Source organism: Ostrea edulis, chromosome 5 (genome assembly GCF_947568905.1).
Source record: "Ostrea edulis chromosome 5, xbOstEdul1.1, whole genome shotgun sequence".
Taxonomy (NCBI): Eukaryota; Metazoa; Mollusca; class Bivalvia; order Ostreida; family Ostreidae; genus Ostrea; species Ostrea edulis.
In genome coordinates this window covers 85636784-85780962 of record NC_079168.1, presented here as the reverse complement: position 1 = coordinate 85780962, position 144179 = coordinate 85636784, and the positions used below count along the sequence as shown (strand labels likewise).

The window sequence follows — 144179 nt, the reverse complement described above, 5'->3', positions numbered from 1 at the left end:
CCCTGTTGTGGAGGGGGGTAGTAGTGTTCATATGTTAAGTGCCTGTGGGTCCAGTGTGTTGCAGTCTGTATAATGGAATCACAACGTATTGTAACTGTTGAGATGAAAATGGAGATTATTATTTTGTTTCGTAGATTTATCAGAATAAAGAGCATCTACATGTAAATAGCTATCCGCATTTATTAATGCGTTTTCTAGGCAAGCATGCTAATACTTATGTGTATGTAGTGTATTTTACAAGATTTGAATGTGTTGTATGTATACGATGCTCTTTGTGTATTTCATTCGATCAGTATGCAATTGGCAAATGATTTCTCCGCGTTTATTTCATATCATTTACTTGAAACAGTCGCTAATGGTCATTTTGTCGTCTTTTCGCCTCGAAATAACGGAAAGACGACAAATTTTAAAATGGCACATACCGGCCACAGGCAATTTAATGATATTTTATGCTGCACATTCTATTTGATAGCTTGTTGCAATGCTCAAACACTCTGTGTAGTCGTATAGTGTCAGGGCCCAGCTAAAGGTCAACCAAAAAATAATAGGCATTTTTCCGAGTTCATTTCTGCATATCTTGGGAAGTATACGGAATTTCGGGATGGACTTTGGTAGTAATGTAGATTGGTTATGTATGAATAAATTAAAATACAAAGTAGAATTTTATATCAATTAATTTATTGTTTTTACATCGGTTAACTTGGGTACCCTATATTTAGAGTTCTATACCTTTACTCTTTATATAGTAAATTCGACCCCCAAGCGATGCAATTGTCTGTGATACCGGCCCATTTCATTGGATTTGAGCGCCATTTTGCATCTGTATCAATCTCGATCACTTGAAAGTTTATCATTTAACATAATGATGTTTGCACATAACATAATGATATGATGTAACCACATAGCATGACGATGTATCGACATAACGTAATGATGTAACCACATAACATAATGATGTAACCACATAACGTAATGATGTAACCACATAACGTAATGATGTAACCACATAACGTAATGATGTAACCACATAACATAAAGATATATCGACATAACTTAATGATGTAACCACATAACATAAAGGGGTATCAACATAACTTAATGATGTAACCACATAACGTAATGATGTAACCACATAACATAATGATGTAACCACATAACATAGAGGGGTATCGACATAACTTAATGATGTAACCACATAACGTAATGATGTAACCACATAACATAATGATATAACCACATAACATAATGATGTAACCACATAACGTAATGATGTAACCACATAACATAAAGATGTATCTACATAACGTGAGGCTGATTTACACTATAAGGCAGTAACAGCGTTCCATATTTTACCCGTCATGGTGCGTGCATTAAAATTATACATTTTTAACTTCTTGAAAACTACAAGCCAATTGTTAGCATTTTTGGAGTGAAGCATCTCTGGAATAAGAGGAATATGAATTGCGGAATTTATTACCCTACCACCCCTGGGGCCTCATGGGTAGGACCAAATATGATTTAAAAAATCATCTCTACTCCCACACATGTGGGAGGAAAACTTCATGCATGGTTATAATGTCCACGAAGCCCTATATCAAAATTGTCAAATTCATGGCCCCTGGGTAGGGTTCAGGCCCTAGGGCAGGACCTTAAAGTGAATACGATGTAAATCTTAGAAAATCTCTACGTCCATTAAACTGAATGCATGATAATGATGTCCATAAGCTCTCTATCTAAATGTGAAATCCATAGGTCAGGGGTTCAGGCCCTAAGGCGCCCGGGGCCATCGTCGCAAACTACGGTTGAAATGTACACTCCATTCTCACCCGAGGTTATCTGTGAATGTGTATGACGTGATTCGGCCAAGCGCTGAGTTTACGAGCAAAAGTTAGCGGGAGATAGAACGTGGGTATACTGCTCTTGACAAATCAGAACTCTTCCACTACCTCGGTAAACTAACCGGCAATGCAGTATCCGTGATCACATTGACAGTTAACGAATGAACAAACCGACGACTTGGCGATTACTGAAAATGATTTTTTTTTTAATTCTTGACAAACCAAACCAAGTACACATTGCATGTAATAATGATTAAAGCAGCCTGTACCAAAATTGTAAAATTCATGGGTCGCGGGTTCTGGCTTCATGGATATCGTAGTCAAAATGTACATCTGTATTTTTAGCTCACCTAGTGAGCTTTTCTGATCGCCTGTTGTCCGTCGTTAAACTTTTTATATTTTCGACTTCTTCTCAAGAACCACTGGGCCAATTATCACCAAACTTGGCCAAAAGCATCCTTAGGTGAAGAGCTTTAAAGTTTGTTCAAACAAAGGGTCATGTCCCCTTCAAAGGGGAGATAATCACAAAAATAGGGTGGGGTCATTTAAAAATCTTCTCAAGAACCACTAGGCCAGAAGAGCTGAAATTTACATGAAAGCTGTCTTACATGATGCAGATTTAAGTTTGTTAAAATCTTGGCCCCCGGGGGTTGGATGGGGCTACAATAGGGGATCAAAGTTTTACATACAAATACATAGGGAAAATCTTCTCAAAAACTACTGGGCCAGGAAAGTGGAAATTTACATGAAAGCTTCCCAACATGGAGCAGATTCAAGTTATGACCCTTGGGGTTAGGATGGGACCACAATAGGGGATCAAAGTTTTACATAACTTAATAAATAGAAAAAATCTTTAAAAATGTTTTCCTTAAGAACCATTAGGCCAAAGAAGTTTACATTTGCACAAAAGCTTCCTGACATAATGCAGATTGAATTTTGTAAAACTTATGGTATCCGGGGGTAAGATGGGGCCACAGAAGGGGATCAAAATTTTACATACAAATATATAGGGAAAATCATTAAAAATCGTCTTCTTAAAATTCATGGCCAGGGAAGTTTACATTTACATGAAAGCTTCATGACATATAGTGCAGATTCAATTTTGTAAAAATCGTGGCCCCCGGGAATAGGTTGGGGCCACAGTAGGGATCAAAGTTTTACATGCGAATAGGAAAAATCTTTAGATATAAGCCAAAGTGACTCAGGTGAGCGATGTGGCCCATGGGCCTCTTGTTTCTTTTAATGCCTTTTAAATATCTTGCCTCGTGGACACCAAGTAACGAATCTGAGAACAGTCATACTAGAGAGCTTCTTCCAAAATCGTTGAAATGTAAATCCTTGGTTAGTTTCCAGTCCAGGTCACTCTGGTTTATACTGGAGAGTCCTTTATTCTAATGGAGAGCCCTTTATTATAATGGATAACCCTCTATCATAATGGAGAGCCCCTATTTCTAATGGAGAACCCTTTACTATAATGGAGATCCCTTTATTATATTGGAGAGTCCTTTATTCTAATGGAGAACCCTTTATTCTAATGGAGAACCCTTTACTATAATGGAGAACCCTTTATTCTAATGGAAAGTCCTTTATTCTAATGGAAAGCCCTTTATTATAATGGAGAGCCCTTTATTCTAATAGAAAGCCCTTTATTATAATGGAGAGCCCTTTATTCTATTGGAGCCCTTTATTCTAATGGAGAGCTCTTTATTCTAATGGAAAGCCCTTTATTATAATGGAGAACCCTTTATTCTAATGGAGAGCTCTTATTCTAATGGAGAGCCCTTTATTCTAATGGAGAACCCTTTATTCTAATGGAGAACTCATTAAAGCTCATACGATAGTTCTTTTGTTACCCTAAACCATGATCTGAAGATCTGCCCTTTAGGTAGAATGCAATAACTGAAATATTTACTGTGTAATATACATTTCTAATCCTTTGAAATAGTTTTATGGTTATATTAGATCAAGATAGAACAAAATTCTAGAGTACCAGGAAGATGTTTCCCAAAGTAAGTTGGTAAGACATACCGGAAACGGAAGCTACTGTCATGATGAATATTGATATGTTGTTGATAAGACGTACCGGAAACGGAAATCACTGTCATGACGAATACTGAGGTTGTTGATAAGACATAATGGAAACGGAAGGTCTAGTCATGACGAATACTAGGATATTGTTGATAAGAAGTAAGTATTCATGCGACTAAAAGAGACACTGGTTCATGTAGCTCAACTTTGGAGAAAAGCGCGCATACAATGTTAATAATGATAAGAACACACGATCCAGAGAAAGGTGTAACTACATAGGCTAGACCCAGGAGCACGGGAATTCCTTCACTGGTTTATCAACCTCCCCCACCCCCTGCTGAAAACGTCGAGTAGGCTTTCAATTCTTATTGGGCATTTTTCATGAGTACCAGCCCCATGGTCGCCGTTAGCGGTGATATTCTAAATCCTCGTATGAAAAAAAACAACCCAACTTTTTTCATGGGTAGGATTGCTGAAATCTCGAATGTCTTTCACCTTGAGTACGATCACGTGACACTTTTGATACATATAGAAGCACATTGTAACATTGGAAAAAACCAAGAATGGTTTAATATGACTTTGTGCACACACATGATGGATCACCGAGCAGTCATATTAACAGAAATGAGTCAAAATCGATACACTTCCCGGGGAATAATCGTCAAACCAGAAGACGATAGTACCAGTTATCAAGAGTGACTTCATTGGTACAACTCATTTTTGGAGCGCCAAATTAACATAAACTCAAATAATTGAAGATATCTTCAATTATTTGAAGATATCATCAATTCAATTATTGCTCTCTTTAATTGAATTAATGCGCGCTTCAATTCAATTATTGCTCTCATCATTTGAATTAATGCGCGCATCAATTGAATTAATGAGAGCAATAATTGATTTAATGCGCGCATTAATTCAATTATTGCTCTCTTCAATTCAATTGATGAGAGCATCAACTTCGTAGAAATATTGCTCGCAATAATTGATTTAGAGCTCGGTATAAATAACTTGATGATCTCTTTAATTCAATTGAAGATATCTTTAATTATTTACAATGCTTTTGTATAAGGAATTAATGTGCGCATCAATTCTTTTAATGAGAACAACAATTCAATTAAAGAGATCATTAATTCAATTGTGGATATGTTGAATTGAAGATATCTTTAATTATTTAGTTGCTCTCTCTAAAAGAATTATTGCTCTCTTCAAATGAATTAAAGATATCATTAATTCAATTGAAGAGAGCAATAATTGAATTAATGCGCGCATTAAATCCATTATTGATCTCATCAAATGAATTAATGCGCGCATCAATTCAATTATTGCTCTCATCAATTGATTTAATGCGCGCATTATATCAATTATTGCTCTCTTCAATTGAAATGTAGCGAGCATCAATTCAATGGTTGATATCATTAATTCATTTGAAGAGATCATTAATTCAATTAAAGCGCGCATCAATTCAGCAGAAGAATTAATGCTATCATCAATTCATTTAATGCGCGCAATAATTCAGAATTGAAGATATCATTAATTATTTGAAGAGATCTTTAATTAAATTGTTGCGCGCATCAAATGAATTGATGATATCTTGAATTATTTGAGTTTATGTTAATTTGGCGCTCCACACTCATTGCATCGCTCGGGTCCTCCGTTATTTACCGATGGTGGTTCATTTTACAAGTAGTAAACAGGACATGCACCCCTAGCTTTGTACTAAACACCATGCTTTGTTCACCCGACTATTCTAAATGCACTGCATCTGTACATGTGGTACCATTCTCCCAGTGAGGTATCTGTTCTGCTGTCAATTCGTTTAAGGTATTCAATGTATAGCGATCATGTTTCATATCTATATATGAATGGCGTGAAGGGTTTATCAAATTTTTAAAAATCCACCCTAGGAATATACAAAATTTAGTTCACCTTGAATTTTACACTCTATTTGGACTTGAAGAAAGTGAATGGAGAACAATTTATAAGTTACCATTTAAGTTAACAAAAAATTCAAAATTTCAATGGTTCCAATATAGACTTATTAATAGAATTTTGGCTACAAACACTTTCCTACATAAAATTAAGAGGAAGGATACAAAAAGCTGTACATTTTGTAAATTGGAAGAAGAAACATTGGAACACCTCTTCTGGGAATGTGTAAATGTTCAATCTTTTTTTAGATACTTTGGAAACATATGTTGAAGAAAATACAAATCTACAGTTATCTATTACAAAAAGAAACTTTTTGCTGGGTTTTCTTGATTCAAACAAATATATTCTAAGCACACTTTTTCTGTGGTTAAAGTACTATATATATACAATGAGGTGTACAGAAAAGACATGAAGTATAGTAGTAGCGATATCTCATTTGAAAAAGAACTATGAGACCTTGAAATACATCTTCTATAAAAATGGTGAAAAAACAAAATTTGACACAACCTGGAATGGATGGAACCTTTTATTCAATTGAAACAGCCTCTTGATATATTTATTCTCTCTCTCGTAATTTTTTTTCCCTGTAACTTGAAGATTGATGCATATGCCACTTGTGTTGATATTACAGAATAGAAGAAAATACAGAATTATAAAAAAAAAAAAAAAAAAAAAAAAAAGAATTTTACATTGAAGTCCATAGAAAAAGCATGTATTATTAAAGTATTTATAAAAGAAATTTCATACAAACCGTTTGGTAAAAAGTTAGTTAAAATATATATTAATAAATCAATCATTTACCACAGAAATTTTAACTAAGAAAATCCTATTTTTCTTATATTTATCAAGACTGGACAACTCTTCCAAACAGTCTGAGTGTAAAACGATCAGCTTGGGCCTAATCATTTATTAGTCAATTTTACTTTCATTATTATTTAACATTTATTTGGATTTAATTCATTCAAAGTTGCTCAATCAACTTTCGTTACATATTGAATACCTTTTTGAGCATACTGTTTTTCTTGCGATTTTATTAAATTTCAACAACAAAGTAAAACTCTCCGTTTTGATTGTCTTTATTCCAGTACAACAATATGGCAGTATGGTCGTCAAACGATATTAATTAAAGCACTGTACCAAAAAAAACAACAACAAACAAACAAACAAACAAAGAATTGTGTCATAAGGAAAACAACAGATTAATGGTCACCTTTAGAGTTGTTATCTGTGAGGTGCTGATATACAGACACGCTTCGTAGTGGCATTACATGCGCACTATATACGTTATTCAAAAGTCTCTGAAACAACAAAACATGAAAGGAATATGGCACCTAGTTCCTCAAAGAAACAGTCAACACTAAATAAAACAACAGATTTGTAAATATTTAACATGGAATGCTAAAGATTGGTGTAAATCTCCTGGAGACCAATCCACAACACACAATATACCCTGTGTACATTTAGCACCTTCTGAAATCAAAACTATTGCACACAAAAAAACACATTCACGTGCCAACCACTTAATGTCACTCTCCTTGACGTTTTCTAATTAAAAAAAAAACCAAAAATTGTGAAATCATTGAATTCATGGTAACGATATAAGTATGCACACACACAAAAAAAATCACATTACAAGAATTTGTCAAGATTCAAACTTGAATGATATTTTGCAAAATACACATGAGACAAGTCAACAGAAAATATTCACTACTACATGAAGTTTAAGTCAGTATTCTAAAAGTGACAAACTATACACCAAAATTTTGTTTACAAATTGTCTTCAGAACAGGAGGTTCGCAAATAATAATAAAAAAAAAAAGCGGCCAGATTTCTATTTCTTATTACAATGTAACTTGCTGAGGAGAATTTTTTTTAAACCATCCCGATCACGTCACTCAATGAAGTTAATACATTTTTAGCCATTGTGGATTCGTGCAAACCTACTTTGGAGAGAGAGGGAGTGAGAGAGAGTAGGCATCCCAGATTGGATAGCAGATTTCAAAGTAATTTTAAAACAATTTAGAATTTTAAAAAAATTGCAACGTTCACATAACTGGTTTCTCTGTCCTTATTTTCAGAACAGTTTGTGGTTACTTGACCTTGAAACAACGTCACAGAATTCTTGCGATTGGCTGTCTTGTTTGTTACAGCCCACCATTTACATGGGGCATATGGATAGTATTTGCATCTATTGTGAATATTTTGCATGACTGGTATTGAATGTCTATCGCCTCGGCACAATAAACCATTAATGCTGAAAATGATAATAGATTGCTTTACCGAACAAGCTGTCGAGTACATACATGTAGCTATCATATAGTCTGCGGACGCCTTGTCCTTCTGAACACTGTGGTCATTCTTTTATGTTCCTACATTGGACGGACTTGTTCGTCATGTGATTCTCACAAACAATGACGTATCCGTATTCTGTGTTGGATGGTCAAAACCAGATTTAAAATGTACCAACATACGACCTGAAAAGATAGATAATCAACAGATAATTGTTTAAACATTGCACAATGCTAAACCTGTCACGGTGGCCTAGTGGTAGAGCATTCGCTTCGTGATTTAGATGTCGGGGGTTTTGAAGAGCCCCGCTCGTCCCATGGCCGCGTTAAACCTAAGACGTTAACAGTGCGAGTCGCAGTCTTTCGGACAAGACCCTAAAACCTGAGGTCCCGCGTCGCGGTAGGCGTTAGCACATTAAAGAACCCTCCCTGCTACGGCCCCGAGTGCGAAGCATTTATAAGGAGTTTGTGGTATTTCATCTAATGCCGGTGATGTCTCTGTGGTAAACAAAATAATTGATAATTTAAGTGCTTTGGACTGTGTGAAAGGTCTGACTGTTTGAGACGCTGAGAATATACCTTTATATGTGTTTTGCGACATTGCATCCTGTTACGGTGTTTATCACTGTCCACTCTGACTCTACTGGTAATGGGCCGTCGAATGGACCGAGTCCTGCTTAGGATATACCTATGATAGCGTTCCCTCTGTTAGGGACTCAAATTACACCTATCCGAATCGCACCACAAAACCAACGGCCTCATCATCTTTCTAATTTACAAATACATGTACAGAATAACAATACCTGACCATGTCTTTTGTTTGGATACGACGAATCCGCGACAGTCAGGGTCTGCGTCACAGAAAGTCGCTGCCTCCATGACGTCAAAAGCAGAACGTGTGCATCCAGTGCCCGATAGTGACAGACGACATCTGTAGTCAAATTTTCCATGGAGATCACTTAACTGGTACAACTGATAGTCTAAAATAAATAATCAACATGAGAGAAAAGGAAAAAGTCGCAAAATGCTTGATGCATATTTTGAAGTAGCGTAATTTATGGAGCTCGGATGCTAGTGAAATATCGATCAGTATTGCCGTGGAAGAGGATATTCTGAAGGAAGATAGCAATATTCACAAACCACCCTGTAAGGGAAGCCATTGCTTACAATGTTAAATTACTATGTCGAGTCAAAACAGATATAACGCACCTTTGGGAAATTGCTGTTTGGGTCTATTCAAATATTTCCCAGTCATATAAAGATTTTTTATTTTCTTCATCAGACGTAGTATTTGATGAGAATTCAGAGTGAGATTGCTGTATCCTGCCACAACTCTGTCCACCAGAGGGCGTAGTGATTCGGGGGCGCCATGTGGTAGCAGAAATGTAGTAAAATGGCGACCTCCGTTAAATAAGTTTTTCTTTTCGTTGTAACTTGAACATCTACCTTTTTCACACGGTATTCTAGTAAAAATAAAAAAATTAAGGTACATTTAATGATTCAATCCTTTATTTGCACAAACACATTTACAGTGAATAGTTATGACACATTTTATAAATCGGACAAAAACTACATGTGCATTCTTACACATGCATTGAATTACAATGTGCAAAATGTCACTGGTTTCGCATAAGGTTTTGTCTGAATTTTAGGCAATTTTTCAAATTCAACTGAAATAGGAATTCATTAATAATTTGAGAATTACATTGGAATTCTTATCAAGAATAAAATTTATATTTAGTGCCAATGAATTGAATTTTTTTTAAATGTATGCTGTTGGGTTAAATTCTATTGATTTTATCATTGAATATATATTTTAGTGATTTATGCATTAAATGTTTTCTATTTGTCCAGTTTTACAAAGTGAAAAAATTCTCTCTGTTGTAGATACCGGTAATTAAGTTCCCAATCATTAAAAATGTGCACTAAAATTGCAGTCCTGATAGAAATATATTGAAAACAAGAGGTACTGTGAGCAATGCTCACTAAGAATACCCTCCCCCCCCCGCTTACCCCAATCTCCCAAAGGGTGTCGGTAATAGGTATAAACTACCTCTTTTCTGAGTGTAAAAAACAAATGGCATGACAAACCGAACCATATTGCTACTTCGATGTCCAGTGCGCGTGACCTTTGACCTTTTGACCCCAAAATCGATAGGGAACATCTTCATCCCATGGGTAGTCCATATGTATGATATGGTGACTGTAGGTGGAAAGGATAACGCTTTAGAGCACGGAAACCATATTGCTACTTCGATGTCCAGTGCGCTTGACCTTTGACCTTTAGACCCCAAAATCGATAGGGAACATCTTCATCCCATGGGTAGTCCATATATATGATATGGTGACGGTAGGTGGAAAGGATAATGCTTTAGAGCCCGGAAACCATTGCGTCTACAGACGGATGGACGGACAGACAGACGGACAACCCGATTCCAGTATACCCCCCCCCCCACAACTTGTTGCGGGGGGTATAATTATCAAGATCGGATGACCTTTCTCCAGTTCTATAGATGGGTGTGTAGAATTTGATTTTGATGACTTAAAAATATTGTATGTATATTTGATTTTAAAGACAAATAATAAGTGTAACCCGTTTGTAACCGCGCATGTACCACACAGATTTAGAGGTGCATGCAAAACTTTTCTTTTTCTTCTTCTGATATTGCAAACAAGCATAGAAATTTACGCTTTGATATAATTATTATGTAATTATTATTATAATTATATAATTATTATGCCTTCGTTATTAATTTGATATAATTATTATGCCTTCGTTATTAATTTGATATAATTAATTTGATATAATTATTATGCCTTCGTTATTAATTTTGATATAATTATTATGCCTTCGTTATTAACAGGCTGTCCAGCACCCTTGGACAAAAAATAAGGGCAAATTTTAGGGGTAAAATTTAAAAAAAATTAGGGCTAAATTAGGGCTAAAATTAGGAATTTTTAACCAAATTGCGGAAGTTTTAATTATTTAAAAGGACTTACCTTGTCAAATTTGACAATAAAGAAACTCACATGACACACAAATAAGATGTAAGTACAGGAAGGGCGTATTCCAGTGTTCCATGGTCTCAGCTATTATTGGCTATAACCTAAAATCTCAACTCTTTATCACAAAGTCACAACCAATAAACAAGCTTGACACATGGATCCACAGGTCAACTGCCTTTCACTGCATCTACGTTAATAACACACATTTTGTATGAATGCATTTTGATTTTTCAAGACTGATAAAAAAGTAGGAATTGACATGAAAAATAAGGGCTTTTTTAGGATTTCCCCTTGAATTTTACATTTTTTTAAGGAATTTTAGCAAAACTGAAAAAAATTAGGAATTTTAGGGCCGCTGGACAGCCTGTATTAACTTTAGGATCAAATACTGTCTGCAGATTCAACATTTCAAATACTGTCTGCAGATTCAACTACTCACCTTTGTGTAAAGTTGGAACTAGAAAAATGCATCGCACAGTCGTTATCATTAACACAGGCGGGGTCTCCAAACCCCACATCATCAACATCTGAGAGTTTGAGAGAGCCATTCACAAGGACAAATTGTTGACGCCGGAAGTCATTCATGGCTATACTGCCATAGTTACTGGTCGCCATTAATTCAATGATGGAGGAAACGTCGTACGAAATCTATAACGAAAACACAAACTGATAACACAGGTAAACCACACTATCCACCACCACCACCCCATCATAAAGAGTCCTTCCTTCCTCCAGAGATATTTTTATTGAACATAGATGTCATCGGCAACTAACAACTCAACTTTATGACAAACGGGATGTCTTCAGCTTTTCCATCGTCAACTTTCCATAATAAGTTGATTTTGTGTAAGTCAACCGATTACTCTGAAAAGTAACCACCCTCTCTCACTCTTCAGGTCGCTGTATGATGGTTCAGGGGCGTAGCTATTTTGTACGCAAGAGCTTCCAAGTCATTTTCAAAAAAAAAAAATAAATAAATAAATAAAAAAAAAAAAAAAATAGAACATACTTTTTAATAAATCAATATTCAAATAAATAAACACATTAAAAAAAATCTACAGACTTTTGCATTCATAAAATTCCCACTATACTATAAGCATGTTTGTGGCATATTTTAAAACGCCTATCGAGAAAATTTGTAGATTGTTTCGATAATTTCCTAAATGATACAATAATCTATAACAGAGTATCGACACGCAGCTGTTGTAGGGAAATTTGTAAAGATTTGTTATCGGGAAATCAAAATCCATGTTGGAATTCGGATCGCTCCGAAAAGTAAAGATTTGGCACGTAGTCGATCTGTAAAAATGTCAATTTAATTTCGATCATTTTAAAATGGCCATGACATTTAGGTACTGTACATGTATATTGAAATAAAGATCGCTCCAATAAGTAAGAGGGTGGATGTGTCTAAACAAAGTTACATCAAAAGTCTTACTGGAATTCAAATCACTCCGAATGTTGGGAAACATTTGTACCAAGATACCCAGCCCTTGTGGTGAAGAAAAGTATTAAAGAGCGGACGAAGGAAGACAAAGAATGCAGTAACTGACGGCCAGGGGCCAGTTTCACAAAACCACTGTTTCTCAAAACTGTCATATCTTAAGATAATCTTAAGATTGTTAGAAATCTTAAGACATCCAGATACTTGTCTTAAGTTTATACTGAACTATGTTGTGCTAAGAGATAGGTAGCTTATCCGGAGGGAACGTGGTTTCAGGGACAGAAACAATCTACTAGACTATATGGAGGATGTGGACATCATTGATAAGCTTGTATACCGCGACATGTGTTCTTTATGATGAACTCATATTCGTTTAGAATATCCCACAGCCAACTTTTTCCTACTTTCGCTATTTAGGCATGTCCACCTTTTCTTCATTTCCAATCTCTACCCAGAGTTATCGTTCCCGTAGCGCCACTAATACCTCTGTCAACGTCTAAAAATCATATCAAACCGTACTAAAACTAACTTAGCATATCAAACTGTAATGATCATATCTAAGCAAATCAAACACTTGTCTGAATTTTATAAACGCAGAAGCTGGTAAATATGAGACACCTGAGCGAATTAAAAGGTTTTATATAAATATTCATTCATTCATTCATCCAATAATACTAAAATAATCATTAAAATTCGTTGTTTTTGTGAACTTACTGTAAGATTTTAAGCTTAACACTAAAACTTGTAAAATCATACTTTATAATGCAATAGGTAGAAATAAGTTTTGCCAAGAATCTTGACATTCAGACGTTGACAGGTGTTGTAGCGCAGCGTAATACGCCCTCTGGTGAGAGATTGTTTCATTTCTTCACCCGACCGGACATAATCTTTTGAATTTACAGCATCTTAAAAACATTTTTTTTTCTCTCCACCTTGTCAAACAATACTGATATTCAGCAACTGAAAAGTTTGGACTTCGTTTTATAGACATCTAAAATCTTTTGACACCGATTTGTCTGAGTGCATGCACGCGGACTTCCTAGCCGCTATGCGGTCACAAGTAAACATATTCGAATACCAATCATTTATTGCTTGTAGGCACAAAAACTGTGTTGGGTGAATCTATGTTTGGTTAGTTTTCGTACTATTTCATTTCATTCAGTTATAGGTTTTTCACAAAGGGAAGCCTTTGCGCCCAGTATACATGTATAGTCGTATAATTACACGCGTTTTGTTCGATTAATTCGTCGTTCATAATAAATTTGCTTATGTATTACTTGTGTCTTTGGTTTTCCCTACCCACTCACGCCCTCGTTTATAGAATACCTTTTTTGTATTCAGTATATCATTTTATTGAATAAAACAAGTGTGGCGTTGCTAACTTGTAACAAACGCAATATATCAAACTTTGATATAGTGTTTCTACAAAAATATTCATTGTTTTAATTTTTGTATCACAATTTCTGAAATCAAATAATACACAAATCGAATGTAACTTTTGAAATACGAAATAAAGTGTAGGTCACATGATTTAAACAAGAGGCCCATGGGCCACATCGCTCACCTGAGTCACATGACTCATATTTAAAGATTTTTCCAATATATTCTCATGTAAAACTTTGATCCCTATTGTGGCCCCAACCTACTCCCGGGGGCCATGCTTTCTACAAACTTCAATAGACTGCACTATGTCAAGAAGCTTTTCTGCAAATGTAAACTTCTTTAGCCCAATGGTTCTTAAGGAGAAAATTTTTAAAGTTTTTTTCCTCTATTTATTAGTTATGTAAAACTTTGATACCCTACTGTGGCCCCATCCTAACCCAAGGGGTCATAAGTTTAACAAACTTGAATCTGCACTAAGTCAGGAAGCTTTCATGTAAATCTCAGCTTTTCTGGCTCAGTGGTTGTTGAGAAGAAATTTTTTTTAAAAGATTTTCCCTATATATTTGTATGTAAAAAATTGTTTCTCTAATGTCGCCTCATGTTGCTGCCGGGGGTCATGATTTTAACAAACTTGAATCTGCACTATATCAGGAAGCTTTCATGTAAATCTCAGCTTTTCTGGCTCAGTGGTTGTTGAGAAGAAACGTTTTTAAAAGATTTTCCCTATATATTTGTATGTAAAAATTTGTTTCTCTAATGTCGCCTTCTGTTGCTGCCGGGGGTCATGATTTTAACCAACTTGAATCTGCATTATATCAGAAAGATTTCATGCAAATTTCAGCTTTCCTGGCCCAGTAGTTTTTGAGAAGAAGATTTTTAAAGATTTTCCCTATATATTTGCATGTAAAACTTTGATCCCCTTTTGTGGCCCCATCCAACCTCCGGGGGCCAAGGTTTTAACAAACTTGAATCTGCACTATGTCAGAGAGCTGTCGTGTAAATTTCATTTCTTCTGGCCCAGTAGTTCTTGAGAAGAAGATTTTTAAATGACCCAACCCTATTTTTGCATTTTTGTGATTATCTTCCCTTTGAAGGGGCATGGGCCTTCATTCGAATCAACTTGAAAGCCCTTTATCCAAGAATGTGTTTTGTCAAGTTTGGTTGAAACTGGCTCAGTGGTTCTGAAGGAGAAGTCGAAAATGTAAAAAGTTTACAGACGGACAGACGACGGACAACAGGCGATCAGAAAAGCTCACCTGAGCTTTCAGCTCATGTGAGCTAAAAAGAAGTAAGACGTATCAAATTTCATAAATATATTAGACAATTACAAATGCCTAAAATCGCAATATTTCAACTTCCTATTTATATTTTTGTATACTCTAATCTAACATTTGAATTCATCCATGCAGTTAAAAGATTATAAAGGAAACACGGTATTTTACAATGTAACGAGTACACATGTACCAATGTGCTAAGATCTATCTTAAGATTTCTTGAAGTCAAGATAGTTTTGTGAAAACCGAATAAAAATGGCATCCTTTGTAGAAGTGCATCAGGAAATGCGATGGTTACGACAATGAAAAAAAATAGTGACTTCTTGTTGGTATTGTAAGTTTTTCACAAATATATTTGAGAATTTTTCTGATTCTATTGTAAGGTTCTCCATTACTTCGTTAATTTGGACTTTAATAGTTGCATGTTTCTCTCTAAAATAACAAATATCGCCTTATATTCTTTAATATTGGGGTACAGGAGTACACACTCTCAATTTTACACAACGATAAGGATATTTAGCAGAGAAATTCGTTACCATTTTGAAGGGCATTTAAAAAGGATATTTAGGCATAAACCCTCCCCTTAAACATCAGAATCTGGAATGCGTGTGGCCCCGTTTTCACCTGCGCTCATTCATTGTGATTAGCCCATTGCAAAAATATTTACACAAGATATAATATATTTCAGCGCATTTCTTCCTGTGCACAGATAAATATATGTCTCAGCCTTTTAGCCTCTACCACAAGTCCATTAACAAAAAATTAGTTTTTGTCTAATCTACACTGGCTTTAATGTATTTTTCCTCTCTCTCTCTCTCTCTCTCTCTCTCTCTCTCTCTCTCTCTCTCTCTCTCTCTCATTTCTAAGACATTTCCTTTCGTTCTAATTTATAATTTACATACCATTTAATTTTAAAACTAAAAGCCTAGTGGCCAAACATGAAGGGATCTAAATACAATTTATAACAAATCGCCGTTATGAAAAGTGAGATACACTGTACACAATGTTAAAAGGTACAATATTTAATAGGGGAGAACTGTGCATGTATCTGTGACTAGATGTTACATTTTCAGCATGTCTGTCAGAGTGTCTGTAAATGTTCTGTTGCTTTCTCTAACCGATTTCATGACCACGTGTACCACATGCACTGGTCTACACCAGACATGGGCAATTTTGGGGGACTCCGATCAATGCGTTTTAATCTGTAGTAAAAATATTTGAAATACATGTCGTTACATTATATATCAAATATTTATTTGATTAGCATTTTGTAAATCAGTAATGAATGACATTGATAGCTTATCTTGTTTTTAACACATATACCAAATGACCATTCATCACCAAAGTAACAATTGTATCATTCCAATCTGTAATCTATACACAAGTGATCATTTACAAAGTTCGGGGGGGGGGGGTGATAAGGGCAGAAAATATCAAATACGTAAACTCGTCTCATTTGTATCTATTGCCATTAAGGAAAGATAAACTTCACAACCTTTTCACTTTTCGAAATTGAATTGAATTTTCAAGAAAAACATTAGTCTACAATTATTAATTTCTTTTAATTTATAATAATAGTTTGGATTGAAATTATGCTTTATATCATAGAAAATGAATTTTTAAACAAACGAAAAATTAGTATTTTAGATTGTTCTTCTAAAATCAATTCAATATGAACTTACTCTGAAACGGTCCTCCCACGACATCTGCAATAGTTTAATCAAGTCCACACTATCTCCAAGTTCTGTTACCATGGCAACACCCTGGATGTTGCTGCTGGTGCCTGGTACACAAAATCCCAAAACCTACAATTAAATAATAGTAGATGTGGAATTCTCTCGACTTCTCTTCACAATTGTAACTAAACTGACTAACTGAATAAAGTATCGGTAATGCAAAATACACTGAATAAAGTGTCAAAACTGCAAAGTTGAAACTGAACTAGAAATAATTGTCTTAGCACACTAAAACTGATATCTCCCCTTCCATTTTCTATAGTTTCCATAGACATTTTTAGGGATAATCTTTACAGTAGAAAATTAAGAGTTACGGTACACAACAGTCACCTATATGTATATGAACTTCAAACAAGGAACAGTGTTGTGAACATATGATAGTAAATTAAACATACCAAATATCAAAGGCCTATGTCAATAGACAAAAAGTTATGATCCGCATAAAAATATGCTAAAAATGTCTATTATTTAACTTTTACATAAAAGGTCAAGGTCATAGGTAATCAAAAATGGTACGCTACACAATGTCTCAGCATGGTATACTCACATACCAAAGGCCTACGTCAAAAGACAAAAAAGTTATGGCCCGGACTAAGTTTGTATGAGAAGAAGAATTCACACTAAGACAAAAGCAACATGTCCCCCTTCTGCTATGGTGACACTAAATAAAGAATACAAACTGCTACGGTGACCATATATAGAACCAGAACTGCTAAGTTGACCGTAGCAACATGTACATGGGGATACTCTCTGTATCTTCGTTACACTATATATTGAATGATTATAAAACATGAAAAATAAAGAGAATGAATACAGGGATTAAATTTTGTTCAGTGCACGGTGCATGTTTTATTCATTGGCTAAAAGTAAAACTTGCACTGAATTCATCATAAACAATGGTAAACAGTGTTATTCTAACACACGTCAGCAACTCAGCCCTCAACCCCAAAACGTGTCTTTGATTTGGAACGACAACCATTTTTAATGAGACAAAGACGTTATATATCTAATTGGTGCACTTTTTTATATCACGGGTGATTTCTGTCAAAACTAACTACTGTAGTTTAAAATTGACACTCCATGTCAACTCAGTTGGGTATTACACGGAGAGTGGGGTCGTTGCACTTTAGAGAATTCTTTTGCCATTTCGCCTGGCAAGACAGATACATGTAACTGACAGGCGTCAGGTTTCCCCGTTGATTGCCTGTGACGTTTTGGAGGGGTTAGCACACACAGACAGCTCTGTTGAACAAATACGAAGTGTTCGGTACATATAGAACACGCCAGCATTTTGTGTGTGAAATTCTTGTCAAGTTTTAAATAAACATTTATATACGACGATTTTTTGTAGATAGATATCTATACGACGATTTATTATATTTCAATAATACGACTAATTAGTATTCTCCTGTCAATGGGGATAATACTTAGAAATGTGTCAACGCCTGTAAAAATAATAATCGGTTACATGTCATTTTTTAAATTAATTTTTTCACGAAAGTTTTATCAATCTTTTCGGTTACATGTCATTTTTAATATACAATTTTTCACGAAAATTTTATCAATCTTTTACACCTTTAAAACTTAAGGAACACAGTCCACGTACAAATGTAGCTAAGACGTTAAGCAAGAGATGAGTAGTGTATAGATTGTGTATTAGAAAATTACATTTATTCCCTCTAAATGGCTCTATAGTGTATATGATACCTTGATGACGTTTTCGTGGGCTATCGCTTGCAGAACAACGATCTCTTTGACAATATTCTGAGCAGCTTGATGGTAGCAGTCTTTATAAATATGACCTTTGGCTACACATGACCTCAGATGCTGACCTCTTACATCCACAGTTTTAATAGCCACCGGTAACCCTCGATAATCTCCCCTGTACACGGCCTTTGTCCACCCAGACTCTAAATAAGTCCTCTTTGAAATATTCACAAAATCGTCGCACTCGATTAAGTTTTCCGCGTAAGACACGGACATTGGAGCCTCTTTCTGAATTTTTATCACATCCAGTCCATTTTCCGTGGACTTTTCCATCAGTTTCCGAAGACGGTTCTCAAATGTTCCATGGATACTAGAAGCTCTGAGTTTTGGATTTCGTAGTTCTTTTCGGTCCCACATAGAACTGCCCTTTTCATCCCATTCCAGTCCTGCGAATCGCCGATGTAAGGTCACATTGAGACACAGGACCACCATAACAGACGACAGGAACAGTTTCCATGGAGATATCCGTCGTAATAATAATTTCAACATTTTCCACGCAAAGAGCCAGGCAGGAGATCTACTCTGTATGGTCCAAAACCCCACGTGTGGTCACAAGACATTTTCTTGAAACTTCTCATTTTTTTTCTGGGCATTTTAAATTTGTTCAATAATTCCCTCGAACTCGGAGAAAATTACGCACGGTCCTTAAGCCACATAGTTTTCATTGTATTTTGTTTCAGTCCGACTGTCTGGAAACAGGAATTGTATGATTCAAGAAAAAAAATCCTGGCACCTGAAAAACAAGAGTGAAGAATGAGACGTTAAGCTTCCGAGGGCTAGATAAATTATCGCAAACATATGCCTCTTCATTCACGCACCGGTTAGGCTCTGCTAGTTTTTAACTAAACCGTTTCAAACATAAATATCTTAAATAGTTTGAAGATAATAAAAATATACAAATTCTGACATCTGACAGATTGTTTGTTCTGCAAAATATCCCCCCGATTCCAAGACTGCACGATGTAACGTATCGATTCGGTAATCCTGACTAAAAAAAAACGCACTCCGCTGCAATAAGATATATTTGAACTTTAGACTTCGCAAATTAATCAAGATATGGTATTATCTATTGCACAGGGTTAAATATCGCTGAATATTTGATTCCTTTCCCCCCTGATCTAGACTATTGATTCCTATTTTAGCATCATTATAAGTATGTTGGTATACAAGTTACAGTGAATGATGCGATTACGATGCTCGGCTGTGGTGAACCAAGGTTCTATCTGCACGTGTCTGTCAAAAAACATTTGCAACGGGCACCGGACATGTGGGTTTATCTTTTTAATCAATGTCTTGATTTGTTTATCAGACCTAATAAAACACATTGCTTCGACATTTTAACAAGATACAACGGTGTAAAAAAAAAAAGCTTTAAAAACATGTCAAAATTGAGAAATCCCAACGTCGAAAACATCGTTTTCTGTATTTTTTTTTCTTTCTCTCTCTCTCTCAACATCAAGCTGCGTCAGACGATACCCGTTGTATCATATGAAGACTTCCCGCAAATCCGTTCTCTTGTCTGCCTTTGTCGCCTGTGTAGAAGATTTCACGACTCTTGTTACCGACGTCAAGCGAAAAAATACCCTATTCTTCTCCCATCATTTCCCTTTGTACAAAACACTACGCCATTTCCGACAGCCTTTCACAAAATGAGAAAAATCCAATTAGACTGACTTAGAGAAAAGCTGTGTCACTCGGGGCTTTTTCTTCTTCACTCACGACCGTCGTCAGTTGCAACTTAAGCATACAAAAATGTCTTGGAGCTGAATAAAATCGCCTGACATGCTTGTATAAATATTCTTTACTCAAAGCTAGGAGTCGGAAAACTTAATTTCACTTTATTTTTGAATTAAAAGACTTGGATATTCAGCTACACATAGTCTGACAAACATCCCACACTCGACAATAGTTCGCCAAAATTAATTTACACATATGCTATCCTTCATTCGAAAATATGAAATCGATTTTTTAAAAAATAAATCCTTTTATATCTTGAAAGCATTATAAGCTAATGTCCAATCCATATAAAAGAAAGTGACATAACATACTGTAATTTGAACAAGTACGGTCCGTTCGATATCCATTAATTAAGGAAATTTAAAGTACAGTCGTATGTGGTACGGTGTCAAGCGTTTTACATTTGTACGACCGTCACTATGTACAGAGCCCCGTGTTAAATAAGTATTTTGGAGACGGCGAAGGATAATTTTTCATCTGTCATCTCCAAGAGGAAGATAATGTGTCAACATGGTCCTGCGGAGACTATTCTACTTTATGAATACGTAATATACATATTTTATCAGCAAAAAAAACCCCAAAAACAAAAACAAAACACCATGAACTATTGCAGGTGCATGTGACTTTATACAATAACATAACAGTGTAAAATACTTACAGAACACGGTCTAATACTTACCTCACAGAGAGAAAATCGTGAAAATAAAACGACTTACCTGTGATTAGAAAACTATTTAAACTGCACAGCCCCCGTTTTAACTTCCGAAGGTTAAACTGATAAGTTTATCTGGCTGCAATCAGCGACACTGTCAGAATACCAGCTCCCGTGCTAACACTAGTCCGCATTCCGCTGTATTCTGACAGGCCTGTGAGGAGACTAGCCAAGTTTTTTTTCCCTAACATGTCTCGTATTACACAATATTATAAATGATTTCCTTCAAGAAAAAATAAAAATGCAGAAACGATGCTCTGTCTTGTTTCACAGACGTATGAGAAAGATCACACCATTTTGAACCACAACCCAGATTTAATTTCGACTGGATTCTGTAAGGGGAAATTAGAACTCGATCTGTTTTCTGTATTTGGTCTAGTTAAAGCTAAGTGACACTTGAGGTTTTATTCAACGGTCTCGCTACCGCCAAGCACACAATGCACTCCTCTGACGGCGAGGGTCGCCCCCCTCGAGTCAGATCACACCACCACACATTTTACTAACAAGGAAATGTGGGAGATCTATACTTTTTCCCTTATTTAGAAATATATTAAAGTGTCATCTGCCAAAGAAGACACAGGTAGATCTCTAATATGAATTTGATAAAGGAGAGAAATCCACACGACTCGCACACATAGGAGCGGAGGATTACCTTAAACACACGTCCTAGTCCTTCCGTTGGAACCTGACGGGTCACTAGCACGATCTCTCAGCATGGAACGCTGGGATTCCTACTCCGGCAGCGGCTGTTTTAGGCCTATCCTGCAGTACTGTCAAGAAGGAATGGAACGAGGAAATAAAGACGACATTGGCTTCATTGCCAAAACGCAGACGTTCGTCCACAGCAACAGACGACAGATCGAGCCATGTTAACTCTGGCGTGTTTATTGATCGTTACCTCTCTGTTACCATTAGAGGCGAGGCTTAAGACTAAGCGACATGTAATATGGTGCTAAATATCGGAAATGCATTAGAGAGAGAGAGAGAGAGAGAGAGAGAGAGAGAGAGAGAGAGAGAGAGAGAGAGAGATTTCATTTATTGATACTGTAAACATATAAGTTATATTTTAGATCCCCCCCCCCTGAAATTTTGCGTGGGGTTCAAAGAAAAAGATAATTATTTCTGGATGAATTAGCTCACCTGAGCCATGATTTTAATGACCAAACTGACCATACAGCATCTAGTATAAAATCGCATCTTTTTTCATTGTTAACAAAAATTATTAATTAACGTTACGACGATCAGCAAACAAGATTGAAGTTCCTCCTCGACTAGGTGGGAGGAACACCACGTATTAGTTCTGGTCCCCGCCCCCGCCACTCTTTGATCACTCGTGCACATTGAGTGATCAAAGGGTGGCGGGAGCGGGGACCAGACTAATCCCCCCCCCACACCCACACCCACACACCATGGCTACTTTCCTTTTTTACCGGTTTTTTTTTTTTTTTTTTTTTTTTTTTTTTTTTACAGAAGCATTAGAAGTGAAAAGGTCACGGGTCTTTCAGATACGACCTTAAAAACGAGATATTTTAAAAGTTAATTCCACCCTTGTGTGACGTCATAAGATTTTGCAAAATCATTGATTTATTTAGATTTATTCATGATAAAAACATAAATTTTGTTGGAGTTCTCGGATAGTTATTTTTTGTTTTAAATCTTGTTAAACATTGAATATTTCAAAAAGTCAGTGATTAAGTCCAAGGGCAATAACTCTGCTTTCATTGATTTCTTTATTTAGTCCATTTATGCGTTAGATTTCCTTTCTTTTTCACAAACATTTTGTACACTTTTGCATAGAAAAAGTTTCATGAAATTGTTATGAATACTTTTATATCGCTAACCAGTTTTTTGTGAAATTTTGATGCTTTTTTCTGGTTTAAGAAGAATTTTTAGACGTTGATATAACTCTGTTTATGTGTGTCTCGCATCTTAAAGCAATACTCGCTGTCACTTTGTTGTCGATTTTGTTGTTGTTGTATATTTCAATAGAACCGAAATCTTTACTTTTTTAATTTTTTAAATTTATTCTTTTTCCATATTCACACAATCATCAGTAATAGTAATGAAGATACATATATTAATCATTTTATACATTCTCACACCATCTCACACTCTTTCACACTACTATCATACAGCATTATTGGTTGAATACTTCTTATTCTAGGTTACAGATCAAAAATAGTTTTCCAGTTTTCCCAAAGTCTGTCAAATTTCAAAACTTCACATAATTTAAGTGCTACAAATTTTCAACTTTGTATTTGAAAGAAAGATAATGTATCAGCCCAGTAATATGAGGAATTTTGTTTTGTTTTGAACAATTGATATACAGAATTATGAAATTAAAAACTCTGAAAATATGCATGCTAAGATTATTCCAAAGTGACAGAGTATCAGAACAAGATACATGTATAAGCATATGTTGTATTGTTTCTACATTTTCTTTACAAAATGAACAACAGTCATCTGAAATAATACTGATTTTCTTGAGTTAATATTTCGTAGGAAGAAGCTTGTAAAGGATTCGGTACTGCAACCACTGAACTTGAGTATCAATGCTTGTTTTAAAACAAACTTTAAACAACTCTTTGACAGAAATATTGCCTTCTAAATGTATAGATAATTCAGTGTTCCATTTTTTAATTGATTTGGGTATGAGATCATTACTATTTATCATATCAACACTTTGGAACATTTATCATTCAACAGTATAAATTCAAAGTAAAAAGGAATAAATGGTGTACAATTTTTTTTAACATCTGATCTCTTAACAGATATAGTCTTTAAAAACTGAAATATAGTACTGGTAATATTGTTGTATTGCATTGTACATACATTTGCTAGTCTAAATTTTTGTGAAAAATCTTGTAGTAATAAAAAATGTCCATCTTCATCTAAAAGTCTCCAATTATTTTCACACCATGTAGATACCATGTTTTAACATAAATGTCTTTATTATTACCAACACACATATTTGTATTATGCAATACTGGAATAGAACTGAGTTTTTGCATGGTATATTTATCATCCATTGCTCGCATCATTGCTAACCATGATTGAAAAACATCATGCCAAAAATAATTGCTATGGTTTATAACAGTATAAATATATTCCTCTCCAAAATCTATCATTTTTTTACCACCCCATTGCCATGAACTGCCAAAAAAATATCCACCCATGGTTTGTGACTGTTTGTTAATCTTTTAATCCAAGAACATTTTAAAGACATTGTAAAATTTCTCACCTCAACCATTTTCATGCCACCTTTTAAGTAATCTTGGGTGACAATTTGTCTCTTGACCTTGTCAATCTTTGAATTCCATATAAATTGAAGAAAAAAACCCAGTTATTCAGAAAAGACAAGATATCTTTATCTGGATTTGGTAGTGCATTAAACAGATGGTTTGGTTTAGCTTAGGTAAAAGCAGTGCTTTGGTGACTGTGACTCGACCAATGGGAGTGAGTATTCTCCTATTCCACTGGCGTATCAACACTTTAATTTTTTGTATCTGAATATTATAATTTAAATTGATTATTTTTTTCATATCCACAGAAAATTCTATTCCTAGTAAGTTGAAAGTAGTGCATCCCCACTCTAGTTTCCATCTTGTATGATAATATACTTGACTAGAGAAATTTTAGAGCCTATCCAAACAATTTTTGTTTTTGAGCTGTTTATTTTTAATCCGGAGAAAGTCAAATAGTAGTCTATAGTGTTAAGTGCAGCAAAAAGAGATTTTGGTGAACCATCAAGAGCCAAAGTTGTGTCGTCAGCATATTGGGAAATTTTGTGTTCCTTACCATTCACTATTATACCTTTGATAAATCTTAAACTTGGTTTTAATTTTATCAATGACTATGGTTAAAGTTATCTACAACACTATCATGATGTAGCACATAACAACATCAAGTTTTCAGATTTAGAGCTAATATAACTTTAAAAAGTGCTATGACATACAAAACAAAAAAATATGTATGTATTTCATTTTATAATTCATTATTTTGAACTCTAATAAATGGAAATAGATACACTTTCTATTCTTTTATTAGATTGAGTTACCTTAAAGAACACTCACTGTTTCCGCCTTGAGCGCCAAACATGTGTCTAGTTTTGTTGCAATGTATAATTTCGTATTTAGCCCCGACGAATGATTCACGAAAGAGATAAACGAAAAAAAGCAAATAAAATACTAAACCAGGCATTCAACGTTCGAGGCTGTGTGGGAGGGGGGAGGGGGGTCCATAAGACAAGTTAGTAGGTGTGGGAGGTGGGAGTTCCATAAGACAAGTTAGTAGGTGTGGGAGGGGGGAGTTCCATAAGAGAAGTTAGTAGGTGTGGGAGGGGGGGGGGGGGAGTTCCATTAGACAAGTTAGTAGGTGTGGGAGGGGGGGGGGAGTTCCATAAGACAAGTTAGTAGGTGTGGGAAGGGGGGGGGGTCCATAAGACAAGTTAGTAGGTGTGGGAGGGGGGGGGGGGTTCCATAAGACAAGTTAGTAGGTGTGGGAGGGGGGGGTCCATAAGACAAGTTAGTAGCTGTGGGAGGGGGGGTGTCCATAAGACAAGTTAGTAGGTGTGGGAGGGGGGTCCATAAGACAAGTTAGTAGGTGTGGGAGGGGGGAGGTTCCATAAGACAAGTTAGTAGGTGTGGAGGGGGGGGGGGTCCATAAGACAAGTTAGTAGGTGTGGGAGGGGGGGAGGGGTTCCATAAGACAAGTTAGTAGGTGTGGGAGGGGGGGGGGGTCCATAAGACAAGTTAGAAGGTGTGGGAGGGGGGGGGGTCCATAAGACAAGTTAGTAGGTGTGGGAGGGGGGGGGGGAGGTCCATAAGACAAGTTAGTAGTTGACATTTTACTACCAATGCTATTCATAACTTTCAACCACTCACTACTACTGTTATAAAAAAGAGTGGGGATTGGGTTGTGGGTTAGACACCCAATATATCTTTTATTTGCATAACAAAATAACAAGTAACCTATTGCAGAGTTAAGTCCAACTTCCGGACCTTTTGACTTTGTGGTAGCGGTCCTAACGTCACTCGGGCAACTCGGTCCGGTCCTCTGTGATGCCACCACGTTGTGTCACACTAAATACGTGTATACATTTTATTGGTCAATCAAGGGCCCCAGGGGCATTTTGACTTGCAAGTGTATATTTTAAACATTTGTTCAAAACAACGTATGATATCGTCATAATCATTAATGCACAGTAAAACCACAACAGGGTTTGAAATTGTCATAAACATTCGTGCACTGTATTAAAACAAATAATCAGTTTGCACTGTCTCATAATCAAGTTCATGCTGTACAATTAACAAATCTAATTATAATTATTTTCTTTTTATTGTATTCAGAAATAATTTTTCCAAGCATGCACTAGACTTCTTTGTTTTCATTATCATAAATCCATAGTAGTTTCTCAGAAGGTGTTTTAAAAGAAAAATTTGAATTGATTTCTGGGGTATAGTTTCCATTAACAAACCAAAACAAAAAAAAAAACAAAAAAAAAAGCCACGAATTATAAATTAATGAATAAATTTAATCTTCAATTAACCTCCTTGAGAGCATACCCTAATTTCATGAGGAAGTCCTGTGTACCTTCCTTTTTCAATATTTAGTTGTTTGGGAGCTCACCCGACCCTTGGTATAATATATTACAGTTAAGACTCAGGTTGATATTCAAATGGGTAAGATGACTTTGAGGGGGGTGGGTGGGTTGACAGAAGATTACTGACCAGCGCAATTGGCCCTGACCTTTTAATGTTGATATAACATTCCCGCCGTTTTAATTTTCTTTTCAAAATATGATGTTGTTTGTTTTTCCTTTTCTTAAGGATATTTTTTTCTTGCACAGAAGCCCGGGGAATTTAGGCAATAGTCTTTTTCCCATTTTGAAATCAAAATGCTGACATACATTATATAAATATCGTTAAAGAGGTAAAATAATTGTTAATATTATTTTACATCTATTATGGTGTTGTGAGATTTCTGGATAGGCGTGGATATAATGTCAGACATGATAAAATACCTAAATATGATAGCCAACTTCCAGGGGCGGATCCAGAACATTTTCAAAGGGGGAGGGGGGGGGGGGTGCGACCCAAGTTTGTATCTTTTTCGCCCCCTCTCCCAAATTTCTCATACCCCTATACTTTTGCCACTTTTACATGATATACCAATTATGAATATTTAAGTTTGTTCAAACCATAATTCTTATGGCCAGAGCTAGATCACAATATGCATTTAATGTTTTACTTAAGAAATGATTCTTTAAAATATTCTTCTACAAGACTAAAATTCATAAAAATATTCATGTAGTGTCGATCTTAGCTAACAGCGGGTGTGACCAGTAGACAGGGGATGCTTACTCCTCCTAGGCACCTGATCCCACCTCTGGTGTATCCAGGAATTTTGATGTTTTTATGGCATTGATTACTGTTATCTTCACTTCTTCATCCTGACTCTTAGAGCCAAGGCGTCACCACAACTAGAAAAATCCAATTTCCCCGTGTGTGTAATCTAAATACGCGGACAAAGACCAGACGCTGTAATCAGACCCGATATTTTATCATGACGAATGAACATGGCAGTCGTATAGTTAACTAATGAAGAATTACGCAAGTTTGACAGAAAGATAAATGAAAATGAATTTAGATTTATGCATAATTTAAAAAATAGGGATGTCCTCAGAATGGATACTCTTTTAAAATAGTTGATTGTACAGTTTATAGCTAAAATCGTGGGCATATCTGCATTCTACATAATCAGGTATGTAAAAACTACGGAGAACAAATTACCTATTTTACTTCCATTCTTTGTGCAATGAAGTCACATGATCATTCATAACTCTGAAAGCTTCCCTCAAACGAGGTTATTTGACACTTTGCAAAACTCAGGGCTGATGACAATTCGAGAAAACGTCTCATTTAGCTGTCAAGGTCGATATCCCGTGTTAATTAATACATCAAACAGCTGTCCTGTTGTTTACTCAGGTAAAAATCCAGGTTACTGCCCACACGAACCTGATGTAAAACAGTAATAAAAAAATAATTTGAAAAGGTGGAAATACAAAATTTTCCTTCAATTATAAAAAGTGACGAGCTACTAAAAAAAGTTAATTTTAGGTACAGTTACATGCATAAGTTTGCTGGGTTTTTTTGGGGGGTGGGTGGGGTGGTTGTTTGTTTTACAGTGTCCTTTCGAGAAAACTTCACTCATATTTTAAAAGGCAAATGCCAATGTAATATCATCTACATCCCAACATGATTTTCATTATCATTATGAAAACGTTGAAAATGTGTTGTGGTTCAACTGAAAACAATTCGCAATGACATCACAGTAATCATCTTCACAAGCCAAGTGTCCGATTCGCTTACTCTCATCTACCCCTTGGCAGATTTAGTCAAGTTTCTAAGCCTTCAAAATATCGTGCTTTGACTTTCCAGAGCATCCAATCAGATGAGAGGTAGATGAGAGTAAGTGAATCGGACATTTGGCTTCTAAGATGCACAATTATATACTACGCAATAACGTTGACTTCATTACCAATCCGGACCGACCAATGCTGTTGAAGAAAGCATACATGGCAGTTCCGAGTTTTTAACACGGACGGAGAATTTTAGGAAATCATAAGGATACATTCATTAAAATGAATATGTAAAAATTATTGGGAAAATGTAATGATTACACTGACGTCATAATTATGGAGTGCTAAATTAATGCCTCATTCACACGGATGCGCATTAAATTGATAAAACTCAAATAAATAAAAAATAGCGCGCATCAAATCAAACTATTGCTCTCATCAATTGAATTTTAAAATGCGCGCATCAATTCAATTATTGCGCTCATCAATTCAATTGAAGCGCTTATCGATGTGATGGAACTATTGCTCGAAAAATTTAATTCGGAGCCCGGTATAAAAGATCTGATAATGTTTTTAATTCATTTGAAAATATCTTTAATTATTTACGACAATTTTGTAAAAGGACTTAACGCACGCTAAAGAGAGCAACAATTCTGTTGAATTGAAGACATCTCTAATTGTATAGTTGCTCTATCTAAAAGAATAATCATGAATTTCTAGTCTCTATTAGGTAATTAATTTGCGGGACAAAAAGACGATATTTAAGAAGTCACAAAGGGACCAAAAAAAACAACAAAAAAAGAGAGGCGAAAACAACTTGCAAAGCTGCACGGAAAAAAAAAGATGAAAGAACGCCCAGTGAAATAACGACAAAGAACGCCCAGTGAAATAACGACAAAGAACGCCCAGTGAAATAACGACAAACATACATCTGTAGGTAGCTATGTGGAAACTGACATTTCTAAAAAAAAAAAAAAAGATAAGCATAAAAGGAATTAAAATAGAATAAGCCACATCTAGGTCCGATTGAAAATAAACACACTAAGGTTGATATGTACGAGCATTTTTGTGTGATCAAAGTATACGTAAATCAACACCTTTTGGCTCACCTGAGCTATAAGCTCAAGTGAGCTTTTCATAACACCTGTTGGCCGGCGTCCGTCTGTCTTCGCACAAACTTTACACATTTTCGACATCTCCGATACCACTGGGCCAATTTCAACCAAACTTACAATAAAGCATCCTTGGATAAAGGATTCAAGTTTCTTCGAAGGAACGGTCACGCCTTCTTCAAAAGGGAGATAATTCAGAAACGGTGAACATGAGGTGGCGTATTTTCAAAATCTCAAGAATCAATGGACCAGAAAACACAAATCTTGAGTGAAATCTTACTTAACGAGTGGAGATTCAAAATTCAAATCATGCCCCCCACCCCCCACCCCAAGGACCACAATAGGGGGTCAATTTTTTTTTGCATGTAGGAATTTTGTTTTCAAGAACAAGGTCATGGTTATGCAAGCATCCTCACCCCGGTACTGTAGATTCAAGTTTGTTCAAATCATGGCCATGTGGGTCCACAATGTGAACTTTTTTCAAAGGAATATGTAGGAAAGAGAAATAGTGTCATGATATTAAGATGGTGGTAAAAAAAAGTAAACAGGAAATCTCGGGAAACAGGTATTCGCCTTTTAGCGTGTTCTTCAATTTACCTCACTCCAATCAAATAAGGTCCCGTGGGGATCCGGGTTAGAATAGTCCCTCAGTACCCCCTTGCTTGTCGTAAGAGGCGACTAAACGTGGCGGTCCTTCGGATGAGACCGCAAAAACCCGAGGCCCCATATCATAGCAGCACGATAAAGATCCCTCCCCGCTCAAAGGCCGTAAGCGCCGAGATAGGCCTAAATTTTGCAGCCCTTCACCGGCAATGGTGACGTCTTCATATGAGTGAAAAATTCTCGAGAGGGACGCTAAACAATATACAATCGATTAAGAAATCCAATAATTTATTTTCAAAAATAAAATAAGATCTTGATAACTGAAACAATTTTGAAATTAAATATTAGTTTGTTGTAAAAAAAAAAAAAAAAAAAAAAAAAAAAAAAAAAAAATACAATAAACATTCACATTTCTAATTTTTCCAGTAGATAGAATAAATAGCTGAAAACTTCACTGACAGGACTTCACTGACAGGAGTTCACTGACAGGACTTCACTGACAGGAGCGCCCTGAGAAAAAATTGAGATACACAAGCAGGAGTGTAGCTAGGACTATTTTAATGTGTATGCCCGAAAGATAAAGGTTTTACTGAGGCATGAAGCACCAGGGGAGTGCGGGAGGATTCGCCCTCCCCAAGCGAAGGGGGGGGGGGTATCCCCCGAGAATGTTTTAAATATTAGGACTCCTTTGCACTACTCTGATCATCAAAATAATTGCAATAGACATTGAGTATTATACAACTTCAAACTGTTTAGTCGAGTGAGTCTTACATTGTGATCACCATAAGTTTATAACAAGAGTAAACGGTACATAAAACACCCGTGAAAATGCTTCAAGTCAGTATCAGCCATCATCAGGCTGTGACATACTTTCTTTGCAGAATATGAATAGAGGGTCTTAGCTGAAAACTGTGACAGGATGTAGATAGACAAACCAAGAGTTCTGAGTGTAAAATATTTCTCCAAATTTGACCTAGTTCAACAACCTGTAAATATTGAAAATGTCAAAGAAAATAAAAAATTGTTGCAAATAAAAATCCTTGCACTATACACATCTTCAAGTTATTTACAAATACTCTAGCATCTAAACTGTGAGAGGAGTTATAAGGACAGACCATGTCCTTTATTTGATATAATATTTCCTCAAAATGGCCTAAGTTCAACAACCTGTAATTTTCTTAAAAAATGGAAGAAAATCAAAATCCTTGCCATATGCACATTTTCCATACCCATACAAATACTCTGTAAAAGAAGGTCCTCACTTGAGAGCTGCGGAAGAAAAAATAAAAGACAATTAACTCGTGTATTCTCTATGCAATATTTCCTCAAAACTGACTATTAAAGTTCAACAACCTGTAATTTTCTCAAAAATTGAAGAAAATCAAAATCCTTGCCACATGCACATCTTCAATATTCATACAAACACTCTTTCAAATAAAATGGTCCTCACTTGAAAATTGTTGGAGGGGTTCGCTGTACAAGTTATGTACTCTCCATATAACAATAAATTTCAAATAAGGGGCAAACTTCCTGCAAGAGAGGTCGAAATGGATCAAAATTGCAACATGATCTAGAGTGATCCACAAGAAGCTACTTAGCAAATTTCAGTCTGATATGTGATAGAGAAATAAAACCCTAATGACGGGCGTATAAAAATATATAACCATTATTCATATCATGTAGAATGCATCATAAAAATATATAACCATTATTCATATCATGTAGAATGCATCATAAAAATAAAAGGCCTGACAGAATAATAATTGATATCCAATTTCAAAAACTAAAATATATATGAACATATTTTTGGCAAACATTTATGGACAAAAATGTGTTTTGAAAATGAAACAAGAGGCCCATGGGCCACATCGCTCACCTGAGTCACCTTGGCCCATATCTGAAGACTTTCCATATATATTTGCATGTAAAACCTTGGTCCCTATTATGGCCCAAACTACCCTTTGCAAACTTGAATCTACACTATGTCAGAAAGCTTTCATGTAAATGTCAACTTCTTTGGCCCAATGGTTCTTTTAAAGCTTTTTTCTATATTTGCATGTAAAACTTTGACCCCCCCCCCCCACTTGTGGCCCCATCCTACCCCCCGGGGACCATGATTTGAACAAACTTGAATCTGCACTATGTCAGAAAGTTTTCTTGTAAATATCAGCTTTTCTGACTCAGTGGTTATTGAGAAAAAGATTTTAACTATATATTTGTATGTAAAACTTTGATCCTCCTTGTGGCCCCATCCTACCCCCGGAGCCCATGATTTGAACAAACTTGAATCTGCACTATGTCAGAAAGTTTTCATGTAAAAATCAGCTTTTCTGGCTCAGTGGTTCTTGAGAAGAAGATTTTTCCTATATATTTGTATGTAAAACTTTGATCCCCTATTGTGGACCCATCCAACCCCCGGAGCCCATGATTTGAACAAACTTGAATCTGCATTATGTCAGGAAGCTTTCATGTAAATCTCAGCTTTTCTGGCTTAGTGGTTCTTGAGAAGAAGATTTTTAAAGTTTTTCCCTATATATTTGTGTGTAAAACTTTGATCCCCCCCTTGGGGCCCCACCTTATCCCCGGGGGCCATGATTTGAACAAACTTGAATCTGCATTATGTCAGAAAGTTTTCATGTAAAAATCAGCTTTTCTGGCTTAGTGGTTCTTGAGAAGAAGATTTTTAAAGTTTTTCCCTATATATTTGTGTGTAAAACTTTGATCCCCCCCTTGGGGCCCCATCTTATCCCCCCCTTGGGGCCCCATCTTATCCCCGGGGGCCATGATTTGAACAAACTTGAATCTGCACTATGTCAGGAAGCTTTCATGTAAATCTCAGCTTTTCTGGCTTAGTGGTTCTTGAGAAGAAGATTTTTAAAGTTTTTCCCTATATATTTGTGTGTAAAACTTTGATCCCCCCTTGGGGCCCCATCTTATCCCCGGGGGCCATGATTTGAACAAACTTGAATCTGCACTATGTCAGAAAGTTTTCATGTAAAAATCAGCTTTTCTGGCTTAGTGGTTCTTGAGAAGATTTTTAAAGATTTTTCCTATATATTTGTATGTAAAACTTTGATCCCCTATTGTGGCCCCATCCAACCCCAGGGGCCCATGATTTGAACAAACTTGAATCTGCATTATGTCAGGAAGCTTTCATGTAAATTTCAGCTTTTCTGGCTTAGTGGTTCTTGAGAAGAAGATTTTTAAAGTTTTTCCCTATATATTTGTGTGCAAAACTTTGATCCCCCCTTGGGGCCCCATCCTATCCCCGGGGGCCATGATTTGAACAAACTTGAATCTGCACTATGTCAGGAAGTTTTCATGTAAAAATCAGCTTTTCTGACTCAGTGGTTCTTGAGAAGAAGATTTTTAAATATTTTTCCTATATATTTGTATGTAAAACTTTGATCCCCTATTGTGGCCCCATCCAACCCCCGGAGCCCATGATTTGAACAAACTTGAATCTGCATTATGTCAGGAAGCTTTCATATAAATCTCAGCTTTTCTGGCTTAGTGGTTCTTGAGAAGAAGATTTTTAAAGTTTTTCCCTATATATTTGTGTGTAAAACTTTGATCCCCCCCTTGAGGCCCCATCTTATCCCCGGGGGCCATGATTTGTACAAACTTGAATCTGCACTATGTCAGAAAGTTTTCATGTAACAAGAGATGTTTGTAAAACACATATGCTCCCCCCCCCCCATGGTGCAAAATTGAAAAGGGTTATACACACACACATTATTTAATTGAGAGTAGTATCATCAATTCAAAATATTGAGCAGACAATATCTTCCTATGTCAAGAGTGGATTGACCATGTGACCTAAAAATCAATAGGGGTCATCAACTCCTGAAGATGTACCAGTGTACCAAGTTTGATGTCTGTCAAGCAAAGGGTTCTCAAGATATTGAACGGACAGTATATTCCTATGTCCAATTTGACCCTTGACTTTTGACCATGTGACCTTAAAATAATTAGTAGTCATCTTCTCCTGAAGATGTACCAGTGTACCAAGTTTGATGTCTGTCAAGCAAAGGGTTCTCAAGATATTGAGTGGACAGTATATTCCTATGTACAGTTTAACCCTTGACCTTTGACCAAGCGACCTCAAAATCAATAGTGGTCGTCTTCTCCTGAAGTCGTACCAGTGTACCAAGTTTGATGTCTGTCAAGAAAAAGGTTCTCAAGATACTGAGCAGACAGTATATTCCCATGTCAAGTTTGACCCTTGACCTTTGACCATGTGACCTCAAAATCATTAGGGGTCATCTTCTCTTAAAGATGTACCAGTGTATCAAGTTTGATGTCTGTCAAGCAAAGGGTTCTCGAGATATTTAATGGACAGTATATTCCTATGTCCAGTTTGACCCTTGACCATGTGACCTCAAAATCAATGGGGGTCATCTTCTTCTGAAGATGTACTGGCATACCAAGTTTGATGTCTGTCAAGCAAAGGGTTCTCTAGACATTGAATGGTCAGTATATTCCTATGCCCAGTTTGACCCTTGACCTTTGACCATATGACCTCAAAATCAATAGGGGTCATCTACTCCTTAGGATGTACCAGTGTGCCAAGTTTGATGTCTCTCAAGCAAAGGGTTCTCAAGATATTGAGCGGACATTATATTCCTATGTCCAGAGTAGATTGACCCTTGACCTTTGACCTGAAAAACAATAGGGATCCTCTTCTACTCATAACTAACCCACATATGAAATATCATTATCATCAAGTGAATGGTTCTCAAGATATTGAGCAGACAACACATGGTCTACAGACCGACCGACAGACCGACCGACCGACCAACCGACAGGTGAAAAACAATATGCCCCCTCTTTTTCAAAGGGGGGCATAAAAATCAGCTTTTCTGGCTTAGTGGTTCTTGAGAAGAAGATTTTTAAAGATTGTTCCTATATATTTGTATGTAAAACTTTGATCCCCTATTGTGGCCCCATCCAACCCCAGGGGCCCATGATTTGAACAAACTTGAATCTGCATTATGTCAGGAAGCTTTCATGTAAATCTCAGCTTTTCTGGCTTAGTGGTTCTTGAGAAGAAGATTTTTAAATGACCCCACCCTGTTTTTGCATTTTTGTGATTATCTCCCCTTTGAAAGGGACATGGCCCTTCATTTGAACAAACTTGAAAGCCCTTCACCCAAGGATGCTTTTGGCCAAGTTAGGTTGAAATTGGCCCAGTGGTTCTGGAGAAGAAGTCGAAAATGTGAAAAGTTTACAGACAGACGGACAGACAGACAGACGGACGCCGGACAAAATGTGATCAGAATAGCTCACTTGAACCTTCGGTTCAGGTGAGCTAAAAAGGAATGTGTAGGTGTGTCCCTACTCGAGCCTACGAAGCTACACCACTGCAGGTTTGGTTGAAATTGGTTCAAATGAAAAGTTACCAGAGACAAGAAAAGCTCACATGAACCTACGGCTCTGGTGAAATAAAAATGGTTTCCACAGCATTGTATACTGTAAGCTTCCTTAATTCTGAAGCAGTTTATTGTGAATAAAGAAATTAAACCTGCCTGTCAGCAACTCTGTTCAAAAGACACAAAACATTCTCGAGAAAACTCCTATTAATGATTTAATGAAAAATGAATCTAAAGTATCACAGATTTCTACAATAAATAATATCAAAAAATTATATTAAAAAAACTCACAAGTGTTTGAAACATTAATTGCATAATAATTGAAATAACAACTGGATTGGATTATCAATCTATGATTCTATCTACTCCTGAAGACTCCTCACTTTGGCACTTAATATAAAAGTAGATGATTTTCCACAGCATTGGAATCAAAACTTCAGTTTTCACGGTAATTAGCTACACAACTCTCCACATGAATCATCTCCAATAGTTCATTCAGAGAACTACACAACATAACAAGTTCATAGATACTCTCAGAATGTCCCCACGGTACAGTACTCAGAATGTCCCCACGGTACAGTACTCAGAATGTCCCCACAGTACAGTACTGACAACCACTGTTTGTGATGTTCCGTTGTGTTTACATAACAGATAGACTAAATTACATCATACAAGCAATAAATGACAGTTTTCATATCAATACCTCTGTCAGCAAGGCACAGTTTACAAGATGATGAAATACCTGGATTTCTGATCATTTCTATACAATAAAGACATGCACGTTTTGTATGTTATTTTCTACAATCGGCAGAAATGGCATCATTTCTTTTCACAATGGATAAACATTTGTAGTACAGTACAGACATATAGGCATAATGCATGTAGTAGCAATAGATACAAATAGTATCAAAACCATTATCAATGGATATAAACAGTATCTATTCCATATAACAATGGATATAAACAGTATAGATCTATTCTATATAACAATGGATATAAACAGTATCTATTCCATATAACAATGGATACAAACAGTATCTATTCCATATAAATGATAAAAAACATCTACATCATTCAACATGAGTACCGCAAACGGTACATAATATGCCCGTGAAATGCTTACAAAGGGTGTTTTTCTTGTGCTATAATTTGTATAAAATTGCTTCAGGTAGTATCAACCATCATGAGGCTGTGACAAACTTTCATATGAACAAAGGGTCTTAGCTTAAAAATCTAGATTTCCTCAAAATAGACCAAGTTCAACAACCTGTAATTTTTTCAAAAATGGAAGAAAATCAAAATCCTTCCCCAGATGCACATCTTCAATACCCATACAAACACTCCACAAAATAAGAAGATCCTCACTTAAAAACTGTGGGAGGAGTTGGGCAGACAAATTATGTACCCTCCATAGAATATTAATTTCCAAATAGACTAAGTTTAACAACCTGTAATTTTCTCAAAAATTGTAGAAAATCAAAATCCATCCCACATGCACATCTTCAATACCCATACAAACACTCCACAAAATAAGAAGGTCCTCACTTGAAAACTGGGAGGAGTAGGGGGGACAAATTATGTACCCTCCATAGAATATTAATTTCCAAATACACTAAGTTCAACAACCTGTAATTTTCTCAAAAATTGTAGAAAATCAAAATCCATCCCACATGCACATCTTCAATACCCATACAAACACTCCACAAAATAAGAAGGTCCTCACTTGAAAACTGGGAGGAGTAGGGGGGACAAATTATGTACCCTCCATAGAATATTAATTTCCAAATACACTAAGTTCAACAACCTGTAATTTTCTCAAAAATTGTAGAAAATCAAAATCCATCCCACATGCACATCTTCAATACCCATACAGACACTCCACAAAATAAGAAGGCCCTCACTTGAAAACTGTGGGAGGAGTAGGGTGGAAAAATTATGTACCCTCCATATAATAATTATTTCCAAATAAAGGGGCAAAACTCCTGGAAAAAAGGTCGAAATGGATCAAAATTGCAGTATGATCTAGAGTGACCCACAAAGAAGCTACACAGCAAGTTTCAGCATGATATGTGAAAGGAAAATGAAATTATAAAGAGAAAACCCCGAACGGACGGACGGACGGATGGACAGACATCGCTATACCATAATACGTCCCGTCTAAAGACGGGCGTATAAAAATGGTTAAATGGTATATGTACCATACAACAATGAATACATAGCATCTCTACCACATCTGTAACAATGGAGAAAAATATCTGTGTATTTATAAATGGATCAATAGTATATAATACGATATGACAGTGGATAAACATTATCTAGTCTATATATCAATGGATAAATCGGTTTTATGAATAGATGAGCCATGCAATATCTTTTATACGTAAATAACATAACATGAGAAATGGAGGGAGGGAAGAAAGGTATCCATTTAGCAACAGATTGATATATAAATAATGCAGATATTGAAACAAATCATTAGTCATGTCATACAAATCATGAAATGCAGAAGCCCTGTAGGACTCACATCGTTATCTGTCCATCCATATGTTCATCATCACTTTCACTGTGACACAATTTCAATATAAAACTTTCATATTTTATGCAATGGTAGTTGACCATTATGGGAGGACACCTGTAGATCTTGAGGTCATAAGGTCAAGGTCATGATAATTCTTCAATTTGTAACTTTACTATGTTTTCATTATGACACAATAAGTTGAAAAATTTTCAATATTAAAAATTCTGAATTGCTATACAGGTACTTTATAAATAAGATTATCAACACAATAATTTTTCATAGCATTCACATCAATGGTTAACTCAGCACAATCTCTAATGAAAAAAGGTTTTAACTTTAACAGCCATTCAAAATGTTACAGCTTCTTTCTGTTTTCAGGAAAAGATTTTCAGCTTCTATTAAATTCACAAACTGTGACACATTTGATACATCGGTCCCTGCTACCAATAGCTGACCATGTAAACTGGTTCCTGCTACCAATAACTGAACATGTAAACTGGTCCTGCTTCCAATAGCTGAACATGTAAACTGGTTCCCACTATCATTAGCTGAACACGTACACTGGTCTTTCTTACCAGTAGCTGATCACAGTGATGGTCCCTGGAGTTTCGGGGGAGGCTGTGATAAGTTTTGTGTCGCTAACTAACATCTTATGTAGCCTGGTTGGATTACGATGGACGGTATTTAGTAATTCTCCAGTCTGCAATGAGATATGTTTCATTTTACCATTAGATGTTTTTCTCATCTTGTTGCCACAATTTATGGCACTATACATTAATTTGAACCAAGTGGCTGCTATAATCAGTTTTCATGTTTAGCTGTGAAAGGTTTTGAAATTTTTGTTCTAGTCAATGATAGTTGTATTTGTGAGTTTATCTTTGTATACTTGGTACCCAATGAATGTCTAAACATTGCTGGTTTTTGTTCTTTTGTTTGATTTTCTGTGGATGTCTCTACTTTTTTAAATGCATTCTGAAGTGTAAGAGTATGTACTGTTCTGACAGCTGGACTTTGTTGTCTTGTGTCCACTCTTTATGTCCTAAATATTTATTTCTTCTGTTTAGTTCTACCTTAATGTTTATTTGTTTATTACATGTACCAGTATATAGAATCTGTTCTTTAGTAAATATTTACATTTCTTTGCCTTCAATATCTTTACCAATTGAAATGATGGCCATTTCCTCATGGATGTGAACAGTATGCGTATGAATCTTGATAAATATAGTACAACTATTTTTATGGCTGGGAATTCTAACAGAAATCAAAGTAAAGAGTAAATGTAAAAAATAAATTTCACTTTTGAAAATAAATGAGGGCATGAACAGCAATGCTTCGTGCCAGCATATTTACATTTATATCATGTAAGTGCTAATGTGCTTCATGAAGTATACTGGTGTAAAATGTCACAGTTCAGGCTCTCATGTATTTTCAAATATAGTCCTCCAAACTTTATGTTTATTAGTTCCACTGATTGGTTTGTCTGTGTGTTTGTATTAGTTCCACTGATTGGTTTGTCTGTGTGTTTGTATTAGTTCCACAGATTGGTTTGTCTGTGTGTTTGTATTAGTTCCACAAATTGGTCTGTGTGTTTGTATTAGTTCCACTGATTGGTTTGTCTATGTGTTTGTATTAGTTCCACTGATTGGTTTGTCTGTGTGTTTGTATTAGTTCCACAGATTGGTTTGTTTGTGTGTTTGTATTAGTTCCACAGATTGGTTTGTGTGTTTGTATTAGTTCCACAGATTGGTTTGTCTGTGTTTTGTATTAGTTCCACAGATTGGTTTGTCTGTGTGTTTGTATTAGTTCCACTGATTGTTTGTCTGTGTGTTTGTATTAGTTCTACTGATTAGTTTGTCTGTATGTTTGTATTAGTTCCACTGATTGGTTTGTTTGTGTGTTTGTATTAGTTCTACTGATTGGTTTGTCTGTATGTTTGTATTAGTTCCACAGATTGGTTTGTGTGTTTGTATTAGTTCCACAGATTGGTTTGTCTGTGTGTTTGTATTAGTTCCACAGATTGGTTTGTCTGTGTGTTTGTATTAGTTCCACTGATTGTTTGGCTGTGTTTTGTATTAGTTCTACTAATTGGTTTGTCTGTGTGTTTGTATTAGTTCCACTGATTGTTTGTCTGTATGTTTGTATTAGTTCCACTGATTGGTTTGTCTGTGTGTTTGTATTAGTTCTACTGATTGGTTTGTCTGTATGTTTGTATTAGTTCCACTGATTGGTTTGTTTGTGTGTTTGTATAAGTTCCACTGATTGGTTTGTCTGTTTGTATTAGTTCCACAGATTGGTTTGTCTGTGTGTTTGTATTAGTTCCACTGATTGTTTGTCTGTATGTCTATTAGTTCCACTGATTGGTTTGTCTGTATGTTTGTATTAGTTCCACTGATTGGTTTGTCTGTGTGTTTGTATTAGTTCCACAGATTGGTCTGTGTGTTTGTATTAGTTCCACTGATTGTTTGTCTGTATGTTTGTATTAGTTCCACTGATTGGTTTCTCTGTATATTTGCATTAGTTCCACTGATTGGTTTGTGTGTTTGTATTAGTTCCACTGATTGGTTTGTCTGTTTGTATTAGTTCCACAGATTGGTTTGTCTGTGTGTTTGTATTAGTTCCACTGATTGTTTGTCTGTATGTCTATTAGTTCCACTGATTGGTTTGTCTGTATGTTTGTATTAGTTCCACTGATTGGTTTGTCTGTGTGTTTGTATTAGTTCCACAGATTGGTCTGTGTGTTTGTATTAGTTCCACTGATTGGTTTCTCTGTATATTTGCATTAGTTCCACTGATTGGTTTGTCTGTTTGTATTAGTTCCACAGATTGGTTTGTCTGTGTGTTTGTATTAGTTCCACTGATTGTTTGTCTGTATGTTTGCATTAGTTCCACTGATTGGTTTGTCTGTGTGTTTGTATTAGTTCCACTGATTGTTTGTCTGTATGTTTGTATTAGTTCCACAGATTGGTTTGTCTGTGTGTTTGTATTAGTTCCACAGATTGGTTTGTCTGTGTGTTTGTATTAGTTCCACAGATTGATTTGTCTGTGTGTTTGTATTAGTTCCACAGATTGGTTTATCTGTGTGTTTGTATTAGTTCCACATATTGTTTGTCTGTATGTTTGTATTAGTTCCACAGATTGGTTTGTCTGTGTGTTTGTATTAGTTCCACAGATTGGTTTATCTGTGTGTTTGTATTAGTTCCACTGATTGGTTTGTGTGTTTGTATTAGTTCCACTGATTGGTTTGTCTGTGTGTTTGTATTAGTTCCACAGATTGGTTTGTCTGTGTGTTTGTATTAGTTCCACTGATTGGTTTGTCTGTGTGTTTGTATTAGTTCCACTGATTGTTTGTCTGTATGTTTGTATTAGTTCCACAGATTGGTTTGTCTGTGTGTTTGTATTAGTTCCACAGATTGGTTTGTCTGTGTGTTTGTATTAGTTCCACAGATTGGTTTGTCTGTGTGTTTGTATTAGTTCCACAGATTGGTTTGTCTGTGTGTTTGTATTAGTTCCACTGATTGTTTGTCTGTATGTTTGTATTAGTTCCACAGATTGGTTTGTCTGTGTCTTTGTATTAGTTCCACAGATTGGTTTGTCTGTGTGTTTGTATTAGTTGCACTGATTGGTCTGTGTGTTTGTATTAGTTCCACAGATTGGTTTGTCTGTGTGTTTGTATTAGTTCCACTGATTGGTTTGTGTGTTTGTATTAGTTCCACTGATTGGTTTGTCTGTGTGTTTGTATTAGTTCCACAGATTGGTTTGTCTGTGTGTTTGTATTAGTTCCACTGATTGGTTTGTCTGTGTGTTTGTATTAGTTCCACTGATTGTTTGTCTGTATGTTTGTATTAGTTCCACAGATTGGTTTGTCTGTGTGTTTGTATTAGTTCCACAGATTGGTTTGTCTGTGTGTTTGTATTAGTTCCACTGATTGTTTGTCTGTATGTTTGTATTAGTTCCACAGATTGGTTTGTCTGTGTGTTTGTATTAGTTCCACAGATTGGTTTGTCTGTGTGTTTGTATTAGTTCCACAGATTGATTTGTCTGTGTGTTTGTATTAGTTCCACAGATTGGTTTATCTGTGTGTTTGTATTAGTTCCACATATTGTTTGTCTGTATGTTTGTATTAGTTCCACAGATTGGTTTGTCTGTGTGTTTGTATTAGTTCCACAGATTGGTTTATCTGTGTGTTTGTATTAGTTCCACTGATTGGTTTGTGTGTTTGTATTAGTTCCACTGATTGGTTTGTCTGTGTGTTTGTATTAGTTCCACAGATTGGTTTGTCTGTGTGTTTGTATTAGTTCCACTGATTGGTTTGTCTGTGTGTTTGTATTAGTTCCACTGATTGTTTGTCTGTATGTTTGTATTAGTTCCACAGATTGGTTTGTCTGTGTGTTTGTATTAGTTCCACAGATTGGTTTGTCTGTGTGTTTGTATTAGTTCCACAGATTGGTTTGTCTGTGTGTTTGTATTAGTTCCACAGATTGGTTTGTCTGTGTGTTTGTATTAGTTCCACATATTGTTTGTCTGTATGTTTGTATTAGTTCCACAGATTGGTTTGTCTGTGTCTTTGTATTAGTTCCACAGATTGGTTTGTCTGTGTGTTTGTATTAGTTGCACTGATTGGTCTGTGTGTTTGTATTAGTTCCACAGATTGGTTTGTCTGTGTGTTTGTATTAGTTCCACTGATTGGTTTGTGTGTTTGTATTAGTTCCACTGATTGGTTTGTCTGTGTGTTTGTATTAGTTCCACAGATTGGTTTGTCTGTGTGTTTGTATTAGTTCCACTGATTGGTTTGTCTGTGTGTTTGTATTAGTTCCACTGATTGTTTGTCTGTATGTTTGTATTAGTTCCACAGATTGGTTTGTCTGTGTGTTTGTATTAGTTCCACAGATTGGTTTGTCTGTGTGTTTGTATTAGTTCCACTGATTGTTTGTCTGTATGTTTGTATTAGTTCCACAGATTGGTTTGTCTGTGTGTTTGTATTAGTTCCACAGATTGGTTTGTCTGTGTGTTTGTATTAGTTCCACAGATTGATTTGTCTGTGTGTTTGTATTAGTTCCACAGATTGGTTTATCTGTGTGTTTGTATTAGTTCCACATATTGTTTGTCTGTATGTTTGTATTAGTTCCACAGATTGGTTTGTCTGTGTGTTTGTATTAGTTCCACAGATTGGTTTATCTGTGTGTTTGTATTAGTTCCACTGATTGGTTTGTGTGTTTGTATTAGTTCCACTGATTGGTTTGTCTGTGTGTTTGTATTAGTTCCACAGATTGGTTTGTCTGTGTGTTTGTATTAGTTCCACTGATTGGTTTGTCTGTGTGTTTGTATTAGTTCCACTGATTGTTTGTCTGTATGTTTGTATTAGTTCCACAGATTGGTTTGTCTGTGTGTTTGTATTAGTTCCACAGATTGGTTTGTCTGTGTGTTTGTATTAGTTCCACAGATTGGTTTGTCTGTGTGTTTGTATTAGTTCCACAGATTGGTTTGTCTGTGTGTTTGTATTAGTTCCACATATTGTTTGTCTGTATGTTTGTATTAGTTCCACAGATTGGTTTGTCTGTGTCTTTGTATTAGTTCCACAGATTGGTTTGTCTGTGTGTTTGTATTAGTTGCACTGATTGGTCTGTGTGTTTGTATTAGTTCCACAGATTGGTTTGTCTGTGTGTTTGTATTAGTTCCACTGATTGGTTTGTGTGTTTGTATTAGTTCCACTGATTGGTTTGTCTGTTTGTATTAGTTCCACAGATTGGTTTGTCTGTGTTTGTATTAGTTCTACAGATTGATTGGTCTGTGTTTGTAATAGTTCCACAGATTGGTCTGTGTGTTTGTATTAGTTCCACTGATTGGTTTGTCTGTGTGTTTGTATTAGTTCCACTGATTGGTTTGTCTGTGTGTTTGTATTAGTTCCACAGATTGGTCTGTGTGTTTGTATTAGTTCCACTGATTGGTTTGTCTGTGTGTTTGTATTAGTTCCACTGATTGGTTTGTCTGTGTGTTTGTATTAGTTCCAATGATTGGTTTGTCTGTATGTCTGTATACATACTCTGTAATCCCAGACGTTAATTTTTTTCTGGTCGCCCCCGCTCACTAAGCGAAACTCGTTGATGTGTAGGCATCTGACAACACCGAGATGACCAGTCAGCGTATGCAAGAGGTTCCCTGTTAAAAAAAAGACACAAGATCTCTAAAAACCAACATGGCAACATCTTAAAAACAATCATTGCATATTGACAATTTGGGGGGAGCATGGAGATTACAACATGGAAATAGTGTCTGATAAATGTACCATCACACCTTAATGCTAAGATGTCATTTTAAAAGATTGTATATATTTGCTCCTAAGCAGTGGATGATCCAGGAATCTGAATATCCACCATATGTATAGCTTAATCACCTGTATAGCTTAATTACCTGTATAGCTTAATTACCTGTATAGCTTAATCACCTGTATAGCTTAATCACCTGTATAGCTTAATTACCTGCATAGCTTAATTACCTGCATAGCTTAATTACCTGTATAGCTTAATCACCTGTATAGCTTAATTACCTGTATAGCTTAATCACCTGTATAGCTTAATTACCTGTATAGCTTAATTACCTGTATAGCTTAATCACCTGTATAGCTTAATTACCTGCATAGCTTAATTACTAAGAGAATGCTTGTTACCATATATTAAGTACATGACACTGACTTGTAGCAGCTAAGGAAGATGGAATAAAATATTTATTCAAAAGCACATTCATGTGTTCAGCAAACAGGGAATGGAGAGATAGTGTCATGCATTTGATTGGTACCAAATACACAGCAGCTATGAGTTGTTGTTTTTTTTATCAAATGTGACATTATAATGGAAAGAGGAATTACAATGCACAATCAACAGAGCTGAATCAGTGCACACATCTCAGGAGTATAAAAATTCAGAAATTCAAGATTAAATATTTAACACAAAAACATGTCAAGTGATCATCTGCCCAGATTACATAGCAGTAAATAAAACAGCTACCCTCTTTGCATCTAATATCACTAGCTGATCTATGTATTATTACTTCTCTAAATATCACTAGCTGATCTATGTATTATTATTCATCTAATATCACTAGCTGATCTATGTATGATTATTCATCTAATATCACTAGATAATCTATGTATTGTTATTCATCTAATATCACTAGATAATCTATGTATTATTATTTCTCTAATATCACTAGCTGATCTATGTATTATTACTCATCTAATATCACTAGCTGATCTATGTATTATTACTTCTCTAAATATCACTAGATAATCTCTGTATTATTATTCATCTAATATCACTTGATAATCTATATATTATTATTCATCTAATATCACTAGATAATCTATATATTATTATTCATCTAATATCACTAGATAATCTATGTATTATTATTCATCTAATATCACTAGCTGATCTCTGTATTATTATTCATCTAATATTACTAATAATCTATGTATTATTATTCATCTAATATCACTAGATAATCTATGCATTATTATTCATCTAATATCACTAGATAATCTATGCATTATTATTCATCTAATATCACTAGCTGATCTATGTATTATTATTCATCTAATATCACTAGATAATCTATGTATTGTTATTCATCTAATATCACTAGCTGATCTATGTATATTATTCATCTAATATCACTAGATAATCTATGTATTATTATTCATCTAATATCACTAGATAATCTATGTATTATTATTCATCTAATATCACTAGATAATCTATGTATTATTATTCATCTAATATCACTAGATAATCTTTGTATTATTATTCATCTAATATCACTAGATAATCTATGTATTATTATTCATCTAATATCACTAGCTGATCTATATATTATTACTTCTCTAAATATCACTAGATAATCTATGTATTATTATTCATCTAATATCACTAGCTGATCTATGTATTATTATTCATCTAATATCACTAGATAATCTATGTATTATTATTCATCTAATATCACTAGCTGATCTATATATTATTACTTCTCTAAATATCACTAGATAATCTATGTATTATTATTCATCTAATATCACTAGCTGATCTATGTATTATTATTCATCTAATATCACTAGATAATCTATTTATTGTTATTCATATAATATCACTAGCTGATCTCTGTATTATTATTCATCTAATATCACTAGCTGATCTATGCATTATTATTCATCTAATATCACTAGCTGATCTATATTTATTATTAATCTAATATCACTAGCTGATCTATATATTATTACTTCTCTAAATATCACTAGATAATCTATGTATTATTATTCATCTAATATCACTAGCTGATCTATGTATTATTATTCATCTAATATCACTAGCTGATCTATGTATTATTATTCATCTAATATCACTAGCTGATCTATGTATTATTATTATTCATCTAATATTCATCTAATATCACTAGATAATCTATGTATTATTACTTCTCTAAATATCACTAGCTGATCTCTGTATTATTATTCATCTAATATCACTAGCTGATCTATGCATTATTATTCATCTAATATCACTAGCTGATCTATGTATTATTATTCATCTAATATCACTAGTTGATCTATGTATTATTACTTCTCTAAATATCACTAGCTGATCTATGTATTATTATTCATCTAATATCACTAGCTGATCTATGTATTATTATTCATCTAATATCACTAGATAATCTATGTATTGTTATTCATCTAATATCACTAGATAATCTATGTATTATTATTCATCTAATATCACTAGCTGATCTATGTATTATTACTTCTCTAAATATCACTAGATAATCTATGTATTATTATTCATCTAATATCACTAGATAATCTATGTATTATTATTCATCTAATATCACTAGATAATCTCTGTATTATTATTCATCTAATATCACTAGATAATCTATGTATTATTATTCATCTAATATCACTAGCTGATCTATATACTATTATTCATCTAATATCACTAGCTGATCTATGTATTATTACTTCTCTAAATATCACTAGATAATCTATGTATTATTATTCATCTAATATCACTAGATAATCTATGTATTATTATTCATCTAATATCACTAGCTGATCTATATATTATTATTTATCTAATATCACTAGCTGATCTATGTATTATTACTTCTCTAAATATCACTAGATAATCTATGTATTATTATTCATCTAATATCACTAGCTGATCTATATATTATTATTTAGTCATTCAGTTTGAGCATTTATTGAATGTTGTTCATCACAATAATGTTCCTTATCCTTTTGCATGTTAAAATGAAACTAATATCTAAATGATATCAGTATAAAATAATTCTAACAAGAATGAATGAATTATCAGAGACAACAGCTAGAGTTTGCTGGGTGGGGCTAAAGATGTGAAAGTGCAATAGAAAATGTAACTACTGAACAAAACAAGCATGTAAGATTAAACATCGTTTTGTTCAATATAACAAACCACAACCTGTTCACTGTAACAAACCACAGCCTGTTCACTATAACAAACCACAGCCTGTTCACTGTAACAAACCACAGCCTGTTCACTATAACAAACCACAACCTGTTCACTGTAACAAACCACAGCCTGTTCACTGTAACAAACCACAGCCTGTTCATTATAACAAACCACAACCTGTTCACTGTAACAAACCACAGCCTGTTCACTGTAACAAACCACAGCCTGTTCACTGTAACAAACCACAGCCTGTTCACTATAACAAACCACAACCTGTTCACTGTAACAAACCACAGCCTGTTCACTGTAACAAACCACAGCCTGTTCACTGTAACAAACCACAGCATGTTCACTGTAACAAAGCACAGCCTGTTCAATATAACAAACCACAGCCTGTTCACTGTAACAAACCACAACCTGTTCACTGTAACAAACCACAGCCTGTTCACTATAACAAACCACAGCCTGTTCACTGTAACAAACCACAGCATGTTCACTGTAACAAAGCACAGCCTGTTCAATATAACAAACCACAGCCTGTTCACTGCAACAAACCACAGCCTGTTCACTGTAACAAAGCATAGCCTGTTCAATATAACAAACCACAGCCTGTTCAATATAACAAACCACAGTCTGTTCACTGTAACAAACCACAGCCTGTTCACTGTAACAAACCACAAACTGTTCACTGTAACAAACCACAGCCTGTTCACTGTAACAAACCACAGCCTGTTCACTGTAACAAACCACAGGCTATTCACTGTAACTAACCACAGCCTGTTCAATATAACAAACCGCAGCCTGTTCACTGTAACAAACGACAGCCTGTTCAATATAACAAACCACAGTCTGTTCACTGTAACAAACCACAGCCTGTTCACTGTAACAAACCACAAACTGTTCACTGTAACAAACCACAGCCTGTTCACTGTAACAAACCACAAACTGTTCATTGTAACAAACCACAGGCTATTCACTGTAACATACCACAAACTGTTCACTGTAACAAACCACGGCCTGTTCACTGTAACAAACCACGGCCTGTTCACTGTAACAAACCACAGGGCTATTCACTGTAACAAACCACAGCCTGTTCACTGTAACAAAACACAAACTGTTCACTGTAACAAACCACAGCCTGTTCACTGTAACAAACCACAGCCTGTTCAATATAACAAACCACAGCCTGTTCAATATAACAAACCACAGCCTGTTCACTGTAACAAACCACAGCCTGTTCACTGTAACAAACCACAGCCTGTTCACTGTAACAAACCACAGGCTATTCACTGTAACAAACCACAGCCTGTTCAATATAACAAACAACAGCCTGCTCAATATAACAAACCACAGTCTGTTCACTGTAACAAACCACAGCCTGTTCACTGTAACAAACCACAGCCTGTTCACTGTAACAAACCACAGGCTATTCACTGTAAGTAACCACAGCCTGTTCAATATAACAAACCGAAGCCTGTTCACTGTAACAAACGACAGCCTGTTCAATATAACAAACCACAAACTGTTCACTGTAACAAACCACAGCCTGTTCACTGTAACAAACCACAGGCTATTCACTGTAACATACCACAAACTGTTCACTGTAACAAACCACAGCCTGTTCACTGTAACAAACCACAAACTGTTCACTGTAATAAACCACAGCCTGTTCACTGTAACAAACCACAGCCTGTTCACTGTAACAAACCACAGTCTGTTCACTGTAACAAACCACAGCCTGTTCAATATAACAAACCACAGCCTGTTCACTGTAACAAACCACAGCCTGTTCACTGTAACAAACCACAGGCTATTCACTGTAAGTAACCACAGCCTGTTCAATATAACAAACCACAGCCTGTTCCCTGTAATAAACCACAGCCTGTTCACTGTAACAAACCATAGCCTGTTCAATATAACAAACCACAGCCTGTTCAATATAACAAACCACAGTCTGTTCATTGTAACAAACCACAGCCTGTTCATTGTAACAAAGCACAAACTGTTCACTGTAACAAACCACAGCCTGTTCACTGTAACAAACCACAGGCTATTCACTGTAACTAACCACAGCCTGTTCAATATAACAAACCGCAGCCTGTTCACTGTAACAAACTACAGCCTGTTCAATATAACAAACCACAAACTGTTCACTGTAACAAACCACAGCCTGTTCACTGTAACAAACCACAGCCTGTTCACTGTAACAAACCACAAACTGTTCACTGTAACAAACCACAGCCTGTTCACTGTAACAAACCACAGCCTGTTCACTGTAACAAACCACAGGCTATTCACTGTAAGTAACCACAGCCTGTTCAATATAACAAACCACAGCCTGTTCACTGTAACAAACCACAGCCTGTTCACTGTAACAAACCACAGCATGTTCACTGTAACAAAGCACAGCCTGTTCAATATAACAAACCACAGCCTGTTCACTGCAACAAACCACAGCCTGTTCACTGTAACAAAGCACAGCCTGTTCAATATAACAAACCACAACCTGTTCAATATAACAAACCACAGTCTGTTCACTGTAACAAACCACAGCCTGTTCACTGTAACAAACCACAGCCTGTTCACTGTAACAAACCACAGCCTGTTCACTGTAACAAACCACAGCCTGTTCACTGTAACAAACCACAACCTGTTCACTGTAACTAATCACAACCTGTTCACTGTAACAAACCACAGCCTGTTCAATATAACAAACCACAGCCTGTTCACTGTAACAAACCACAGCCTGTTCACTGTAAAAAAAACACAGTCTGTTCACTGTAACAAACCACAGCCTGTTCAATATAACAAACCACAGCCTGTTCACTGTAACAAACCACAGTCTGTTCACTGTAACAAACCACAGCCTGTTCACTGGAACAAACCACAACCTGTTCACTGTAACAAACCACAGCCTATTCACTGTAAAAAACCACAGCCTGTTCACTGGAACAAACCACAGCCTGTAACAAACTAAACTGATCAACTTGTAAAATTGTACAATCCTTTACAATGAGTCACTTGGGTGACTTAAAAAATTCAAGGAGGCCACAGTCTCTATTTTTGGTTAGTAACACACCCTCTCCCCCAGATGCATTGAATGACCAAGTTTGATAGTCCTAGGCCTCAGTGTGAAGATATGACCCAGACACAAAAAATGTAACAGACATGAAAGCCTATACTGTGATACAGCCTGTTAAAGGGACTGGTTCACGATTTTTGATAAAAAAAAAAATTCATTTTTGATGGTAAACATTAAAAATATAACTCATTTAATGTTGGCAGTCAAAGATTTGACCTTCTGAATGCAAGAATAAAAGCAATATTTTAGCCTTAAATATGTGTTATGTAAACAAAGACTTGAATCTTTTTATGTATACAAACAAAACAAGAGAAATATTGATTTTGTAACATAAAAGCATCTTAATTTTACATAGTCACAAATTTTAACTCTGATTTTTATGTGAACTCTTTTAAACACATTAGACAGTAGATTTTGATCATCAAAAGTGAAAAAGAAATTTTTTTGGGAAAATCGTGAATCAGTCCCATTAAAAGATGAGCGTACAAAAAACCTTCAAAAATCTCTATTTAATATCAGGTTGGTGATATCCATAAATGTCATGTAATAATCCCCATGTAGAAATCATATATGAAATATTTTGTTTAAGTCCTGATCATTTGACATTTTTAGTTCCGACTTTTCAATTTTAGATAACAAGATCTTACCACTAAAATTCCAAATGATGATAGTACTGTCTGATGAGCCTGAGGCTATGACCTCTGATGTACAAGCCAGGCAATACTGCAATATATATACCATGAAATACATGTAACACATTGATGGTATAATATACATTACTTTTATAATAATGTTACATTTTGAGCAGCCCATGCTAATATACACTATATAGTAATTCGGGTTTTGACAAATAGTGCATGACTTGAAGGATTTAAAAGATTTTTCCTATTCATCCTCTTGTAACTTTAATCCCAATTAAGGGTCCTATTCTAAATTAAATCTTCTCTGGCCCAGTACAACAGTTTTTGATAAGAAGATTTTTAGATACCCCCACCCTAATTTGACCTTTTCTTGATTATTTCCTCTTGTGAGGTGGCATGGCCCTGTAAATCCCCTTTACCTAGGGATGCTGGGTACCAAGTTTGGTTGAAATTGATCCAGTGGTTGTAGAGAAGACGTAATATGTTACATGTACTTACCACTTCCTCTTTGTGGGCAGACAGAACATGGAGGCACTCTCCTGACGGAATCCGCCAGATCCGTACATCTGAGTCTCCACTTCCACTCACTACTGTATCCTCAGTGCAGTAACAACACGTCACAACTTCAAACAGAAATAAAAAAAACCTTTCTACAGTAAAACTCGAATATAGCGAACACGGATATAGCGAAACCCTAACCCTGATCCGTACATCTGAGTCTCCACTTCCACTCACTATTGTATCCTCAGTGCAGTAACAACATGTCACAACTTCAAACAGAAATCAAAGGCCTGAAGGGCCACAATGGCGTCGTGCTAAGAAAGCAAAGATTATAATGAAACTATGTACTGTCCAGTTTATCAATGCTTCATCCCTTATTGTATGTACACAGAGTAGATATAGCTTTATATAAATCTCAATGGAGAGTCTTCTACCTGTGAATATTTTGATGCCATTGACTACAGTCACACCTTGTTATTGCAAATTCAACAAGACTGAAATTAAATTTGAGATATCCAAGGATTTGCGATAACAAGGATAACACACACACAAAAAAGAAGTGGTTTGGACTGACAACTCTATTTACATATTCCCGATAACGAAGATTAGCTGTACATGTATTAAAAACACACATACAGCTTTGAATTCAAGCAATACCAAGAATATTTATCCTTCATACAGGAATAATGCTTCTAATACATCTGTACAGTAGCTCTTTTCACACAAAAATTCAATTACAGATATATTTTTCTTACAATTCCATTCATTTCTTCAGAATATTTTTCAAAGGATTATTTACAATATCTAATGTTATTAAATAATGAAGATTTTTGTGATCAACCATTGCTCTCAATTATTCACACATCTTTGCTAGTCAAGGGAGTACTCTACAATCCTTGGCACAGATGTAATTCACAAAGAACTGAAAATTTGTGCATTAAGATATTTAGTGAAAAAGTCAACTGTTGTGAGAACTCTCCTTTTAATAGTTGTAAAGGGCAGCATTGCATGTACTTGTTGATAACATAATAAAAACAAGAAATAAGTTATAAACCAAAATTTTAATAAGAAATATGTGCAACAATGTAAACAACTATGGACCATTTGTAGTATATATCACTGCTAGCATCTCAAGAGATGAAAATCTAGTCAGATTAAAAAAAAAATTTGTTAATTCAGTAACTTTTACCTCCACAAAAACCTTTACTTGAAAGCCTTATAATAATGAATGCTTCCGCGCTTGGTTTGTTTACAATAACATTAACACGTGCCAGTGTTTATATACCGAGTTGACCAATGATTTGCAAACCTACAGATGCGTTAATACCCTACTGAGAATGCTACAGTCAAATAAACATTACCTACCCTAAAATATAATGACCATAAATAATCCGCGATACACTATTTCTCAGTTTAAATTTCGCCAACAGCACGCAATGTTTACAAACAAAACCCACGCTATCTTTCGTCTAGACACGCTATCGTTTCAGACATCACGTGACTTTGCAAATGTAGTTCGCATTGAAATTGGAATTTTTATTTGATTTTTTTTTATTTTTTGTGAAAGTTTTTATATGTTAAAGTAAATCAATGTGATAATTTTCATTTGTTTCTCATTAACAACTTTAAAATGTCTTAAATCATTAAACAGTACAGATATTCATACGCCATTACAAAAAGCGCGGGATTTTTCCGCGGAAGCATCGATAGTCTGACACCTTCGGTCGCGTAAACTTTTCAGCTGATTCAGTCGTACACGCTGACTAGATGCCGTTCGAGCAAAGCTCGACGCCATAATAAAAACCTTTCTACAGTAAAACTCGAATATAGCGAACACGGATATAGCGAAACCCTAACCCTAACCTAGATCCGTACATCTGAGTCTCCATTTCCACTCACTACTGTATCCTCAGTGCAGTAACAACACGTCACAACTTCAAACAGAAATAAAAACCTTTCTACAGTAAAACTCGAATATAGCGAACACGGATATAGCGAAACCCTAACCCAGATCCGTACATCTGAGTCTCCATTTCCACTCACTACTGTATCCTCAGTGCAGTAACAACATGTCACAACTTCAAACAGAAATAAAAACCTTTCTACAGTAAAACTCGAATATAGCGAACACGGATATAGCGAAACCCTAACCCTAACCCAGATCCGTACATCCGAGTCTCCATTTCCACTCACTACTGTATCCTCAGTGCAGTAACAACACGTCACAACTTCAAACAGAAATAAAAACCTTTCTATTCTACATCACCGTTACATGTATCTCTCTCCAATTTTCAAATTTGAAACAAATTCTAGCAAAATAACCTCTACATCTATACACAAAGTCTAGAAAGAAACTTCTCCAGCAGACATGTGGTCTAATTTACCTTCTCTGTGGCCATGAAGCATTTGTACAGCATCCTCCTTTCTCACGTCCCACACCATCACGGCCTTGTCCCACGATCCCGTCACAACGGTGTACCCACAGTGGGCCAAACACTGCAAACAGAGTCAAATTATGCATTACAAAGGGCTATTAAAATGGTTTCATGGGCACAATTTGAATGGTGTATTTGTACATGTATTTCTTGTATAAGTCTACCTGGGGTATATTGGATTTGAGAGTTCTTCTGTGACCCTCAACCTAACTTCATGGAGAATAGTTACTATCGTTGCAATGAATATGACATTTTTACTTATACATGCTTATCTAGGTTTTTGCATCCTGCCTAGCATCTGGCAAATGTGATGAAACAAGAGATGTTCAAGAGCTTGAATCACTCACCTGGCTAGAACACTTTCACGGTCAGTGGCAAGAACAAGAAGATATTGCAGTTTACATGTCGGTTCTGGGGCAGAATTTTGTATTGGATACAAATCAAAACATGTGTTGGCTAGACACGTGTATTTCAAATTACATCAATTCAACAATGATGCCCCTGTATGGTGGCAAAGTTGATAATGACTATGGTTAAAGTTTTTCAAAAGTAGGTCAAACCCCAAGGTCAAGTGGTAACAAGAGGCTCATGGGCCACATCGCTCACCTGGGTCACCTTGGCCCACATCTAAAGATTTTCCATATATATTTGCATGTAAAATTTTGGCCCCAACCTACCCCCAAGGGGCCATGACTTTTACAAACTTGAATCTGCAGTATGTCAGGAAGCTTTCATGTATATGTAAACTTCTTTAGCCAAATGGTTCTTGAGAAGAAGATTTTTAAAGATTTTCTCTATACATTAGTATGTAGCCTATTGTGGCCCCATCCTACCCCTGAGGGCCATGATTTTAAGAAGCTTGAATCTACATCCTGTAAAGAAGCTTTCATATAAATGTAAACTTTTCTGGCCCAGTGATTCTTCAGAAGATTTTTAATGATTTTCCCTAATATTCATGTATGTAAAACTTTGATCCCCTATTGTGGGCCCATCCGACCCACAGGGGCCATGATTGTAATAAACTTGATTCTGTACTATGTCAGGAAGCTTTCATGTAAATTTGTACTTTCCTAGTCCAGTGGTTCTTGAGAAGATTTTCTCCCTATATATTTGTATGTAAAACTTTGATACTCTATTGTGGCCCCATTCTACCCCCAGGCGCCATGATTTGAACGCAGTATTAAGTCTTCCCCGGAAGACATGTGTCGCCTGCTAGTTCATTCTATATGTAATATATATCACGTATAATGTTGAAAAAGTAAATTATTGAAATGGTTTTTGTCACTAAACAGGAAGTTGATAAGCAACAGATTCGAAAATGTCTTACACAATACAGTTGGCCACACTGATGCTCTGTGCCAAATATCAGGGAGTTGCCCCATGTGGTTCTTGAGAAAACTGTGACAGAAATTTTTTTGCTGTAAAAAATTCTAAGTCCCGGCAAACAGGAAGTTGATAAGCGACAGATTCGAAAATGTCTTACACAATACAGTTGGCCACACTGATGCTCTGTGCCAAATATCAGGGAGTTGCCCCATGTGGTTCTTGAGAAAACTGTGACAGAAATTTTTTGTGACGACGACGACGCCAGACGCCACAAGATGATGGATAGTGATCCCTATATGTCGCCACTGCGTAACGCAGGCGACACAACAAACTTGGATCTTCATTATGATTTTTAAATGACCCTACCCTATTTTTGCATTTCTGTGATTATCTCCCCTTTGAAGGGGACATGACCCTTTCTTTGAACAAACTTGAAAGCCCTCACCCAAGAATGCTTTGTGCCAAGTTTGGTTGAAATTGACCCAGTGGTTCTGGAGAAAAATAAGAAAATGTAAAAAGTTTACGCCGACGACTGACTTTTTTGATCAGAAAAGCTCATTTGCGCATAAAAACACATAACAACACATTTGTGAGACTGAGATGAATTATAAAGTTGTGTTACCTCAATTTCATCGACATGTCCTCGTAGGGTATGTACATGTTTTCTTTGTGAAATAGACCAGACCATCACCGTCCTGAAACAACAAAAAGAAATTAAAGTTCTGTAACTCTAAAACCAATATCTTAGTTTCTTCAGTTTAATACTATTTTATGTCTTTTTCAAAATGTATTTATTGTTCTTTGTTTTAGTTTGTTTTACATGTGAAGCACTTTAGGGTACCGTAATTGTGTTGATTAGATAAAGCGCTGTATAAATTTACAATAATGATAATAATTTGTTAGTCTATAATAGTCTTTTGAGAATTTTTCACCAATATTGAGACGTCACCAACTGTAAATGAAGTGCCACAAATTTAGACCTATGCTTAGCCCTCACGGCTGTAGCAGAAAGGCTTCTTTAACGTACTAATGCCTGCTGCAATATAGAACTGTTTTTATCAAAAGATCTAAATGCTGAACGTTTGGTAAAGGAGTAGGAACGGATTATTTTTACATCTTTGGTTTGGTGCTGACAAGACATAAGTGGGGCTCAAACCCATTACCTCTAAGTCATGAAGTGAATGCTTTAACCACTGAGCCACCTTGACCAGTAAAAAAACCATGTAGACCTGGAATTATCAATGACGTGAGAGTACATAATATTTAACATCTTGACAGCACACATACCAATCTGATTAAAATCAGATCCTTTGATCCAATCATGTACGTCACCACACAAGGATCTGAAGTAACTCAATAGAGGGTCACGTCCGCATACCCATTCAGTTTCATATCAATAGCACTTAAGAAGATGTTATTTAAATGTATAATATCTAAGGTTAACAGAGGAAAGTCTGATCAGCTTAAAAGCAATCTATCCTAACAACACTAATTATCACATAACCTACAACATGGATTATAATTTGATAAATTTATTTGTTTTATCCAAGAAACTTGTTATTCATACAGGGGGAAATTTAACTGTCCACCAGACTCGAGATTTTTGACAACTGACAGAGACTTCTGTTTACATACATCAGCAAACACACGCACACTTGTGAAATCACATACACATGTTGCTCATCATGTGAACACTCAACATTATATTTGCAATATGAGGAATTCTATATATTATTGATAAAACAATGGTTACACCCACTATCAAGCCATAGTTAAGTTTCCACCAGGTTGGTCTAGAGGTTAGAGCGTTCGCCCCGCATACAGAAGGCCGGGGTTAAAACAGGTAGTGACAGTTCCATCGCTAAACGCTCAGCAACAGGTGTGAATGTCACGGGTCCTAAGAGATGACCTTAAAAACGAAGGTCCCATGTTACAGTAGGCGTAGCACGCTAAAGAACCCTCACTGTTCAATGGCCTTAAGCGCCGAGCAAAGGCCTAAATTTGAAGCCCTTCACGGGTCTTGATGACCATGAGTGAAAAATTCTCGAGTGAGACGTCAAACAAGATACAATCAATCAATCAATCCACCAGGTTGGTCACAAAACCTCAAGGAAATGTGGACTATTATCTGATAATGCACTAATAATAATTGAATACTATTATGTTCTGCACCTATCAGTACCAGCACTGACAATGTAGTCCTCTATGATAGCCAGGTGGTCCACCGATCCTTGGTGTCCTTGTAGAGAGAAGACCACCTGTCCCGTAGTGGAGTCAAAAACTCGGACCGAACTGTCAGCACATCCAGTCACCAGCATGTTGTCCTTAAAAGTAAAAGAACCAAACTGTCAGCACAACCAGGCACCAACATGTTACTCTTAAAAATAAAAGAACTGCATTGTCAACACATCCAGTCACCAGCATGTTGTCCTTAAAAATAAAAGAACCGGACTGTCAGGAGTATCTGTACAGTTCATGGCACTTTATTCACATTCCAGAATGATGCACTATAAATCTATACTATAACTATGAATTATGAATATCACTTGTTTTTTATATAAACTGGTTTAAAGAAAACCTGAATGATAAGTAATAAACATATACATGTACTAAATTTATTAAAATAACCATTGTGATTTTCAAGCACTGCATGAAAAGTTTTTCATGCATACTATACAGTAAAACACAGTTATAGTGAACCTCCAAGCCAGCAAAAAACAGTTCATTACAACCAAACTTTGCTATATCCAATACAATTTTGATATTCGTTATTTTCCTCTCACAGGGGAATATAAATATCAATAAGGATCGCTTTGTTATAAGCATGTCCATTTTAAATGTAGTTCATAATATGTGTTTAAAAAACTACAGGGAATGAAAATCACTTTCCTGTAGGTAATAAGGGGCGAGATCAAAAGATCGATGTTGGATAAAAATCTAAATTCAAATAGTTCGGGGGAGAGGGATAAAATCTCCTGTAAGTTTCTGTCATCCGACATCTATTAGACTTTAGTGGAAAAAGAAAAAGACAAGTGACTATAAAGACCACATCATATCACATTTTAATGAACATTTAAAACTTTTAATGAATTGTGCACTTTCATTTGTGAATAAACAGTAGGCAAGAGGCCCACCGGCCACATCGCTCATGCGAGTCACCTTGGCCCATATTTAAAGATTTTCCCTAAATATTCGCATGTAAAACTTTGATCTCCTATTGCGGCCCCAGGGGTCATAATTTTAACAAACTTGAATCTCCTCTTTGTCAAGATGCTTTCAATCCATGTAAATTTTAGTTTTTCTAGCACAGTGGTTCTTGAGAAGATTTTTCAATGACCCCAACCTATTTTTGGTGATTATCTCCCCTTTGAAGGAGGCATGGTCCTTCATTTGAACAAACTTAAATCCCCTTCACCTAAGGATGATTTGTACTAAGTTTGGTTGAAATTGGCCCAGTGGTTTTGGAGAAGTCGAAAGTATGAAAAGTTTATGGACAGACGACGGACAACAGGTGATCAGAAAAGCTCAGGTGAGCTAAAATGGTATACAGTGTTATTTTTACTTGTTAATTGATAAGTTTCAACATCCATCATATTTAGTTTTAAAGGGAGGGGGAGGCTTGGTGAAAACTATGTGAATTTAGTTTTTTGTCAGACATTGAACTTTTTGATCTCACCCCTAAATCATTTTAAGTATGGTCGTTATACATGTTATAAGTGTGTTCTACTGCAGTTGCAGTGTCCCCCCCCCCCCTAGTACTTTGGGAGTGGGGCCCTTACAGTTAGGAAGCAACAAAACAAGAAAATTGGGGAAAATTCATTTTTAATGAAAATTTGTGATATTCATCAATCATACATGTGGAATGAAGATTCTTTAAGGTATAATTGATGTATAACAACCATGCTTCATGTCTAATAAATACTGGTACTGTGACAGTGTTCACTGTACTAAAACCACTATCAGGTTTTCATCACCGGAAGTTATGTGTACACAATGTAAACATTGTGTTAGATAAGTCATACAAAGAATTTTTGGAATTTACGATTGGGAATTTTTTGGTCAGGTTTTGGGAAAATATCTGGGTAATATCGACCCCAAATCAGGCCCCAATATCGACCTCAAATCAGGCCCTCCAAAAAACCACCGAGTTGCATTGTTAGCAATATTTGTACATAGAATTAAAATTTCTTGGTATACACCCTGATCTAAAGTTCAACTGTTATTGGATTTTTTGAAATTCTGATGAGGGAGTGGGCACTGTTAAACAAAATATCAAATCTTTAACATAAAACAAGGAGGGACATATGGAAAATTCCTACCTTTAAAATGACAGCTGTAACAGCATCAGAATGAGCTTTGATTTCGTATAACTTTGTGCAGTTCTGTAAACTCCAAACAATTAGAGTATGGTCCTCCGATCCACTGACAATACACGTCCCTGAAAACATTTCCAGTACCATGAAGCTCAATCCTAAATTAGGCATTTATCCCCATCAATACGTATAATACAGCAGGACATGTTTGTGAAGAAGACTTGTGAAACTGGCAGAAATTTCTCATACGCAAATAAGAATTGGTCAATAGTAAAGTTATATCATCTACCAAATCTAGAATAGAGGTAACAGAAAATGTCTAGGAACATTCACTTCCACGAAACTGTATTTCGTATACAATATAATAACTAAACTGTATGTGTAATTACTCTGTGCACTATAATTCAAAGACAGACAGATTATTCACAAGAAACCTGTAAAGCATAATTGAAAGAATGACCAGCAGTTTAAATTTTGTAGATGACCTTGACATACTTACTATTACAGTCAATGGCCTTGACCTGGTCTCTATGTCCTTTGAGTGTCACCGGCTGTGTGTACCTTCCTTTATCCCAATTATGAAACAGGTGAACTACTCTAATGAACACATTCTTCCATTGACATATTGGGGAAAGCCTGGTTTCCTTGGGAACTGAAATTTTCTTTTGATTGTCATTAATAAAAATTATTCAAATGATGCAGTCATAATGAGAAATTTACATTTACCAATGTTTTGTCAGAAATATGCTGTTTTAAAGTCTTTTTTTCTCTTAATAAAACCACTGACCTTTCAATATGAAAACCTTTATTTATTATAAAAAACAAGTATATAATATCTAGTGTATGATGGGGAGATATAAAAACATTTGAAGGCTGTAGTAATTTCTGCATAATTATGTGTACCCTAAAATTCATGGCTATTTTTATATATTTCCATATCCAATGTTTCTTTACCGATTGTAATGATAGCCATTTCCACATGAATGTGCTGCAGTTGTGAACAATGCATATATGAATATACATGCACATAAATATAGTACATCTATTTTAACGGCTGGGAATTCCGACAGAAATGAAAGTAGAATATGTAAATATAAGAAATAAATTTCATTTTGGAAGTGTGTCAGTTAATGTGTGTATTTAAGAAATAAATTTCATTTTTCAAAATATATGAACTGCAACACTTCACGCAGGCATAGTTAGCACTTAATGAAAAAACGCACTTAATGAAAAGTACTGTATGTTAGCATAAAGCATATCCCTAACCCTTGTGTACTTTTTAAAATGAAATTTAATTTTTATATTTACATCCTGCTTTCATGTTTATCAAAATTCATATGTGATAAATAATAAATGTATCATGTACAGGAACTAGTAGCTAATGACAATAGGAAAACAATTAAAAACCATGCCCTGACTTATATATGTAGGTCCATATGCATATTGCTACTCTGAGATAAGAGAGAAACTTAATTAAGGAGGGTGAAAGATTTAATCCAAAATTACATGTACAGCTCTTTGCCAATGAATAATGGTTAATTGAAGTTAATTGTTCTAATTACTGTATAGCTGGAAGTAAGGTGAGGTTTTGGAGACATTGGAATGAGGTTTACACATTGGAGATTCCTGGAGGATGTTGTCATGCACACCAAATCTCATCCACTTCTTCTTCATACAATGGTGCAGCCTGCAAGGATTGGACAAGATGGTCATGGTAATGTAACAGTCCACAATAAAGTGCACCGCCACAGCACATGATACGCCCGTCACATATTGTTAACAGTATAGATTGTACCCATTAAAACATTTTTATTTTATATCACCTTAATTAAATGTCACAGTGACCTTAAAGTAGGATGCGACACACCTTCTACCTAAGATGCATTAGTTGACCAATTTTGGTGATTCTAGGTCTAATAGTTTTCAAGTTATGAGCCGGACAAGTTTTTGCCATATATGGCCATATCTTCTTAATAAAAAGTCACAGTGACCTGGTTTAATGTGCGACACACCTTCTACCCAAGATGTATCTACAGACAAAGTTTGATGATTCTAGGCCTTGTAGTATTTAAGTTACGGGTCGGACACAAAAAAGCTAACAGACGGACGGACAGACGGATATCTTCTTAATGAAAAGTCACAGTGACCTGGTTTTAATGTGCGACACACCTTCTACCCAAGATGTATCTACAGACAAAGTTTGATGATTCTAGGCCTTGTAGTATTTAAGTTACAGGTCGGATACGAAAAAGCTAACAGACGGATGGACAGACGGACGGACATGAACACCATACCATAATACGTTCCGTCTTAAGACGGGCGTATAAAAAAGATATAAATTGTTAGTACAGTAAAACACACTTATAATGAATCCATGCTTATACAGTAAAACATGCTTATAATGAACATGCTTATAATGAACATGCTTATAATGAACATGCTTATAATGAATCCATGCTTATACAGTAAAACACACTTATAATGAACATGCTTATAACGAATCCATGCTAATAATGAACATGCTTATAACGAATTCATGCTTATTGCATATTAATATCTATTCCCCTATGAAAGGAGAATAATGAAATTATATTAGATATAACAAAGTTTGATAATAACTACCTGTTACATAAAACATGAATGCAGTTCTGATTTTTTCAAGGAGAACAAAAAAGATAATGCAATGGTAAGGTGTGCACATCAAGCCACACGGACTAACAAAAAAATATTTGTTTGTACTTCGTAATTTCTGAGGATTGTTGGCACCAAGTAAAAAATAGTATCGATATTTCCTTCATGGAGTGTATACTTACCATATATGATCAACATTGGCTATTTCCCTCCATGAAACACAGACACAGGAAAGTCGAGCAATGTCTCTCACATTAAGGTATAGAAAAATCTTCTCCACTAACTCTGGAGGGAGCAAGGACAGGCTGCATTTGGTTTCTTTGTCTCCTTTGGCAGACATGGTTCATGCATGACCTAAATAATTAAAAGATTAATGATAAATTAATTCGAATATTTTATTTTTAACCTCCATATTAAAATGAATATACATGTAATGCTATGTAAGAATATTTACATATCATTTTATGATTCTACAAATACTGAAATAATTTTTCTTATAGAAATGATGCATCCCTGATGGATTCATCTTCGCAAGCCAAGGGTAATAGAGAAACACCATGTATCATCACCCTGGGTGAGTGAAGACGCGATGGATTATGCATCACATACATGTGTGTGTATGTAGTGAATGTTAATGACTAAACATCATCAATAGCACCAATAAAGCTTAAAACATCTACTGTAATGGTTTAAAATGAGGATAACAGACTCAGTACTGGAATTAATTCAGTTTAAAATCCACCTGTGATGACTGACTTCATTGTTTTGACAGTTCAATAATTTGCCTTCATTTGAAAACCACACTGTCTGACAAAACTAATCGTGAAGATTTTCTCTAAATTCTACAGCATGGATAGAATTTAGCAAAACTTAACTTAACCAGTATCCAGGCTGATGACAAATACAACTTATTTAACCAGTACCCAGCCTGATGACAATTACTTAACTTATTTAACCAGTACCCAGGCTGATGACAAATACTTAACTTATTTAACCAGTACCCAGACTGATGACAAATACTTAACTTATTTAACCAGTACCCAGACTGATGACAAATACTTAACTTATTTAACCAGTACCCAGACTGATGACAAATACTTAACTTATTTAACCAGTACACAGACTGATGACAAATACTTAACTTATTTAACCAGTACCCAGACTGATGACAAATACTTAACTTATTTAACCTGTACCCAGACTGATGACAATTACTTAACTTATTTAACCAGTACCCAGACTGATGACAAATACTTAACTTATTTAACCAGTACCTAGACTGATGACAAATACTTAACTTATTTAACCAGTAGCCAGCCTGATGACAAATAGTTAACTTATTTAACCAGTATCCAGGCTGATGACAAATACTTGCTCAAATTTCAGCTAACCAAAGCACTTTTATGCAGCAGTGCACTTGAAGTCATATTTTGATACTAAATTATTCAATGCAATATCAACTGTATTTAGCAAATGTCTGTATGAATCTACACTTTCAAAACAGATAGATTTCAAGCTGGATAAAATCCTTATTATGCCTCTCCATTCCTATTTAAGCAATGAGTATCGGCCCCTTCAGGGATGAAATCCTCATTATGCCTCTCCATTCCTATTAAGCAATGTGTCTCGGCCCCTTCAGGGATGAAATCCCCATTATGCCTCTCCATTTCTATTAAGCAATGTGTCTCGGCCTCTTCAGGGATGAAATCCTTATTATGCCTCTCCATTCCTATTAAGCAATGTGTCTCAACCTCTTCAGGGTCTCAGTTCTTTTAATTTTAAGGAACATAGGGTTACTCAGACAATACCCAAGTATACAATAGAAATAATAATTTATGTCTCTGCTATTACTTATGGAAATGTGTCCAATGATATTGTAGCAAAGAACAGATATAATAGTTGATTTAGGGGGCAGAGATTCAAATGACAACCTTTCAGATCACCAATACAAGTGCACTACCGACTGAGCTACTTGACACCAACTTTTGAATCCATCTATCACACAATCAACTGTAGAAAGTTTTCAAATAGCTAGGCCAACTATACATAAATTTCAGAACCTAAAATTAGCAATATTTCAATCATCAAACTTGTGAAAACCTATGCCTGGGTCCTCATTAAATGAATATATGACACATCACCTTGTATAGGCTGCTTAACCGTAACCTTAGTCATGTGACGTAGCGACCTGAGCACTAGAAACTAGAGTCTACCCTAACCTTAGTCTTGTGACGTATGGACTAGAGTCTACCCTAACCTTAGTCTTGTGACGTATGGACTAGAGTCTACCCTAACCTTAGTCTTGTGACGTATGGACTAGAGTCTACCCTAACCTTAGTCTTGTGACGTATGGACTAGAGTCTACCCTAACCTTAGTCTTGTGACGTATGGACTAGAGTCTACCCTAACCTTAGTCTTGTGACGTATGGACTAGAGTCTACCCTAACCTTAGTCTTGTGACGTATGGACTAGAGTCTACCCTAACCTTAGTCTTGTGACGTATGGACTAGAGTCTACCCTAACCTTAGTCTTGTGACGTATGGACTAGAGTCTACCCTAACCTTAGTCATGTGACGTATGGACTAGAGTCTACCCTAACCTTAGTCTTGTGACGTATGGACTAGAGTCTACCCTAACCTTAGTCTTGTGACGTATGGACTAGAGTCTACCTTAACCTTAGTCTTGTGACGTATGGACTAGAGTCTACCCTAACCTTAGTCATGTGACGTATGGACTAGAGTCTACCCTAACCTTAGTCATGTGACGTATGGACTAGAGTCTACCCTAACCTTAGTCATGTGACGTATGGACTAGAGTCTACCCTAACCTTAGTCATGTGACGTATGGACTAGAGTCTACCCTAACCTTAGTCATGTGACGTAGGGACTAGAGTCTACCCTAACCTTAGTCTTGTGACGTATGGACTAGAGTCTACCCTAACCTTAGTCATGTGACGTAGGGACTAGAGTCTACCCTAACCTTAGTCTTGTGACGTATGGACTAGAGTCTACCCTAACCTTAGTCTTGTGACGTATGGACTAGAGTCTACCCTAACCTTAGTCTTGTGACGTATGGACTAGAGTCTACCCTAACCTTAGTCTTGTGACGTAGGGACTAGAGTCTACCCTAACCTTAGTCATGTGACGTATGGACTAGAGTCTACCCTAACCTTAGTCATGTGACGTAGGGACCTGGCACTAGAAACTAGAGTCTACCCTAACCTTAGTCTTGTGACGTAGGGACCTGGCACTAGAAACTAGAGTCTACCCTAACCTTAGTCATGTGACGTAGGGACCTGGCACTAGAAACTAGAGTCTACCCTAACCTTAGTCTTGTGACGTAGGGACTAGAGTCTACCCTAACCTTAGTCATGTGACGTATGGACTAGAGTCTACCCTAACCTTAGTCATGTGACGTAGGGACCTGGCACTAGAAACTAGAGTCTACCCTAACCTTAGTCTTGTGACGTAGGGACCTGGCACTAGAAACTAGAGTCTACCCTAACCTTAGTCTTGTGACATAGGGACCTGGCACTAGAAACTAGAGTCTACCCTAACCTTAGTCATGTGACGTAGGGACCTGGCACTAGAAACTAGAGTCTACCCTAACCTTAGTCTTGTGACGTAGGGACCTGGCACTAGAAACTAGAGTCTACCCTAACCTTAGTCTTGTGACGTAGGGACCTGGCACTAGAAACTAGAGTCTACCCTAACCTTAGTCATGTGACGTATGGACTAGAGTCTACCCTAACCTTAGTCTTGTGACGTAGGGACCTGGCACTAGAAACTAGAGTCTACCCTAACCTTAGTCTTGTGACGTAGGGACCTGGCACTAGAAACTAGAGTCTACCCAACTTGAAAGAAAGGGGTTGTTTTAAAACTTCTCACAACTTTGTGGGTATCAAGAAGCCCCCAAGTAATCCTTTTTAAATTTTGTAAAAATAAGAATTATCATAATATACAGAGACATTACAGCCTGTGGCAAAGTGAATATTAGCAAAGCTTATGAAGTCTGTAGGCACTAGCACAGCTAGGCTAGTATATTGATCAGCAGACGGCTATTTACTGTGCATGCACTTGTAGTAAACTGAAAATTTTTCCAAGTTTACCTATATCATTCTTATCTTGTCGCTAGTAACTTCTGTTGTAATTTAAATCCTTTTGTTCTGAAACCTATAAATTCAGCCTTCCACTAAAACTCAGGGCCTTTCTATGTTGGTCTGCGGACCAAGTTTTCCCTTCTTGGTCATTTCAAGGTATTAAGATCTTGTCACAAGAAATGCTCATGTACAATATAAAAGCTCTAATATTTACCATTTAGAAGTTGAGACCAATGTAAAAAAAAATTAAAAGTAGGTCAAATGTCATGGTCAAAAGCTTTAGTACCAACGGAAAGGTCTTGTCACAAGGAATACTCATGTGAAATATTAAAGCTCTACCACTTACTGTTCAAAAGTTATTATATATATATTTTATACATGACACCAGGATACTATATATTTACATTAACTTTCAGTGCCCGTGCAAATATCCAGCCTCGACAAATCTCGCTGACATTAAGTGGAACTTGTCAGGCCTATAAAAGTTAAAAACGGTTTTAAAAATGATTAGCCGTTCAAAGAGGGTTGAGTTTCCAACGGTGATCAAATGACGAATTGCGGACCGTTAAATTATCACTGTGATCGTCCGAATTTGTCGTTAAAAAAGTTTTGTAACTTTCACACAGACATATCAAATTTACCTCCACAAGCTGAAGAGTTTCAAACCGGATGTTGTGTTGTGGCAGCTGTTAGTAGTGGTATCGAAGTTCTGTTTTGGCTGTTCTACTTATAACTGAACACAATATCTTGCCACTCAGTGTCAAAAAACAATAAAGGGTTTTAGATAGCTCGTGATTGTGGGACATTTTCGTCATGAAGTGGTATGAGACGCTAACATTCATTTATCATAACTGACCATCGTGTTCCTATCCGGCTATCGGAGCAAAAGATAATATAAGCTCGAATCGCCTCTGTATATATGTAATAACACACCACTTTTAACATTTTAGATTTCCTGGAGTTTACGTACTAAAAAATAACGTGGATAGAACACTCGTAGTACGCTAAAACGACAAGCCTCTGGAATGTATCAACAAAGTGCCCGAGTTTGCCAGGTAACAGGGTTAACGTGTTAAAATACACCCGACACAGTACAAGTAGCCTATTGGTCAGGTTGGGAACACTTCCCCTATAGCGAGATATTCTTGCTAAAACACGAGAGTAAATATATCCAGTACAACCGAGAAAAACACCTGTAGAGTACATCTCTTCGTGTTTCACGTGAAAAGAAGAAAAAGCGCTAAAATGTCTGATACTTCTGCAAATATATTAATCAAAACAAAAACACTCACGATGTGTATTGGATTTCAGACTGCTTCCCTCTTACACAGCAACTTTGATATGCAATTTCTTGATTATGTGGTCAATTTCATAGAAACAATTTGCATCATGTTGAGTGACAGTGTCGCACTTAATCAGCATTGCACAGGATTTGCCATAATTTTCAATAAAGACGCCAAAACACCTGTGTATGGTAATGTTTACTTTCTCACTTAAGAGGGATAATCACATTTTAGCGAGAATATCTCGCTACAGGGGAAGTGTTCCCAACCTGTTTATATGCAAACTTACAGGCCACTAGGTTTGTCTCATTTATATATCTAGATCTTACTGTTCAGTATATACATGTTTTATTTGACATTTAATCACAGCTTACTAAGATTAATTCTACATTTTTGTACACATTTTGATTTCAAGTCAAAATGCAAGCTCTTATATAATTTATATTATACATGTATCCAGAGTTTTTGAAATTCATGGAATAAGCAGAAACACAGAAAAACCCCAGGTAATTACCCCCTGCCTGGAAGTGGCAAAAACACCTTTATGTATCATAAATAAGACCTACAGGGTGTTAGATCATTTGTACATGTATACATGTATTCTGAAATTTTCATTTGAATTGATAGAAAATTGAATGATTTATAGTTTTTTTTCATCAACATATTAGACACTCCTTATTTATAGCAATTTTATCGACATATCATATTTCAATTCAGCGTAATAGATAAGATCTGAAACTTAGTTTTAATTTTACTATGATTATGGTTAAAGTTAATATATACAAAACTATCGTAATAGCATATTTTTACAACAAAATCAAAAAATTTCAGATTCAAAGCTACATGTAATATTGCTTTAAACGTATATATATGTCTTTCAAAATATGATAAAAGTGTTCTGGAATATTATATTAACAATAACAGGTGCACATGGTTGGAGCTAAATACAGGAAAATAAGGGGCAAATTGTTAGGCAGATACACTATGTTTACTACACACAAGTACCTCAGTTGTTTTTCATATTTAACCATTTGCATTTGGTGAAAATTGTTTTCTGAAAAGGAAAGTTACATCAGCTAAATGAGCTAATTGCATAATGAAGTCATTAAAAATTGAAATTAAAAAAAATTAATGTTATTAAACATGATTAAGATCAGGAATTCTGAAACATGGGCTCATTTAATAATTGTTATCAAGAAATGATGCATATTACTATCCATTTCATAAGAGAGAGAGAAAGTAAGTGAGAGAGAGAGAGAGAAAGAATCCCAAATGGTGAATTGTCCATAAAACCATAACACTTCAAATAATAAAAGTAAAAGTCACAATTTTTCTAACATGGTTTTTTATTCATCATAAGGGTTCAAGTCACTTAGAAACTCTGAAATCCTTATCATGCCTATGGATATAAGCATGATAAAGTATTTAATAATAACATCTGTTGCAATTCAGCATGTGATTCTGGCGTGATGTGGACAATGATGAAATAACATGCTTATACATGTAGTACTTAATCTAGTAATCCTAAATACATGGCAACTGGTGGTCAGTATGGTACAGGTTTTTTATGTTGTTTTTATACATAGCACTGTACAGTAACAGAAAATTATGGTGCAGGGAAACCTGATATGATTTAAATTACTTGGTAATGCATGTACACAGGGAAACTTAATACGATTTAAGTCAGTGAATATAAGGCTATTAAAGCTTAAAATTAAAACTATATATGTCTTTTATATGAAGATGTTGGTTGAAGTCTTATTTTACAATGAATCTAGCATTATGGCTTGGTGCAGTTTTGCCATTTTTAAAAATCTTGGTACACCTAGACCCTATACACAAATCTTATATTTGAAGCACGGGCATTTATATCGCTTGAGTTCGAATTTACTGTTAAAGAGTACTCTTTAATAGTAAATTTGAATCCAAGCGATATAATTGCTTGGGATTTGAAGGGACTCTGTTGTTGCATTATTTTTCATAGTAGAAATGCATATTCTAAATCATATCATAGGCCATCTTATCTTTGTTTGTCAGGGGTTGCAATCCTACATTGTACATAGCATGCAAATGAGAATAGTGGACCCCATGGTTTTGATGGATATGCAGACTATAACCCTCACCAGCAATGATATAGTATTTAATTGTAAACTAGTAATTGAATGGAAGTGCAGTACTGCACAGGTATTTCTGTTTTTCAGCTGATCACTTGATTATTGACGGAGTGATAAATCTTCAAAGAAAGCATAATTTATTGACTAGATATCTTAGAGGCCACACATTTTCTGTAATGATTAATGTGTTTATGTCATTATGAAAGACTTAGATTAAGAACATAGACTATGTACACACACTCTCACATCAAAAGTCGATATTTGATGTATATATCTGAAATTATTTACCTGGTATTTCATAAAGAGAGTCCACTTTGTGTAGCTGTTTGTCTGGTTTTTTAAGTGATATTTTTCTCTTCAAAGATGTAAGGTATATTGTCTTTCTTTATTAGAGCTGTAAATGTGTGAGCTCTGTAAATGTGTGAGCTGTAAATGTGTGAGCTCTGTAAATGTGTGAGCTCTGTAAATGTGTGAGCTCTGTAAATGTGTGAGCTCTGCTTGGTATATTGTCTTTCTTTATTAGAGCTGTAAATGTGTGAGCTCTGTAAATGTGTGAGCTCTGCTTCGGAGAATCTCTGGAGTATCAACCATGCACATTGTGTCCTTGCATGAAAAGTCATGTCCATTTTAAGTGGAGATAAGTAAGAAAATGAAAATTATAGGTAGGTCATTAAAAAAAAAAGAATTCTTTTGTAGAATTGTTAGGCCAGGAATTACAAAATTTGTAAAAATGTTTCACTACATAAAATAAATTTATAGCCTCTTTCCCGAAGTCATCGATACTACTTGTCAAGGTTTAGAGGAGAAAACCAACAAATAATTAAGCTGATCGAGATGATTCGTGTTGAGAAGCAAGTTCATCGTGTAGATTCAAGTTAGTCCATCACTAGCTGCAGAACTGTAGCTCTCTGAAAAAATAGCTAGTCCATCACAGGCCGTGGCCTGATAGTGTTGGGCCATTTTTTTTCTGTATGAACAATGTGACTCTGGTGAGATTTATGATTCATGACTCTGGTGAGATTTATGATTCATGACTCTGGTGAGATTTATGATTCATGAGCCTGGTGAGATTTATGATTCATGGCTCTGGTGAGATTTATGATTTATGAGCCTGTTTTTCTATTTAGGAATGTGGCTGTTCCTGTGCAGGATGTATGGACCAATCCAGGTAATGTGTATTCTATTTATACTTTTAAATGATGCTGCAGTGATGCATGATGGTCATGTTGTATGCCATATGTACTTCAAATCAAAATCAAACAAATATCAAATCTACGTTCAATGTTGCTTGAAAGGAAAAATGCAAAAATAAGGAAAAAAACATCATATTCTTAGTGTTTCGGTTCTGAAGTCATTTTTATGGAATTGAGATGTGTCTGGATACTTAATTTCAAAACAGAAGCACAACTTTGAATTTTGGTGGGCAAATAGAGGCTTATATTTAAGTGTTTCGCAGGTTTACTTTATCTTTGAGAGGTGTATTCATAACTTCATGCATAAAATATTAAAGTATATGAAAGTCAGCATTTTGATATGCATAATTCCAAAGTAAACATACACTCTACATGTTTTTTGGTAGTTTGGACCTGCATCAGAAAATTGTGGAACTAGAAAGTGAATTACGAAGAAGTAACGAACATATTTCAAAGATTGGCCGGGAGTTAATGGACAGCAAACAGGTCGCCAACTACGAGGTCCTCAAACTCCGAGAAGAACTCAATAAATTACGTGACAGATATGACAGGTGTGTTAAAATCATGTTGAACATTATCTAAAGATTGATATTTAGGGTTTCTAAAACAAATATTTTGCTACCATGGTATTAAGTAATGCATGGTAGTTTGAAATTTGTGATGTTTTCAAAAATTAATATTTGCAGACTTTTTGAAAGCCATAAAAGAATCCAAAAAGTCAACCACAGTCTTGAGGACAAAGCTTTAAAGATTGTAAGTGTGGGGACGTGTATTTTTTATTCTTTCAGTGAAGTGCGGAAACTTATGGTCTAGAAAACAATAGATTGCCTATATTATAAAGACATTAAACCTATAATCCTTTCATCTTTAGAAAATTCTTTCAAACTTTGGATTCATGGTGCAGGGGTTTCAACAGTTTCGCGATCGTCTAAAGTCAGCATTTCACAAATTCTATGGTCGTTATAACAATCTAGTTTGCCAATACAACCTATCATTTGGTCAAATGCTGTCTGACGTGTTTCATGCCGATTGTTAGGCCATTCTTGGCACACTGATTTTGACTACAGATAACGTTTTTTTAATTACCTGATCAAGATATAGGGCTCATGGCGGGTGTGACCGGTCGACAGGGGATGCTTACTCCTCCTAGGCACCTGGTCCCACCTCTAGCATATCCAGGTGTCCGTGTTTAACCAACTCTCTATTTTGTGTTGCTTATAGTATAGTTATGAGATTGATCACTGTTCGTTAGCTTCGCCTTTCATAGCAGTGACCATTGATAGACTAAGTCACTAAATGTTTGTACAGGATTCTGGGTGTTAGTATATATGCTGATATAAATATACTGTGTGTGTACTTAGCGAATTTAAAATTTGGTACAGTCGGAGCTGATACTCTATTTGGCTTAAATATCATGATTTAGCGTTTCTTCTATGTATACGAATGGATAAATAGAGAATTTAATATTTTAGTGCAGCTATAAGTTAGTGCTCTTGCTTCACCGCCAAAATTTGAATCCTGTTTTAAAAATAAGTCCTCATACAATAGTCTCAATTATTAATTATCAATTTGATGTATCTATAACTTAAATGTGTGTGTAAACAGGGACAGTCAAGAACTAATGAAGGTTTAAAAGTTGCACCTTATAAATGTGTTTCCGGTTTTTATGCTCTTTGATTATTGATCCTTATTTTACTCAGGTTAGTGGGTTTGAGGAGGAGAAGACGGAACTTCAACGAGAACTTGCTACCACCACATCACGACTTGTTGATGCTAAGGCAACTGTCTGTGAACTGGAAGAGGAAAATGTTAGTCCTCTATGTTACCATCATCGCTAGCCATGCTTACTGAGTCCGGCGTACCTACTCTACCTCAAACCGTGGCCGTATGATCAGCGAAGCCCTCAATTTTCATGAATATTTATGAAATAACACAATCATTTATTGACCAATCACAGTCATGATAATAGATTTCGATATTTTAATGACTACACTCACAGTTAAAGCATGTAGCATTTGTTTACAGATAATAACAGACAAAAAAGCTTACAGATCACTCTTTTAGATGCAAGTCAAATATATAGCTATACATTAAATGAAATCCGCCAGTTTTTCTCAATTGGCAATCCTCGTATTATTCCGCTATGAGCCATGCAACAATCTCCAAGTGTGTTTTTTTTTTTTCATCCAAAAGAATTGTGAGATCTCCCCGATTGGTTGATATATGAACATGAATATTCATAAAGTTGAGGTTTTTTAAATCATACAACCGCAGCTATGATGTAGTGTGAATGGAGACAATAGGCATGGTTTGCGACAATGCTGATAGGCCTTTAGATTTATATCCCAACAGTGATGTTTTTATGCCCCCGAGATCGAAGATCGAGGGGCATATTGTTTTTGTCCTTTCTGTCATTTTGTAATTCTGTCATTCTGTCTGAAACTTTAACCTTGCTAATAACTTTTGAACAGTAAGTGATAGAGCTTTGATATTTCACATGAGTATTCCTTGTGACAAGACCTTTCCGTGGGTACCAACATTTTTGACCCCGTGACCTTGACCTTGGAGTTTGACCTACTTTTTGAAAACTTTAACCTTGCTAATAACTTTTGAACAGTAAGAGATAGAGCTTTGATATTTCACATGAGTATTCCTTGTTACAAGATCTTTCCGTTGGTATTGAACCTTTTGACCTTGACATTTGACCTAATTTAAATATTTTTTTTTACATTGGTCATAACTTCTAAATGGTAAATATTAGAGCTTTCATATTGTACATGAGCATTTCTTTTGACAAGATCTTTCTACTGGTACCAAGATATTTGCCCTTGTGACCTTGGCCATCTTCGGAATTGGCCATTATCGGAGGCATTTGTGTTTCACAAACACATCTTGTTGGTTCTGAAATTCATGGTTTCTCATCTAAATCCGTTAAATTTTCATAGTTTTAAATTATTGGTTTTTATATCCATTCAATATTTTAAATATTATGGTTAAATAACATTCATAGCAGTTTTAATTTCAGTTTGGCCCTCAGTGAAAATAGTGCAGATTAAACTGCAGCAGCATAAAGAAAGACTGAATACAGTATAATGCTGCATAATGTTTACAGTAGTAATATATCAAACTGCAGCAGCATAAAGAAAGACTGAATTAATACAGTATAATGCTGCATAATGTTTACAGTAGTAATATATCAAACTGCAGCAGCATAAAGACTGAATACAGTATAATGTTTACAGTAGTGATTATTTGTTGGGCTAGCCTGTCAGACCAAATCCAGATGAGAAGATGCTATGTAAGAGAATGCAGACATCACTGCTCTCAATTCTGCTTCTTGTTTGCATGTTATACTTGATGGTAACTAGTCCATGCAAGTAACTGGTAACTAGAATTCCTATGCATCCCCAGCAAGTTTAGCATGGCTGTGGTATTTAAGACTAATGCTGCTTTCAAAATATTTCGGCCAAAATCAGTAATTTGTAGAGGTGTGTATTCATTTTCTATATGTATTCATTGCCAGGAACGTTACAGAAACGATTGCAACATAGCAGTCCAGTTGCTACAGTGCAAGCCGTCAGAATTTGTCGCTCAGAAGCTTCAATCTGTAAGCATTTTCATACATTTAAAGAGTTTTTAATAATACATGTGCATACCTTTTATTTTTATTGTTTTGCGATTGGAAATTTTTGCTATTTGATCCATAAATGGTAGCAAATTATATTCTGTGTTTCCAATTTCTGCAGTTGCATTAAATCAATGCGCTTATAGATAACATCTCAATTTTGTTGTTGAGAATATTTTGCATAATTTTTGTGGATTTTTCTTATCCGCAAAAATGGACAACTGCAGAAAATACCCATCAACTGGTATATGTTAGCAAGAATAATATTTGAATAAAGAAAAATAATTTGGTGTGCTGTATGTCCATTTCCATTTACTGTGCATTGTCTGTTCTATAGCTGCCAATTGATTTACAAGAGAGGGTGAAGAAACACATGACAAGAGAAGAAATCTTTGACTGTGAGGGTGCACCTGACCGGTCAGAATCTCCCAAACCTGTCCACGTTCCCATGGCCACCTTCCCTCCAACAGCCATGGTGTATTCTGTTAACAAAACTGTGAACAAAACTGAGACTTCTAACACAAGGAATGTGGGAAGCGACAGGGTCCCCATGCATGTCATAACAAAAGCACTGAGCCATCCTGAACCAATGAAGAAAGTGAGGAGGACCTATATATGTCTGAGGTGTCGGAGCGACGTGGTCTGTAACAACAAAGAGACACAGGTGAATATGAGCCGTGAGACCCAAGGGAGCTGTGACAACTTGAGCGAACTGCGGGTTCACAGACCGTGCGTGCGAACTCGATCAAACTCTTCTGAGAGTGAAATGTATTGAAGAGTTTAAATAGGGTTAATTCACATGAAAATCAATGAAAATGCTCAGTCATATTAACTGCCAAATGCTCAATTATTGAATTTTTCGGATCAAAATGTTTAGTCTGTTACATTTTTAATGTCCTTAAAGTTTTCTATTACCATTGAATCAAAGGGAATTATCATTTATGTGATGATTGCTCAACACCTTTGAAGGTGAAATATCTAAAAGAAAAGAATATGGAAGCATCATTAACAATTCATCAAAAATGTATAAATATTTCAGATGTAATGAAGATTAAAGTGTGATCAAGTTATAACCTTTGAGATGTGATGCAAATAATTTGCAAACTAATAAAATAAGTATGTAAAAAAATATTAAAACACCTTTTCTCTAAAAGGATATTGTAAAATGTTGCAAAATACATATTCATATTGAATTAGAATAATCTCGTGTTATGAAGATCCAAGTTTGTCCAAGATGGGGCCTTCAGAACAGGATATGATCTCAAAGTTACACATACGAATATTCACATACATATAGAGAATAAAGGTTTGTTCAAATCAGTCCATGGTTCTGAGTGGGACCACATTAAAGGTCAAAATTTCAAGAGAAACTGGATCCATTTCTTCAAAAGATTCCAATATTTTCAAAACTGCATGCCGAAGGGGGGGGGGGGGGGGTTAGGACAGGTGTAGCATATAGGCTTTAAAACCTCTGTACACTTATTCAAAAATTTATTCCCTCATGTTTTTGATGTTTTCAGAATGGATTTCTGTTGAATACTTGAGTTTCACTAGTGTATTATTAAAATCACTTTGTTCTTCACGTATGTCTGTATACAAGCACACATAGTACTGATATCTATATACTGTTATCTACCTGATGAAGAGAAAATGTTTTTATAAAAAGGGGTTTATTGTAAAATCCTGATACAGTAAAACACATTTATAATGAATGTACACTGATTGTGAAGTGATATTTATTCCCCTATGAGAGGAAAATAATGAGAATTTGTATGGGATATAACGAAGTTTGGTTATAGTAATTATACCCCCCAAACGAAGTTCAGGGGGTATATAGGAATCACTCTCTCTGTTTGTCCGTCCGTCTGTCTGTCTGCAGATTCGTGTCTGGGCCATAATTTCTTTGTTCTTTGACTTAGGCATACCATATTTGGCACACAGGTGGATCACCATGAGACGAGGTGTCAAGTACCTTCATGACCTCTATATGACCTTGATCCTTGACCTCAAGGTTAAAATTAAAGGTTTTTTACAATGGATTCGTGTCCGGGCCATAACTTCTTTGTTCTTTGACATAGGCATACCATATTTGACATATGAGTGTATCACCATGACCTCCATATGACCTTGACTTCAAGGTCAAAATTAAAGGTTTTTACAATGGATTTGTGTCAGGGCCATGACTTCTTTGTTCTTTGACATAGGCATACCATATTTGACACATGAGTGTATCACCATGAGACAATGTGCCGGGTACCTTCATGACCTCTATATGACCTTGAACTTTGACATCAAGGTCAAAATTGATTATAGGGTTTTGACATAGTCATACCATAAGACATGGGTGTATCACCATGAGACTATGTGTCATGTACATTCATGACCTCTTTATGACCTTGACCTTTGATCTCAAGGTCAAAATTATAGGTTTATGCCATGGATTTGTGTTTGGACTACATCTTCCATTTTCTTCTACAAAGGCATACCATATTTTTACACTCAGGAAAGAGGTAATTTATACCTATTAACAACACCCTTTGGGAGATTGGGGTAAGTGGGGGGTATTCTTAGTGAGCATTGCTCACAGTACCTCTTGTTCAGAACTGTTTTTTCGCTGGCCCTGGAGGTTCACTGTCCCATGTTTTACTGTATAATGAAGTTTGGTTTTAATGAACTTTTTTTCACTGGCCCTGGAGGTTCACTATAACTGTGTTTTACTTTATAATGAAGTTTGGTTATAATGAACTGTTTTTCACTGGCCCTGGAGGTTCACTATAACCATGTTTTACTGTATAATGAAGTTTGGTTATAATGAAGTTTTTCACTGGCCCTGGAGGTTCACTATAACTGTGTTTTACTGTATAATGAAGTTTGGTTATAATGAAGTTTTTCACTGGCCCTGGAGATTCACTATAAATGTGTTTTACTGTATAATGAAGTTTGGTTATAATGAACTGCTTTCTGCTGGCCCTGGAGGTTCACTATAACTGTGTTTTACTGTATAAGTTTTTATGCAGTGCTTGGTTATTCTGCATTTAATGAGACACATGTGGCAATGTTTTGGGAAGTATTAAGCATTGAAATGGTTAATGCATAGTCACAAGTTTAAGAGCACTTTAGGCTTGCAAAACATGACATCCAATGAATTTAGTATATATCAATTAGATTTTTAGCACAATTTATATCAAAAATGAATGATACCAGGGGACTAGTCCATGTCATAACTAATATTTCCATTGGTGATATATACCAGTAATAAATACGATTAGGGTGATGTGCGATTTGTTAGAAATGGGGTATTTAAAGCAAAAATCATCAGGTTGTGTTGTCTGATATATTTGCACAAATTGTTCCGAAGTGTCTTCTCCGAGAATATTGTAAAAATGGATGCTTTAATACCTTGGCCATATGAGTTTTTACAGCACAAGACAAATAAATATAGCTTTAAACTGGGGTGGAAAATAAAATCGCATTCATTGACTTGACTTAGAACTTTGTTCTAACTACATTCTTTAAAAGATATCATTATCTCGAACTCGATGGGACCAAAAAACAATTCAAGATATCTGAGGATTCGAGATATTGAGGGCAAAATATTTAAAAGAGTAAGTGGTTGTGACTTCCGAATCACTTTGACATATCCATGGTATTCGAGGTATTGGTGTTCTAGATACCAAAGTTGAACTGTATTTTATAAAATAATTTGATGGTTTTTTTATTATAGTGTTTACAAGACAACTGTATTTTATAAAATAATTTGGAGTGGATCGAGCTAAAATCACATTCACTGAATTGGCTTGTTTTTGCTTTAGGACTTTAATAGAACAGATATTTTATAAAATATTTTTAAATGTTTTTATTTGATAGTGTTCACATGACAAACAATGTAAAAAAAAAAAAAAGATTGTGGTTCACAAATAAGCCTCAGAGTGTTTGGGATTAAAACTCAATTTGTTTGAGGTTAACACTGCTGAATTTTTACTGGACATTGTGAGGTTTTAATGAAAAAGGATGTGTAGATGTTAAATTGATTGAATAAAAGTTATTAGAGCTTTGTAAGGATGGAAGCATGGATTAATGTAGAATTATTTTTTTTTTTTAATTTGTTCGTATGTGTAGGGGGGGGGGGTGTACTCACAAATTTAAATCCTCCGTAATAAAAGAAAAACTGATATATGAAATCAAATTGATCCCCAAACATTTTGACTCCCATTATATTTAGCAGGTGTCTTACAAAAGATTGCTACGGATGATTCAAGTACAGAATTAATTCATAGCAATCCCCTCACATGAAATCAAAATTTCACTTTTATTTTTATTATACCCCCGAAATTTGGGGGTGGGGGTGTTATACTGGAATCATCTAGTGTGTTTGTCTGTCCATAGACATGATTTGTCCAGATACATCTAACATATTGATTTGATTAAAACTTTGTGTCTGAATAAAGTATTGCATCTGCTACTGGTATTTTAATGCAGACTTTTTAACATTTGAAAGTTATATGGATATTTTTTCCAATTTTGAGGGTGGGGGTTATGTTGTTATTGTCCGGAGTATATCTTAAAAGCCATATATTCTTCAATGGTTCAAATTAACCATTTCCCACCATACACTGTGCGTGGGTATTAGTCTTATTAAGACATTTCTAGTTTATAGAAAGTCCTTCAAAGTATATACATTTTCGAAAGTTTACATTGAATGGCGATTGTGCCAAATTAAGAATAAATGTGCAGGATGTTCCATATGTTATTTATCATAAGTTGTAAACAATGCTCAGTTGTACAGATCTGATGTTTTCATTGTGTTAGACTATATAATGCAATCACAAATTCTGGAGTCCTTCTTGCAAGCTCAGGGAAAACATCACAAATGTAAAACATATACTGTGCAAGCCACTAATAAGTAATTATTAACAAGTCAGTAATTGATGATTATTAACATGTCACTAATTAGTAATTATTAACAAGTCAATAATAAGGTATTATTAACTTGCTTCAAAATTGACATGGGGTGATCTCATTTCTGGCAAATATTCATTGTAAAAAAAGACAATAAAGAATTTTCTAGTTATATTTTAATTCGATTAAAAATGGAGAGTATTGCAATACATTTAAGGGTGTATTTCTGCTTGCTGGAAAGGCAAGAAAAGTGATTGTATCTGATGGTATTATTTAGCAGGATGAATCTTATGCCCCTTTGGAGTTTGATATGGTTTAAAATTTTGTGAATTGATACATGCTAAATATTGAATATATAATTCCGCTTTCTTTGAATGGATAAATTAATTATGTTAACAATGAAAATTTTGTTTTAGTTATAAAGATAATTGTTACTCTGTATTGTTATTGTAATCAATTTATTGTTGAATAAATGTACTGAAAACGATGATTTTTGTGAGTGCAATTCAAATTTGTCATTATCTGCAAGCGTATCGTTTTCAAACACGAGAGGGAGATTTAGACCAAGTCTGTCGTTAAAATCAATTTACCCCTACTCCACCCCCACAATACTTTGTATAAAGTACACTTTCTGAGTTGCATGGGTATTCTACTTTAATTATTACCTATGTAGTACTGCAAAAACAATGAATATGGAAAATCAAGTCCAACAGAGGTGGGAACAGATAATTAAGCTGGTAGACATGCTCATAAAACAAAATGTCAACAGTTTTGTGTGAAATGACTTTATCTGAAAGAAAACAAACCATTTACATTGTAGCAGATTTAAAAAGTGCATATATACAATCATTGGAATGCAAACAAATTGTCAATCCCTGAAATAAATTCAAATAAACTATGAAAAATATCTTTCCATTATTCTGAAATTACAAACTAATTTTAAGTGTCCTCATCTCCATTTTGTTCACAAAATTCATATGTGGTAAATATAACCCATAAAAAATTCTGTATATGATTAGCAAAAGTATACAACTTGTACATGCTTACTGGAATAGGTTTGTGACTGATCGAGACCTGATCAATATAAATAGAGCTCCAAATAAATTCAAAGTTCAAAATCTTCAAATCCATACTTTAATATGGCATGGGCCTCAATGCTCATCTTTCTCTCACAAAAACACCCAATAATTCTAATTAAAAAGATTTTTCCCAAATGTTCTTTCAATTTTTTATATGAAATGCTATTACACTCCAGTGTCTTGAGACAAGGATGCTGTTTCTTCAGAAGACAATTTTGAAGACTTTAAGTTTTTACAAATATTTCAATTAAATGACCTGGCTATTGTGACTACCCCCTGAAGGAAAAATGACTAAATCTGAATGTACCCCAAGGTTGCTGACTGTTTTGACAAAATGCATTATTACTTAATTTTCTTCAGAAATGGGTATTTTAATTTATAATATTGAATTATGGGCCCTGGGACCCATGACTTCTAAGATACTGAATCTACACTTAATAAAGAAGCTACCACTTAAGTTTGTCAGGTTTAGCCTAACAGTTCAGAAAATTGTTAACCCCCCCCCCCCCCCCTTCACTTGCCCCATTGGAATAGCCCCCGTCTTCCATCCTTTTGATGCCTTAGGCATGCTTTGTGCCAAGATGAATAAAAATATCCAGTTCTAAAAAGTATTTACCCCAATGAGGTAATTAAATGTAAATGAAATTTTCTTGTCAAACAAACAAGAAAAAAGCCAATTTGATATCATTGCAACTCCTCATCATAAATTTGTCTCTTAGAGACATACAAACTTCAACAGCTATCTAACACAACTGTCATCACAGTAATTAAATCCTGTATAAACTAAACAGCAGATATTGTTCACTAATAATCTGAATAAATTTTAATACAGCATCTTTGGAAATATCATCATGCATACTGCTTCACTGTATAATACCCAATTATTTTTACAAAGGATATATATACAGAATTAGTCTTTACAAACCAGCAAATATCACATGTTTAAAACTATCACACATTGTACCCTTTCATGAAATATATTCATGGAAATTGGGTGAATTGTTCAACATTCAACTGATAATTTGTTAATTATACATGAATACAATCAAACAAAAACATTTGTTAAGCATTAATTAATACTGTCCAGCAAGTAAACCCAGCTTTTGTTTTGTAATTACTGCTATTCTACTGGTGGTAAAATTTATTTGAAAAAGCCCCTATCCCCCCCCCCCCCCCTCAAGATTTCTCTCCCCCCCCCCCCTTCTATAAAAAAAAAAAAAGCACAAAAAAGAAATAGAATTTAAAAAAAAAAAAGATTACTTGTGTATGTTCACTTTGAATCAAAACAATAATTTGATCTTTATCAAGCTGTAAACAATATTTAACAAAGCACATTAAAATCTTTACAAAAAAAAACAACAAACCAAGAGCGTTGACAATAACTACTGAAATGGAGATTAATTGATTGCATTCATTTCCACTAGAGTGTTCCACAGAACATACATTTCCTATGACGTCATCATTAAGCATGGTATATATACATACTGATTTTGTTCATTTCCCCACAATTTACAACTGGATGTAAATTTCTCACTTCATGCAAAACTGAAGGGTCTTTAGAAATTAACACAGAATGCCATGCATATTTCAATTTCTATTGGGCAATATTTTTTGATAAGCTGATTTTATATTTTCCTTTTTAATATAATTATAAGGAATATCAAAAGGATTTTACATGCTAAATATTGAATTCTTACAAAGTCCTTGGGTTTTTGACCGATGGCCGGACAGATGACAAAGCAATTAATCCCCAACAAAAATTATATGAACACATACTGACACATACGCCTGTTTTAACAACTGATATTTTTGTTAACCATTTGACAAACAAAACGTTTTAAATTCTTCTTTCAATAAAAACAATCTACACTATCAGTTCTATTATATCTATACATACTTCATACACAGGATCACATGCACTACCATAAGTATATAGGCAAGCATCAATGTGCAATTTCGTTCTGACAATACACACATATTTGAAGCTAAATATGGGATCTATCCACATACAAAATGCTATATTTCATCAGCAAATTTGATCTGTAATTTTGATATTTGGCACAAAAGATGTTATCTATTCAATGAGTCTAATACATGAATTGCTGAATTACTGTAACTAAAAGTTCCCTCTAGGCAACAAACATAAATAAATTTACTATTAGGAAATCAGATGGAATAGCACATACAATAAAACACGGTTATAGCGAACCTCCAGAGCCAGTGAAAAACAGTTCATTATAACCAAACTTCAATATACAGTAAAACACGGTTATAGTGAACCTCCAGGGCCAGTGAAAAACAGTTCATTATAACCAAACTTCAATATACAGTAAAACACGGTTATAGTGAACCTCCAGGGCCAGTGAAAAACAGTTCATTATAACCAAACTTCATTATACAGCAAAACACATTTATAGTGAATCTCCAGGGCCAGAGAAAAACAGCTCATTTTAACCAAACTTCATTATACAGTAGAACAACGTTATAGCGAATTTCGTTATATCCAATACATTTTTTGTTATTTTCCTCTCATAGGGGGATGACTATCACTTTCCAGTAAGCACAATTTCATTATCAGTGTGTTCATTATAACCATGTTTTACTGTACATTGGGAATTATTCATTTGTTAGTAAATAATCTTAATTCTTGTGGTTTCGATGTAAGGCATAAACAGACCTCAGCACAAAAAAACAAAACAGTACAAAATATGATGAAAAGTGACACATCCTTTTGGGACCGAGTCTATGTGTGGTATAACCACATACAAAAGCATAGCTTAGGGATATCAGCAAACATGTAACAGGAAAATATATGTATTAACTACGTTGTTGCTTTCAAACAATAAACAAAATATTGTAGAATCTACTACTGTAGATATCAATGTGATATGGCAAGCAGCACAAAAGCCCCCCACTTTGTGGGTTTAATTGCTAAGTTTAAGGTCAACAACTCTTTTACAAACTTAAAAAAAATCCCAAACATCAAACTTAATATGTAACCCATAAATATACAGTGTAAGTTCATGCAAAAATTTTCAATTCAAAAGTTGCAGGGATAGCTTAAAAAGTCTGGAAAATTGTCATATCCCAGAAATTTACAAATTTCAACATCCATAACTCTTTCAAAAATAAGTCATGAAAGCCCAACCTTAACCTTGTTTTGTAACCATTTGATAAAAGTTCAAGTATAAATTTTTACTAGCTGCAGGGATAGTCCAGAAAAATGTTGATATATGGACGGATGCACAGGTTGATCACTATAGGGCTCTCAATGCCAATAGGCGAGGACCTAATTATTTTCGAGGACACAAATTTTCATGGTTTGGGAATGATTAGCAAGTTTGTTGGGTGCTAATTTTGTTGATAAAGAGAAAACTTGTCATCCTTTATGGCCGATTGTTTCCTCCTGTCAATGGAAGATTTAAATTGACGGGCAAGTCCATATCGTAAATAACTGCAATAATTATACCTCAACAACAAGAGGCCCATGGGCCACATCGCTCACCTGAGTCACCTTGCCCCATATCTGAAGACTTTCCATATATATTTGCATGTAAAACCTTAGTCCCTATTATGGCCCAAACTACCCTTTGCAAACTTGAATCTACACTATGTCAGAAAGCTTTCATGTAAATGTCAACTTCTTTGGCCCAATGGTTCTTGAGAAGAAGATTTTTAAAGCTTTTTCCTATATTTGTATGTGAAACTTTGACACCCCCCCCCCCCTTGTGGCCCCATCCTACCGCCCCGGGGACCATGATTTGAACAAACTTGAATCTGCACTATGTCAGAAAGTTTTCTTGTAAATATCAGCTTTTCTGACTCAGTGGTTATTGAGAAAAAGATTTTAACTATATATTTGTATGTAAAACTTTGATCCCCCTTGTGGCCCCATCCTACCCCCGGGGGCCATGATTTGAACAAACTTGAATCTGCACATGTCAGAAAGTTTTCTTGTAAATATCAGCTTTTCTGACTCAGTGGTTATTGAGAAAAAGATTTTAACTATATATTTGTATGTAAAACTTTGATCCCCCTTGTGGCCCCATCCTATCCCCGGGGGCCATGATTTGAACAAACTTGAATCTGCACATGTCAGAAAGTTTTCATGTAAAATCAGCTTTTCTGGCTCAGTGGTTCTTGAGAAGAAGATTTTTGCTATATATTTGTATGTAAAACTTTGATCCCCTATTGTGGCACCATCCAACCCCCGGAGCCCATGATTTGAACAAACTTGAATCTGCATTATGTCAGGAAGCTTTCATGTAAATCTCAGCTTTTCTGGCTTAGTGGTTCTTGAGAAGAAGATTTTTAAAGTTTTTCCCTATATATTTGTATGTAAAACTTTGATCCCCCCTTGTGGCCCCATCCTACAACCGGGGGCCATGATTTGAAAAAACTTGAATCTGCAATATGTCAGGAAGCTTTCAGATAAATTTCAGCTCTTCTGGCCAAGTGGTTCTTGAGAAGAAGATTTTTAAATGACCCCACCCTATTTTTGCATTTTTGTGATTATCTCCCCTTTGAAAGGGACATGGCCCTTCATTTGAACAAACTTGAAAGCCCTTCACCCAAGGATGCTTTTGGCCATGTTTGGTTGAAATTGGCCCAGTGGTTCTGGAGAAGAAGTCAAAAATGTGAAAAGTTTAACAGACAGACGAACAGACAGACAGACGACGGACAAAAAGCGATCAGAAAAGCTGAAAGCTCAGGTGAGCTAAAAACTGGTGATTTTACAGTTGTCCTGTATCTGATTTCAGCTAATTCAAAAGACTGAAACTGTTCACTTTACAGCACCTATATCCGATTTTCTAACCAGTTAGATAGACTAAAACTGTGACTTTACAGTACCCTTCTAACTGCTTGATTGACTGAAATTGTCGACTTTACAGCACCTGTAACTGACTTCTACTAATTCTATTGATTTTACAGCACCTATATCCGATTTTCTTACTGCTATTTCAATAGACTGAAATTGAACATTTAGTTAAATATGTTGATCTACTATGTTGACAATGTAACTAGAAATATTTAGTACCTGTATATAAATGAATGAAAGCTCGAGGCAACAACCGTGACAAGTAACCCACAATCTTATTATAGAGGTAACGAACACAAAGATTACCCCCAGTACTTACATCAATGTCACACACCAAAATAAATCTACAATTTCTATCTGCTGTGTTTTAATGCTCCCTTACTGGTTCATACTACAATTGTGAAGGGTCAAACTTATCACTCCGTTAAGTTATAATTCTGTACATATGAGCAGTTTAAACATGCATCTGATAAATAAACAAGTCTTCCAGGAATGCTGCCATATTGCCTAATTCTATATTTACAGACCTATCATTCAGGCACTCAATGCCCTTTACCCAAGACAGAATTCTAAAACCAATGATTGAGCACGCATACATCAAATCTCCGGCAAGGTTACATTGTACATCAAGTTTGTCTAAAGCTAATGGAGAAATTCTGAAATTGAGACAGAATTGAAAGTAGGTAACACGATTCTAAGTGTGGTAAATGAAAGAAAGTATGGCATTTTTCTCCCACACCCCTTGCGATCCACGAACAAATTTCACACTCCTCTGCTGTAGTTACAATTCATCTTCATCCTCTTCAGACAACAGAGCCAGCCGTTTTTCATCTGCATACCTTGACTTGGGGGATTTCTGGAAGCCATTCTTTAATGTGTTGTGATTAGGCTCTCTCTTCAGCCGACCATTAACACTCGCTTTCTGTCTTTTTAATATAGTTTTATCATCTTGGTCTTCATCTAAAATACCTGTAGATTTAAAAAAAAAATTGTGAAGCTTTAAAATTGATATGTTTTTCCACATGATAGATATAAATGCAATACCATGTTGTTTGAATGCCATGCCTTTACTGGTAATCAATGATTATTTCCTCTGGCAGTCTGTGTATAAATTCCAAAGATTTCACTCAATTTCAGATTCATTCATGCTGGAGTATGGACATCAGTCCAAAGTAATCTAATTCTTATCAGTAAATCAGAATATAAAGATACTTCATAAAACAAATTGAATGCTATCAAAATGAAGTCTTCCTGGTAAATCTGACATGGCAAGATCATGAAAATGAAGTGTTACAAAATATGAGTGCCCCCCCCCCCCCCCCCCCCCCCCCAATCTGCCACTGTGATTGCAGAAAAAAGTTATATGTAATAAAAAAAGAGATAATTTTAATAGTGTATCATTTATTGACAATGTCTAGAGAATATGAGAGTAATTAATCATTCCATGCATGTTTAAGATTCCTTACCCGTGATGAGGAGCTCGTAAGGTAAAGGGTCCTCCCCCCTGAGGAGGTATAGAATGGATCGCGAGGGCCACAACAAGTGGAGTAAAATCAAGTAGGAGAGCAAGTCCGCTCCATTAGTTATACCTGCAATACAGCCCAAAGATCAGTTTATAGTCCCATTAACAGGTTAGCAATACAGCAACTAATACAGACAATAATACAGACACTAAACAAGAGGTACTGTGAGCAATGCTCACTAAGAATACCCCCCGCTTACCCCAATCTCCCAAAGGGTGTTGGTAATAGGTGTAAACTACCTCTTTTCTGAGTGTAAAAAAGAAATGGCATGACAAACCGAACCATATAGCTACTTCGATGTCCAGTGCGCTTGACCTTTGACCTTTTGACCCCAAAATCGATAGGGAACATTTTCATCCCATGGGTAATCCATATGTATGATATGGTGACTGTAGGTGGAAAGGATAACGCTTTAGAGCCCGGAAACCATATTGCTACTTCAATGTCCAGTGTGCTTGACCTTTGACCTTTTAACCCCAAAATCGATAGGGAACATCTTCATCCCATGGGTAGTCCATATGTATGATATGGTGACTGTAGGTGGAAAGGATAACGCTTTAGAGCCCGGAAACCATATTGCTACTTCGATGTCCAGTGCGCTTGACCTTTGACCTTTTGACCCCAAAATTGATAGGGAACATCTTCATCCCATGGGTAGTCTATATATATGATATGGTGACTGTAGGTGGAAAGGATAATGCTTTAGAGTCCGGAAACCATCGCGTCTACAGATGGACGGACAGACAGACAGACGGACAACCCGATTCCAGTATACCCCCAAGTTGGGGGGGGGGGTATAATAATACAGACACTAGTACAGACGCTAGTACAGACACTAACACAGACGCTAATACAGACGCTAATACAGACGCTAGTACAGACGCTAATACAGATGCTAATACAGACACTAATACAGACACTAGTACAGACACTAATACAGACACTAGTACAGACACTAATACAGACACTAGTACAGATGCTAATACAGATGCTAATACAGACGCTAATACAGATGCTAATACAGACACTAGTACAGACGCTAATACAGACACTAATACAGATGCTAATACAGACACTAGTACAGACGCTAATACAGACACTAATACAGACGCTAATACAGATGCTAATACAGACACTAATACAGAGGCTAATACAGACACTAATACAGACGCTAATACAGACACTAATACAGATGCTAATACAGACACTAGTACAGACGCTAATACAGACACTAATACAGACACTAGTACAGACGCTAATACAGATGCTAATACAGACACTAGTACAGACACTAATACAGATGCTAGTACAGACACTAATACAGACACCAGTACAGACACTAATACAGACACTAGTACAGACACTAATACAGACACTAGTACAGACACTAATACAGACAGTAATACAGTCACTAATACAGACACTAGTACAGACACTAATACAGACACTAGTACAGACACTAATACAGACACTAGTACAGAGGCTAATACAGACACTAGTACAGAGGCTAATACAGACGCTAATACAGACGCTAGTACAGACATTAGTACAGACACTAGTACAGACGCTAGTACAGATACTAATACAGACACTAGTATAGACACTAATACAGACACTAATACAGACACTAATACAGACACTAGTACAGACACTAGTACAGACCCTAGTACAGATGCTAGTACAGAGGCTAATACAGACACTAGTACAGACACTAGTACAGAGGCTAATACAGACACTAGTACAGACGCTAGTACAGAGGCTAATACAGAGGCTAATACAGACACTAATACAGACACTAGTAGACACTAGTACAGACACTAATACAGACACTAGTACAGACACTAATACAGACACTAGTACAGACACTAATACAGACACTAATACAGACACTAGTACAGAGGCTAATACAGACACTAATACAGACACTAATACAGACGCTAGTACAGACACTAATACAGACACTAGTACAGAGGCTAATACAGACACTAATACAGACACTAGTACAGATAGCTGCAATAATGTAGCCCTCTCTGATTTTTTTTTTTTTTTTTTTTTTTTTTTTTTTTTTTTTTAGGGAGAGGGCTACAACTCCTTAGGATCTCCGTAATGGTGCAAATGCGGGAGTGATTCACTCCCGCAACATTTGCGCTCATTCTAAACATTTCCTGACTTTCTTTACGTAAATAAAATGATATTCTATGTTTCTTAGTCAATATATAAATTTACAACCTGCAACTTTAGATTTGTGAGGCTCTATTCTACCGTTTTCAACAATTTCGATAAATTCCAATTTCTCGATTCATATCTGTGCGCCATGTTTGATGTACTGAAGTTTCAACTTCCGGTTGTCAAGTCATTTGCATATGCCATATAAGGTGGTATTTACATCAATGGACAAGTATGGAGGCGAAAGCTATTTCGTCGGTATTGAGAAGGTTTGAATTCAATATCAAGTTAAAAACCGAACAGCAGAGTGTAAATTCTTTCTGCAACAATATGATTTTCCTTTCTTTGTCGGAATGGCTCGAGTAACTACATTTTCGCGCTGATTGTCAATGTTTAGGCTTTTCATTAGATCCACCTGCGAGATCTCGCGATAACAAGCATGGCGGAGCAGACGAAGAATTTTGCATGCTGTACATTATATTTAATGAAAAACACCTTTATTAGACATGCCCGAGCACAAAGTTGGTACTCCTTTTGGTGTAAACAACATTTGGGACTAAGACACAGAGTTTATTATCGGTTATTCATAAAATTATTTTGCACCATTATGGAGATCCTATGGAATTGTAGCCCTATCCCGAAAACGTCAGAATAAAAAAAATTTGGATAGGGCTACATTATTGCAGCTATAGTACAGACACTAATACAGACACTAGTAGACACTAGTACAGACACTAATACAGACACTAGTACAGAGACTAATACAGACACTAGTAGACACTAGTACAGACACTAATACAGACACTAATACAGACACTAGTACAGAGACTAATACAGACACTAGTACAGACACTAGTACAGAGGCTAATACAGACACTAATACAGACACTAATACAGACACTAGTACAGACACTAATAGACACTAGTACAGACACTAGTACAGACACTAGTACAGACACTAATACAGACACTAGTACAGACACTAATACAGACACTAGTACAGACACTAATACAGACACTAGCACAGAGGCTAATACAGACACTAATACAGACACTAGTACAGAGGCTAATACAGACACTAATACAGACACTAGTACAGACACTAGTACAGACACTAGTACAGACACTAATACAGACACTAGTACAGACACTAGCACAGAGGCTAATACAGACACTAATACAGACGCTAGTACAGACACTAATACAGATGCTAATACAGAGGCTAATACAGATACTAATACAGACACTAATACAGACACTAGTACAGAGGCTAATACAGACACTAATACAGATACTAATACAGACACTAATACAGATGCTAGTACAGACGCTAATACAGATGCTAATACAGACACTAATACAGACACTAGTACAGACACTAGTACAGACGCTAATACAGACACTAATACAGACACTAATACAGACACTAGTACAGACGCTAGTACAGAGGCTAATACAGACACTAATACAGACACTAGTACAGACACTAGCACAGATGCTAATACAGACGCTAGTACAGACACTAATACAGACACTAGTACAGACACTAGTACAGACGCTAATACAGACGCTAATACAGACGCTAGTACAGACACTAATACAGACACTAGTACAGATGCTAGTACAGACACTAATACAAATGCTAATACAGACGCTAATACAGACACTAATACAGACGCTAATACAGACACTAATACAGACGCTAATATAGACACTAATACAGACACTAATTACTTGTTTTTGAAAACTTGGCATAGGATTGAGAAGCATAAGGACTGTTGGTTTCCAACAAAAAGAAGAAGTGGTGATGTAGCAATATTGATATATGTGAAATATCTAAGGATATACAGTTGAACTGCGATATCTCGAATACCATGGATATGTCGAAGTGATTCGGAAGTCCCAACCACGTATTTCTTAAGTGTTTTCCCCTTGATATCTCAAATCCTTGAATATCTCGAAGTTTTTACTCTGCTCCATCGAGTTCAAGATAACGAGGTTTGACAATCAAATTACCTAACTGTAAACAAGTATACTCTTTTAAGTTTTTTGGGGGAAAAAAGGAAATCAGTATAAGACCTATGATGTACCACACTTACACAGCATAATTTTTTTCTTCCACAGAGCGGAGAACTGCGTATTAATGATGACTAAAACTGGAAGATATATAAACCAGACAAGAAAGTAGGCACCAAACTGCTGCAGTAACTGAAGGCGGTCCTCCGCGCATCGACTAGATCGAAAAGTGTGCCGCAGCTCCACGAAAAACCAGATCATGATCACCACCCGGAATCCACAGATTAAATATCCAGGCCACGTCTGCCATTCATCCTTGTTTGAAATGACATCCACCTCAAACTGTAAATGTAAAATTCTCATTTTTTCTCCAATTCTGACACTATCATAAAAATGTTTCTTTCTGATATTCCATTATATATATTTAAGAATCAAATTTCAATTTTGAACTGTGACACTTCACGCCAGCCATCGTTGCAATCCAATTAAGGCCTTTCAAAGGGAAAAGGAGCATACATTTCAGCCATGACTTAATTGCAATGAGGCACGCCAGCATACTTCATGAAGTGCATTAGTGCTTCATGAAAAGTATGCCGACATGAAGTACCGAAGTTCATAACTTCATGTATTTTCAAAAATGAAATTGACCTTTTATCATAATTTACATTCTACTTTCATTTCTGCAGGAATTTCCAGATGTTAAAAAAAGATATACTATCTATCAAGATTCATATGCACATTGTTCACAACTGTAGCACATTCATGAAAAAATGGCTATCATTAAATTTATAAAGATATCAAAGGTAAAAAACATAGGAAAAGTAAATATTCAAACTTATGCCCATTTTTTTCCCACAAGTGTAACATTATATACTAGTGTACAGGAGTCTTCTCTCTTCATTTGATAAAGCATGGTAGACTTTTATATCCTTACACTTTCTTTGAATCCATGATTTCAAAACTTATAGGACAAGAAACAGATTCATCTGCTGATATCGATATCAAAATTTTTACTTGATAGACATGCAGTCAAGTTTTATGGAAAGTGATTCCTGGCGGAATATATGCTACATACATTGTAGATCAATATATGGATAACAGACAAAGGTTTATAGGCTTTGTGACTGATCAGTGTGACACTCTAAATCCTACAAATTCATGTCATCAGAAATAGCACACAGTGACATTTCAAGGGTAGATAACTCTTATCTTTCAGTGTGTGTTTTGAGGTGCATACATTCTACCTGCCTTGTGTCCTGATAAGAAACCACTTCAAAGACCAGGATTTATTAATGGAATTTTCAAGTACCAGACAAATCATGAAAAATGAACTGGGATTAGATTTATTCCTCTAATGGAGTGAGGTTTTAATTGCAATATACTGATTAATGAACTTAAAAAATGTTAAATAAACACTGTCAAGAAACCATACATAGTGTAAATTTTCACAATAGAGAATATATAGCAAAGCATTGGTCTTCAGCCACCACTGATCAAATGGAGATCATAAATTCAGTCTCCAGAACAATTGTCAGAGGTATTAAGACATAAATCATACCAGTTTGATAATCTTAGTCTCTAACAGCACACACCTGACAGGTGAACTCCAGTGTTAGCAATACAGCATGTCTCTAACAGCACACCTGACAGGTGAACTCCAGTGTTAGCAATAAAGCATGTCTCTAACAGCACACACCTGACAGGTGAACTCCAGTGTTAGCAATAAAGCATGTCTCTAACAGCACACCTGACAGGTGAACTCCAGTGTTAGCAATAAAGCATGTCTCTAACAGTACACACCTGACAGGTGAACTCCAGTGTTAGCAATAAAGCATGTCTACTAACAGCACACCTGACAGGTGAACTCCAGTGTTAGCAATAAAGCATGTCTCTAACAGTACACACCTGATAGGTGAACTCCAGCGTTAGCAATAAAGCATGTCTCTAACAGCACACACCTGACAGGTGAACTCCAGTGTTAGCAATACAGCATGTCTCTAACAGCACACACCTGACAGGTGAACTCCAGTGTTAGCAATACAGCATGTCTCTAACAGCACACCTGACAGGTGAACTCCAGTGTTAGCAATAAAGCATGTCTCTAACAGCACACCTGACAGGTGAACTCCAGTGTTAGCAATACAGCATGTCTCTAACAGCACACACCTGACAGGTGAACTCCAGTGTTAGCAATACAGCATGTCTCTAACAGCACACACCTGACAGGTGAACTCTAGTGTTAGCAATAAAGCATGTCTCTAACAGCACACCTGACAGGTGAACTCCAGTGTTAGCAATAAAGCATGTCTCTAACAGCACACCTGACAGGTGAACTCCAGTGTTAGCAATAAAGCATGTCTCTAACAGCACACACCTGACAGGTGAACTCTAGTGTTAGCAATAAAGCATGTCTCTAACAGCACACACCTGACAGGTGAACTCCAGTGTTAGCAATAAAGCATGTCTCTAACAGCACACACCTGACAGGTGAACTCCAGTGTTAGCAATACAGCATGTCTACTAACCATTCTATACCATCTAATTAAGAACTATGCATTTATAAATTTTTCTTTAACACCCGGGTTTAGATGTCTCTTATAAATACTAAAATGCCTCCTTAAGCAGAGCAGGGTGTCTACTTGCAATGTAAGCATATCAGGATATCCACTCAAACAATCAGGACACACTTAAAAGCTTGAAAATCAATAGCAACTGAGATCTTTATGCAAAGTAGTAGCATTCCTGAAAATTCAGTAGAAATCACTCAAATCAGAGTTGTTTTTTTTAAAGAAACCCTGCATATAAGAGTGAACCAACAAACCCTTAGACATACAAAATGCACAAATACAATACCTCCCTACCCCCCTCATAACTCTGTTGTGAGAGGATAAACATGTAAAAAATATCTTTGTGACTTACCAGGTTCCAGAAGAAGAGAATGCAGTTCAGCAGCGTGTAGACCCCCCACAGAGTGAACACTACACTCCTCCCTCGGATATTCTGCTGTGTAATCATCCACCCTTTGGCAAGAAGCAGCAGGCTGAGCATGAAGAGACACTGCGATATCGTATCTATGGCATTGCCTAAAACGGCAATCCAGTACACCCCAACACCATTGGCTGCAAACACTGCCACGTGAATAAAATTACACAAAATTCCAAATGCTTCTATGCATATGATGGTTAATAAAAACTTTGTCAATGAATGCTTCTGTTTTGAATAGACATAGAACCAAAATGGAATTAAAACTATGTAGACCCCAAGGAAACCTAGGAAGGTCTCAAATATATCATGTTCCTCGAACGAAAACTGATGTTCTACGGGGTTCCACTTCTTGTAAATGGGGTCACCATTGACCAACCAGATGTCATAATCGACTGTGATGTCCTCATTGGTGCTGACCCAAGAACAATTTTTTTGGGTTGTGTTTCTGTAGCAGGCAACAAGACTCATATACCAATATCTAAAACAGAAATAACAAATGTCACTCAATTTCATTATTTTTACACATGAATTTATCTCTTCACGACAAAGCTTCATGTCTGTGTATATGGGCTCATACTTGTGTTATCAATTTACTCAGCATTAACAAGATGTGTTTGTGAAACACTGATGCCCCCAGATTACAACAAAGTGGAACCAGGTCAAAGATCAATGTTAAGGTCAAAGATTTTGGTGTCAATGGAAAGGTTTTGCCACAAGAAATACATATACCAAATATGAAAGTTCTACTTCTTATGGTGTAAAAGATGTGACCAAGGTTGAAGGTTTCTGCCACAGACAGACAAGCCAAGAACTTTATTCGGGGGTCATAAAACACTCAACAACAACGCATTATCTCAATTTAAGCCATGATTTCTGGGGGCCACTTCTGTTCCTTCATGAAAAGGGAGAGGATCACACATTTTTGCACATGGTTTGCAGAGATATTGACCATGATGGTAACTTACCCTTTCCAATTTAAACTCATCTATCATAAGTCTTTTATCATTTTTCACAAAGCATTACAAGTACCAGTCACTGGTCGCATGTAAGCCTAGCAGTGCTTGCTATGTAACAAGAAGACTGATTCTCAATTCCAGTACCGAATAAAACCTGACATTTAATAGGTCCTTTATCAAGCACCTTGTGTAAGAAAGTGCAAGTAACATGTTTTTTGGATATGACCTAAATAAGGATCTGTGTCATAGTAGGTGTTGGCACAATTAAAAAAATCCTCACTGCCGGCCATGCACCATGCATAGGTCAAAATTTGTGGCACTTCACATACAGCTGATGATGTTTCTACATGAGTGAAAATTTCTAAAATGGGATGAAACAATATGCAAACAGACATGTACCAGTTAATGTCTTCAATACATGATGAGCAGTTGCCTGCAAAGAGCAAAATCAAGATTACTGTTTCTTTAAAAAAAATAATACATTTGTGTATTTGCCTATTTTTTTTAAAATCACTGACAGGTGTAAAAAGCTGCCCACTCAAACAGACACAATGCAGAAAAAACATTACCCTGGCCGAGTCACTATACTTCACTTACTCTGCGTCACTAATAATTTTCTCTTTTCAATTTAAATCCAATGAATGGTTTAGTGACATTACACTGATTGATGACACGTTCACAGATGTGTTAACAATGAAAAGAAAATCGAATGTAATTATTTTCACACTCTATGCCTCTGTGACTTTTTCTCGACATCTGTGTAGCAGCAAAAAGTCCACATTGGTCAATACTTTCCTTACCTTTGTATAATTCATTAAGTTGATTATTATCATGATCACAACAACTTAATCTCCCCACAAAACAATCCACATCCTTTGTTTTATACGCTGTTTCAAAATTTGACTCCAAAATCAAACCGTTTGACTGTCTATACTACTACTTACTACACAGGGTTGGGCGGTCAAAACCGCTCCCGGTTTTAACCGTCCCGGTCAATACTCCCCAAGTGGTCAATACTGGTCAATTGTGATTTAAACTGTCCATTTTCCTATTTTTGTACATTTCTTGCAAAGATAAAGATAAATTAAGTCTTTTCATTATATGGATCAATTGTTGGTTAATATTTTTCATTAGATAATCAAATGTAATTTCATAAGTTTAATATATTTGGTTTGCTGAAACTGACTGAAATATCTTCAATACCAACCAGAGGGTCACAGTTCTATAGCATAGCTTGACGATTGGAGACAGACCTCTTAATACATGTACCTGGACAGATTAAGAATAAAAGGTAGCTGGACATTACCTGAGCACAGGAAGCAGAGTGGACAGGTGTTAATAAGCATAGGCTGGGACCAGAGATGACCAGTGTGTCTGTTATTGTTATGAAAACATCACCAACACACCTCCTCAAATGTTTATTCAACAGTTAAAATAAAGATTGATGAAACAATACTTATATAGGTAGTTCTTGTTAAGCTAAGGAATTTGAACAGAAACTTTTACATCTTCCCTAATTCAACAGTGTCATTTGTACATTATTTATTTAATATTATGACTTATAAGTATATTATAAAGTGATCGTGCATGTTATGAATTACAGTATTTACCATAATGGTCACTTAAACATTTAAAATAAATAACACAGACTATAATGACCAAATAATCTTCAATCGACCAGTATTAACCAGTATTGACTGGTTTTAACCAGTATTGACCACTGGCCCAGTCAATACTCATATTGACCACTTTTTTGCCAACCCTGTTACTACATGCCGTGCACCATTTCATATTTTACCTTCTCAACGCTGGAGAGTTCCGATATACTACTTCATGACAATTTGTACTATGATTGAAAATAGAGAACTTACTGGTTGACAATTACTTTGTACAAAGCATTTAAGCATAAAAATTAAAAGCAATAAAAAGAAAACTCTGTAATATTTAATCAATCTATTTGAAGGCATCCTAAACTATCGGAACTCTTCAGTGTTGAGAAGGTAAAATATGAAATGGTGGCCGTTTGCAATGGCTTCGAAAATAGCCAACTTGAATTACTGTGGGATTTACACCTTGTAAAGGTAAGAAATGCATGTTTCCTTGTGATAGGAAGTTAATAGGATGTCTAAGGCAAAAAGTTGAAGCGGACAAGAAATTCAATTTAACCCATTTTAATCGCAACAAGCGGCCGAAGCTCAGGCAAGATTTCCCGAATCACTTTATGTGACACTGGTCTGAGATTCGGCAGAGGCGTCAGTCCAAATATCCAGCCTCGACGAATCTCGCTGAGATTAAGGGTTCTCAAGATATTGAGTGGACATTATATTTTTTTGTCCAGAGTAAATTAACCCTTGACCTTTGACATTTTGACCTGAAAAACAATAGGGATCCTCTTCTACTCATAACCAACCCACATATGAAATATCTTTATCAAGATATTGAGCAGACAACATGTGGTCTACCGACTGACCGACCTACAGGTGCAAACCAATTTGCCCCTCTTCTTTGAAGGGGGGCATAAAAAACTATGCTAAGTTCTTATTGTAAAAGATGTTATATAATCAATAAAATCATAATTCTCTCAGTATATCTCTACTCAGTTGTAAAATAACTAAAACAGTCCCAGGTAATTAACTTCATGCATGAATGCAGAAACCAAACAGTGGAAATGAAATATTGTTGCAAGTGTACATTTTCATGAAATGAACATCTTTTCTTGGTATTTATCACTATTTATCTGGACATAAGCTGCAAATGAGAATATGTTTATAGAAATTGCCCTTTGTGAGTTGATATGTTTAATAAAAATGTATACCTACAGCATGTACAGTCAGTATATTGTATCGAATTTTGAAACACTTTATAATACTTGGACTGCATACAGAAAATTAGCATTGTAACATTGTGTGTTAAAAATTTTAACACAGGATGCTTGTAAAATACATTGTTATTTAAAAAATTAAATAATTCAATTAATTGGTATAAATTATGTTGTTCTACATATTTACATTACCATACATCAAGTTTATCTATGAACGGAGTATTAGAAATCATAACAAAACCTATTTCATCAAATTCATGCTCTCTTTAGCTCTTTCATAAAGAAAATATTCATAAATTGATGTATAAAAGGTTGGTGAATTACATTGTAACAGGATATCATACCTTGGTATTTGTTTATCCATTATTTTATAGGTAAATTGATAGTTTGGCACAACATTTGATGGTGTATCTTCATCCTCACAAAGTTCGCCTTTAGGGCATGGGACTCGACGAAGGTAATCCTTTGTCCCATCTGTTTTGCAGTCTTTATCATATGCCACCTCCTCGATCGTTTTAAACATGGATTTACATATGTCATTTTTATGCTGTTTGTTCGATTTACTAGTAGCGTTTCCATAAAAATGTGAAAAGTATTCACTGTCCACAACAACTAGTGTCAGTGACTTTGATGAATTGCTGTTTGTTGTGATATTTCCGTAAAAAAATCCTTGAGTTGCATCTGCGTTTTTCAAGTCAGTTTTCTGTACACCAAATTTTGACAAAAACAAAAGAAAATTACTGGATGACCATGTCCCTTGATGTCTCTCTGAGTGTACGTACATAAAACAATGGAGACAATAAACATAAAACCAAACTTTCCATCTCAAAAAGTAAGAGAGTACACCCATTTCTCAAACTTAAGCTTAATTTCTCCGTTGTTTCCACCCCCTCAAACTGCCGTCTCCATGTTGAAACAAATCATCACTTCCGGGCTGCTAAATTCAATAATTCGTTCGAACATAATGTCGGATTTCGGTTGACTGATTCTGTTCATCATATAATAATTCTACATATATATTCATTGCAAACTTCACTCACCACACATGTGGCCACGGGAACCCAAATTCTGTATAAGGGTCACAACGACCAAAATTCTAAAATTCTACAACCAGAACCAGTATATCAGGGGCAATAACTCGGGTGATCGAATGCCCTGTTAACACTGGCTCTAGTAAAATTCAACCCAGGTATCGTCATTCCTGAACTATGGTTATCACATCCGAATGAAAACACCGGTACAATTTATTAATGAATTAGGATTGATTGATTGATATTGTAAATGATAGCAAATAACAAATTAAATAATAAAAAATAGAATCAAAGTCGAAATGAATCAACAAAAATGAAATGTTTGAAAGAGAGGTAAGAAAATGTGACGGAATGAAAATATCTGAATATGTCCCTACTGGTTTCAATAATCTTAAATATTTCCAAAAAATATATATATAAAGAGAACGAGCTACATCTTGACCTAAATAGAGAGTACTGTGTTAGAATATGATTGTCAGTACTAAAGTATAAAATCTCCTACTGCTATCCACTACACCTTGAAACAGAACTTGGAACGGAAAAACCAATAATAAACTTACAAACTACATACTAACTCTGAATATTATCCTAACAAAATAATACTTAAAGTCTGCAGTAAAACCTTGAAGTTTTTAGCAGTTCTAACACCTATTCCTACAAAAATCATGCGCTTATTTCATGCTAGTGACTATATTCAGAGCTTTAAAACCTTGAGGCTTTTGTTGCTCAGAATAAAAGTAAAGAAATCTAACCATGAGGTCAGCTCCTAACCAATTGAAGTAAAATGATCAAACACAGCCTTTAATTCTATTCACTAACTTAAGCCAACCAAAACCAAAGAAACTATCCTGACTTATCCAATCAAGCGACAGGTAGCTTGTTCACTTAGGAGAGCTTGACAACATGTGGAATGTATCAACTTAATCTAAACTTGAATATATATCAAAAGTAAATGACTGACAGTAAGTAACTAAACTACAAATATGATACTAGGTTGATTTAATCATAAAAGTTGAATTAAATTGAAAGTTAATGTAAATAGAAAAATAGATCCGCTACAGCCTATTACCTGCCGTAACCGCGTTCATTATGTAGTAGTGTATTTTTATCTTAATAAATAAAAAAAAAAACTATCATGCAAAATGTTCACGTTCTTAACTTATTGATCCACCCCATAAAAGTGAGTGGTTGTGTGGTCTTGTATTGAACTTTCATTGGTTCTTGTGACTGAGTTTTATTAAGGTACTTTTACCAGAGATTTTGAGGTAGCAAGTTGACAAAAAGTTCTAGTTTGCTGACAAGACATGTTTATGATATTTTAGACGGACTGGACTGGACAGTAAGTACATGTATTAATTTCTTTATTAACATGTGTGTATAATTAATTTCACTTTGAAAGAAGGGTGCAAGTTTAAATTATCAAATAAAAGTAAAATCTTGTCATTTATATTAAAGTCAAAGAATTTGGAATAAGTGGGTTTATACTGATAAAACAAATAATGGTCCTAAGATTATGTATTTTTATTGACAGATTTGTTTCTGGAACATCCAGTTGATATTAAATCAGTTAGCTAGTATATGCACTGGGCTCTGTCCCATAGAGAGGTAATGGAATATATTGCCTATTATATATATTATGACATTTAATAGTATCATAATACTCATAATGAAATATTGTGAGATGTAAGCTTAATGTATATATTTAGATTTTCTAGATTAAGGGATAAAACTCTTAATGTTAAATCATTTCATTGTGACTGATGCAATAAACATAATTTATACCTGATATAATGTATATTATTATGAAATGATATTTATGTATGTTTTATTTGTTATAGGGTCGAAAAGATGCATTTTAAGTGTATATATCAACATCAGATTGCATCGATAAATAAATGGATGAACCTAAGCCAGGAGTTTGGTGTTTTGCTTGTGACAATCAGTAATAACCAACCCTGTTTCAATTATTCATGGGATGCGAGTCGCATTACACTAAATTTTCCCGACACTATTTAAAACCAATGAAAAGATGTCATAATCTTGATAAAACAATTCAGACCAGTACATAGCCGTTAAATGGAAGGTATTGTCAGCGAGGACCTGCAGAAAAGCCCAAAGAAATTCTGGTCTTGTGTGAAAAGCAGGAAACGGGACTCATCCCAGATAGTCACCTTTAAATACAAAGGTTTCCTCCACACTGACACTACTAAGAATATCTAAATATTGAATTCCGTTCAGTTTACACAAAGGAATATCTACAAAACCTACCTAACTTGGGGACTAGTAAGTTTCCGTCCATGGGCAACATTACTGTAAATGAAAGAGGCATTTTTAAACTACTAAAAGGACTCGGACCATTCAAGGCCACAGGACCAGATGAAGTACCATCTTTCATTTTGAAAAAAAATGCAGCAAACACGTTTGTCTAGGGTGTTCCAATTATCCCAAGACCAAGGATCAATACCAGATGAATGCAAATTATAGTTCTGTATCACTAACATCGATAAATTCTAAACTCTTGGAACATGTAATACAGTCATGGGCCACTTCGACGAGCACGACGTCCTCTGCGAAGAACAACATGGCTTTAAATGTAGAGGTTCTTGCGAGACACAACTAATTGTGACCTTGGACAAGAAAGCCAGAAATATGGACCGGGGAACCAAACTGACATTAAATTATCCCTCTTGACTTCTGAAAGGCATTTAACAAGGTGCTCCACCAGCGTCACCTCCTGAAACTATCACACTATGGAGTTAGAGGTAGAACCCTAGAGTGGATCAAGGACTTTCTTAACAACAGAACCCAGTCAGTTGTACTCGAAAGGACACCCATCAAAATCATTAGACGTACTATTTGGGGTACCCCAGGGAACTGTACTAAACCCTTTTCTATTCTTGGTCTACATAAACAACATAACATCAGATGCTATATTGTTTGCAGACAACTGCATTGTCTACAGAGAGATCAAGAATAAGACTGACGCAGCCAAACTTGAAGATGACATTACAACATTACATCCCTTCAAGCCTAAGAACAAAAGTGGCAGATATGTTTCCACCAAGAGAAATGTACCGTCAGCAGAGTCACCAATAAACGTCAACCCCTTCAAACACAGTACCATCTCCATTGACACTAGCTAGAAGTTGTGGATAGCGGGGAATACCTGGGCGTTGTGGATAGCGGTGAATACCTGGGCGTTGTGGATAGCGGGGAATACCTGGGCATTGTGGATAGCGGGGAATACCTGGGCGTGACCATCAACCAAGACCTAAAATTGACAACGCATATTTCCAACACCATCGGAAAGGCAACAAGAACACTGGGATTTCTTCGACGGAACTTGGTACGCTGCAAACCATCAGTCAAAGCACAACCTACTGCACTCTGATCAGACCATCGATCGAGTATGCATCAAATATATGAGACCAACATCAATCTACCCTGGTTAACGAAATTGAACAGGTACAGCAAAGAGTAGCCCGCTTTGTCTTCAACCAATACACAGATACCTCACCAAGATGCGTTACCTCTCTCCTTGATCAACTAGATTGGGATTTACTACAGGACAGAATAACTCAACATCGACTCATAACGTGTTATAGAATCCGGCACAATCTGGTGGACATCAATCCAGATTCTTATTATATCCCAGGGGACAGCAGAACGAAAGGGGACACAGATATAGACAACTTAGAACCACCAAGGACGTTTTTAACAACTCCTTCCCTCGATCGATTTGAGAGTGGAACTACTTACTGGAGACAGTGACTGGAGCACTAACACTGGAAGAGTTCAGGGCCAGTGTGTCCTGCTCCCAACTACTGCACCACTAAATTACAGCTCGTCTGCTCCCAACTACTGCACCACTAAACTACAGTTCGTCTACTTTTTAGATATGTATGTATATGTATATCTCAACCGGCTATATCAGCTTTCTGTTCTTAACCGAGCTGGAGTTTACTCAACACTCAAGAGCATGAGTTCAACTCCGTAATGGAAGAAGATAATGACTGCAGATGCAAAATTAACAGCAGAGATTAAAAAATTAAGACATCTTAATGTTTGATGCGACGGTATTGTCTGTCAGGATCAATAAATAATCGCCCAAGACCCGGTCGATCGTTAGTAACAACCTCACGTCAACAAGCGTATGTACTGCAACTTCACTGCGGGATAGGTTTGCGGCTGTTGCCAATACAGCGAGGCAAACGATTGGACGTTATGGTAGGTCCATTTATCCTAGAAAAGTATCCAGAATATTAAAACGCCATGGGATCCGCTGCGGGGTTAATAAACTGGTATCGCTTTGGTTGTTGCCAACATATCCTCCAAACGAACCTCATCAATGTCTTTGATTGCCCTGCTATAACTCTAAGGAGCGCCAAATTACCATATCATAATATAAAAATGACGACATCTTTAACTATTAGAAGATATAATCAATTCAATTATTGCGCGCAATAATTGAAATAATGTGTGCATCAATCCAAATTGATGAGAGCAATAATTGATTTGATGCGCACATTAATTCAATTGATGAGAGCAATAATGGATTTGATGCGCTCATCAATTCATTTATTGCTCTAATCAATTCAATGGATGTACGCATTAATGTGGTGGAATTATTGCTTGCAAGATTCAATTGAAGATATATTTGATTATTTACAACGCTTATATAAGGAATAGATGCTCCCATCAATTCTTTTGAAGAGAACATCAATTCACTTAAAGAGATTAGGGATGCTGTTGCAGATATGTTGAATCGAAAATATAGGTGCTCTCTCAAAAAGAATTATTAGGCGCATATATTGAATTAGTGATATCATGAAAAGAGCAATAATTCAATTATTGTGCACATTAGTTAAATTGATGCGCGCTAAAATTCAATTTAAGAGAGCAATATAATTGAATATTGCGCGCATTAATTGAATTGATGCGTGTATTAATTGAATTATTGCTCTTTTCCATTGAATTGTAGCGGTCATCAATTCAATTGTTGATATTATCTATCTATTTGAGGAGAGCAATAATTCAAGAATAATTAATTCTATCAACAATTCAATTAATGTGCTCAATAATTCAGAATTGAAGATATCCCCGTAGGGGCCTCGATCAGTTCTTTCTCTCACAGAATGGACAGTTTGAGGCTTATATCCTACTTAAAACATTACATCTTTTGTTCTAAGAATGGACAGTCTCAGGTAAACCCATTGACAATGGTAATTATGAATAAAGCTATTTTGAATAGTCTGCCAATATAACCAGACGAGTCTTGCGTAGAATTCTGTTTCTTTTGTTCACTTATTGGACAGTGTCAGGTAAGTAGTCTTCTACTGCAGGTTTTATATTCACTCTTTCTATAGTACTGAGCCATATCAACATGTCTTCCTCTGATGGGGAGAGCATTTTCATTGCACAGATATCGATGCGCGCAACACAGGTGATTAGGTTGAACACAGATTATAGGGTGAACACAGGTGATTAGGTTGAACACAGATTATAGGGTGAACACAGGTTAGGTTGAACACAGATTATAGGGTAACACAGGTGATTAGGTTAAACATGGGTTATAGGGTGAACACAGGTGATTAGGTTGAACACAGGTGATTAGGTTGAACACAGGTTATAGGGTGAACACAGGTTAGGTTGAACACAGATTATAGGGTAACACAGGTGATTAGGTTAAACATGGGTTATAGGGTGAACACAGGTGATTAGGTTGAACACAGGTGATTAGGTTGAACACAGGTTATAGGGTGAACACAGGTTAGGTTGAACACAGATTATAGGGTAACACAGGTGATTAGGTTGAACATGGGTTATAGGGTGAACACAGGTAATTAGGATGAACGCAGATTATAGGGTGAACACAGGTGATTAGGTTGAACACGGGATACAGGTGATTAGGTTGAACACGGGTTATAGGGTGAACACAGGTAATTAGGATGAACGCAGATTATAGGGTGAACACAGGTGATTAGGTTGAACACGGGATACAGGTGATTAGGTTGAACACGGGTTATAGGGTGAACACAGGTAATTAGGATGAACGCAGGTTATGGGGTGAACACAGGTGATTAGGTTGAACACAGATTATAGGGTGAACACAGGTGATTAGGTTGAACACAGATTATAGGGTGAACACAGGTGATTAGGTTGAACACAGATTATAGGGTGAACACAGGTTAGGTTGAACACAGATTATAGGGTAACACAGGTGATTAGGTTAAACATGGGTTATAGGGTGAACACAGGTGATTAGGTTGAACACAGGTGATTAGGTTGAACACAGATTATAGGGTGAACACAGGTTAGGTTGAACACAGATTATAGGGTAACACAGGTGATTAGGTTGAACATGGGTTATAGAGTGAACACAGGTGATTAGGATGAACACAGATTATAGGGTGAACACAGGTGATTAGGTTGAACATGGGTAGATATACATATGGTTAGACCAGATGAACGAGCTGCAATGCGATTTAGATAGTGAAAGGAAAATTTTACAAATTTAATACTATTATGATTTTCATGCCACTTATTAAAAATGTCAGCTCCGTACGTACTGCTTGTGCTTCAAGAAATCTAAAACTACATAGGATAATTCTTAATATTTGCATTAATTGATTGATATTCTCTAACGTCCCTCTTGAGAATGTTTCACTCATATGGAGACGTCACCATTGTCGGTGAAGGGCTGCAAAATTTAGGTCTATGCTCGGCGCTTCCGGCCTTTGAACAGGGGCGGATCTTTATCGTGCCACACCTCCTATGACACGGGACCTCGGTTTTTGCGGTCTAATCCGAAGGACCGCCTCATTTAGTCGCCTCTTACGACAAGCAAGGGGTATTGAGGATCTATTCTAACCTGGATCCCCACGGCAATCTTATTTACAAGACATACTGTAGAATTTGTTTGATCGTTTCCTATAATGTTTATTCATGCGCTAAAACAAATACAAACTGCAACAATAAACGAACACAAAACAAAACAAACTCCATAGAATAACAAACAAACCAAAAATAAAATAATAAGAATAGACCAACACCCCATCAAAAAATAAAATAATAAGAACAGACCAACACCCCATCAAAAAATAAAATAATAAGAATAGACCAACACCCCATCAAAAAATAAAATAATAAGAATAGACCAACACCCCATCAAAAAATAAAATAATAAGAATAGACCAACACCCCATCAAAAAGTCCATCGTCCCAACATAAGCCTGTAGATATTGTTCACTTTTGGTACATAGATAAAGAAAGTTAGAAACATTTGAATGAAAATATATCAATTCAGTTGCAAATGAGCTCTCTCCAATGTATTATATATTACCCTCTTTAATTGAAGTACTGCAGTGTGCAAACTATCGCACTCCGAGAACAGTAGGGACGCAGGGTGATTAAGATCAGCCGAAGATACTCGCATGTTATTGACCAAGACTATTACAATCCAGATATATTACAAATACATGTATTTACATTCTAACATAATTTTGCCATTAAAAACTTAAAGATATGGAATATGTTGAAGGACAAACAACATACCTACAAACTGGTGCGGAGGTGTGATTTACTGAATGAATAAAACTGAAATACTCCTTACAAATCATCTGCAGTAACACTAGCTGTTTTTGCCATTGATATGCTTAATATCATTATCTTACTCTTGTAACAATAAACTCCATCTTGTCTAAATTTGATTCTTGTTTGAAATTCATTGAGGGTTGTGATTCATAAAAATCGTAACATTCAAATAAACCTCAAAATATTGTAAAGCTAAAAACAAAGCAAGACACCATAGAATAATTTTGTTGACATTTTGTAAGTTTAATTTTAAAGAAAAGAAACAACTCAGTCTATATTGTGACTACAGCACCAACTGTAAGCCTAAATTGCTTATGAAAATATGGAACTGAAAGAACTGGTCTACTCATAGGGGCAGGTTTAATTTTGCAAATTTATTCATCACAGTTTTTTGTCCAGTTTCAAATCTAATCCTCTATTGCAATGGACTAACTAATACTAATGAGTAAACATTTGGACAACATTTTCTATACAAACCAGCCATCCATGTTAAAAAAATCTCATTAACTCTTCCTTGTTTGAAGGAATCGGGAACTTTGCGCACTTTAGCTATAAGAGGTGAAAGGTTAAGATAACGAACAGTGATCAAACTCAAAACTCCTATAGTTAATATAAAATACAGAGTTGGGAAAACACGGAAACCTGGATATACTAAAGGTGAGATCAGGTGCCTAGGAGGAGTAAGCATCCCCTGTCGATCGGTCACACACGCCGTGGGCCCTATATCTCGATCTGGTAAACGGAGTCATCCGTAGTCAAAATCAATGTGCCAAGAACGGCCTAACAATCGGTATGAAACACGTCAGACAGCATTTGACCCAATGTAAGTTGTATTGGCAAACTAGATCGTTATAACGACCATATAATTTGCGAAATGTTGACTTTCAACGAGACTGTTGAAACCCCTGTACCATCAAGTTATTTGTCAGTAGCCTGCTTCGATTTAAAAACTGATTATACGCAGAACAAGCTCTTCCTTATCGAATCAGTTGAGAGATATGAACCCCATATGCAGGTGATAATGGAATATTGCTACATAGATATGGAAATTTGACGATGGAGAAGTGAAATCATTCCGTTTGTCATACAGTTCAGTTGTCAGTTTGGTTTAACATAACCTTTGCCTACTTTATGACCTAAATATTCTACGGTAGCATTACAAATGTCACTCTTTGCAAGATTCACAGCTAAGTTCGCTTTAACGAAAATGTCGACGAACACACGCATGATCCGGGTATGTTCGTCCCACATGTCTCTGTAGATGATGGCGTCATCACTGTAGGCTTGACACCATTGGATGTTATGAACAAGGGAGTGAATCCCCTCTGGAAGGTAGCTGACAAAGTTTACATTTAATACAGCCCATAGGGAATCACACAAGCAAAGATTTCGTTGGCTCTTTCAGTTAATGGTATTTGCCAGTAACCTTTCAGCTGGTCGAAGTTACTAACAAATTTTGCATTTCAATTTTGTCAATACAGTCATTGATTCTGGGGATCAAAAATGGGTCTGATTTTGTGACGGAGTTTCTGAAGGCAGTACACAATCGGTAGGAACAGTCGGGTTTTGTAAGAGAATGTTAGGTAACTCCAATCATTTTACTTGATTTGATGTCATTGTCCAGCATGTACTGCACTTCTGTAATTATTGTGGATTCAGACGAGTAGGATGCTGCTTGATAGACAAAATATCAACCATTATAATGTTGTGACCAGTAGCATTGATCTCTTTTAGAATATTCAGAAAAATTGAATGATAATCAGTCATCAGATGTTGAACTTGTTCTTTCTGGTGAATATATAAATGTTCTTTATTGTTATCAAGATTGGCAAGAATTCTTCGAAGGGACATTCTGATTTAAACTTCTCTGCAGTAGTTTATACAGTAATATCATTCTCTGTACAATCGTGAAATGTCTGAACAGTGGTTAACGTGGAAACTGATTATACAATATTTTAGTTACATGTTTCAAAATAAACTTTCATCATGTTAATGTAGCACAATCGTGTTTTTTTTTTTTTTACATGGCCCTGGTGTCTTAACTACATATATGTACATAGTTTACATATCACTAAACTGGCTTTCAATTTCATAAGAGCCATAATATCTGGCCTATGAAGAATGACCAGGAACAGACAAATATACAAAAACCTTATCAACTGGTTTAAAAACTCTCTCTGGCATCTTTGTTACATCGTGCTTTCATTTTGGCTTGAGAAGACTTGACACTTTATTGTAAAGCATCTCTTTAAAGTTAGGTGCGTAGTCTAAAATGTTAAGAGCACTAGTTATAGTCAACAACTTTAACTTCAACACTTTCAGAGGACCTCTAACCATACGACCAAACACAAGTTCAAAGGGACTGAATCCAAGAGATTCTTGAAATGCTTCTCGTGTAGTAAATAAAACAAGATGAACCCTTCATCCCAGTCTCTATCATACTGGTAACATTTATTTTGTCTTCATATTTTTAAGGGCCTTGATGAGCAAAGCATTACCAACTATAATATAATGACAAGCATCATTGGCCTTTTTTTTAAACACCCAAGGAGATTGAAGGATAATTAGCCATAAGAAGTTGAACTTATTCTCTTTGGTGAATATTCAAATACATGTATCCAATTTTTGCATCAAGATTGACAAGAATTTCAGAGTTCTTTAAACGGACACTCTAATTGAAATCTTTTTCGATAGTTTCTACACTAATGTCATTTTCAGCACAATCTTGAAATGTATTAACATTGGCCAAAGTGGAAACTAATTTTACAGGATTTTGGTCACATAGATGCCAAAACACTCTTCCAAAATGTTAATGTGACAAACTCGGTGGTTTTTTGTTGTTGTTTTTACACGGCCTTGGTGTCTTAACTACATAGTTCACATATCACTAAACTGGCTTTCAATTTCATAAGAGCCATGATACTGGCCTGTAAAGGGTGCCTAGGATCAGGCGAAATACACGAACCTTATCAACTGCTTTAAAAACTATTTCTGGCATCTTTGTTACATCACGCTTCCATTTTGGCTTGAGAAGACTTGAGAGTTTATTGTGCCAATTTGCAATAATTTTAAAGTCTCTCTTCGAAATTAGATAAATAGTCTAAAAGGTTAAGAACACTAGTTTCGGTCAGCCACTTTTCCTTCAGCACTTTTAGAGGACCGCTAACTGCATGACCATATGAAAGGTGAAGATAACGAACAGTGATCAATCTCATAACCACTAATTCAAAGGGACTGAATCCTACTCCCGAACTGCCTCTTGCGCAGCAAATAAAACAAAGTAAACCCCTTCATCCCAGTCTTTATCATACTGGTAACAACAAGTCTTCACCATAATTTAAGGATCCGATGAACTCGTTCAAGCGCCTCCTGAGACCCGGGATAACATACCGTGGACTTGCACTGTCTTAACACCTAACTCATACATGACGTACCGCTACTGAAACAACCCTGACATAAAATTCGAACCTTCATCTGAATAAATGGTCATAGGTACTACTACGAAACTGGAAAAAAAACACCTTGGCGATGGTATTTGCCTTAATATTCGTAAGAGGTGTAGCGTCAGGAATTCGAGTGGACATACACATAATAAGTAAATACTGGTTCCCTAACTTAGTTTTGGGCAAAGGTCCTACACAATCCTTTAACTACAAGGTTCTGCAAAAGCTGGAATGGGTTGGGGAGAGGCATATGGACATTTTAGATTAGGTTTACCTATCATTACACAAACACTTGCAAAATTCAGAAACATTTTTTCTCAGCTTGGGACAATAAAAATAACTCAAAATCCTGTTACAAGTGTTATTGAAACCAAAACGACCTGCATCTCATGGGTGTGTCGTGAACCAAACTGTTGATGTCCTTACGATATATCACTGGGACGGTATAGTGGGACCTCTATCTGATGAACCACACCATACTTAATCTGAGCTGCATCTGGTGGTCGCCATTTTCGCATAAGGATACATCTTTCATGCAGACTTTAGCGGCCTCTTCTGGTGGAAGTATCTTGCTCGTTGGACAATTCTGCTGGGAAAGTAACTGCTCTCTGCCGGGGGTGTCCTTGTACTGGTCAAACTGCGGATTGGGACCATTATCATCAGCAACTTTCAGCGGAGACTCACAGTTAAATCGTTGGTTGATTTCACATACTTTCATAATCGCTGAACCATCAAGGTCAAAAAGGAAAGTGTCACTGAGGTCAATTTCATGAGATGCACCAGCCTTATTAAGGACTTGAATATGGTACCGATCAGCCTCGAGTTATCGTCTTCTGTCCATCGCTCTGGTAAAAACACAGACTAGATACAAGTCTTTCCCATCATTTCTAACTGCTGTACAAGGATGTGGCTGTGGTTTGACGGCCCTATACCAGAGGAACCTTCAAAACTCCCGACCTTGAACAGGAAGTAGAACGACCATGACATGGAGACTCTGAAGCCCTCTATTTATCAGAATCTGAACTTTTAGAAAAACTACTAGTCTGAGATCTATGGAGCGCCAAATTAACATAAACTCAAATAATTGAAGATATCTTCAATTATTTGATGCGCACAACAATTTAATTAAAGATCTCTTCAAATAATTAATGATTCTGAATTATTGCGCGCATTAAATGAATTGATGATAGCATTAATTTTTCTGCTGAATTGATGCGCGCTTTAATTGAATTAATGATCTCTTCAAATGAATTAATGACATCAACAATTGAATTGATGCGCGCTACAATTCAATTGAAGAGAGCAATAATTGATATAATGCGCGCATTAAATCAATTGATGAGAGCAATAATTGAATTGATGCGCGCATTAATTCTTTTGATGAGAGCAATAATGGATTTAATGCGCGCATTAATTCAATTATTGCTCTCTTTAATTGATTTAATGATATCTTTAATTCATTTGAAGAGAGCAATCATTCTTTTAGAGAGAGCAACTAAATAATTAAAGATATCTTCAATTCAACATATCCACAATTGAATTAATGATCTCTTTAATTGAATTGTTGCTCTCTTCAAAAGAATTGATGCACGCATTAATTCCTTATACAAAAGCATTGTAAATAATTAAAGATATCTTCAATTGAATTAAAGAGATCATCAAATTATTTATACCGAGCTCTAAATTAATTATTGCGAGCAATATTTCTACGAAATTAATGCTCTCATCAATTGAATTGAAGAGAGCAATAATTGAATTAATGCGCGTATCAAATCTATTATTGCTCTCATTAATTCAATTGATGCTCTCATCAATTGAATTGAAGAGAGCAATAATTGAATTAATGCGCGCATTAAATCAATTATTGCTCTCATTAATTCAATTGATGCGCGCATTAATTCAATTGATGAGAGCAATAATTGAATTGAAGCGCGCATTAATTCATTTGATGAGAGCAATAATTGATTTAATGCGCGCATTAATTCAATTAAAGAGAGCAATAATTGAATTGATGATATCTTCAAATAATTGAAGATATCTTCAATTATTTGAGTTTATGTTAATTTGGCGCTCCATAGAGATCTAGCTAGTTTTTTGTGAGAGTGTGTAAGTATCTGAATTAATGACGGCATCCTGAAGAGTTCTCACACTATGTCCTCAACTCTTATTCAAGGATTTTACGGAGATTATTGAATTTTTAGATCTCAACTATTAATTAAATATATGGGTTTTTTCTCTTGATTGTCAAACTTTTTGTACTTTTTTGAATTTTTGTCTGTACGCTTCGGGCACTAATACATAAGCTTTTAAGATTGTGGTCTTGACCTTGTCATAGTCTGGACTGTCAGCTATGCCTAGCGCTGAGTACATATAACCTGCTTTGCCAGTCAGTACACTTTACAAAGTTAATCAAACACCTGTGGTCATTTCAAATTCTCTGCCACTTTCTTCAATTGAATTTTTTTTTTATTTACTGATTTTTATTGAAATTTTGGAAGTAATCAAATACTTTAGCTTCGTAAAACTCAATCCTGTCAGGTAGAAATTCAGGTCCGCGCTCTTTCATTTTCTTTTTTCTCATTCTCTCTGCTTTCATTTTTCTCTCTCTGCTCTTTCATTTTCTAACTTCATTTTTTTCTCTCGCTCAAATTGTATTTTCTCTGTTTCTCTTTCCCCTTCTATATTCAGTGTAGGTCAGAATTTACATATAATTTACATGCATTGACATGATTTACAAAAGTATTATTACATATTTGATGTACAAAGGGATCTATTATGAAATCATAGATACACTGTACTTAAAAGAACTTTATGAAACCTATAAGCCCCAAAAGATTTGCAAAATTTACAAAATGTCTCTCAAGTTGTGTATGAACGGAATTGAAGCATATGACACACACAAGTTTTCTGGAAATACCGTTTAAAAGTCAATGTCTGCATGTTATCCGTAGATGTGTCCGGAATTGTCATATATTAAATAACTTCAAGTAGGATGCTCATTATATCTAAACACGTACGACACAAATGGTGAACTGGTCTACGTAAGTATGTCTGAGGATCTTATGTTAAATTGATTAATCGTTACATCATTAGTTACGTTCCTACGAAAACCTTAACTCTTGTTATGACAGCATTGTTTCGATATACGTTGCTATCCGTCGAACGAAAGGCGAGGAAAATCACGCGATACAATGGTTCAATCATCTTCCCTGCTCAAACTTGCGACCGAATCAAAAATTGTTTTACCAGTATTCAATCTTGAATGCATTCATGACGTCGTACAGTACTACGTCACGTTGATATACGATGAAAATAAACTGTTTCGATACTGCACGTAATATTCTTTTGCTACTAACAGTTTTCTTTAAAATGATTTATTGATTATCAATTCTACCATGATATATTGGATCAAATAGAAACTAAAATCGTGCAAATTTGACACTTTTTCATTAAACAATCCTTCCGCCACAAAATATAGTCCTTTCCAGGCCCTCCCAAATTATTTTGAGTTGACATGACATTTTTCAACAGGATAGGTTTAAGTAATACTGTATAATATGTTTGGACAAGTACCTACACAGTTATACCAAGAAAACAAATTCATAACATACATTAACTAACATGATTTTACAATTTTTGACAGTACAAGGAAAACAATGCATAAGATTTATTAATTTAGTTGAAATTTTGGAAAACCAGTCTAGAGGTGATGTAGAACCGATAAGCGATGAGAATAGAGACGTTGATAAACATCCAGAAGCGCGTCGTTTTCGCTAGATAGTAGGTCAAAGCCTGTACAAAACCACTCAAGCCTGTGGGAAGGTCACCTGCAATATTTTAAATTTTTACAGGTATACATGTACTTTCGTCGTCATGCCTCTTAAGTTCCCAGTGAAAATCTCCACAAATGAAATGCACACGGGAGGAGAGCCGGTGAGGATTGTAGAAAATGGATTCCCTAAAATCCAGGGTCGGACACTTCTTGACAAGATTAATCATATGAAAAGTGATTTGGATGAATATAGAAAATTGTTGATATGGGAGCCGCGAGGTCACTTTGATATGTATGGCGTCCTGATCGTGCCTTCTGATATAGAGTCCTGCGATTTTGCAGCTATCTTCATCCATAATGAGGGATACTCCACGATGTGTGGACACGCTGTAATATCCTTGGGACGTTATGCCATCGAAAAGGGACTTGTTAAAAATGTCACAATTCCAGAAACCCGGATAAACATCCAGTGCCCCTGTGGCCCGGTGACTGCTTACGTCACATATGACGGTCAGACAACTGGTGACGTCAGATTCCAAAGTGTTCCATGCTTCGTCTTCAAAGAAGGTATTACTCATAATCGTAACATCTGATTTTACAACACAAGTTTTGTTTTTTCTTTTTCACATAAAGAATGATCCAATTTAAGAACAATCACGGAACCATGTCGCAGGTTAAATAAGTTTAATGTGACAAACATACCCATTACTCTATGGTTCTAACTACTCTAAACCGCCACGGTGGTCTAGAGGTAGATCGTTCGCCCCGCATGCGGAATGTCGGGGTTCGAATCCTGGCCGCGACAAACCTAATTTAAAGTCGTTAAGTTCCATCGCCACAAATGTTCGGCATCATGTGTGAATGTTACGGGTCATGGTACAGGGAATTTTTATCATGATTTTAGAATGCATCCTTGAAAAAAAATTTATACGTTTGATCAATGCTCAAGGATCCCGAGTTTGATGGGTTGTCTTAAAAACGGATGTCCCGTGTCACAGTAGGTGTGGCACGATAAAGAACCCTCACTGCTCAATGGCCGTAAGCGCCGTGCATAGGCCTAAATTTGAAGTCCTTCATCGGTCTTGGTGACGTCTCCATATGAGTGAAATATTCTCGAGAGGGAAGTTAAACAATATACAATCGATCAATTAGACAACCAATCAATCTGACTGCTCTAAGAACAATATTGTTCTTAGTTGTTTAAAACTATATTGATGGGAGAAAACATGGTAAAAAGAAAGATTTAAGAAGACGATTGGGGACAGGTTAATAAGCTGGTTGATTACTGATTCATTCCATCAGTTCATTCATGCTATTCCAGTTGGAAATTATTGAAATATCAAAATTGCAGTGGAAAGGCAATGTTTCTTTGACAGTTACTATATTTTTTGAAATTACTATATTATTAGAAAAATCTAAATATGATGACTGATCATAAAATTAGGAAATTGTTCATAAAACTGAAATATGTTCCAAACACTCGTACAAGAGTTCAGGTTCTGTAACAGTCAATCCTGGAACTTGCAGTTTATGTCAATTAGTTAAACATTGATTCAGATCCGATGCCGATTGAAAGAAACACTGATACCGTCGCAGAGGGGGGTACTCCATTATGATATTGATATCAAATCCAGCTACCTGTATGCATATCTAGACTTTGGGATTTTTGCGATAAAATGTACACAAAGAGGTATGATTTCAATGACTAATTGAAATAAACAAATTGTACATTTCGAACATGGGTGCAGTAGGCCAGACTGAGTCTGTACATGAAAGGTGAAGATGACAAGTATGTATTCTCTAAAGGAATTATGAGATTGATCACCAATCTCATACTTCCTATAGAGAATACATAATTAAGAGTAGGGCAAACACGGACTCCTGGACATACCAGAGGTGGGGTTAAGTGCCTTGTAGGAGTAAGCATCCAGTCAACCGGTCACACCCGCCGTGAACCCTATATTTTGATCGGGTAAACGGAGTAATCTGTAGCCAAAATCAGTGTGCCAAGAACGGCCTAATAATCAGTATGAAACACGTCAGACAGCATTTAACCCAATGACAGCTTGCATCGGCAAACTAGTTAAAACGACCATAGAATTTGAAAAATGTTGCCTTTAAAGGAGACCTGAAATCTCTGTAAAGTACGAAGCAGATATGGAAGACGTTATCTTCTCGTAGTCTTTGGTGATCAGGTCTTCGAACAATCTGGTTGAATTAAATTATGTTCCGTTATTAGCTGACATGTTTTTAATTCTTATGAGGTAGAATTTGTTTAAAAGCTTCTATATTAGAAGAAAAACCTCTTGCTATGGCATTCAACTCGACATATATCGACGACGTTTTATCTATAAACATCACTCACAATAAAGGACACCAGTCTTACTCCCCCTTCTTACTTGAATATTTTATTGAACATAGATGTTAACGGGAAACTAACATCTCGACTTTATGACAAACGAGGTGACTTCAGTTTCTCCATCGTCAACTTCCCATATTTATGTAGCAATATTCAATGTTAGCTGCATATGGTGTTTTTCAACTGATTCGATACGCAAGAGCTTGTTCTGCGTTTGATCAGTTTTTAAATCAAAACAGACTACTGACAAATAAGTTGATTTTACAGGGGTTTCAACAGTCTTGTTTAAAAGTCAGCATTTTGCAAATTCTATGGTCGTTATAACGATCTGATGTACAAATGCAGCCTGTCATTGGGTCCAGTGCTGTCTGTAATGCTATATAGCCGTTCTTTCAATACTGTTTTGACTACTCCATGTACCTGATCACGATATAGGATTCACAGTGGATGTGACCGGTCGACAGGGGATGCTTACTCCAACAAGGCACATGATCTTACTTCTGGTGTGGTGTCCGTGTTCACCCTACTCTTAATTTTGTATTCTTTATGAGATTGATCAATATTCTTTCTGAGATTGATCTCTGTTTGATATCTTCAAATTTTCATTGTATATTATGTCTGTTAACATCCTGACCTCAGTGCTTGCTTTTTCGCGAATGTGGTGGGATGGTGCGAAATATATTGTATATACTTGTGTTAGAACTCATATCTAGGATCAATTTTTCTTTCTATCCTGTTGGAAAATCTAATATCAAATCACAGAAATTGCTTAGATCCTTTGTGAAAAAGTCCAAGCTATACGGTACAGATAGTCTGAGTGAAATAGCAAAATTGAAAACAAAACCACAACATAATTATGTGCGTGATATTATTCAGATTTACCAGTGGAGGTTCCGGGTTATGGTAACGTGGTGGTCGACATTGTTTACGGTGGAGCATTCTACGCTATTGTATCAACTGAACAGTTCGGATTGCACGTCAGGAAATCGTCCGTGTCGGATTTAAAGGCAGCCGCTGGGGCAACGACAGGTAAAAGGAAAGAGAGCGAGAGGAAACGTGAGCCAAAGGAATGACAAACTTTGATGTCAAAAAAAAAAAAAAAAAAAAAAAGACAAACAGCAACAGTTGGAAGAGAGGGAATTTTGATTCTTGGCAGTTTCTCTTTAGTAAGATACAGGACACATACTATATCTGTAGCTATCTATGAGGGCGAGTCAATAAGTAACCAGCCTTGCCTATTTCCGATTGACCGAGACGGTCGTGATTTTCATGCCTTGTTTCAATACATGTACATGTTTTATACCTGGGTACAACATTGCACGTTTATCAAGTCATTCTTTAATAATATATTGAATGTTAAACATGGCTAGTGATGCAAAAGCATACTTTTCATCTAAAGTTGAGCACCGTGCTATAATTCGGTATTTGTATTTAAAAGGTAAATCAGGCAAGTAAATACACGTGAAGTTAGCCGATGTTTATCGGTCTACTGCACCATCTTATGCTCAGGTTAAATTCTGGGTAGTGGAATTCAAACGCGGTAGAACGTCTTTAGAAGATGAAGCCAGGTCAGGACGCCCACTGGATTCCACCGACGAAGAAATGTGTAAGAAAGTTCGGAATCTCGTATACTCCGATAGACGAATTCAGGTGGAAGAAATAGCGCAGGCATTTCACATGGTAGCGTTTAAACAATCTTACATGATCGTATAGGTATGCTCAAGCTAACAGCCCGTTGGGTCCCCAAATCCCTTAGTGATGAGCAAATGGCAATCAGAGCATTAGTATGTAGCGCCTTATTGAAGCGTTTTAGGTCAAAAGATTATTTTCTTTTGCGTCTGGTGACTGTAGATGAGACTTGGATTCATTATTATGAGCCAGAGAATAAAGCTCTAAGTCATCAGTGGGTAGGGCCTGGGTCCCCGAGGCCAAAGAAGTTCAAGACGCAACCATCTGCTGGCAAGGTGACTGATAGCAGTGCGGTATTTAATTTGATATCGTCTAGAGGAAATTCGAAATATGGTAGTGACATTTCTTCCTCACTGAATTAGCTGGATTTTTAACGTTTAAAGAAAAGTGGGGTATGGACTGGGGGTTGGGGGGGTTGGGTTGAAAATGCTATTTGCCAAATTTTCAACAATATTAATTACAAGGCAAGGCAAAAGGGGTCATAAGCTACAGATGATGCAATTTTCACTTGCAAGTTGCACTGCCACTAGTTACACTTAATTAGTGACTTACTTACAGATAAATAAGGTAACTTACAAATATTTTATTTATTTATTTTTATCTATCATTTCATTTTTTTTTTTTTTAATATCTTGGTTTGTACTTGAAGAGTCATCGCAATAAAGGAACATTAATTATTAGTGTTACAAAAAATCTCTGATCATGCAGTTTTTAAATTTCTGAATTTTGAAAAAATAAAAATAAATAAATAATAGATTCTGATACCACTAAGCCCCCCGACTGGCCAGAGAGTTCTGCTTCTGTCAGTTCTGATGCAACTAACTCAGCCCCCAGACTGGCCAGAGAGTCCACTGTTTCGGTAAATTCTGATAATGATGCAACTCAGCCCCCCCCCCCCCCCCCCGACAGCTCTACCAGAAGTTCTCGAAAAAGACTTGCTGATGTTTGATAAATCAGTTTTCCTATTAATTTTACTTTTGCTCCTGTTCATCAGTTCATTAGGCTATGGCCCAATCTGATTAAATTTAAGATCGTTGATCCGCTCCGTATTCCTCTTCCTTTCCTGTATCTGTGAAGTCCAGAGGTGAGATATATTCTGTCCAAAACAACTAAGAATGTTCATGGAACAATTTAGTATTAATTGTTTTCCTTTTCTGTTGTATGCCTTATTTTAAGAAATAACTTTCAGGTCACTTTTTAAAGGGACTGGTTCACGATTTTTGATAGAAATATTTTTCATTTTTGATGTTAAACATTAGAAATATACCTCATTTAATGTTGACAGCCAAAATTTTTACCTTCTGAATGCATGAATGAAAGCAATATTTTAGCCTTAAATATGTGTTATGTAAACAAAGACTCGAGTATTTTTATGTAAACAAACAAACAAGTGAAATATTGATTTTGTAATATAATGCATCTTAATTTTGCATAGTCACAAATTTTAACTTTTAGATGACACTTTTCACCCCAAAAATGCTTGAAACATGAAAGATATAATAATACTTAGATCGATATCCATTTCTTTTGAAAATTCCGTAAACAATAACATATCGCAATCTTTGTTTACAAAACAAATAATAAACTCTCTAAAATGAGCTTCTGTGATGATGTATAACCTTAATTTTCATGTGAAATCTTTCAAACATATTTGACAGTAGATTTTGATCATTAAAAGTGAAAAACAAAATTTTGGGTAAAATCGTGAATCAGTCCCTTTAATGTGAAATGGAACATTTTCAATTTTTGACAACCTGACGGTTTAAGACACTATACCTTATTTTCTGTAAGGAAGTGGAGTAAAGGGAATTCAGAATTGGATTCAGCATACTCAAAATTGGTAATTGCACCTGCTTTTTATTGTTTTGGGTAATGGTGTTTCAAGAAATAAAGTTGGGTCACTTTTTGATGCGAAATGAAACATTTTCCGTTTTTGGCAACCTGACGGTAGGGGTGTTTAAGACACTATACCTCATTTTCTATAAGAAATTGGAGTAAACGGCATCCAGATTTGAAATCAGCATACTCAAAATTGGTAATTACACCTTATTTTTATTGTTTTGGGTTATTTTTAAAAAATGGGTGGTGGTTGCTAATGACAGAGCTTGTAAAAACATAGTCTTCGTTTGTAAGACTCATTATTATAACTGGGTTTAAAAAAACTTAGCTTTCACATTTGGTATTCCAACTTATTCTCAAAGTTCTCTTTCAAAGGACGAAATTCTTTAAAAATGTGTTTCAGTTTTCCACACATTTGATATCGCAGTGAACGTATTACTATACAAATACTGGATTCCAAAACTTCACTAAAACACTTACAGAGATACATTGTAGAATTTAGTCAATGTTCTCCCAAGCCCCTATCTTTACTCCTCACGAAAACATGAATTGCTGTAAAGGAGAGATTTCAGACATACTGTGTCACACGATATCCTCGAAGCGGTATAAATGAAGTGGGATCCTCAAAAATGCAAAAAGAACTTTTAGTAAATGTGAAATCACAAAACTTTCCAAACTCAACTTCATCAAAACATACTACTTCCCCATACGTTACACCACCAGTCTTCACAATAGATTAAAGACTGGGGGTTTGACGACGTAACAGGGTCACGGAAATATTCCTATCTTGTGATTAGTCATCCAAACAATTACTTTGTTAAACATCATTCTGATTCTACGCACAAGGATTCTGAATTTAATATTTAAAAAATGCCAGAGTTCCTCGTTGACAAAAAAGTCGTGTCCTTTACAAATTTGCCAATTCAGAGCTTGTCCATGCATATGCTTGCATAATTATATCATGCGTTATACACTGATCATATGCTACGATTTTTCAGCAGTTTACACCACTATTCCTCACAATAACGTAAAGACAAAGTTTTTTTTCACATCAGCTAACAAAGGAACATAATATATGCCCATGGGAATTCCCAACAGACTGTTGGAAGATCTTAACTCTAAAGACTCTGCAGATATTGTAATTTTCAACTAAATGATTTTTGTATACATCAGTACATATAAATTGATACATTTATTTTAAGTATGCATACATTACAATCTGATTAAAACCAGATCCTGAGATCCGCTCACTTAGATCGCTACACTAGTGTAGCGATCCAAGTGAGCGGATCTCAGGATCTGGTTTTAATCAGAATGGCATACATTATGTACTGGCCTGTCCTAGTTTCAGGGTTTTTTTATGTGTCGACGAATTATTTCAGGTGCTGAGTATATCCGGGTAAAATTAGAATGCATGAAAGTGTGCAATCACAGTGGCGTATGTGCGTTCTGAATCCATGAATGTGAAAGGCAGTATCCAATAACACCTCCGTGCAATTGTTTGGTTTTTAAAAATAGATATGCTCATATGATCGCCTACAGTGAATTACCGTTTTAAGCTGGGGGGGGGGGGGGGGGGGACTTGTAACGACTCCCTTTATAATTAACCCCTGAGCAGGTTTATTTGTAGTAATGATGCATCATGATTATTACATATTTTTATTTCTTCGTAAAGATTCTATATAGAGCATCCGTGTCTTTTAATGAGCCATGAAAGTCCGAACAGTAAATGCTTGAGGATTACTTTAACTGAATTGTGAAATCAAATCTGCATACTTTAATCGATGATCGTGACGTCACATCTACTGACAAACAAATTGATTATGCAGGGGTTTCAACAATCTCTTTTAAAGTCAGCATTTCGCAAATTCTATGGTCGTTATAGCAATCTAGTTTGCCAATACAACCTATCATTGGGTCAAATACTGTCTGACTTGTTTCATACCGATTGTTATGCCGTTCTTGGCACACTGGTTTTGACTACGGATAACTCCGTTTACCTGATCAAGATATAGGTCGACAGGGGATGCTTACTCCTCCTAGGCACCTGATCACACATCTGGTATATCCAGGGGTCCTTATTTGTCCAACTCTATCTTTTGTATTGATTATAGGAGTTTGATCACTGTTCGTTATATTCACCTTTCAATTGCATCTCTCTCGTGGATTATATATTGATTAAAGCCTGCATTTGTATCTATATTGCAGCAGATCAGGGGTTTTCGTTTTTATCACGGGTACGAGCCCGCGTAAGTGCACAGATAGTGATGGATTGATTTTATAATGGAAAGAATATTAATAATCCATTAGAAGATAACGAATGTCTTCTCGAATATGGAAAACTATTGCAAAGAATAGTTCGCCATGAACTTAGCCCAAAATGAAAGAAAGGGAAAATCTATCATGTCGTTGGTTTTCCTTTGCGAATAATCTGACTATTAGGGAGGGAATCCCACTATATAGCCAGTGTTCTTGGGGGGGGGGGACTTATTTAGCCAGTATCAAGTTTCCCGGTGACTAGGAAACAAGGATACCACTCTACAATGGGGCTGCTTTCTCTTCATATGAATTGCTAACGGATCGCTAGCATAACGGAAGACTGAGCTGACCGGAGCGTGACATCTACATCCAGACTCTAAAACGGAAATTAAAGCCAAGTAACAAAATGGAGGAATAAAGTGCTATAGTACTACATAGTGTTAATTATTAGAACTATATGCATTTCATCTTTTTAAAAAATGTGTTTTGATTTTTAAGACATTTTGAGGGCGCAGCTGAAGTTAGCACACCCGGATACAGAGGGAGTGTCTTTCGTTTATGGTACGATCCTGACGGACGGAAACGACGCCTATTCTGATGAAGTCACGGACACTATGTGTGTGTTTGCTGAACGTGAGGTTCGGTTTGTTTGTTATTGTTTTTGTATGTCTGGTTTTGAGGGAAAGGAAGGAATCTTGCAATTGATACTCTTATTTCATTTGGTAACGTATTTTTCCATTGCCGTTTGATTTGAACATTTTATTATATCATTTACCGGTAATGTAAAATTCTGGTGTAGAAACTTAAATTGTCCTCTCCTTACAATTTATAAACATATATTTATATCACAAATAGCATTTTCCTCTATGAACCAACCAATTTCAGCGCGCGACACAATCCGTTCACATTGACTATGAACGGATTATGAACTAGCTTAAAGCACGCGACTGAGAGAGCGTACTATGATTTGAAAAAATACATGTGTTACAAAGACCTCTCAAGTCACACCTTTGGATTAAGATTGTAAACTTACATGGATTATCATCCCAATATTGCGGTCCCCTACCTCCAAAATACAGTGCACCTTGCAATGTTGATAAAAGGCAGGGTGAGACGAAATGTGACGTCATGTCTATATGTTGACGTACGTCACAATAACTACTGTGACAGAGGCTAGGTGTTCGTTCTATGCAACAAAATAGAAGCAATGTAAACAAACAGTGTTTTAGTAAATTAATATAAATATAAGAAATGAACATCACTTTTGAGCTGTTCATGGTCAATATGAACGGATTTGGATTTGAGGCAAATTCTCTGTGAATCGCTAGGGCGATTCACAAAATTTGCCTCAAATCCGTTCATACTGACCATGAACAGCTCAAAAGTGATGTTCATTTCTTAAATGAAATCTATAGGACATACAATTATAAATACATACAAAGATACATATAGGCACATATTTTAAGGTTTTAACATTCTCTTCGTATAGATGATTAACGCACATTAATTGTATGGTTGTCAAAAAGTGATTTTTAGTGATTTCTCCACTGTTGTTTGATAGATAGATATATAAGAGGGAAAAGATACCCATTCTCTACATTGTTTAGATGTAGCAGGTTATCTCCCCTTGGTAACATATTTGTAATTGTATCAACAATATGCAAATCGTTTATTCCGAAAACGTTATCACACAATGAAAGATGCTTTTCTAGGTTTCTAGATATATTGGACGAGATAAAAGTGATGATACAAGCCCTGCCTTCTCGCATTGAATTCGTGTCGTGAGAAGTGTGTTAACCACTACGCTAACCTTAAATCTTTGCTTCAGTCAAGTTCTCGTTCGGAACATTCATCAAGAAGGCGAGAGAGAGAGAGAGAGAGAGAGAGAGAGAGAGAGAGAGAGAGAGAATGTTTGCACGTATTCATGTTTGATCTTCATGTTTTAACTTCTAATTTACAGGTAGATCGATCACCATGTGGATCTGGGACCTCCGCTAGAATTGCTCTTCAGTTCTTTAAGAACAAAGTCAAGGTTAACCAGACCAGAACCTTTCGGGGACCTTCTGCTGACACGTTCACAGCAAAAGTCGTCAAAGAGGTCAGCTGTGGAACATACCCAGCAGTTATCACTGAGGTGAAAGGTCATGGGTATTTTACTGGAAATTCTACATTCACTCTAGAAGAAAATGACGCCAGGGGAAGAGGATTTTTATTGCAATAGATACATGTAGGATGTAAAACCTGGACTCATAAAAATCCACATAGATGTAGCAGGCATATCACTATTCCAATCAATCATCCTAGTAAGGTGACATATCACTATTCCAATCAATCATCCTAGTAAGGTGACATATCACTATTCCAATCAATCATCCTAGTGAGGTGGCATATCACTATTCCAATCAATCATCCTAGTAAGGTAAGATATCACTATTCCAATCAATCATCCTAGTAAGGTGACATATCACTATTCCAATCAATCATCCTAGTAAGGTGACACATTACTATTCCAATCAATCATCCTAGTGAGATGACATATCACTATTCCAATCAATCATCCTAGTGAGGTGACATATCACTATTCCAATCAATCATCCTAGTAAGGTGACATATCACTATTCCAATCAATCATCCTAGTAAGGTGACATATCACTATTCCAATCAATCATCCTAGTAAAGTGACATATCATTATTCCAATCAATCATCCTAGTGAGGTGACATATCACTATTCCAATCAATCATCCTATTGAGGTGGTATATCACTATTCCAATCAATCATCCTAGTGAGGTGACATATCACTATTCCAATCAATCACCCTAGTAAGGTGACATATCACTATTTCAATCAATCATCCTAGTCAGGTGACATATCACTATTCCAATCAATCATCCTAGTAAGGTGACATATCACTATTCCAATCAATCATCCTAGTAAGAAGGCATATCACTATTCCAATCAATCATCCTAGTAAGGAGGCATATCACTATTCCAATCAATCATCCTAGTAAGGTAACATATCACTATTCCAACCAATCATCCTAGTGAGGTGACATATCACTATTCCAATCAATCATCCTAGTAAGGTGACATATCACTATTCCAATCAATCATCCTAGTAAGGAGGCATATCACTATTCCAATCAATCATCTTAGTGAGGTTACATATCACTATTCCAATCAATCATCCTAGTGAGGTGACATATCACTATTCCAATCAATCATCCTAGTGAGGTGACATATCACTATTCCAATCAATCATCCTAGTAAGATGACATATCACTATTCCAATCAATCATCCTAGTGAGGTGACATATCACTATTCCAATCAATCATCCTATTGAGGTGGTATATCACTATTCCAATCAATCATCCTAGTGAGGTGACATATCACTATTCCAATCAATCACCCTAGTAAGGTGACATATCACTATTCCAATCAAACATCCTAGTGACTTTAATATTTGCATGTGAAAAACACTACATGATGTATATGTACAATGTTTGTTATTTTGGTATACACATGTACTCTATTTGGCAGTTGTTAAATAAATATGTATGTTTCGAAGAAATCTTACCCACCATTATGATTTTTCGAAAAAAACATCACAACTATATTCATTCGATGTTACTGGAAAGCAATTCTTAATTAACATGATAACATTGGTGTGATGTAAGAATCAAATCTGAAGAAAAGGAACGTCCTATATTTACAAATCTATATACTATGCATATCCTGTGAACTCGAAATAAAAGACACCACAGAGTCGTCCACTTCTGCTTCATACGTAGATATTTTATTGAAAGTAGATATTAACGGCAAACTAACAATTCAACTTTATGACAAACGGGATGATTTCAGTTTATCCATCGTCAGCTTCCCACATTTATGTAGCAATATTCCATTATCACCTGCATATGGTGTTTATATCTCTCAACTGATTCGATATGCAAGAGCTTGTTCTGCGTATGGTCAGTTTTTATACGCCCGTAATTAGACGGACGTAATATGTTGTGGCGCTGTCCGTGCGTCTGTCCGGCTGGCTGGTTGGTTGGTCCATCCTTGACCTACATTTGATCTCAAAATAGGTCAAATAGTTTTCTGGGCATTTTTCATTACGGATAAAGTATTGCCCTGATATTCAGTCAAAGGCTTCCTCTTTGAGAAATACAAGTTCAGTTAGCATTTCAGCTGGATTGGTCCATCCTTGACCTACTTTTTGGAATTAGTAGGTCAACCAATTTCCGGGCTTTTTTTCATTACGGATACAGATATTGCCCTGATATTTAATCAAAGGCTTCCTTTCGGAGGAAGACAAATGCAGTTAACATTTTAGCTGGATTGACTCAGTACGACCTACAGTACTTTAGGGGCAAAAGTAGGTCAAACAGTTTTCCAGATTTTTATGTAATGGTCACAGGTATTGCTCTGAAATTTAATAACAACCTCCCTTTCAGAGAAATACATAATCTGTTCACATGTCAGATAGATTGGTACACCATGACCCACTTTCAGGCTTTCCTATTCAGAATGTGTGTTGTATCAATTCAGAGTGCACAATATGCTTCCAGATTGAATTTCACTGTCCAACGGGCGTATATTGTACCGTTTGCAGTACTCTTGTTAAATCGAGGTAAGCTACTGACAAACAAGTTGATGGTACAGGGATTTCAACAGTCTCGTTTAAAGTCAGTATTTCACAAATTATATGGTCGTTATAACGATCTAGTTTGCCAATACAAAACATCATTGGGTCGAATGCTGTCTGACCCAATGTAAATTTCTTGTATTGTAGCAGCAGACGATTCTCTACAATTTCAGGAAAACCTACCATTGCTCAACACTGTAAGGTATGTGATGATAAAGGACATGACACTCCCCACAATTTCATTTAATCACAAATATGAATTTTGCAAATTTTATGGTCGTTACAAGAATCTTGTTTGCCAATACAACCTTTCATTGGGTTAAATGTTGTCTGACATGTTTCATACCGATTGTTAGGCCGTTTTTGGCACACTGATTTTGACTAGGGATAACTCCGTTTTCCTGATCAAGATATAGGGCTCACGACGGGTGTGACCGGTCGACAGATGATGCTTACTCCTCCTAGGCACCTGATCCCACCCCTGGTAGGTCTAATGGGCCGGGTTTGCTCAACTTTCTATTTTGTATTGCTTATAGGAGTTATGAGACTGATTACACTTCGTTATCTTCACCTTTCATGTATGATTTCCCGATATCAAGACTGAAAGCATCTTGAATCACAACATAAAATGTTATGGGACTTGACTTGACATTATAAGTCATAACACCATCAATTCAGACCATGTATCTCAATTTGAATACATGTGCTTACTCCTCCTAGGCACCTGATCCCACCTCTGGTGTGTCCAGGGGTCCGTGTTTGCCCAACTATCTATTTTGTATTGCTTATAGGAGTTATGAGATTGATCACTGTTCGTTATCTTCACCTTTCATATAACCCCTTTCCATATTTTTGTTACAAAATATTTGAAAATTAACATTTGCTAATAACATTGGAAAAAGCATTTGAAAAGCATTCTCTAGTCAGGCATTTCTTTTTACATAATTTCAGCCTATCTTATCTTAGTAAGTGGTCAAATAACATATGCTACCAGAGTAAATCTTACAGTAGAAGTGGTACATTTTAAGTACACTGTCCTACCACCAACAGTCCAATAAAACCATGAAAAGAAATGAAAGCACAGATTACGCCACCCTAAATTCTGCTATGAGGAATGACTGAAGATGAGCTACAAAGTCTTTGTCCAAGTACAAGGGTATAGGATTTCCTATGTGTGCTTTATTGTTTAATTTTATGCTGCTTGGAGCAACATGTGTGTTGAAAGAATGCATTTTGATGGAAATTCTCTTAATTAAATCAAAAGGTAAAATACTGTTTAATCCATCCGAAAACATATAAACAATCGATGTATATTTTACAACAGTATTCAAATGACTCATGAACTGAAAATAACATCTCAGAACCAAGGACCATATCAAATATACGATATAAGATCTGAACAAGATGTATGGACCAAATTTTTATACTAAATAACAACAAACCTGGTCCTGATGATATATCGCCTCAACTCCTTAAGAATATTACTGCTGCCATTAAAACATTAAGAATCCAAGTTTGCCTAATGTTTGCAAATAACAAATATTACACCAGTATTTAAGAATCTAGATAATCCTAAGGATCTAAACAACGATAGACCAATCTCTATTATAAACGTGGTGTGTAAAATATGAGAAAAATAATTCAAATGTCTGTATAAAATTTAGAATGGGACCAATATGGATCCACGGAAACACCAGAGATAGGATCAAGTGTCTAAGAGGAGTAAGCGTCCCCTGTTACCCGGTTACATCCGCCGTGAGCCCTATATATTGGTTACGTGAACGGAGTAACTCCTTACAGAACGACCTAACATTTCATATGAAACAGGTCTGACAGTATTCGACCTAGTGATAATATATATTTGCAAAAAAGATTATCATAGAACTTGCAAAATGTTTTAAATAAGACTTTTGAAACCCCTGTGACATCAACTTATCAAAATTGAGCATGCTCCCATATCGAATCAGTTGGAAGGCATCAGCACCATATACATATGACAATAATGGAATATTGCATGAATATGGAAAATCCCATCTGTCATAAAGTTGAGCTTTTAGTTTGCCGTTAATGTCTACGTTCCGTGAAACGTCTAAATGTGAAACAGAGATATATTAAAGACTAGGTAGGATTTTTTTAATGTCGTAAACATCTACTTCTTTATTAAAATGGAATTCGGAAATATTGATATATTGTGATTATTCATTCATAAACAACGCTCTGATTCTACGTTCGAGTTCTCTAAAGTTGATAAGAAAAAAGTATGCTGGAGTTCCTCATTGACGATGCCTACGTAGTCTTTAGTTATCAGGTCTTCCAACAGTCTGTTGGAATTCCCATGAGCATGAATTGTCCTCCATTGTTTCCTAACCTATGCCTAATTTATGAGACTTGAGAGGAGAATTTCTTTCCTGTGGTCTCCAATTTGATATTTTAAAAATATATCGATGGCGTTTTATTGAATTGCAATACTCGTTTTCATTCAAATCTCAGTTAATTGAACACTCCGATGGTAGCCCCTAACAAACCATATTGGGTGCCCACTCTCTTAGCTCCTTTGGCCTTTTAGCTGATAGAAGACTCATACTGAGTTTACTACATTTATTAGAATAAACAGACAGACTTCATAAACATGATACAATTAGAACTAAATGGAAATAGTACACACAGGGTGAAATGGCAGCTACAGCCACATGTTACATGTACAAGAATAAAAAATTGTAGGTCTAGAGGGATATCCGGAGTACTGACCATAGGTATTAGGGCAAACTGGTGGCCTCGTGTGAGCACGAGAGCTGACGTCCCAGACTGCGACATCAAGGGACTTGAAAGGGGTCCGTCCGATTTGCTTTACCCTGTTACACCAAATCCCCCCTCGATGAGTCATACCAGTACATCCCCCTGGTATCCGGAAAATTCGTGACTTGTCTGTAGACGGAAACGGAAGAGGTAAGTATTGGTCCGTTTGGTTAAGTCGTACTTGGTTGTGCGTTATACGAATAAATCGTAACACAAACGTGACACAGTAAAGCCACCAAGGCGATAACACAAAAGTAATATACGCAAATGAACTTCGGCCAATTAAACTAGATTATTTGACATTGAATTCAAATAATCTTCATTAATTCGAAAGAAAAGACACCACATGGTCTTCCATATCTGCTTCGTACTTAGATATTTTACTGAACATAAATTTTCACAGCAAACTAACAACTCAACTTTATGACAAACGGGATGACTTCAGCTTCTTCATCGTAAAACTTATACGGTACCAATTTTGATCGTCATATTCCAATATTTATGTAGTAATATTCCCATATCACCTATATATGAGCCAGTGTATGAGAAAAGGGGTCTTATGACATCAAAATCTCAAAATTAGGTTTTATCGGATCTTTTAGAGAAAAATATGAGAAAGCAGAATATATTAATATTATAACTGTAACTGAAATATTTATACTTAAATTTGTTATTTTAAAAAGACCCTGTATAACCATGACTTTGTTTCATTTTGACGTCAAAATATTGGAAGTCAAGACAACATTATTCTTTCGTAAGTATGGTGTCTATGTCTTTCAACTGATTCGATACGAAAGAGCTTGTTCTGTTTATGATCAGTTATAAATTGAGGTAGGCTACTGACAAACAAGTTGATGTTACAGGGGTTAAAACAATTTTGTATAAAGTCGACATTTCGTTGATTTTATGGTCGTTGTAAAGATGTAATTTTCCAATACAACCTATCATTTTCTCAAATGTTGTCTGATGTGTTTCATACCATTGTTACGTCATTCTATACATCTGATAGACATCTGATACCATCCTGGGTCAGTGTTTGCTCCATTCGTTTTGTATGTATTCTTTACAGGATTTAATACATCTGATACCATCCTGGGTCAGTGTTTGCTTCATTCGTTTTGTAGGTATTCTTTACAGGATTTATGAAAGTGATCCCCTTAGGTCCCTCATCCCACCTATATATATATATATATATACCTCATCCCACCTCTGATATATCCAGGGGTCCGTGTTTGTCCAACTCTCTATTTTCTATTGCTTATAGGATTTATGGATTGATCACTGTTCTCTATCTTCGCCTTCCATTTATCACTGTTTATTATCTTTTTTTATATAAAAAATATTCTGTGTCTCCAGGTTTTCTTCCCATGCCTTAATAATGCACATGCCCTTTATCATAAGTGTGAGCAGAAGTGCTTGTTAACATTTTGGCATAGGAATGTTACTATTGGTTACTATTATGCAAGGTGAAGATAACGAACAGCGATCAATCTCATAACTCCTACAAGCAATACAAAATAGATAGTTGGCCAAACACGAACCCCTGGACACACCAGAGGTGGGATCAGGTGCCTAGGAGGAGTAAGCATCCCCTGTTGACCGGTCACACCCGCCGTGAGCCCCATATCCTGATCAGGTAAACGGAGTTATCCGCAGTCAAAATCAGTGTGCCAAGAACGGCTTAACAATCGGTATGAAACACGTCAGACAGCATTTGACCCAATGCGAGGTCGTATTGACGAACTAGATCGTTATAACGACCATAGAATTTGCGAAATGCTGACTTCAATCGAGACTGTTGAAATCCCTGTACCATCAACTTGTTTGTCAGTAGCTTACCTCGATTATGCTTTGAAATGTTAAAATTAGTTACCATTGGGTCCAAGGTTAGAAATTGTATTACTATGAAGTTCGAAACATAGAATTAACTCGGATTTTGGGTTTCAATGGCAACACTTTACATTGTAAATTTTTATGTGCTCAAGCAATTATCATTTCTGTTGAGGTGTTCTGTAAATTGATATGTACTTATGAAAGGTAAAGACAACAAACAGTGATGAATCTCATAACTCTTATAAGCAATACCAGGGGTGGGATCAGGTTCATACGAGGAGAAAACATCCCCTGTTGACCGGTCACACCCGCCGTGAGCCCTATATCTTGATCAGGTAAACGGTCAAAATCAGTGTACCATGAATGGCCTAACAATCGGTTTGAAATAAGTCAGACAACATTTAACCAAATGAAAGTTTGTATTGGCAAACAAGATTGTTGTAACGACCAAAGAATTTGCGAAATTCTTACTTTAAACGAGACTGTTGAAACCCCTGCATCATCAACTTGCTTGTCAGTAGCCTGTCTCGATTTAAACACTGACCATAATCAGAACAAGCTCTTGCGTATCGAATTAGTTGAGAGATATAAACACCATATGTAGGTGATAATGGAATATTACTACATAAATAAGAGAAGATGACGATGGAAAAGCTGAAATCATACATGCAAGGTGAAGATAACGAACAGTGATCAATCTCATAACTCCTACAAGCAATACAAAATAGATAGGTGGGCAAACACGGACCCCTGGACACACCAGAGGTGGGATCAGGTGCCTAGGAGGAGTAAGCATCCCCTGTTGACCGGTCACACCCGCCGTGAGCCCCATATCCTGATCAGGTAAACGGAGTTATCCGCAGTCAAAATCAGAGTGCCAAGAACGGCTTAACAATCGGTATGAAGCACGTCAGACAGCATTTGACCCAATGCGAGGTTGTATTGACGAACTAGATCGTTATAACGACCATAGAATTTGCGAAATGCTGACTTCAATCGAGACTGTTGAAATCCCTGTACCATCAACTTGTTTGTCAGTAGCTTACCTCGATTTAAAAACTGACTATACCAAGAATAAGCTCTTGCATATCGAATCAGTTGAGATATATAAACACCATATGCAGGTGATAATGGAATATTGCTACATAAATGTGGGAAGTTGACGATGGAGAAGCTGAAATTACATGTGACTAAATGAAATTGTGGGGAGTGTCGCGTCCTTTGTGATCACATAACTTACAGTGTTGAACAATGGTAGGTTTTCCTGAAATGGTAGAGAATCGTCTGCTGCTACAGTAGGCGTTAACAAAGAGTTGAGGTCTGACAAGTCAACACCTTTTGAACAATTTTTTTTCTTTAACTTCATCATGTTATGTTCCAAGGGTCTTCAGTGCATTGACTTTTAATTAACCTACAAAGACTATTCCATTTCGCCATGTTCTAATTGTCATTAATGTAAACAACGGTGGAATGTGGATGTTAGGGATGGGCAGTTGTCCAGAAATACTTCAGCGCATATGGAAAAGTTATCATGAAAAGGTGTTTTCATAAGATACGTTAGTTTTGTTGGGATTCTCGAAGACCTGTCTAGGGGTGCTAAAGAACCGACAATATTAATATTACAGACGTTCATAACATTGAGATAGCGTGATTCCCTCCTCTAAATAGTAAGACAGATCCGTTCTAATATATGATCGAAGTAGGCCAAAAGTCTTCAAAAGAAGATAAAACTGTCGGAGGGTCACTTTCAGTAGTTCAGTTTTATACAGGAACATTCGTCGTCATGCCTCTTACATTTCCAGTGAAAATCTCCACAAGAGAAATGCACACGGCAGGAGAGACGGTAAGGATTGTAGAAAATGGATTTCCTGAAATCCAGGGTCGGACACTTCTGGAAAAGATTAATTATATGAAAAGTAATTTGGATGAGTATAGAAAACTGTTGATATGGGAGCCACGAGGTCACTTTGACATGTTTGGTGTCTTGATCGTGCCTTCTGATATAGAGTCCTGCGACTTTGCAACTATCTTCGTCCATAATGAGGGATACTCCACGATGTGTGGACACGCTGTAATATCCTTGGGACGTTATGCCATCGAAAAGGGACTTGTTAAAAATGTCAGAGTTCCGGAAACCCGGATAAACATCCAGTGCCCCTGTGGTCCGGTGACTGCTTACGTCACATATGACGGCCAGACAACTGGTGACGTCAGATTCCAAAGTGTTCCATGCTTCCTTTTCAAAGCAGGTAAAACTCATATGATTACAACATCCGACTTTACAACACCTTTTTACTTCATCTTTTCCGTATCAAAATCACTCCAATTTAAGAATAATCATAGACTTATATCATAGGTCAAATATGTGAGGAGGTTACCGAAAACTCTAAATATAAAACCCAACCTCGCTTAAAAGCGTACCATATAAATGGGACATGGCAAAGGCAAAGTAGATTTCAAATGAAGAGTGGGGACGGGTTGATACTGTTGGTTAATTACTAAGTTATTTTAATAGCTTCTGCAAAAAGATACAATGCTGTTCCATTGAGAAATTTGAGAACAGTCAATCCTAGAACTTGTGGGTTATTTCAATCAGTTAAACATTGATTCAGTTCCGATGCCGATTGAATGAAATTTTAGGGCACTGATACCGTCAGAAAGGGAGATGATGCATTATGTATTGGAGATGAAATATGAATCAAAGGATAAAAATTGAACATTTTCTTCTCATCAAGTGTCCTTATGTCCTAAAGTGTATAATATATAGTATGCCTGTTAACATAGTGATCCCCGGTGGAAGAAATGTAGAGGGATGATGTGAAAGATATTCATATGTCCTTGAATTAAGCGTTGAAACTCATACCTAGAATAAACTTCTCTTTCTATTCTGTTTATAAAATCCAAGCTATAAGGGTACAGATAGCCAGTACTGGAAACAAAACTCAACATATTTATGTGCGTGATATTATTCAGATTTACCAGTGAAGGTTCCGGGTTACGGTAACTTGGTGGTCGACATTGTTTACGCTGGAGCTTTCTACGCCATCGTGTCAACTGAACAGTTCGGATTGCACGTCAAGAAATCGTCAGTGTCCGAATTAAGGGCAGCCGCTGGGACAACGACAGGTAAAAGGGAAAGCAAGGGGAGAGAAACAGAAGTAGAGAGTGAGAGCAAACTTAAGTCAAAGGAATGACAGATTTTGGTGTCTTGTAAAATATATATGTACATTAGTGAGAACATACTTGATATTGACTCCCTTGATACTGAGCACAGGTTATTATAAGTATACATGCTTAAGGGGTGCTTATGGAGATGGCTGATATAGGCAACGCCTGTTGTCCAATCCTTTTATGTATTATACATAATAAAATATTGTTTAAATTAAAAATTAGGGGATGCTTACTCCACCTAGGCACCCGATCCCACCTCTGGTATATACACAATACATCTGAAGTTTCTCCTCCACAGCAGTTAATGTTTTCGTGTGGAGTAAAGATAGGGGTTGGTAAATCATTTACTCGATTCTGCAATGTACTTTTCTTTGTAAGGGTTTTTGATGAAGTTTGGAATCCAGTATCTGTATAGTAACTCTGTGTCATTTGTCCCATTGACTGTGACATTAAATGTGTTTGAGTGGAAATATAATTTTGAAGAATTTTGCCCTTTGAAAGCGGACTTAAAGTATAAGTTGGATTACCAAATGTGGAAGTAAAACCAAGATCTTTTGAACTTTGAATTTATACGTCTTTTAAAAATAATCATATGAATGACCTTTAAAACTTTATTCTTTATTTAGGTTAATTGAGCTGCGACCGTCGTACGTTACCAATTCTTCTTGATAGATACTTTTCCAATTCTTTTCAAATTTGATATGAAGCATCTCTGGGACAATGGCAACATGTATCGTAGATCTTATGACTTCTGCAACCCGAGGCCTAAGGGACAGGACAAAAAACTGCCAAAACCTGATTCGAACAAACAAACTCTACCATCGAACATTTTTAAGATAAACAAACTAAACTAGTCCTGTAAAGCAGGAAGGCCTCGAACAAAATTGTAAATTTCATGATCATCGGGGTAGAGACTTGACTCCAGGGAGGGACCAAACTAGGCATGTAGTGTTTATGTGTAAAACATCTACATAACATCTTTTTATACCTGCACTTTCTAAAGAATGTCCGGGTGCATTGTTGTTATCCTGGTCCGTCCGTCCATCTGTCTGTCAAACTTACTTCTTTCTCAAAGGCCTCTTATATTTTAAGCAGTAACCAATTGATCTTTTCGAATATGATGGGTGGTGTCCTATTGATGTGCAGTTAGGTTTCAGAATTTTCATTTTCACTCTGGTGACCAAATGGGGGTAAAAAATGACGTTTTCCTTCAAAACATTTGGTCCCTAGAACTACGCTTACATTTTACGCAGCGGTCAAATCATCTTCTGGAAAATGATTGGCGGTGTCTTGTAGATCTGCAATATGGTTTCAGAATTTCCATTTTCAATCTGGGGGTCCAAATGGGAGTCGAAAAACGATGTTTCTTTTTTTTTTAACCTGGTTCCCAGAACTTCTATTACATTTTATGCAGTAGCAAAACTATCTTTTGGAAGGTAATTTGTGATGTCCTATAGCTATACAATAAGGTTTAGGAATTTTCATTTTCACCCTGGGGGTTTATTGGGGGTTGAAAAACGACATTTTTCTATAGACAAACCTGTTTCCATAACCTCTCTGATATTTAATGCAGTACCAAATTATCTTTTGGAAGATGATTGGTGCTGTCCTTTAGATGTGCAATGAGGTTGCAGAATTTTCTTTTTTTACCTTGAGGGGCAAATGGGATGAAAAACGACGAATAAGCTGGTGCTCAGAGCATTGTGTCATGTGCAACAAAAATATATTTGCTTTTAGGGTTGAAATCTCAACCATTTTAAAGATATTTGAACAATCAAAAAATGTTAGAAATGCTCATCTTGATACGTGCATCGGGAATATACATGGTTTAGGGGTTAGGACCTTAATTATATTTAAGTATATTTCAAAAATTATGAAATAGGCTTGTGGATGACCCCAGTGCACTTTCCCAACAGAATACCCAATGCATCTAATTATGAGATTGATCACTGTTCGTTATCTTCACTTTTCATCTAAACATTGCAGCAGAATATAAATGGTATAAGGTATATTATGTAGTAACTATTGTGATTTCTTTGCAAATTACACAAGTGTGACTTAGAGTATAAGGGCAAACACTTATGTACGGATATTGTTGTCATATGACAGCATCTAGTTTCAAATACTATTGATACGTAATTGAAACTAAATTGATATACTTTAGAAGGAGCCGGTAGCCTTTCCGAAAAATGCTAATTTTATAATCCAAGGGATAGAGGTTTTGGTTACAGGGTGGGAACAAAATTATCATAGCGATTGTTGTCTTGATCATTTGAAAGACTTCTTTAATTTTGCTGATGCTGTATAAAAACTAAATGTATATTTAGGAAAAGTAGAGAGAGAGAGAGAGAGAGATGTACCAAAATTGTGAATTTCGCAAACCCAGGGCTGTGATTCTAGGGCGTGTATAGTCATATATTTTTGATGTAACATATATCATGTAAAGTCTTTCATCAGTATGGGCACTTTTGGTTACACCGTCGTATCAAATCTATGAAGGTGAAGATAATGAACAGTGATCAATCTCATAACTCCTATATAGGAGTCTCCGTGGCCGAGTGGTTAGAGCATTGCGCGGCGCGGGTTCGAATCCTGCTCGCGCCGGTAAGTGAGGAAGTTTCCCAGTTTACTTTCGGAAGGTCGGTGGTCTCTTCCCAGGTGCATTGTATCTGGGTTCTCTCTTCCACCAATAAAAACTGGGCGCCACCATATAACTGAAAAATTGTTGAGTGTGGCAGAAAACATCAAAACAAACAAACAAACATAACTCCTATAAGTAATACAAAATCGAGAGTTGAGCTAACCCTGGACACACCAGAGGTGGGATCAGGTGCCTAGGAGGAGTAAGCATCCCCTGTCGACCGGTCACACCCGCCGTGAGTCCTATATCTTGATCAGGTAAAGGGAGTTATCCCTAGTCAAAATCAATGTGCCAGAACGGCCTAACAATCGGTATGAAATAAGTCAGACAGCACTTGACCCATTGGTAGATAGTATTGGCAAACAATATTGTTGTAACGACCATAGAATTTGCGAAATGCTGACTTTAAACGAGACTGTTGAAACCCCTACACCATCAACTTGTTTGTCAATTGCCTGCCTCGATTTAAAAACTGATCATACGCAGAACAAGCTCTTTATGTTTTTAATGCTAGGGATGGCAATATGCGTGATCACTCTATTGTTGATAACACAGTTGTACCATTGTTCAGAATTTGTCAACAAGAAATTATTTTGATATCAATGGTGTTGAAAAACATCAAATCCCTTTGAATAGTGTCAAATGCTGTCTGACGTGTTTCAAACCAATTGTTATGCCGTTCTTTACACAATCTGATTACAATCAGATTTATTGATCCACTCACGTAGATCGTTACACAAGGATCTGAAGTAACCCAACAGAGGGTCATGTCCGCATGATCTTTCGTTAAACCAATCAAATACACAATGTCAGATTTCTGCCAGCGATGCTCTTTGTCAATTTACATGAGTTAAAGATCGGAGACTGCACACCTGTCAAAAGATGCAATGTAAATATCTGTATTCACTGCAGATTTTGTTTTGTTCAGTTAAAAGTCCCGATGGAGAGGAAACAATCAAATAAATTCTTGGAGAAAAATTCAAATTTACCGAAGAAAGAAAACAGTTGATTAGCAGCCCTCTAAACACTGGCATCGTTGAAAGTACCGATACAGGTGTGTGCCAGAAGTGTTTAGGTCGGTACAAGATTAAGTAATCCTTAGAGCTAAAAGACAACTAATCAAATCGTACCCATCACTATTCATGCATGAATCGTAATTTACATTTTACAAAATTTGGTTGTATGTCTATCTCGTGAGTTTTCTTGGGGTTTTTTTTTTTTTTTTGGTGAAACGAATAAATAAGGAAAGTTTTAAAAATCCTTATGCGAGTACAAACAGTTTTATAGTATGGAATAAACTTTTTGAGAGAGAGAGAGAGAGAGTACTGCGACTTGTTCATGAATTAACTGGGACGTCATTATATGTATGGCGTAATCTGATTGGCCGATAATTCTCATTCATATTCCAAACGAAAGGTTCTGCAGACATGACCCTCTATTGGGTTACTTCAGATCCTTGTGTAGCGATCTACGTGAGTGGATCAAAGGATCTGATTTTCATCAGATTATTTCTTTACAATGATTTCGACTCCTTTTTACCTGTTGAATAAATAGGGCTCTTAGTGGGTGGGATCGGTCGACAGGGAATGCTTACTCCTCTTAGGCACCTGATATCTCCTCTGGTATGTCCAGGAGTCCGTGTTTGCCCAACTTTTAATTTTGTATTGCTTATAGGAGTTGATTGATTGATTAATTGATTGATTGATCACTGTTCGTTATCTTCACCTCTGGATAGACGTAGACGATCATGCTGTTAAAACTTTGGTTATATCTTGATGTAATTGGGGGGGGGGGGGGGGGGGACCATCACACTACATCAGGACTACTTTACCTTCAAATGAATTCTGGTCCGAACTTAACATGTAAATCCACACAATAATCCACAATATAACACGGAAATCAAATCCAAGTATTAACTTAAGGTGGGTCCTTAGTCCTGGATGTTTGGGGTTTAGGTAGCATTTTTTTGTTTGGAATCAATAGATTAACATCCAGAGTAATGAGAAAAGGCAAATTAGTTAAGGATTTCCATATTTATTTTCATTACAGACACTACTGAAGTAGTGTACCCCTATGTAGATTTTTATGAAATTCATTGGAAACAGTTATCTGTTGTTATTTTAAAATAAAAACAAACAAAAAATAATTTAAATTGCATTTATTTATCAGGAAACATGTCAATAACTAAAACACATGTCATTTTCAATATGTTCATCAAGTTTTAGTATAATAAGTGCAAAATTATTGAATTAGCCCTATTCTCCAAAATGTTAAAAAACAAACAAATATAGACACAATTTCCTTATAGCATGGTTTACATATCATTTTTTCTGTTTATATTAGTAGATGGGAAAAAATCCATACCTTTCCTTAATAATTTCAAATCTATAGCTTCCAGAGTATGTATACTCCCATAAAAAACTTAAGTCTGGCACCATACAGCTGAGCTATTAAAACCAGTCATGGATTAAAATGTTATGTAATTTCATGAAAAGACACAGATAATAATTCCTTATCACCTTGGTAATATGTTTGTGAAAAATATAGGAAATCTATTGCATAATGGACTTGTTAAATAATTTAATGAAAACAGAGTTATTGTCCTTGGATTCAATATTTTGAAACACATAATTGACTATTCAAATATAACTAAGACTTTTAAAATATTATATGGTTAACAAAATTTTTACAATAACTATTGAAAAAGACTCCAACAAAATTTATGTTCCAGTCATTAAATTATTGACTTTGCAAAATCTTATGATGTCACAGGAGTGTGGAACTAAGTTAATGGAGGAATATAGTTACTTACTTACTTAGCCCTTTGCTCCTCTAGGGAGCATAGGCCATTGACGAATTCCCTCCATCTGACTCTGTTTGGCGCTAATCTTTCTGCTAAGTTCCAGGTGTAGCCTTGCTCTTTTAATTCTGCCTCCGTAACTCTGCGCCAGCTGCTCCTTGGTCTTCCTCTGTTTCTTTTTCCTTGGGGGTTCCATTTGAGGGCTTGTTTTGTGATGCTGCTTGTTGGTTTTCGCAGTGTGTCTCCAATCCATGACCATTTGCTTTTTTTGATTTGGATATCTATGGGGGTTTGATTTGCTCTTTTCCAAAGATCCTCGTTTCTTACTTTATCAAACCATCTGATGTTCATTATTCTGCGCAGGCAGTAATTGATGAATCTTTGAATTTTTGAAATCGTGGTATTTGGAGGAATATAGTACTATATAGTATTACCTTTTGAAATTTCAGTTTCTTAAAATTATATGTATATATGTATTTCATCTTTTTTTTTCTTCTTTTTTTCTTGATTTTTAAGACATTTTGAGGGCGCAGCTGAAGTTAGCACACCCGGATACAGAGGGTGTGTCTTTCGTTTATGGTACGATCCTGACGGACGGAAACGACGCCTATTCTGATGAAGTCACGGACACTATGTGTGTGTTTGCTGAACGTGAGGTTCGTTTCTTTTTGTACGTTTGGTTCTGAGGGAAGGGATGGGGTGTTTGCAATTGACTCTTTTATTTTATTTTGTAATATCTATAGCACATATAATTATATATATATATATATATATATATATATATATATATATATATATATACAAAGATACACACAGGCACATGTTTTAAGCTTTGAATATTATCTTCGTACATGATTACCGTAAAAGAAAAGGGATATATTTTCTACATTATTTAGCTAGTTATCTCCTCTTGGCAAAATATTTCTATGACCAATATGCAAATCGTTTATTCCGAAAAACATTATTGAACAATGCATTTCTGGATTTCTGCATATTTTTGGACGAGAATGATTTGCATTCCTAAACCACAGGATAATAATGCTATACTCTATAAGAATATGGTTTTACGTTACATACTTTGTTTTATAAAGTTTCACAATGTCCTCCTTTATAAGCACATAAAAACTAAAGCTGCTATTTTCATTGTATTACCAATGCAATTTTGTATCCATCCTTTGTAACAGAATCTATGTTTGGATTTAAACTTCAAACAAGCTGTCATACTCATTTGAATTCTCGCTTGCTCGGACATTGGAGTGAATGGTACATTTCTGTGATAGAAAACCAGAATACCCGCAGGAAACCCACGTGTCCGAATGGACTGCTACAACATCCTCTCACATACAACCACTGCCGATCCTTAGTATTGAATTCATGTCCCAGACGTGTGTTAATGACCACGCTATCAGGCCACTTTAAATCCCTGCTTCAGATCAATTGTTTTTCGGAACTTTTATTTAGTAGACGAGAGAGAGAGAGAGAGAGAGAGAGAGAGAGTATAAATGTGTGTTTACAAGTATTCGTGTTTGAGCTTTCGATCTTTTTCTAAATACACAAAGACGTAAACGCAGTCGTATACACGATGTCACGCTTGATTGACTTCTACCTTACCTCAACAAGTAGGTCCACACCATATTCGCACAAAAATTCACATTAAGAGTTTTGTATACTTTATTTGAACAAGCCAAAGCTAGTCCTTACTTGGATTTGTCAGCACCAGGATATCGACTGAACATTATGATTATGTATATTTAAACCACGCCGGGTTATGGATGATATACCTTCCAAATTATACCGCCAGTTCCTTAAAGACTCAAATTTTCTAACAAATGTATTTATGCCGTCAACATCGGCAACATTCTTCGTCATAAAAAAGTTCAGTCTCGTATTCTTGCATATTTCATGTTCAAGTCTACACCTTATATTTCTTACTAATATACTGTTACTATTGAATCCAAACTTCTGAATTACAAACAAAATTTGCAGTGCCTACATATAGACCATCTTATACGTAATCCACCAACGTGTTCTTGTTCTTCGTCTTCTTTCAACTATAGTCCAGCTGGACATGTCATTACTGGTGATGTTGATATAGTCCGGCTGGACATGTCATTACTGGTGATGTTGATATAGTCCGGCTGGACATGTCATTACTGGTGATGCTGATATAGTCCAGCTGGACATGTCATTACTGGTGATGTTGATATAGTCCGGCTGGACATGTCATTACTGGTGATGCTGATAAAGTTGAAAATGAGGACATCAAGTCACTTATTTTAAAGGGTCCTAAATTCAGAAAACTTCGGTCTTTCAATTGGCGACAGAACTTTATCTCTATTATGAATCATATCGAAGATTATGCCAGACGATGGACCAAATAGGAAAAACACTTGATACCTTGTCAGAATGGATTAAAAGTATAAGAGGAATATTAAAATCACGTATCAGACACATCAAAACAAAAGTACGTACCATCTATCCTTCTGTGTTCAGTAAACCAGACGTGATAAAAAAATTAGATAGGTTACATGAGGAATATGTTTTGGTTCCAGCTGACAAAGCTTGTAACAACATTGTCTTTGTTTGTAAGGCTCATTATTACAACCGTATTTTAAACAAACGGCATTGATTCCACATTTGCTAATCGCGCTTATACTCCAACTGCCCTTTCAAAAGATAAAATTCTTCAAAACCATGCTTCAGTTTTAGACACATTTAATATCCCAGTTAATGGGTCGGATGAATATGAGTTACCGTACTTATACCGGATTCCTAAACTTCACAAAAACCCTTACCAAAAAAAGATACATTGCTGGATCCAGTAAATGTTCTACAAAACCCCTACCTTTGCTCCTCACGAAAATATTAGCAGCTATGAAGGATAAACTTTAAAGGTACTGTGCCACTACATATGCCAGAAGTGTTATAAATCAAACGTGGATTCTAAAACATTCTAAAGAACTTTTAGTAACTTTGAAATCGCAAAACCTTTCTCAAATCCACAACATCAAAACGCATGACTTTTCGACACTTTACATGACCATTCCTCACGATAAATTAAAGACAAGACTTTTTGACATCATAGACAGTTGCTTCTTCAACAAAAATGGAAAAAGGAAATATTCGTATGGGGATGCTTACTCCTCCTAGGCACATGATCCCACCTCTGGTGTGTCCAGAGGTCCACGTTTGCCCAACTATCTATATTGTATTTCTTATTGGAGTTATGAGATTGATCATTGTTCGTTATCTTCACCTTTCATGTACTGATCAGTCATCCAAAAATCATGCTGCATGACTTGTTTCATACCGATTGTTAGGCCGTTCTTGACAAACTGATTTTAAGTATGGATAACTCCGTTAACCTGATCAAGATATAAGGCTTACGGGGGGTGGGGGGAGGGTGTGACCGACCGACAGTAGATGCTGACTCCTCCTAGGCACCTGATCCTACCTCTGATATATCCAGGGGTATCGTGTTTGTCCAACTCTCTATTTTTTATTGCTTGTTGTGGCCTTCAACTGAACATTTAGATATATGGACGCCGTTATATCTATTGACAATAATCAATTTCATTTATATGTTGAATCGATACACCGGTATATCCCTGTGAACTGGAGATAAAAGACATCACAGTGTCCTCCACATCTGCTTCATACTTAGATATTTTATCGAAAATATATATTACTGGCAGTCTAACAACTCAACTTGATGACAAACGGGATGATTTCAGCTTATCTATAATCAACTGTCCATTATTTATGTAGCAATATTCCTTTATCACCTGGATATTGTATTTAAAACTGTCAACTGATTCGATATGCAAGAGCTTGTTCTGCGTATGGTCAGTTTTTAAAATCGAAGCAAGCTACTGACAAACAAGTTGATGTTACAGGGGTTTCAAAATTTTCGTTTAAAGTCAGCATTTCACAAATACTACAGTCGTTATAATCATCTAGTTTGCCCATATAACCTATTTTTGGGTCAAATGCTGTCTGACGAGTTTCATAGTGAGTGTTTGGCCGTTCTTGACACACTGATTTTGACTACGGATTACTCCTTTAACCTGATCAAGACATGGTGTTTACGGCGGGTGTGACCGGTCGACAGGGGATGCTTACTCCTCCTAGACACCTGATCCCACCTCTGGCATATCCAGGTGTCCATGTTTGGCCAACTTTTTATTTTGTATTCCTTGTGGGAGTTATGAGATT

General features: G+C 36.0%; 6 protein-coding genes across 17 annotated transcripts in view; 3 read left to right on the top strand and 3 right to left on the bottom strand.

Annotated features, from left to right (window-relative positions):
• Window positions 1–6855: 6855 nt before the first annotated feature.
• Window positions 6856–22063, bottom strand: LOC125650666 (extracellular tyrosine-protein kinase PKDCC-like). Of its 7 annotated transcripts, none has more exons than XM_048879127.2 (7): window positions 21795–22063; window positions 18634–19426; window positions 16873–16995; window positions 11529–11737; window positions 9293–9546; window positions 8887–9063; window positions 6856–8269 (listed from the first exon to the last, which is right to left on the bottom strand). In XM_048879127.2, the coding sequence occupies exons 2-7, from the start codon at window positions 19180–19182 to the stop codon at window positions 8187–8189; spliced, it is 1395 nt and encodes a 464-aa protein (XP_048735084.2). In that variant the 5' UTR covers window positions 19183–19426; window positions 21795–22063; the 3' UTR covers window positions 6856–8186. The 7 variants fall into 7 exon arrangements, with proteins under 7 accessions (XP_048735084.2, XP_048735085.2, XP_048735089.2 ...); XM_048879128.2 differs by lacking the exon at window positions 21795–22063 and adding an exon at window positions 21147–21518; XM_048879132.2 differs by lacking the exon at window positions 21795–22063 and adding an exon at window positions 21089–21139.
• A 13727-nt stretch (window positions 22064–35790) lies between these two features.
• On the bottom strand, window positions 35791–67258 carry LOC125650668 (F-box/WD repeat-containing protein 7-like). Of its 4 annotated transcripts, XM_048879133.2 has the most exons (12): window positions 67016–67258; window positions 62695–62866; window positions 61444–61568; window positions 60381–60533; window positions 59888–60006; window positions 57741–57892; window positions 56191–56263; window positions 54192–54303; window positions 51805–51929; window positions 51313–51388; window positions 44148–44263; window positions 35791–38807 (listed from the first exon to the last, which is right to left on the bottom strand). In XM_048879133.2, exons 2-12 carry the CDS (start codon window positions 62850–62852, stop codon window positions 38679–38681), a joined length of 1338 nt encoding a protein of 445 aa, XP_048735090.2. In that variant the 5' UTR covers window positions 62853–62866; window positions 67016–67258; the 3' UTR covers window positions 35791–38678. The 4 variants fall into 4 exon arrangements, with proteins under 4 accessions (XP_048735090.2, XP_056022571.1, XP_056022569.1 ...); XM_056166596.1 differs by lacking the exon at window positions 61444–61568 and having other exon boundaries at window positions 67016–67256; XM_056166594.1 differs by lacking the exons at window positions 35791–38807; window positions 44148–44263; window positions 51313–51388; window positions 51805–51929 and adding an exon at window positions 52078–54035 and having other exon boundaries at window positions 67016–67242.
• Window positions 67259–67265: 7 nt separating this feature from the next.
• LOC125650669 (tight junction-associated protein 1-like) lies at window positions 67266–94533 on the top strand. Of its 3 annotated transcripts, none has more exons than XR_008803346.1 (10): window positions 67266–67432; window positions 67562–67666; window positions 71136–71176; window positions 71588–71752; window positions 71888–71954; window positions 72902–73009; window positions 74725–74808; window positions 75164–75490; window positions 91437–91678; window positions 94251–94533. XR_008803346.1 is itself a non-coding variant. In XM_048879136.2 (8 exons), exons 2-8 carry the CDS (start codon window positions 67637–67639, stop codon window positions 75599–75601), a joined length of 933 nt encoding a protein of 310 aa, XP_048735093.1. In that variant the 5' UTR covers window positions 67266–67432; window positions 67562–67636; the 3' UTR covers window positions 75602–80213. The 3 variants fall into 3 exon arrangements, 1 of the variants encoding a protein (XP_048735093.1); XR_008803347.1 differs by having other exon boundaries at window positions 67269–67432; window positions 91437–91672; XM_048879136.2 differs by lacking the exons at window positions 91437–91678; window positions 94251–94533 and having other exon boundaries at window positions 75164–80213.
• On the bottom strand, window positions 82015–99069 carry LOC125650664 (uncharacterized). The gene is made up of 5 exons (XM_048879125.2): window positions 98435–99069; window positions 94248–94791; window positions 91412–91670; window positions 87090–87212; window positions 82015–86592 (listed from the first exon to the last, which is right to left on the bottom strand). Exons 1-5 carry the CDS (start codon window positions 98938–98940, stop codon window positions 86405–86407), a joined length of 1620 nt encoding a protein of 539 aa, XP_048735082.1. The 5' UTR covers window positions 98941–99069; the 3' UTR covers window positions 82015–86404.
• A 13316-nt stretch (window positions 99070–112385) lies between these two features.
• Window positions 112386–125816, top strand: LOC125652335 (trans-L-3-hydroxyproline dehydratase-like). Its single transcript, XM_056166593.1, has 5 exons — window positions 112386–113198; window positions 114009–114496; window positions 117165–117317; window positions 122574–122713; window positions 124036–125816. Exons 1-5 carry the CDS (start codon window positions 113182–113184, stop codon window positions 124294–124296), a joined length of 1059 nt encoding a protein of 352 aa, XP_056022568.1. The 5' UTR covers window positions 112386–113181; the 3' UTR covers window positions 124297–125816.
• A 6828-nt stretch (window positions 125817–132644) lies between these two features.
• LOC125650802 (trans-L-3-hydroxyproline dehydratase-like) overlaps window positions 132645–144179 on the top strand; it is an 11889-nt gene continuing 354 nt past the window's right edge. Inside the window, exons 1-3 of the mRNA XM_048879323.2 lie at window positions 132645–133601; window positions 134326–134478; window positions 140481–140620. Coding sequence (XP_048735280.2) covers window positions 133043–133601; window positions 134326–134478; window positions 140481–140620 — 852 coding nt within the window. The 5' untranslated portion in view covers window positions 132645–133042. The remainder of the gene's footprint in view (window positions 133602–134325; window positions 134479–140480; window positions 140621–144179) is intronic.

Excerpts from the sequence above, each read along its gene's own strand:
- LOC125650668 (XM_048879133.2), bottom strand. The coding sequence starts at position 62,852 with ATGTCTGCCAAAGGAGACAAAGAAACCAAATGCAGCCTGTCCTTGCTC. Across the intron at positions 54,304-56,190 it reads GACATGTCGATGAAATTGAG|TGTTTGGCCCACTGTGGGTA; the intron begins GTAACACAACTT and ends CTCTGTTTGCAG. Across the intron at positions 44,264-51,312 it reads CATCATTTGGAATTTTAGTG|GGAACCTCTTGCATACGCTG; the intron begins GTAAGATCTTGT and ends TTTTTTTAACAG.
- LOC125652335 (XM_056166593.1), top strand. Across the intron at positions 114,497-117,164 it reads ATGCTTCGTCTTCAAAGAAG|ATTTACCAGTGGAGGTTCCG; the intron begins GTATTACTCATA and ends GATATTATTCAG. Across the intron at positions 122,714-124,035 it reads GTGTGTTTGCTGAACGTGAG|GTAGATCGATCACCATGTGG; the intron begins GTTCGGTTTGTT and ends TCTAATTTACAG.
- LOC125650664 (XM_048879125.2), bottom strand. The coding sequence starts at position 98,940 with ATGGGTGTACTCTCTTACTTTTTGAGATGGAAAGTTTGGTTTTATGTT. Across the intron at positions 87,213-91,411 it reads GAAGAAAAAAATTATGCTGT|GTATAACTAATGGAGCGGAC; the intron begins GTAAGTGTGGTA and ends GCTGTATTGCAG. Across the intron at positions 86,593-87,089 it reads TTACGAGCTCCTCATCACGG|GTATTTTAGATGAAGACCAA; the intron begins GTAAGGAATCTT and ends TTAAATCTACAG.
- LOC125650666 (XM_048879127.2), bottom strand. The coding sequence starts at position 19,182 with ATGTTGAAATTATTATTACGACGGATATCTCCATGGAAACTGTTCCTG. Across the intron at positions 11,738-16,872 it reads CGTGGGAGGACCGTTTCAGA|ATTTCGTACGACGTTTCCTC; the intron begins GTAAGTTCATAT and ends TTTTCGTTATAG. Across the intron at positions 9,064-9,292 it reads CAAACAGCAATTTCCCAAAG|ACTATCAGTTGTACCAGTTA; the intron begins GTGCGTTATATC and ends TATTTATTTTAG.
- LOC125650669 (XM_048879136.2), top strand. The coding sequence starts at position 67,637 with ATGTATCAACAAAGTGCCCGAGTTTGCCAG. Across the intron at positions 71,177-71,587 it reads GGATGTATGGACCAATCCAG|TTTGGACCTGCATCAGAAAA; the intron begins GTAATGTGTATT and ends GTTTTTTGGTAG. Across the intron at positions 74,809-75,163 it reads TCGCTCAGAAGCTTCAATCT|CTGCCAATTGATTTACAAGA; the intron begins GTAAGCATTTTC and ends TCTGTTCTATAG.